The sequence below is a fragment of the Rutidosis leptorrhynchoides genome, chromosome 6 (genome assembly GCF_046630445.1).
Source record: "Rutidosis leptorrhynchoides isolate AG116_Rl617_1_P2 chromosome 6, CSIRO_AGI_Rlap_v1, whole genome shotgun sequence".
NCBI classification, from domain to species: domain Eukaryota; kingdom Viridiplantae; phylum Streptophyta; class Magnoliopsida; order Asterales; family Asteraceae; genus Rutidosis; species Rutidosis leptorrhynchoides.
In genome coordinates this window covers 81,600,120-81,744,298 of record NC_092338.1, presented here as the reverse complement: position 1 = coordinate 81,744,298, position 144,179 = coordinate 81,600,120, and the positions used below count along the sequence as shown (strand labels likewise).

At 33.2% G+C, this 144,179-nt stretch overlaps 2 protein-coding genes, 2 long non-coding RNA genes and 1 pseudogene across 4 annotated transcripts; 1 reads left to right on the top strand and 4 right to left on the bottom strand.

Annotated features, from left to right (window-relative positions):
• Positions 1–44,601: 44,601 nt before the first annotated feature.
• LOC139853822 (uncharacterized) lies at positions 44,602–49,680 on the top strand. Its single transcript, XM_071843172.1, has 4 exons — positions 44,602–44,892; positions 45,076–45,213; positions 46,135–47,644; positions 48,149–49,680. Exons 1-4 carry the CDS (start codon positions 44,602–44,604, stop codon positions 49,678–49,680), a joined length of 3,471 nt encoding a protein of 1,156 aa, XP_071699273.1.
• A 41,046-nt stretch (positions 49,681–90,726) lies between these two features.
• On the bottom strand, positions 90,727–116,320 carry LOC139853821 (BTB/POZ domain-containing protein At4g08455-like). Its single transcript, XM_071843171.1, has 4 exons — positions 116,033–116,320; positions 114,681–115,190; positions 91,034–91,227; positions 90,727–90,916 (listed from the first exon to the last, which is right to left on the bottom strand). The coding sequence occupies exons 1-4, from the start codon at positions 116,318–116,320 to the stop codon at positions 90,727–90,729; spliced, it is 1,182 nt and encodes a 393-aa protein (XP_071699272.1).
• Positions 116,321–126,271: 9,951 nt separating this feature from the next.
• LOC139853820 (BTB/POZ domain-containing protein At4g08455-like) lies at positions 126,272–127,863 on the bottom strand (annotated as a pseudogene).
• A 2,381-nt stretch (positions 127,864–130,244) lies between these two features.
• On the bottom strand, positions 130,245–131,820 carry LOC139852266 (uncharacterized). The gene is made up of 2 exons (XR_011760991.1): positions 130,747–131,820; positions 130,245–130,658 (listed from the first exon to the last, which is right to left on the bottom strand). It is a non-coding gene; the product is annotated as an uncharacterized lncRNA (long non-coding RNA).
• A 197-nt stretch (positions 131,821–132,017) lies between these two features.
• LOC139852267 (uncharacterized) lies at positions 132,018–132,787 on the bottom strand. The gene is made up of 4 exons (XR_011760992.1): positions 132,649–132,787; positions 132,429–132,474; positions 132,205–132,271; positions 132,018–132,100 (listed from the first exon to the last, which is right to left on the bottom strand). It is a non-coding gene; the product is annotated as an uncharacterized lncRNA (long non-coding RNA).
• Positions 132,788–144,179: the final 11,392 nt, after the last annotated feature.

The following is a 144,179-nucleotide window of genomic DNA, read 5'->3' as shown; positions in this document are numbered from 1 at the left end:
GGTGATACATTTAAATCATGTCTAGTTAATCTGGAACGAATGCTAATTAGATGTGAACAATCAAATCTAGTACTTAATTGGGAGAAATGCCATTTCATGGTTAAAGAAGGCATCGTTCTTGGACATAAAATTTCAAAAGAAGGAATTGAAGTGGATAGAGCTAAAGTAGATGTAATTGCTAAACTTTCACATCCCACCAATGTTAGAGGAGTTAGGAGTTTTCTAGGGCATGCCGGTTTTTACCGACGTTTCATAAAAGATTTTTCTAAAATTGCCACTCCTATGAATAAACTCCTAGAAAAGGATGCGCCATTCATATTTTCAGATGAGTGTATCAAATCTTTTAATATTCTTAAAGAGAAACTCACTAATGCGCCGATCATGATAACACCAAATTGGAATCTACCATTTGAACTAATGTGCGATGCAAGTGATTTTGCAATGGGAGCCGTTTTAGGACAAAGGATTGAAAAACGATTTCAACCTATATATTATGCTAGTAAGACGTTACAAGGAGCACAAACAAACTATACAACTACTGAAAAAGAACTCCTTGCTATTGTCTTTGCTTTTGACAAATTTCGATCATATCTCGTTCTAGCAAAAACGGTGGTCTATACCGACCATTCTGCTCTTAGATACCTATTTTCAAAACAAGATGCTAAACCAAGATTAATCCGTTGGATCTTACTCTTACAAGAGTTTGATATTGAAATCCGAGATAAAAGAGGAGCAAAAAATCTCGCAGCTGATCATCTTTCTCGTCTTGAAAATCCCGAATTAGAAGTTCTGAATGAATCAGCCATACAAGACAACTTTCCTGATGAATATCTATTGAAGATAGATTATAAAGAAATCCCATGGTTTGCAGACTATGCAAACTACTTAGTTTGTGGATTCCTTGAAAAAGGATTTTCGTACCAAAGACGAAAGAAATTCTTCAGTGATATAAAACACTATTTTTGGGAAGATCCACATCTGTTTAAAAGTTGTCCCGATGGAATAATACGCCGATGTGTATTTGGAGATGAAGCTAGTAAAATTTTAAACCATTGTCACACAGGACCAACAGGAGGGCATTATGGGCCTCAACTAACAGCAAGAAAAGTTTATGAAGCTGGATTCTATTGGCCTACAATTTACAAAGACGCACACCTTCTTTGCAAATCCTGTGATGCATGTCAAAGGGCCGGAAAAATAAGTCAACGTGATGAAATGCCACAAAATGTCATCCAAGTATGTGAAGTATTTGACATTTGGGGTATTGACTTTATGGGTCCATTTCCAAAATCTCATAATAATCTATATATACTCGTAGCCATTGATTATGTATCTAAATGGGCGGAAGCACAAGCTCTCCCAACTAACAATGCACGAGTTGTAGTCAACTTTTTAAAACGTCTTTTTGCAAGGTTTGGAACACCGAAAGCTTTAATAAGTGATCGGGGTACTCATTTCTGTAATAATCAACTTGAGAAAGTTCTTAAAAGATATGGAGTAACTCATAAAATCTCCACCGCATATCATCCACAAACAAGTGGACAAGTTGAAAATACCAACCGAGCTTTAAAACGTATTCTAGAGAAACCCGTAGGATCAAATCCGAAGGAATGGTCCATTAAATTGGAGGATGTACTCTGGGCTTTTAGAACAGCCTACAAAACTCCAATTGGAACCACACCTTTTAGACTTGTTTATGGAAAAGCATGTCATCTTCCAGTAGAAATTGAACACAAAGCATTTTGGGCTTTGAAGACATGTAATCTTGATTTACATGAAGCCGGACGTCTACGAATAAGTCAACTAAACGAATTAGAAGAATTAAGACATGAAGCATACGAAAATTCGTTAATCTATAAAGAAAGAACGAAGAAATGGCATGATAAAAGAATCAGAAGTTCAAAAGAATTTAAAGAAGGAGACAGAGTTCTTCTTTTCAATTCACGATTCAAGCTATTTCCTGGAAAATTGAAATCAAGATGGTCTGAACCATTCATAGTCAAAAGAGTTTTCCCATACGGAACGATAGAATTGATAAATTCAAATGGGATTGAATTTAAAGTTAATGGTCACAGAGTTAAACATTACATACATGGTCCGATGGAAGTCGACAACGAAGTTAATCACAATTTCGACACCACAGCTAACTAAGTGTGGGGAGAATCAAGTCTTTAAAGGATAATATGTATTTCTGTTAGAGTTAGATTGTCTGTTTTTGTGTAGTTCTCGAAAATGGAACCCGAATGGTCTTTCCCTAGCAGACCCTAAAGAACTAGTCTTCTCCCCCCATTCTGAATTTTTATTTTTTTTAGGTTTTTACAAAATGAAGACTGCCTGTGAACTAAACCATGGTCTAATGCTACACGCTTTGATCACTAAAAGAAATAATGACATACTACCGAGTGAAATAGTATCAGTAATCAGAGAAAGAATGGACGGAGTTAGAAAAGAATCCAGATGCGAAGATAATAAGTTACAATTTGGTAAAGGAAAATCAAAATCCGCAGCAAAAAGAAGAGCACGACACTTAGAACGATGTCACAAATGCGGAAAATGGTCACATGGAGGTAAATGTTCAAATAATCAAACCTATTCAAATACCGAATTTGTTACTTTATGCAGAGACGGACCGTTCATATGTTTAGAAGAAAAGACACTGAATGCTCGAGGTTACGCCTATGTAGCCATGGAAAACCAATTAAACCGACTATCTTATGAATGGGATAGATCATATAACTAAGAAATCTATTTCACAGGTATGTCTGTACAGTTTTTATTTTTATTTTTAACCTTTTGATAATAAACGCTAATTTGTTCGCTAAAAAGTATTAAATTGGTATTAAATAAAATTAGGTTTGGCGACCGAAATTATTGATATCATTCAAAAATTTATTACATCACTGCGAAATTTAACGTTTATTCTTAAGGTATAAATATCTTTAAACAATCAACCCAAAATATTTCAAAAATTCGTCATGAGTTAAATTAGGTCTTGGAACCGAAATTAATTTACCGAAAAGAGGGGCGCATATTTTTGATAATATTTGATTGATTAAAGTGGGATAAAAAGAAAAAAAAAAATTTTAAATTTATTTTTACCATGTTTTTAAAATTAATATTTAAATCTTAAATTAATATTGTAAACTTTGTAAAAACAATATATTTAAAATTGTAAATATTTGAAAAATTAATATAAGTTTGGTGTGAATTTATAATATGAATTTTTAAATTAAGATTGGTGTGAATTTTTAACTTTTAAAATATGAATTTTTAATTTTATGCATTTCAAATTTTAAGTTTGGTGTGAATTTTTAATATTAATTTTGAATTTTATATTTAAGTTGTGTGAATTTAAAAACAAAAATTTACTTTATCTCATTAAGTTAAGAATATGATTTTTAAAATTCGTCGTAAGTTGAAAACTAGGTCTTTGAACCGAAATTGCTTTACCCAAGGGAGGGACGAGAACTTTTATTATCATTATTTTTAATCTTATTGAATTAAAGTATGCCAAAAACATTGAAAAAACCCAAAAATCTTAGCTTTTAAAACAATCGCTACAAAAAGACAAATTTTAAAATTTTGTCGAAGGACGGACTAGGACATCGATCCGAAACGACCTCGTCCTAAATAACAAGGGAAACAAAATTTTAAAATTAATTACTTAATTGTTTTAATAAGTTAATGATAAAAAAAAAAAATATACCAAACTCCGCGACTCGCGGAGTTTGGAGGGTAAATCCCCGCGACTCGCGGAGGGGCCGGATTACAGAAAAAAAATAAAGAGCTGCAACAGCTCAGTTTCATACTCCTCAACTCAAACAACCTGCGAAAATAGCTGCGAAAAACCCGAGAAAAAACCCCAAAAATCACAATTTTTAACCGTTAATCACCAAATCTTTTGCTAAAATCATGTTGAGAAGGATGCTATCTAAGAATTACTCAAGAAAAACGGTAAATTTCTACACCTAAACACCATTTAATTCAAAATTTGATGTTCTTGAGCAATTTTTTTTCCAATTTGATTTTGATGCTTTTTAGTGTAATTAGGCTTAAATTGTTTATGTATTATGCTTGTATAACCTAGATTGATGCTGTTTAACATGATTAGAAGCCTTAAACTAAAAAATTTTGAGTAATCTAGGGTTTGTGTTCTTGAGCAATTTGGGGCTTTTTGATATAAACAGGTTATGGCCGATTTTTGTCATGAATTGTTGCTAAATTGAGTAGTGTAACATGTCTAGGTAGTTAAATGATCCAAACTTTGAGCCTAAACATGATTTTGAGAATTAAAGTGGACTTTTTCAAGTCTAAAATTCATGAACTTGATTTTTGAAAGATAATGCCATTTGAGACTTGTTTAATTGCTAGTAATGATTATTTTGACATGTTATTTGAGTTGAATGCTTATGAACTTGGCGAACATTTTCGTATATGCTTATTTGAAAAAGTGTAGATTTGATAAAAATGTGAAAATGAGCTTAAGTTTGATATAAATTGATAATGTCATTGTAATTATTTTGATTGATGATTTTGCTGACACTAATGCATATTTGGATGCACAAAAATTGTGTTTGATGTGTTTTGCAGAATGAAAGGGGTGAATCTTCATCCCAAGCCCGCAATGCTCCTGCTGAGAATTTGGAACAACAGGAGGTGGATAACTACTACAAGCAGGATATACCTCATCCAGTCATGACCTTTTCTGATATGCACTTGGAAGAGTTGCACCCGAACCTGAGATTTGACAGACTTTGGATAGATTATCCAAAATATCAACGGGGTTTGCATACTCTTCATTCTAAGGTTGTTGAGGTACCAAGGGTCATAGAATGGGGACCCTTAGAAGCTGTAGAATTGGCCGGGCCAATTAGGGAATTACTTGTACAGAGGTATGGTAATTCTTCTTTTAATGACTGGGTACATTTATTCACCATACGTAGACCTGTATATAAAGTATGGTGTGAAGAATTGTTATGTAGTATAGAGTTGAATGATCGGGTAGCTAGTTTAACCGATCGTTCTTTTATTAGATTTTTGTTAGGCGGTTCGATGCGCCACATGTCTTTACTGGACATGGCTCAGGCTTTACGTATATATACGCTTGAGGAGTTAGCGTCTGCCGATTGTAGAGGATTGATACTAAACGGTAGAAAGATAGATGAAAATTTTGATACACACGGTGTGTGGAGTCAAATGACAAGCCATCACCGTTTCAAAGGGGGAAATTACTCTTATTTGGATATAGATAGAGCCGAATTAAGAGTGATACATAGGTTTTTAGCCAATTCGATTACACAAAGGGGTAAAAACAAGGAAAAAGTAAATGAACAGGATTTGTTTTACCATATGTGTATTCGAGACCCACAAAGCGCTGTAAGTATACCGTATTGTGTGGGTTATTATTTATCAGCTATGGTTCGGGGGATGCGACCACATAGCATAATAGGAGGTGGTATTTTTATTACTTTGATTGGTGAATATCTCGGTGTGGATATAAGTCGGGGGGATTATTAGTAGAAGAACTGGAACCCCGCGATACTATAGGTTTAAATGTATACCATGGTGCGAAAGTTTTGAAGAGGCGAAATAACGCCGCAGTACGATACCATGGTAGACATCCACAGGTAGAGAGAAACCAGCAGCAAGGTAATGTAGGAGGGGGGAATGAGATGCAAGAAATGCAAAGGTTTATAGCTTTTCAGGAATACGAAAATGCTAGACAGAGAGCATTTGAAGATTGGCAAGTTCATCAGAACCAAATCATAGCTCATTGCCAACATATAGGTAGAAACTATATTCCTACACCGAAACCCATCTTCCCTCCTTGGTCTATAGAGATGCAGCCACCATATCCTACGTATGACCCTGCCGAAGCATTCTATAGCACTTATGGTTATGCCTGGAACCCCTATTGGTACCAATATCATCCTTAGTATACTTATTATTTTTTTTATTTTGTAATTTGTAATTATTGATACGTTTAATACTTTTGTTAATATTGTAATCATTTTTATAATTATCTAACTTTTATTCTTAGATTTTAATAATTTTTGAATGTGGGGTAATATACCAAACTTCAAAAATATGTATATATGTTTGCAGTTTATCTTATGTACACAACAGGGTAAAACAACGCATTTTCAAAGACTGGCATTAAGTTCAGCAAAAGCAACTAATTTTGACGACAAGATGCAAAATATATGTGAAATAACAACAAGACGGAATGAACAAATGATGTGCACCATTTATCATTCAGCAAACAAACGCCAATATATTTGGAAACTTTGGTAAAAATTTAATCATTTTCACACAAATCACCCTCAATAATTTAAATTGTTACTGATTTCTTGCAAATGAGGGCATTGCAAGATCTTAAGTGTGGGAAGGGGTTAAATTCTTTCGGATTTTATAAATTATTACTTTATACACTTGGTTACCATTAAAAATACTAGTAAAGCAGTAGTTGTATTAGAATCTAGTGCTCTCTGATAAAAAAGAACAGCCCTAGTCTTATATACTGACTACCCAATTCTAGTAAAATTTTTCAAAATTTTCAATTAAATGAATTCAAAATCATGTTTATACATATTTATGAACGATAAAACTAGGTTTTAACACCGAAATTATTGTTACCTCGGAAAGGACACAAATTAAGAAACAAACTAAAATGTTAAAATTCATTTAAAATGGAATAGAGGACGATAAAAAGGAAAATAAAAGCCAAGTGTGGGAAAATTTACCAAGTTATCTTAAACATATGTCACATATATCTGTAACAAATAACTGAAAATACTTTTCCTTTGGACTAAACTAAACTGTTTTTACCCGATGAAAGAAAAGAAGAGATGGATCTACATGATGAATCAATTCCATCATTAAAAGGAAGTAAAGTCTTCCGAAGAAGAAACGCGCTTCTTGATTTAGGTCATGAAGTTGTCGTCCAGACCAGCTGTAGGTTGACGAAAAATCTAGAAAAGTCATCACTAAAATCAGCAGGAAATCCACGGACCTCAGCATTAAACAGGGTCGCCAAGTGGTCAGATTTATCCTAACCATGAGAAGGATTTATCTCGTACAATGGGGGGCACCATGCAAATTAGCTGGATAAGACTAATGAATCAGATCCCCAGAAAGGATAATCTCCTTAAAGATTAAAAATCAGCTTTTAAGACTGATATTACTCAATCCTAGAGATTGACCTTAAAGATTGAGAATTCAAACTCATGGAATTCAATGATATCTAAACTCGAGCTTGAACGAGAAAATATTTTGATCAAAATTATAAACCGATTTGTTTTCTGAAAACCCATTTTCAATGCGTTCATTACCATTGAACGTAAAATCCTAGGAATTCACCTGGAATTCATTAGGTCACCTGAACCAAATCGGGTGTCAACCGTAAGAACGGTGGTTGCATAGCATGGTCGAAGACAGGACCTTGTGCCAGACCGAAAAATCATAGGATGATCTTTACTATTGCTCCTACAAAGGATAGTACTAGCATCCGACACGTTTATAGACCATAATCAAAAGCAAGTCACGGGACATTGCCTTAACAGTTGCTTGTTCATCGCTTTCCTTTACAACCGGACGGTAGTTTATCGAAAGGTAATATACGGAGCAAGTATACTGGACGTGTTGCTTTCCTAATACAAGGTTAGCAAGTGGGTGACACAAAACCGCAAATTTTGAGCTAAAATTTTCAAATCTGAAACCCACCAAACCCACAAAAATATTTTGCAAACACCGGTAAAGGGTTATTCCGGAAAACTTATCTAGGGTAAAAACTAGATTTCAAAAGATCAAATGTTTTCATAAAGATCCAATTTCCTTAATGGATCTAAATTTTTATAGTCATGTAGGACTGTAAACCATATCGTTACTACCATTGTTTATATCACCGTATAGAAATCACTGATGTACAAAGTGTGAAGAATAAAGAAGTGATTCTTGTATTACAAGATAATATTGCTTGAGGACAAGCAACGCTCAAGTGTGGGAATATTTGATAATGCTAAAAACGAACATATATTTCATAGCATTATTCATCAAGAAAGACAAGCTTTTAGTTGCAATTGTTCTATTTACAAGTGATATTCGTTTAAATAATAAAAGGTGAAGACAAAAGACAGATTCGACGAATTGAAGACGCAAACGACCAAAAAGCTCAAAAGTACAAAAGACAATCAAAAAGGTTCCAATTATTGATAAGAAACGTCTCAAAATTACAAGAGTACAAGATTCAAAACGCAAAGTACAAGATATTAAATTGTACGCAAGGACGTTCGAAAATCCGGAACCGGGACCAGAGTCAACTCTCAACGCTCGACGCAACGGACTAAAAATTACAAGTTAACTATGTATATAAATATAATATAATATATAATTAATTATATTAATTATATATATATTATATATATATTATAAACCGTCGGTAAACAAAGAGCCAAACTCCTCTGAGCTGTAAAAGTAACCTCCGCGACTCGCGGAGTTTGAAGAGGTTTTCACCGCTAGTCGCGGAGCCCCAAAAATCGAAAATCCCTATAAAGCCAACCGAATTCTGATCACAATTCACAATCTTAATCTCTCTTCTCTATATATAGGTAAAATATATATATATAATTTATATTTTAATTTTAATTTTAATTATAATTCTAATAATAAGGGTATGTTAGCGAATGTTGTAAGGGTGTAAGTCGAAATTCTGTCCGTGTAATGCTACGCTATTTTTAATCATTGTAAGTTATGTTCAACCTTTTTATATTAATGTCTCGTAGCTAAGTTATTATTATGCTTATTTAAAACGAAGTAATCATGATGTTGGGCTAATTACTAAAATTGGATAATTGGGCTTTGTACCATAATTGGGGTTTGGACAAAAGAACGACACTTGTGGAAATTAGACTATGGGCTATTAATGGGCTTTATATTTGTTTAACTAAATGATAGTTTGTTAATGTTAATATAAAGATTTACAATTGGGCATCCCTATAAATTACCATATACACTCGATCTGACACGATGGGCGGGGTATTTATATGTACGAATAATCGTTCATTTAACCGGACACGGGAATGGATTAATAGCCACTAGAATAATCAAAACAGGGGTGAAATTACATTCAAGGGTAATTGGTGTAATTGTTAACAAAGTAGTAAAACCTTGGTTTACACGCAGTCGATAACCTGGTGTATTCATTAAACAAAGTATTAAAACCTTGTTACAATTCGAATCCCCAATTAGTTGGAATATTTAACTTCGGGTATAAGAATAATTTGATGAGGATACTCGCACTTTATATTTATGACTGATGGACTGTTATGGACAAAAACCAGACGGACAGATTAAATAATCCAGGACAAAGGACAATTAACCCATAGGCATAAAACTAAAATCAACACGTCAAACATCATGATTACGGAAGTTTAAATAAGCATAATTCTTTTATTTCATATTTAATTTCCTTTATTTTATATTTAATTGCACTTCTAATTATCGCATTTTTATTGTTATTGTATTTAATTGCACTTTTAATTATCGTACTTTTTAATTATCGCAATTTTATCGCACTTTTATTGCAATTTCATTATCGTTATTTACTTTACGCTTTAAATTAAGTCTTTTATTTATTTAATATTTTACATTAGGTTTTAACTGCGACTAAAGTTTTAAAATCGACAAACCGGTCATTAAACGGTAAAAACCCCCCTTTATAATAATAATATTACTTATATATATGTTTGTATTTTTATAAAAGTAAACTAATATAGCGTTAAGCTTTGTTTAAAGATTTCCCTGTGGAACGAACCGGACTTACTAAAAACTACACTACTTTACGATTAGGTACACTGCCTATAAGTGTTGTAGCAAGGTTTAAGTATATCCATTCTATAAATAAATAAATATCTTGTGTAAAATTGTATCGTATTTAATAGTTTTTTTTCTAGTAAAATATAAACTATTTCGCATACACCTCGCATAACATCAAGTATTTTTGGCGCCGCTGCCGGGGAATTATCTTAAAAGCCGGAAGCGCAACGCTAATATAAAAAAAAAAAAAAATTAGTTAACTTTTATTAAAATTCGTTTTTGTAAAAATACGTTTTAATTATTCGAAAATATAAAAAGAAAAACAAAAATATAAGTATTTTTAAGATTTTGTTAAATATTTAAGTTTTATAAGTTTCTTTATTTTTAGTTTAGTTTATAAAAATATAAGTTTTATTTTAATATCTTTTATTTATTTAAAAACAGAAAACAGAAAATAAAAAAAAAAATAAATAAAGAAAAAACGCGTCGAATATTTAAACCTGTCAGCTGAATTCTGGAACCCCGCGACTCGCGGGGTTTGATACTTTAATTGCCGCGACTCGCGGAGACTTTCTGACAGGCGACAAAAAACCCTAATCGAGCATTAATTACGGGTATTAATTAATTATTATTATTATTTAACCCTAATAATTATTATTATTATTATTAGTTTTATTTTAACTTTTACTTTTTAATTAATTTGTATTTTTAGTTTAATTAATTTATTTAAATTGTAAAATTAGTAGTTTTATTAAATAAATATTATAAAAATAATATTTTTATAAAAATTGTAATTTTTACAACTTTTTGTATATTTTTATATTTTGTCCCTTTTTAATCGTTTTAGCGTAATATTTGTATTTTTAGCTAATATTTAATTTTAAACTTAGTTTTTGCTATAGTTATTTTTACTCCTAGATTTTTAGGCTTTGCCGTAGAATTCCTTAAGTGCTTTTTCTTTAGACTAAGATTTAGGTACTTTAGAATTTTGCGACGCCTTTTTAAGTTTTAGTTTCTTTTTAAGTTATTTCCATTTGGGATTTAGTTTTTCTTGTAAGCTTTAATATTTTTAGACACCTTTTACTATGTATCAATTATCATTCCAATTAGTAATTTCAATTTACGATTATAATTTTAAGTTAGTTGTAGTAATAAGGTTAGGTTAGTTAAGTATTTTTAAGTTTTGATAAGTTTCTTTTATTTTTTTTCGTCTTTTTTTTTTCAACCATTTTTTTTCTTTTTCGACCTTTTTCGACGAACTCTTTTTCTTTCTTATTTCTCGCTATTCTAGTTTTTAGGACTTAGAATTTTTTCTACTTCTTATCTAAATTTCTTAAAATTACGAAAATTTATTTTAAGTGGTTAAATTGATAGACATCAAAATTTTCTGGTTCGTAGTAATAGTTGGATTTGTACGTGGACCGGGTTATTGGAGCCAAACAGTTCTCAATTATATTGAGATCAAACGAATCCTGCCCCTCTGCTGCATCTTTTGGCTATTCGAAACGTGGGCAAAATCAGAAAAGTCTATTGATTGGATAACTTATTATAATTTTTCTTTCCTTTTTAAAACTAATAGGATATTCAGTGAATGCACCGAGCAAGACGTTCATCACCTTTTGTACGTTCACCACCTGTAACTAGATCAAGACATTTAGCAAATATAACCGCCGTTGATTTTTCTTTAGAATCGTCATCCAGTAGACCAAGTACTTCAGTTCAAATTTCCGATAATCCATTTTTTGAACCCGACCTCACAATTGAGAATCCGGAAAATATTCAGGAACGGTTCGTAGATCCTGAACCACTAAACCTTCCTCCGGAACCACCAATCTTTCAAACAGAGATTATTGAGGAACGAACTATTAAATCAGAATCATCTAGTGATACCGATTCAACAAATTCAATTATGGAGAATCTGGAACCTTTAAGTATGGAAGACCGAATGAGAGCTAAACGCACTGGCCAAGGTCACGCAATTACTCATCCAGACATTAATGCGCCAGATTATGAAATCAAAGGACAAATTCTACACATGGTGACTAATCAATGCCAATTTAGTGGTGCGCCTAAGGAAGATCCAAATGAACATCTACGTACCTTTAATAGGATCTGCACACTATTTAAAATCCGAGAAGTGGAGGATGAACAGATATATCTCATGTTATTTCCCTGGACTTTAAAGGGAGAAGTCAAAGATTGGTTGGAATCGTTACTGAAAGGACCCGTTCATATACATTATAAACGATTCACAATAGTTGATTACATTGCGAGGTATTTGACCTCTATATGATACATTTTACAAATATTGCATTCGTTTTTAAAAGACAATCTTTCTTTACATCGAAAATTGACAGGCATGCATACCATTTCATAATATCCACTATCCAACTATAAATTGATTTAATAATAATCTTTGATGAACTCAATGACTCGAATGCAACGTTCTTCGAAATATGCTATGAAAGACTCCAAGTAATATCTTTAAAATGAGCAAATGCACAGCGGAAGATTTCTTTAACACCTGAGAATAAACATGCTTTAAAGTGTCAACCAAAAGGTTGGTGAGTTCATTAGTTTATCATAATCATTTATTTCCATCATTTTAATAGACCACAAGAATATCATTTCCAGTTCTCATAAATATACGTCCCATGCATAGAGACAAAAATAATCATTCATATGGTGAACACCTGGTAACCGACATTAACTAGATACATATAAGAATATCCCCTATCATTCCGGGATCCTCCTTCGGACATGATATAAATTTCGAAGTACTAAAGCATCCGGTACTTTAGATGGGGTGTGTTAGGCCCAATAGATCTATCTTTAGGATTCGCGTCAATTAGGGTGTCTGTTCCCTAATTCTTAGATTACCAGACTTTAATAAAAAGGGGCATATTCGATTTCGATAATTCAACCATAGAATGTAGTTTCAATTACTTGTGTCTATTTCGTAAAACAGTTATAAAAACAGCGCATGTATTCTCAGTCCCAAAAATATATATTACAAAAACATTTAAAAAGGGATTAATGAAACTCACGCATATAAATATTGTAAAACAGTTAATAAAGCATTTGCATGTATTCTCAGCCCAAAAACGTAAAGAGTAAAAGGGAGTCAAATGAAACTCACGCATATAAATATTGTAAAACAGTTAATAAAGCATTTGCATGTATTCTCAGCCCAAAAACGTAAAGAGTAAAAGGGAGTCAAATGAAACTCACCATACTGTATTTCGTAGTAAAAATACATATAACGTCATTGAACAAGTGCAAGGTTGGCCTCGGATTCACGAACCTAAATTAATTATATATATTTATGTGTTAGTCAATATTTGTCTAACAAATTAGGTCAAGTCATAGTGTACCACAATCCTAATGCTCGAGACTAATATGCAAAAGTCAACAAAAGTAAATTTGACTCAAAATAATTTCCAAAAATCTATACATGATTAATATATAGTTTAAATATCGTTGTTTTATATTTTTAAATATTTTTAAAAGATTTATTAGAGTAAATAATATAATTTATTTATTAATAAATAAAATTTTATATTAAATTTATATAATAAAATATACTTTTATATATATTAAGTAATAAAATTTATAGGGTTCATTTAATATCATAAAGATAATATGATAGGTATTATTAAAGTAAGTTATTACACGTAGTAAAATATGTTTGTATCACATATTTATTTTATAAAATAATATCTATAATGATAGTAAGTAAAAGTTGTATTATTTTGTAATAATAATTATTATTATAAAAATATCAATATTTATAATTACTAAGATGACGTTATGATAAAACGATAATTCTAATTATGATAACTTTAATATTTACGATAATTTTTAATATTATCTTTAAAATAATAATTCTATTTAAAATAATAATAATAATGATATTTTATAGTAACAATGACATTTCTATTAAAATGATAATTTTTGTTAAAATGATAGTTTTAATACTAACGATACTTTTAATAATAATAGTAATGATAAAAATAATAAGAACGATAATTTTATCTAAATCAATATCTTATAATATTTTAATTTCATCATGATACTCTTACCCATTATTTCCTAATCGTTTCGTTTAATAGTTTTTAATCGTCATTTATATCGTGTTCATAATAATGATAATAATAGTAATCAAAATAATTAGGTGTTACAAATATTTGTTTTAATTACACTAATATTAATAATGATAGTTACTATAACATTATTAACGATAATACTAATAATTATCTTAATGATAATATAGTAATAATAATAATAACAATAACAATAACCATTTTTAAATAATGATATATATATTAATAATGATAATAATAATAATAATACCAATAATAATAATAATAATAATAATAATAATAATAATAATAATTGGATAATAATAATAATACTAATTATAACTTTAACGATAATAACGATAGTAATAATAAAAAAAAAAATAACAATTTTAATGATAAATCCCTTTTATTGATAAAGATAATAATAATGATAATAATAAGATAAAACTAGAACGGTGATAAAAACGACGATAATAATAATCATTTTTAATAAAAATATCGAAAATTCAATTGATTATAACTTCTAATCCGTTCATCGAAACCATTCGATATCTAAAGGAAAAGTTCTTAATTTTTCGCTAGCTTTCCAAGGACATGCATATCTTATACCTTATCTCAACCGCAAGTGTAACTAATTCAACATTCAACCTAACCTGTCTAATGGCAATATCAAAAGTACAAGCATGCATAATCCTAAATAGTCGAGCACTAGTCAGGGATACACTATTAGTATGTAAAAGTTAAATTATGAGTACTCACGTATCAATATTGAGATTCAATATTGCAGGAAAGGTACGTAGACGCAACGGAAATGATAAACACTATATTGACCTCACGAGCATACCCATGAACCATACTCAATCACCTCCATAGCTATAACCCATAATTTCCTTAATCCTATCCCACTCGAAAAACAATTTCGAAATCACTCGGACAGCACTCCGTCGTAATATTTTATGTATACTAATAATATCTTGAAATAATACGGAGTAAATATATATATGTAAATCGATTGAGAGAGTTTAGAGAAAAATATTTTCAAGTTTCTATGAAATAATGATAATGAAACCTATTGAATTCTATTTATAATAGATTTTTGAATTATTAAAGTGAATTATTAAAGTATGAATTATTAAAGTGAATTATTAAAGTATGAATTATTAAAGTGAATTATTAAAGTATGAATTATTAAAGTGAATTATTAAAGTATGAATTATTAATGTGAATTATTAAAGTATGAATTATTAAAGTGAATTATTAAAGTTAAAGTAAAGTAAAAATAAAGTAAAGGTAAAGTTTAAGTATAGTAAAAGTATAAAACTATGTACGTATAATACGCGTATAAATATATAATATTAATTTAAATCATTATATATATTTAATAAAATAAAATATAAATATCGTTATCTTTATCATACTAGTTAAGTAATGAGTTGTCAAAAGTGGTTCTAGATATTTATAAAAGTTATATACGTTTTAATAATAAAGTTCTTTTTAAACTGAAAACGTTTTTGTACGTTTGAAACTAAATAGATCAATCGAGTCTTTATGAGATTCAATCTTCCACTATCCTTTGTCTAGTTCTCAATGATTGACAATTTGTTCTTATTTATAAATCACTTTACCATTTTCTGAATATCGTTAAAATGGAAAGATTTCTCAAATCAACGTGGGCCTTTCAACAGAGACTTGTAATCATAATTCAATATATCTGATAATTCAATCATTTGATCTTATCTTCTAATTCCATTGATAAACATTTTGAAACAGATACAATCATATAAAGTATTTAATCTAATATTTTGTTTACGTTTCAAGTTATAATATATATACACATATACATATATAATCATATTCGTTTAATGGTTCGTGAATCGTTGGAACTTGGTCGAGGTTAAATGAATGTATGAACATAGTTTAAAATTCTTGAAATTTAACTTAACAAATATTGCTTATCGTGTCGGAAACATATAAAGATTAAAGTTTAAATTTGGTTGGAAATTTCCGGGTTGTCACAGTACCTACCCGTTAAAGAAATTTCGTCCCGAAATTTGAGTGGAAAGGTCGTGAATGATAATAAGTATGTTTTCATGATGCATACGGGCTGAAAATTAGAGTTTTATCATCAGCGAATAATTTGGATAAACAATCCATTTATATGAAGAGTACGAATGAAGCTAACATAGAAGAGTGAAATGAGTAAGTGTAGATTCATCTTATCATTTGACGTAGATATGATTGATTCCCAGATTTCAAGGGATTTAAAGAAAATCTTCTTAATAAGATTTGACTCTCCGGTAATCAAGGGAATTAGGATCCGCTTTAAATGCGATCGTCCATTTTAATTGTTCTGTCGGAGATTTTCTTATAAATTCACCTCCTTCGTTTCCTTACAACTCACACCTTCTGTTGATGCATTTTATGCAAGTCCCTAGACATCTACCCACGTCCATTGCAGGTACAACAGTTTATAGGCCACCATGATTGCTCGTTATTATCCTATCCGTGTTTGTATGTGGTTACAGGAACTGCAGGAACGAGATTTAGATGTTTTACTATGTTAGACTTAGTCAGACGTACGAGTGAAGCCTCACTAGTACGGCTGACAGGCTCATACGCACGGTTGATGCTGAGCTAAGTCACAATTACAATCTAAATGAGAAGACACGAGTGAGTGATCACCCGTACGGCTGATGAAGCCAACTCGTACGTGTGATGAATGAATCGTATGGGTGAGTCAACATCAGGGGTATATAAAGTCTTATGTTCTTCATTTTAGGTTAAGCCTCTCATTTGTTACACACACTCAGATCTAGTGAGCTCCTCCGATTTTCTCTCAGTCCAAATCACCCAGGTGATGAATAATAGCTCTAGGTGTTGATCTAATCACACTTGATTTAGTTGTGGTTTGACTAAATTAATCAAAAAAAACTTAACCTATTCACTAGAGGGTTTGATTCACTTATTCCGCCATTGTGTGAGTTAAATCTGTTAATTTCTAAGTTCCTAGTCATGTTTCATCACCTTCTATTCTTTCCCCCTCAACTCATATTTTAAAGTATTCATCAATATGCTCCATCCAGTTCTGATTCTCGATATACTTCTAACTTTTATATCGGTCATTCTTCTTTTTCATCTACCGCCGGAAGAATCTATTTACTTCTACTATACTCTTGGGTTTATAGTGTTTCTAGTTCTCTCGTGTCTTTATATTGCTATATGCATCGATATATATGGTTTATAATTTCTGGTTTATCGTTGGGCTTTATATGTTCCCTTATATTTCAAAGTCTCTGCTTCTGTCTTCTATAATCATTATCATTCACAGTTAATGCTCTCTTTTATTTGCTGCAATTTATACCCCAATTTCTATTTCGGAGTTTTGTCCTTTTGTTTCTTCTTCTTGCGATTAAGCACCCCTTGTAATGGTCCAGAATTCACAGATATGAATTTCGGAATGAACATTGTTAATGTTCTAGGAAGGAAATTATGATGGCACGATCTTGACTTGTCAAATTACTAGAATACCTTGGAAAAGGCCGAATCATCAAGAAATATTTTCTTGATATTTTAGAGGTTAAATAGAATACAAGAGTCGTATAACATGGCACATGATGATATTATGATCTGTGAATCATCACGTTCCATTTAGAAACTCAGCATGACTTACTGTAATATAATCACGTTGATCAAGTGTCATTATATTATACTAATTCATGCTTCAGTTCCCAACACTACTTCAAAATATTCCTATTTTAAACTTGAATGTTTTAGAATTTAAAAACTAAAATAGTTTCTTTTATGATGCAATACAGATAGTGCGAAGAGGTAAATGATTTCAAATAAGAAAAATTAAGAAAATATCTTCAGAAATATGGAGGATATTTATAATGAAAGATATGATGATATTTTAGAATTTCTAATATCAGAGGATGATGAAGAATATTGTCCGCAGGGGTTTAGAGTCAGGAGCAAGGTATTCGTTAATGACTTCAGCAGGTACTGAATCATTTGGATCCTTTGAAGTCAGGTTCAGTCTTTGTAATTTGTCCAAAGCCTCCTTCCTACTTTGCTCAATCCGTTTTCCAGTTCCAAAACTTCTCTTTTTCTGCTCTTTGCCAGCACACTTCATCATTATCATCCAGCTTTTACCGTTTAAAGTCGTTTTTAGTTTTTGCTGCTTCATCAGCATTTTTTCCATTTTCGGAGAACTAATTCTTAGTTCGGAGTGTTTTTCAGAAACTTCACATTCAAATTAAGTCCATAAGATAGACTTTATATATACACATATAACTGTTGGCGTAGACATGCTGCGATATTTCAAAATACTGATTGCTAATTCCCAATGATTCGTATGGCAATTCTCATTACAAGATGCGAATGAGTAAATGATGGGGTTTCAATAAATAATTATAATGACTTTTTGGAGAGGCTAAAGTCAAAGGGTAATGAAGTTGTTGGTACATCTGCTAATAATGTGGTGGAATGTAAAAGGTTCCCTGGTAACGATGGTGTATATCTCAAGGTTATAATAAGGTTAGTCTGACTGAAAAATTGAAGTTGACTTGCTGGAGCTGTGGCAAAACTGGCTACTTTGAATAGGAGTCGCAAAGTTATTTTTGCTAATAAATGCCAAAGAATCTGACGCGGATACGTTGTTTAAACTTTTATTTTGGTTTCAAGAGTTTTTCGGGTACATAACTGTGGGTAACATGTGGTTGGATCATCATCTCGATTGCTCATCATTCGAAGAGTCTTCAGAAATTTTCGAAGGGTTTGAACACAGATTGTAATCGTTAACATACATTTGATGTTCTAACATAGTTTTGAAGTCAAAATATAGCTTGTGAAAGATGTAAGGATCTAAGAGTGATGATTTTGGTCATATCTCGAGTTGAATTTTGAGATTTCAAAATCAGAATATGTAATTAAATTTTGAATGAGTATGGTTGTTTTGATTTCTATAAAAGAATGTATATTGTTGTGAAAGTAGGGAGTATAATGGATGATTTGCTGAATCAGATTCGAAGAATGTAATATATTATTTGTGAATTTATATATCTCTCGGGTATTACCTACCCGTTAAAAAAATTTCACAATTAATATTTTGTACAAAAGAATTTTATTACAGTCTTTATGAAAATATATATATGTATATTTTCTTCAGATGTAACATAGATTTAATGAGTTAATGTTAAATTAAACTCATTTGATTTACGGTTGAAACTAGAATTTAATAATCCCTAAAGGCTTTAAAAAGTACATAACTTTTACGCAGTATTTCTTTAATGACATTGAAATTATGAATCAATTCTTCGTTATTTATTGATGTATGATGTTCGGTTCGTGGAATTCTTGTGAATTTCGCAAAGTACGAATAATGTTATCTGAAAAGTTTCGGGTACATCGATGATGAAAGTGTAAAATCAAATATATACTTGATTTATTATGAATTGGAATTTGTTGAATTGCGATAGAGATTGTAGTTAACGCTGGTTAAGTTGCGACCGAAGGACGTACATTATTGCATATTTGTAATATGAATTAACCGAGTAGTTAAGATTCACACACAATAGTTTAGCACGGAAAGATTTATTTCAAAATATATATATATATATATATATATATATATATATATATATATATATATATATATATATATATATATATATATATAATATACATATAATTTCTTCAGAGGGAATGAGTTAATTCTTCATAACTCGTTGATACAATATACACGTTATTGATTCGTAATGATGTCCACAGTGATTCTTGAACTGACGGAGTTTGTGATGTTATCGGTGTTGTTGATTCGGATGTTGACTGTACCGACAATGCTGGTAACTCTGACGGTACTGCTGATGCTGTTGGTAAAGCAAGTTTAGCTTGTTAATCACACACCATTTTTGTCAGGGTTTCTACTCTTCCTTCTATCATTTTTGGTTCGCTTAACTGATTTATGGTTAGGGCTAGATTAGATAATATCTAAGACTTTAGAGATTACATAATCGCCGCGGAATGTTTCTCCAATGAAGTTATGAATTAATACTTCGTCAGTTATTGTTGTTGGTACTCCTTGGTATCTATGGTGCGTATGACGTTGATGCTCGTGGGACAGATTGTGAAGTTGAGGTTTACGACGCGGTTGTGGTTGGAGGTGGTATTGGTACTGTTGGCGTTGATGATGGTGGTACTGGTTATGCTGCTGATGCTGCTGCTGGTGTTTGTAATCTCTGTACCATATTCTCCATAGCCACTACCCGAGCGCGAAGCTCGTTGACTTCTTCTATTACACCGGGGTGATTGTCGGTTCGGACGAGCGGATAAATAAAATCTAAAATTTGATGTAATATATAATCGTGACGAGATACTCTGGAAATGAGCGAGAACATGGTGTTTCGGACATGTTCGCCGGTAAGTGCTTCAGGTTCTTCGTCAAGAGGGCAATGTGGTGGATGGAAGGGATCACCTTCTTCTTGTCTCCAATGATTGAGGAGGCTACAAACCCATCCCCAATTCATTCAGAATAGGTGATGACTGATTGGTTGATCTATTCCGGTCACACTACTTTCGGAGCTTGAATGGGATTCCATTTCGGAATCTGAGTGACTTGAACTGATGACGAATTCCATTTCGTACGATTGGATAAAGGATTTTTTTTTCCGATATGAAATGATTTTGGCTAACGGATGGCATTCTAATTACATAGAATAGATATATATATATATATATATATATATATATATATATATATATATATATATATATATATATATATATATATATATATATATATATATATATATATATATATATAGATCAAAAGATTCCGTAGATTACGGAGGACTTTGCGGGATATGTCAGGCAAAGGTTAAAGTAACAGATACGATAAGATATGATTTAGCAGATATGCTAAGATATGAATTTTTGTCTATACACTATTCATGCAATCAATGCAGCAAGACGTGTCTTAGACTAAAAATGATAAGCAGGTAATTTCCTGAGGATGATAAGTAGTTAATTTTCGACACAAAATGATAAGCAAAACTTTTGACATGCAGACACGGTCGAAGTCCAGACTCACTAATGCATCCTATCGACTTATCAGTTAGACACACTAATGCAGACCTGGTTCGCTAAGACCACCGCTCTGATACCAACTGAAAGGACCCGTTCATATACATTATAAACGATTCACAATAGTTGATTACATTGCGAGGTATTTGATCTCTATATGATACATTTTACAAATATTGCATTCGTTTTTAAAAGACAATCTTTCTTTACATCGAAAATTGACAGGCATGCATACCATTTCATAATATCCACTATCCAACTATAAATTGATTTAATAATAATCTTTGATGAACTCAATGACTCGAATGCAACGTTCTTCGAAATATGCTATGAAAGACTCCAAGTAATATCTTTAAAATGAGCAAATGCACAGCGGAAGATTTCTTTAACACCTGAGAATAAACATGCTTTAAAGTGTCAACCAAAAGGTTGGTGAGTTCATTAGTTTATCATAATCATTTATTTCCATCATTTTAATAGACCACAAGAATTTCATTTCCAGTTCTCATAAATATACGTCCCATGCATAGAGACAAAAATAATCATTCATATGGTGAACACCTGGTAACCGACATTAACTAGATACATATAAGAATATCCCCTATCATTCCGGGATCCTCCTTCGGACATGATATAAATTTCGAAGTACTAAAGCATCCGGTACTTTAGATGGGGTGTGTTAGGCCCAATAGATCTATCTTTAGGATTCGCGTCAATTAGGGTGTCTGTTCCCTTATTCTTAGATTACCAGACTTTAATAAAAAGGGGCATATTCGATTTCGATAATTCAACCATAGAATGTAGTTTCAATTACTTGTGTCTATTTCGTAAAACAGTTATAAAAACAGCGCATGTATTCTCAGTCCCAAAAATATATATTACAAAAACATTTAAAAAGGGATTAATGAAACTCACGCATATAAATATTGTAAAACAGTTAATAAAGCATTTGCATGTATTCTCAGCCCAAAAACGTAAAGAGTAAAAGGGAGTCAAATGAAACTCACGCATATAAATATTGTAAAACAGTTAATAAAGCATTTGCATGTATTCTCAGCCCAAAAACGTAAAGAGTAAAAGGGAGTCAAATGAAACTCACCATACTGTATTTCGTAGTAAAAATACATATAACGTCATTGAACAAGTGCAAGGTTGGCCTCGGATTCACGAACCTAAATTAATTATATATATTTATGTGTTAGTCAATATTTGTCTAACAAATTAGGTCAAGTCATAGTGTACCACAATCCTAATGCTCGAGACTAATATGCAAAAGTCAACAAAAGTAAATTTGACTCAAAATAATTTCCAAAAATCTATACATGATTAATATATAGTTTAAATATCGTTGTTTTATATTTTTAAATATTTTTAAAAGATTTATTAGAGTAAATAATATAATTTATTTATTAATAAATAAAATTTTATATTAAATTTATATAATAAAATATACTTTTATATATATTAAGTAATAAAATTTATAGGGTTCATTTAATATCATAAAGATAATATGATAGGTATTATTAAAGTAAGTTATTACACGTAGTAAAATATGTTTGTATCACATATTTATTTTATAAAATAATATCTATAATGATAGTAAGTAAAAGTTGTATTATTTTGTAATAATAATTATTATTATAAAAATATCAATATTTATAATTACTAAGATGACGTTATGATAAAACGATAATTCTAATTATGATAACTTTAATATTTACGATAATTTTTAATATTATCTTTAAAATAATAATTCTATTTAAAATAATAATAATAATGATATTTTATAGTAACAATGACATTTCTATTAAAATGATAATTTTTGTTAAAATGATAGTTTTAATACTAACGATACTTTTAATAATAATAGTAATGATAAAAATAATAAGAACGATAATTTTATCTAAATCAATATCTTATAATATTTTAATTTCATCATGATACTCTTACCCATTATTTCCTAATCGTTTCGTTTAATAGTTTTTAATCGTCATTTATATCGTGTTCATAATAATGATAATAATAGTAATCAAAATAATTAGGTGTTACAAATATTTGTTTTAATTACACTAATATTAATAATGATAGTTACTATAACATTATTAACGATAATACTAATAATTATAATTATCTTAATGATAATATAGTAATAATAATAATAACAATAACAATAACCATTTTTAAATAATGATATATATATTAATAATGATAATAATAATAATAATACCAATAATAATAATAATAATAATAATAATAATAATTGGATAATAATAATAATACTAATTATAACTTTAACGATAATAACGATAGTAATAATAAAAAAAAATAACAATTTTTAATGATAAATCCCTTTTATTGATAAAGATAATAATAATGATAATAATAAGATAAAACTAGAACGGTGATAAAAACGACGATAATAATAATCATTTTTAATAAAAATATCGAAAATTCAATTGATTATAACTTCTAATCCGTTCATCGAAACCATTCGATATCTAAAGGAAAAGTTCTAAATTTTTCGCTAGCTTTCCAAGGACATGCATATTTTATACCTTATCTCAACCGCAAGTGTAACTAATTCAACATTCAACCTAACCTGTCTAATGGCAATATCAAAAGTACAAGCATTCATAATCCTAAATAGTCGAGCACTAGTCAGGGATACACTATTAGTATGTAAAAGTTAAATTATGAGTACTCACGTATCAATATTGAGATTCAATATTGCAGGAAAGGTACGTAGACGCAACGGAAATGATAAACACTATATTGACCTCACGAGCATACCCATGAACCATACTCAATCACCTCCATAGCTATAACCCATAATTTCCTTAATCCTATCCCACTCGAAAAACAATTTCGAAATCACTCGGACAGCACTCCGTCGTAATATTTTATGTATACTAATAATATCTTGAAATAATACGGAGTAAATATATATATGTAAATCGATTGAGAGAGTTTAGAGAAAAATATTTTCAAGTTTCTATGAAATAATGATAATGAAACCTATTGAATTCTATTTATAATAGATTTTTGAATTATTAAAGTGAATTATTAAAGTATGAATTATTAAAGTGAATTATTAAAGTATGAATTATTAAAGTGAATTATTAAAGTATGAATTATTAAAGTGAATTATTAAAGTTAAAGTAAAGTAAAAATAAAGTAAAGGTAAAGTTTAAGTATAGTAAAAGTATAAAACTATGTACGTATAATACGCGTATAAATATATAATATTAATTTAAATCGTTATATATATTTAATAAAATAAAATATAAATATCGTTATCTTTATCATACTAGTTAAGTAATGAGTTGTCAAAAGTGGTTCTAGATATTTATAAAAGTTATATACGTTTTAATAATAAAGTTCTTTTTAAACTGAAAACGTTTTTGTACGTTTGAAACTAAATAGATCAATCGAGTCTTTATGAGATTCAATCTTCCACTATCCTTTGTCTAGTTCTCAATGATTGACAATTTGTTCTTATTTATAAATCACTTTACCATTTTCCGAATATTGTTAAAATGGAAAGATTTCTCAAATCAACGTGGGCCTTTCAACAGAGACTTGTAATCATAATTCAATATATCTGATAATTCAATCATTTGATCTTATCTTCTAATTCCATTGATAAACATTTTGAAACAGATACAATCATATAAAGTATTTAATCTAATATTTTGTTTACGTTTCAAGTTATAATATATATACACATATACATATATAATCATATTCGTTTAATGGTTCGTGAATCGTTGGAACTTGGTCGAGGTTGAATGAATGTATGAACATAGTTTAAAATTCTTGAAATTTAACTTAACAAATATTGCTTATCGTGTCGGAAACATATAAAGATTAAAGTTTAAATTTGGTTGGAAATTTCCGGGTTGTCACAGTTACCTGAAGGGGCGATTGATACATGGGACGTTTTAGTTGACAAATTTCTTAAACAATTCTTTCCTGCATCTAAAGCCGTAAGACTTCAAGCAGAAATTGTTACGTTTACACAGAAACCAAATGAAACTCTATATGAGGCGTGGACAAGATATGGAAAGTTGTTAAGAGGATGTCCGCAACATGGTTTAGACACCTGTCAAATAGTACAAATATTCTACCAAGGATGCGACATCACTACAAGAAAAGACATAGATATAGCAGCTGGTGGTTCTATTATGAAGAAAACCGAAACTGATGCTTACAAAATTATTGATAATACTGCTTCCCACTCACATGAGTGGCACCAAGAAAAAGATATCATTAGATCATCTAAAGCAGCTAGAGCCGATTCTAGCCATGACTTAGATTCCATTTCCGCAAAGATAGATGCTGTGGAGAGACGAATGGAAAAGATGACTAAGGATATTCACTCAATACGAATTAGTTGTGAGCAGTGTGGAGGACCACATTTGACAAAAGATTGTCTCAGTATTGAATTAACAATGGAACAAAGAGAGAATATTTCATACATAAACCAAAGGCCTGGAAATAATTATCAGAATAATTATCAACCGCCAAGACCGATTTACAATCAAAACCAGAATTATAACCGAAATATTCCATACAACAACCAACAAGGTCCTAGCAATCAACAAGTATCCAATAATACTTATAATCAGCAAAGACCTAATTTTCAAAACAAACCACCACAACAAACCGATGATAAAAAGCCGAAGTTAGAAGATATGATGACGAAGCTAGTTGAAACTCAAACGCAGTTTTTCACATCTCAAAAACAAACTAATGAACAAAATGCTCAAGCATTTAGAAATCAACAAGCTTCTATTCAAAATCTGGAACAAGAAGTAAGTAACCTAGCAAGGTTAATAGGTGAAAGAAAACCGGGAAGTCTACCTAGTGATACAAATGCTAACCCCCGGAATGAAACAGCTAAAGCTATTACCACAAGAAGTGGTACAACACTTAAACCACCTGAAATACCTGTAACTTCTGATGAAACTATTCCTACTCCACAAGAACCACAACCTGATCAAGATAAGGAAAAAGAACCGGTAGTTGAAAAGGTTAATGAAGATAACACAGTTAAGGATAAACCTTATGTTAAACCATACCAACCACCACTTCCTTACCCGAGTAAAATGAGAAAAGAAAAACTTGAAGCCGAGCAATCCAAATTCTTGGATATGTTTAAACAGATAAATGTAAATCTTCCTTTCATTGATGTGATTTCAGGAATGCCAAGATATGCTAAATTCTTGAAAGATCTAATCTCAAATAGAAAGAAAATGGAAGAACTCTCGGCTGTTACTATGAATGCTAATTGTTCAGCAGTGCTGTTGAATAAGATACCAGAAAAACTATCTGATCCAGGAAGTTTCACAATTCCATGTTTTCTGGGTAGTCTTAGTTCAATAGAAGCATTGGCAGACTTAGGTGCTAGTATAAATCTAATGTCGTATTCACTATACACTAAACTAGACCTTGGAGAATTGAAACCAACCAGAATAAGCATACAACTAGCCGATAGATCAATAAAATATCCTAGAGGGATAATGGAGAACATGCTAGTTAAAGTTGGTACTTTAGTATTTCCAGTAGATTTTGTTGTTTTGGACATGGAAGAAGATTCTCTAGTTCCTCTCATATTAGGAAGACCATTCTTAAACACGGCTAAAGCAATGATAGACGTGTTCGGTAAGAAACTGACCCTAAGTATAGAGGATGAGAGTGTTACCTTTTCAGTTGATAGAGCAATGCAACAACCACAATCTGCAGATGATACATGTTATTATATTCAAACTATAGATGCACATGCAGAATTATTAGAAGAATTTCCAGAATTACAAGGAACAGGAGAATGTTCTTTAGGAGAAGGTAATGAACCAATTGATGAAGCTGAAATGTTAGCTACACTTATAGCTAATGGATATGAACCAACAACAGAAGAAATTCAAATGCTAAAAGAAGAAGACAGATATCGATATAAATCATCGATAGAAGAACCTCCGAAATTAGAGTTAAAGCCACTTCCAAACCATTTGGAATACGCTTATTTACATGGTGAATCTGAATTACCTGTAATAAAATCGTCTTCTCTTACTGAAAATGAGAAATCACAACTCATTTCTGTGTTGAAAGCTCATAAACCAGCCATTGCATGGAAGATTCATGATATTAAAGGAATAAGTCCTTCGTATTGCACACATAAAATCCTTATGGAAGAAGGTCATAAAACGTATGTGCAACGCCAACGAAGACTAAATCCTAATATGCAAGATGTAGTTAAGAAATAGATTATTAAACTGCTAGATGCAGGTTTAATTTATCCAATCTCTGATAGTCCATGGGTAAGCCCAGTTCAATGCGTACCTAAGAAGGGTGGCATGACTGTCATTACAAATGAGAAAAATGAGTTTATTCCTACTAGGACTGTAACAGGATGGCGTGTATGTATTGATTATAGAAAATTAAATGACGCCACCAGAAAAGATCACTTTCCCTTACCTTTCATAGATCAAATGTTGGAAAGATTAGCCGGAAATAGTTACTATTGTTTTCTAGATGGATTTTCCGGATATTTTCAAATTCCAATAGCACCCGAGGACCAAGAGAAAACCACATTCACGTGCCCTTATGGTACTTTTGCTTACAAACGCATGCCATTTGGACTTTGTAACGCCCCTGCAACCTTTCAAAGGTGTATGATGGCGATTTTTCACGACATGATAGAAGAATGCATGGAAGTATTCATGGATGACTTTTCAGTCTTCGGTGATACATTTAAATCATGTCTAGTTAATCTGGAACGAATGCTAATTAGATGCGAACAATCAAATCTAGTACTTAATTGGGAGAAATGCCATTTCATGGTTAAAGAAGGCATCGTTCTTGGACATAAAATTTCAAAAGAAGGAATTGAAGTGGATAGAGCTAAAGTAGATGTAATTGCTAAACTTCCACATCCCACCAATGTTAGAGGAGTTAGGAGTTTTCTAGGGCATGCCGGTTTTTACCGACGTTTCATAAAAGATTTTTCTAAAATTGCCACTCCTATGAATAACCTCCTAGAAAAGGATGCGCCATTCATATTTTCAGATGAGTGTATCAAATCTTTTAATATTCTTAAAGAGAAACTCACTAATGCGCCGATCATGATAACACCAAATTGGAATCTACCATTTGAACTAATGTGCGATGCAAGTGATTTTGCAATGGGAGCCGTTTTAGGACAAAGGATTGAAAAACGATTTCAACTTATATATTATGCTAGTAAGACGTTACAAGGAGCACAAACAAACTATACAACTACTGAAAAAGAACTCCTTGCTATTGTCTTTGCTTTTGACAAATTTCGATCATATCTCGTTCTAGCAAAAACGGTGGTCTATACCGACCATTCTGCTCTTAGATACCTACTTTCAAAACAAGATGCTAAACCAAGATTAATCCGTTGGATCTTACTCTTACAAGAGTTTGATATTGAAATCCGAGATAAAAGAGGAGCAGAAAATCTCGCAGCTGATCATCTTTCTCGTCTTGAAAATCCCGAATTAGAAGTTCTGAATGAATCAGCCATACAAGACAACTTTCCTGATGAATATCTATTGAAGATAGATTATAAAGAAATCCCATGGTTTGCAGACTATGCAAACTACTTAGTTTGTGGATTCCTTGAAAAAGGATTATCGTACCAAAGACGAAAGAAATTCTTCAGTGATATAAAACACTATTTTTGGGAAGATCCACATCTGTTTAAAAGTTGTCCCGATGGAATAATACGCCGATGTGTATTTGGAGATGAAGCTAGTAAAATTTTAAACCATTGTCACACAGGACCAACAGGAGGGCATTATGGGCCTCAACTAACAGCAAGAAAAGTTTATGAAGCTGGATTCTATTGGCCTACAATTTACAAAGACGCACACCTTCTTTGCAAATCCTGTGATGCATGTCAAAGGGCCGGAAAAATAAGTCAATGTGATGAAATGCCACAAAATGTCATCCAAGTATGTGAAGTATTTGACATTTGGGGTATTGACTTTATGGGTCCATTTCCAAAATCTCATAATAATCTATATATACTCGTAGCCATTGATTATGTATCTAAATGGGCGGAAGCACAAGCTCTCCCAACTAACGATGCACGAGTTGTAGTTAACTTTTTAAAACGTCTTTTTGCAAGGTTTGGAACACCGAAAGCTTTAATAAGTGATCGGGGTACTCATTTTTGTAATAATCAACTTGAGAAAGTTCTTAAAAGATATGGAGTAACTCATAAAATCTCCACCGCATATCATCCACAAACAAGTGGACAAGTTGAAAATACCAACCGAGCTTTAAAACGTATTCTAGAGAAAACCGTAGGATCAAATCCGAAGGAATGGTCCATTAAATTGGAGGATGCACTCTGGGCTTTTAGAACAGCCTACAAAACTCCAATTGGAACCACACCTTTTAGACTTGTTTATGGAAAAGCATGTCATCTTCCAGTAGAAATTGAACACAAAGCATTTTGGGCTTTGAAGACATGTAATCTTGATTTACATGAAGCCGGACGTCTACGAATAAGTCAACTAAACGAATTAGAAGAATTAAGACATGAAGCATACGAAAATTCGTTAATCTATAAAGAAAGAACGAAGAAATGGCATGATAAAAGAATCAGAAGTTCAAAAGAATTTAAAGAAGGAGACAGAGTTCTTCTTTTCAATTCACGATTCAAGCTATTTCCTGGAAAATTGAAATCAAGATGGTCTGGACCATTCATAGTCAAAAGAGTTTTCCCATACGGAACGATAGAATTGATAAATTCAAATGGGATTGAATTTAAAGTTAATGGTCACAGAGTTAAACATTACATACATGGTCCGATGGAAGTCGACAACGAAGTTAATCACAATTTCGACACCACAGCTAACTAGATGTACAGAAATAAATCGATAAATATTATCTTGAATCAATCCACGACCCAGTGTATACGTATCTCAGTATTGATCACAACTCAAACTATATATATTTTGGAATCAACCTCAACCCTGTATAGGTAACTCCAACATTCACATATAGAGTGTCTATGGTTGTTCCGAAATATATATAGATGTGTCGACATGATAGGTCGAAACATTGTATACGTGTCTATGGTATCTCAAGATTACATAATATACAATACAAGTTAATTAAGTTATGGTTGGAATAGATTTGTTACCAATTTTCACGTAGCTAAAATGAGAAAAATTATCCAATCTTGTTTTACCCATAACTTCTTCATTTTAAATCCGTTTTGAGTGAATCAAATTGCTATGGTTTCATATTGAACTCTATTTTATGAATCTAAACAGAAAAAGTATAGGTTTATAGTCGAAAAAATAAGTTACAAGTCGTTTTTGTAAAGGTAGTCATTTCAGTCGAAAGAACGACGTCTAGATGACCATTTTAGAAAACATACTTCCACTTTGAGTTTAACCATAATTTTTGGATATAGTTTCATGTTCATAATAAAAATCATTTTCTCAGAATAACAACTTTTAAATCAAAGTTCATCATAGTTTTTAATTAACTAACCCAAAACAGCCCGCGGTGTTACTACGACGGCGTAAATCCGATTTTACGGTGTTTTTCGTGTTTCCAGGTTTTAAATTATTAAGTTAGAATATCATATAGATATAGAACATGTGTTTAGTTGATTTTAAAAGTCAAGTTAGAAGGATTAACTTTTATTTGCGAACAAGTTTAGAATTAACTAAACTATGTTCTAGTGATTACAAGTTTAAACCTTCGAATAAGATAGCTTTATATGTATGAATCGAATGATGTTATGAACATCATTACTACCTCAAGTTCCTTGGAATAACCTACTGGAAATGATAAAAATAGATCTATCTTCAAAGGATCCTTGGATGGCTTGAAAGTTCTTGAAGCAGAATCATGACACGAAAACAATTTCAAGTAAGATTTCCACTCGAAATAAGATTGTTATAGTTATAGAAATTGAATTAAAGTTTGAATATGATTATTACCTTGTATTAGAAAAATAACCTACTGTAAGTAACAAAGGTTTCTTGATCTTGGATGATTACTTGGAATGGATTTAGAAAACTTGGAAGTAAACTTGCAATCTTGGAAGTATTCTTGATTTTATGAAACTAGAACTTTTGGAATTTATGAAGAACACTTAGAACTTGAAGATAGAACTTGAGAGAGATCAATTAGATGAATAAAATTGAAGAATGAAAGTGTTTGTAGGTGTTTTTGGTCGTTGGTGTATGGATTAGATATAAAGGATATGTAATTTTGTTTTCATGTAAATAAATCATGAATGATTACTCATATTTTTGTAATTTTATGAGATATTTCATGCTAGTTGCCAAATGATGGTTCCCACATGTGTTAGGTGACTCACATGGGCTGCTAAGAGCTGATCATTGGAGTGTATATACCAATAGTACATACATCTAAAAGCTGTGTATTGTACGAGTACGAATACGGGTGCATACGAGTAGAATTGTTGATGAAACTGAACGAGGATGTAATTGTAAGCATTTTTGTTAAGTAGAAGTATTTTGATAAGTGTCTTGAAGTCTTTCAAAAGTGTATGAATACATATTAAAACACTACATGTATATACATTTTAACTGAGTCGTTAAGTCATCGTTAGTCGTTACATGTAAATGTTGTTTTGAAACCTTTAGGTTAACGATCTTGTTGAATGTTGTTAACCCATTGTTTATTATAACAAATGAGATGTTAAATTGTTATATTATCATGATATTATGATATATAGTATATCTTAGTATGATATATATACAGTTAAATGCCGTTACAACGATAATCGTTACATATATGTCTCGTTTCGAAATCATTAAGTTAGTAGTCTTATTTTTACATATGTATTTCATTGTTAATACACTTACTAATATATTTACTTATCATTTAACATAATTAACCAAGTGTATCAATATCTTAATATGATTCATATGTACCTAGTAAGACGTTGTTATAACGATAATCGTTATATATATCGTTTTCGAGTTTCTTAAATTAATAGTCTCATTTTTATGTATATAACTCATTGTTAAAATACCTAATGAGATACATACTTATAATAAAATCATGTTAACTATATATATAACCATATATATGTCATCGTATAGTTTTTACAAGTTTTAATGTTCGTGAATCACCGGTCAACTTGGGTGGTCAATTGTCTATATGAAACCTATTTCAATTAATCAAGTCTTAACAAGTTTGATTACTTAACATGTTGGAAACACTTAATCATGTAAATAACAATTTCATTTAATATATATATAAACATGGAAAAGTTTGGATCACTACAGTACCTACCCGTTAAATAAATTTCGTCCCGAAATTTTAAGCAGTTGGAGGTGTTGACGTATCTTCTGGAAATAAATGCGGGTATTTCTTCTTCATCTGATCTTCACGCTCCCAGGTGAAATCGGGTCCTCTACGAGCATTCCATCGAACCTTAACAATCGGTATCTTGTTTTGTTTAAGTCTCTTAACCTCACGATCCATTATTTCGATGGGTTCTTCAATGAATTGAAGTTTTTCATTGATTTGGATTTCGTCCAACGGAATAGTGAGATCTTCTTTAGCAAAACATTTCTTCAAATTTGAGGCGTGGAAAGTGTTATGTACAGCCGCGAGTTGTTGAGGTAGCTCCAGTTGGTAAGCTACTGGTCCGACACGATCTATAATCTTGAATGGTCCAATGTACCTTGGATTTAGTTTCCCCCGTTTACCAAATCGAATAACGCCTTTCCAAGGTGAAACCTTAAGCATGACCATTTCTCCAATTTCAAACTCTATATCTTTTCTTTTACTGTCCGCGTAGCTCTTTTGTCGACTCTGGGCGGTTTTCAATCTTTGTTGAATTTGGATGATTTTCTCGGTAGTTTCTTGTATTAACTCCGGACCCGTAATCTGTCTATCCCCCACTTCACTCCAACAAATCGGAGACCTGCACTTTCTACCATAAAGTGCTTCAAACGGCGCAATCTCAATGCTTGAATGGTAGCTGTTGTTGTAGGAAAATTCTGCTAACGGTAGATGTCGATCCCAACTGTTTCCGAAATCAATAACACAAGCTCGTAGCATGTCTTCAAGCGTTTGTATCGTCCTTTCGCTCTGCCCATTAGTTTGTGGATGATAGGCAGTACTCATGTCTAGACGAGTTCCCAATGCTTGCTGTAATGTCTGCCAGAATCTTGAAATAAATCTGCCATCCCTATCAGAGATAATAGAGATTGGTATTCCATGTCTGGAGACGACTTCCTTCAAATACAGTCGTGCTAACTTCTCCATCTTGTCATCTTCTCTTATTGGCAGGAAGTGTGCTGACTTGGTGAGACGATCAACTATTACCCAAATAGTATCATAACCACTTGCAGTCCTTGGCAATTTAGTAATGAAATCCATGGTAATGTTTTCCTATTTCCATTCCGGGATTTCAGGTTGTTGTAGTAGACCTGATGGTTTCTGATGTTCAGCTTTGACCTTAGAACACGTCAAACATTCTCCTACATATTTAGCAATATCGGCTTTCATACCTGGCCACCAAAAATGTTTCTTAAGATCCTTGTACATCTTCCCCGTTCCAGGATGTATTGAGTATCTGGTTTTATGAGCTTCTCTAAGTACCATTTCTCTCATATCTCCAAATTTTGGTACCCAAATTCTTTCAGCCCTATACCTGGTTCCGTCTTCCCGAATATTAAGATGCTTTTCCGATCCTTTAGGTATTTCATCCTTTAAATTTCCTTCTTTTAAAACTCCTTGTTGCGCCTCCTTTATTTGAGTAGTAAGGTTAGTGTGAATCATTATATTCATAGATTTTACTCGAATGGGTTCTCTGTCCTTTCTGCTCAAGGCGTCGGCTACCACATTTGCCTTCCCCGGGTGGTAACGAATCTCAAAGTCATAATCATTCAATAATTCAATCCACCTACGCTACCTCATATTCAGTTGTTTCTGATTAAATATGTGTTGAAGACTTTTGTGGTCGGTATATATAATACTTTTGACCCCATATAAGTAGTGCCTCCAAGTCTTTAATGCAAAAACAACTGCGCCTAATTCCAAATCATGCGTCGTATAATTTTGCTCGTGAATCTTCAATTGTCTAGACGCATAAGCAATCACATTCGTTCGTTGCATTAATACACAACCGAGACCTTGCTTTGATGCGTCACAATAAATCACAAAATCATCATTCCCTTCAGGCAATGACAATATAGGTGCCGTAGTTAGCTTTTTCTTTAATAATTGAAACGCCTCCTCTTGTTCATCCTTCCATTCAAATTTCTTCCCTTTATGCGTTAATGCAGTCAAGGGTTTTGCTATTTTGGAGAAATCTTGGATGAATCTTCTGTAGTAACCAGCCAATCCTAAAAATTGACGTATATGCTTCGGAGTTTTTGGGGTTTCCCACTTTTCAACGGTTTTGATCTTTGCCGGGTCCACCTGGATACCTTCTTTGTTCACTATGTGACCGAGGAATTGAACTTCTTCCAACCAAAATGCACAATTTGAAAACTTAGCGTACAGTTTTTCTTTCCTCAATACTTCTAGCATTTTTCTCAAATGTTCTTCGTGCTCTTGATCATTCTTTGAGTAAATAAGTATTTCATCGATGAAAACAATGACAAACTTGTCAAGATATGGCCCACACACTCGGTTCATAAGGTCCATGAACACAGCTGGTGCGTTAGTCAATCCAAACGGCATAACCATAAACTCGTAATGACCATAACGCGTCCTAAAAGCAGTTTTTGGAATATCATCCTCCTTTACTTGCATTTGATGATATCCAGAATGTAAATCGATCTTCGAATAAACAGACGAGCCTTGTAGTTGATCAAATAAGTCGTCAATTCTCGGCAGTGGATAACGGTTTTTGATGGTAAGTTTGTTCAACTCTCTATAGTCAATACACAACCTAAATGTACCATCCTTCTTCTTGACAAACAAAACAGGAGCTCCCCATGGTGATGTGCTTGGTTGAATGAAACCACGTTCTAATAGTTCTTGCAGTTGGCTTTGCAGTTCTTTCATCTCGCTGGGTGCGAGTCTATAAGGAGCACGATCTATTGGTGCAGCTCCTGGTACAAGATCTATTTGAAATTCAACAGATCGATGTGGAGGTAGTCCCGGTAATTCTTTCAGAAATACATCGGGAAATTCTTTTGCGACGGGAACATCATTGATGCTCTTTTCTTCAGTTTGTACTTTCTCGACGTGTGCTAGAACAGCATAGCAACCTTTTCTTATTAGTTTTTGTGCCTTCAAATTACTAATAAGATGTAGCTTCATGTTGCCCTTTTCTCCGTACACCATTAAGGGTTCTACTTCTTCTCGTACAATGCGAATTGCATTTTTATAACATACGATCTCTGCTTTCACCTTCTTCAGCCAGTCCATGCCAACTATTACATCAAAACTCCCTAACACTACTGGTATCAAATCAATCTTAAATATTTCGCTACCCAGTTTAATTTCTCGATTCCAGCATATATTATCTGCTGAAATTAATTTACCGTTTGCTAATTCGAGTAAAAATTTACTATCCAACGGCGTCAATGAACAACTTAATTTAGCACAAAAATCTCTACTCATATAGCTTCTATCCACACCCGAATTAAATAAAACGTAAGAAGATTTATTTTCAATAAGAAACGTACCCGTAACAAGCTCCGGGTCTTCCTGTGCCTCTGCCGCATTAATATTGAAAACTCTTCCGCGGCCTTGTCCATTCGTGTTCTCCTGGTTTGGGCAATTTCTAATAATGTGGCCCGATTTTCCACATTTATAACAAACTACATTGGAATAACTTGCTCCGACACTACTTGCTCTGCCATTACTCGTTCCGACACCATTTGTTCCTTTCGTTCTGTTAACCCCTGGTCCGTAGACCTCACACTTCACCGCGCTATGACCATTTCTTTTACACTTGTTGCAAAATTTGGTGCAGAACCCCGAGTGAATACTTTTCACACCTTTGGCATAGATGCTTCTGATTGTTGTTGTTGTTGTTACGGTTGTTATTGTTGTTGGGATGATTGTTGTAATTGTTGTTGTTGTTGTTGTTGTTGTTGTTGTTGTTGTTGTTGTTGTTGTTGTTGTTGTTGTTGGGCCGTTTGTTGTAGTTGCGATTGATGTTGCGATTGTTGGGATAATTGTTGCGATTATTATTGTAATTGATGTTGTTGTTGTATTGGTGATTCTTATCACCGTTTTCCTCCCACTTTCTTTTGACTTGCTTCACATTGGCCTCTTCAGCCGTCTGTTCTTTAATTCTTTCCTCAATCTGGTTCATTAGTTTGTGAGTCATTCTACATGCCTGTTGTATGGAGGCGGGCTCGTGTGAACTTATATCTTCTTGGATTCTTTCCGGTAATCCTTTCACAAACGCGTCGATCTTCTCTTCCTCATCTTCGAACGCTCCCGGACACAATAGGCACAATTCTGTGAATCGTCTTTCGTACGTGGTAATATCAAATCCTTGGGTTCGTAACCCTCTAAGTTCTGTCTTGAGCTTATTGACCTCGGTTCTGGGACGGTACTTCTCGTTCATCAAGTGCTTGAATGCTGACCACGGTAGTGCGTACGCATCATCTTGTCCAACTTGCTCTAGATAGGTATTTCACCATGTTAACGCAGAACCTGTGAAGGTATGCGTAGCGTACTTCACTTTGTCCTCTTCAGTACACTTACTTATGGCAAACACCGATTCGACCTTCTCGGTCCACCGTTTCAATCCGATCGGTCCTTCGGTTCCATCAAATTCCAAAGGTTTGCAGGCAGTGAATTCTTTGTAGGTGCATCCTACACGATTTCCTGTACTGCTAGATCCAAGGTTATTGTTGGTATGTAGCGCAGCCTGTACTGCGGCTATGTTTGAAGCTAGAAAAGTACGGAATTTCTCTTCATTCATATTCACGGTGTGTCGAGTAGTCGGTGCCATTTCCTTCAAAATAGTCAAATAGAACAAGTTAATCATACAGAATATTAAGAGTAGTTAATAGTATTTCGTAGCATAATATGAACTCATTTATAAAAGCTTTTTCTTCATATTAGCGTTTTATAAGTTTAAATTCGGGTAGTACCTACCCGTTAAGTTCATACTTAGTAGCTAATATACAATTCAACTACTACAATTCTATATGAAAAACTGATTATAATAATATTTCGCGTTCAAACTTTTATACAATATTTTACAAACTTACAATACCGCTTATTTTACATAAAGCATGAAATATAGCACACAATAACTTTGATACAAGATAGTTGTGAAGATAATTCTAGCTAGTACACAAGTTGTTCAACAAAGGCAATAAAGACACGTAATTCATACGTCCAGAAACAAGTCATGCATTCTGGTTTTACTAGGACTACTTCCCATCCTTGGTCTTGTGGAACATAACCGTTATGGCCGTTGATAAGACAGCGTGTTGTAACGTCGTCAAAGGGACGAGGGTTACGTAATGACCAACAGTCTCGTAATAACCTAAAAACCTCATTTCTTACCCCAATTACCGACTCCGTCACTTGTGGGAATGTTTTGTTTAATAGTTGTAGCCCGATGTTCTTTTTCTCACTTTGGTGAGAAGCGAACATTACTAACCCGTAAGCATAGCATGCTTCTTTATGTTGCATGTTAGCCGCTTTTTCTAAATCATGAAGTCCTATATTCGGATACATTGAGTCAAAATAATTTCTTAACCCGTTGCGTAAAATAGCATTTGGGTTCCCCGCAATATATGCGTCAAAGTAAACACATCGTAACTTATGGGTTTCCCAATGTGATATCCCCCATCTTTCAAACGAAAGTCTCTTATAAACCAAGACATTCTTGGAATGTTCTTCGAATATCTTACAAACTGATTTCGCAGTAAATAGTTGTGCCGAAGAATTCTGACCGACTCTAGACAAGATTTCATCAATCATGTCTCCGGGTAGGTCTCTTAAAATATTGGGTTGTCTATCCATTTTGTATTTTTATACTGTAAAATAGATAAGAGTTAGATTCATAAAAAAAATACTTATTAATACAAGCAATTTTTACATATATCATAAAGCATAAGCACACTATATTACATATATTACACCACACGAATACAACTATCTTATTCTGACTCGCTCGTTTCTTCTTCTTCGGTTTTGGTTCATTTTGCCAAGTTTCTAGGGATATATGATGTTCCCCTAATACGAGCTGTCGTTTTCCACAACGGTTTAGAAAAACCTGGTGGTTTAGAGGTTCCCGGGTCATTGTTACAACTTAAGGGCTTCGGGGGTTGACGATACATATAAAGTTCATCGGGGTTGGAATTAGATTTCTCTATTTTTATGCCCTTTCCCTTATTATTTTCTTTTGCCTTTTTAAATTTAGTTGGGGTAATTTCTATAACATCATCGGAATTCTCGTCGGAATCCGATTCATCGGAGAATTGGTAATCCTCCCAATATTTTGCTTCCTTGGCAGAAACACCATTGACCATAATTAACCTTGGTCGGTTGGTTGGGGATTTTCTTTTACTTAACCGTTTTATTATTTCCCCCACCGGTTCTATTTCCTCCTCCGGTTCCTCCTCTTCCGGTTCTGATTCTTCTTCCGGTTCCGACTCTTCTTCCGGTTCCTCTTCGGGAACTTGTGAATCAGTCCACGAATCATTCCAATTTACATTTGACTCTTCATTATTATTAGGTGAGTCAATGGGACTTGTTCTAGAGGTAGACATCTATCACATAATATCAAACGCGTTAAGAGATTAATATATCACATAATATTCACATGTTAAAAATATATAGTTTCCAACAAAATTTGTTAAGCAATCATTTTTCAAGTAAACACGGTCGAAGTCCAGACTCACTAATGCATCCTAACAAACTCGATAAGACACACTAATGCAAAATTCTGGTTCTCTAAGACCAACGCTCGGATACCAACTGAAATGTCCCGTTCTTATTGATTAAAAACGTTCCATATTAATTGATTTCGTTGCGAGGTTTTGACCTCTATATGAGACGTTTTTCAAAGACTGCATTCATTTTTAAAACAAACCATAACCTTTATTTCATAAATAAAGGTTTAAAAAGCTTTACGTAGATTATCAAATAATGATAATCTAAAATATCCTGTTTACACACGACCATTACATAATGGTTTATAATACAAATATGTTACATCGAAATCAGTTTCTTGAATGCAGTTTTTACACAATATCATACAAACATGGACTCTAAATCTTGTCCTTATTTTAGTATGCAACAGCGGAAGCTCTTAGTATTCACCTGAGAATAAACATACTTTAAACGTCAACAAAAATGTTGGTGAGTTATAGGTTTAACCTATATATATCAAATCGTAACAATAGACCACAAGATTTCATATTTCAATAGACATCCCATACATAGAGATAAAAATCATTCATATGGTGAACACCTGGTAACCGACATTAACAAGATGCATATATATAAGAATATCCCCATCATTCCGGGACACCCTTCGGATATGATATAAATTTTGAAGTACTAAAGCATCCGGTACTTTGAATGGGGTTTGTTAGGCCCAATAGATCTATCTTTAGGATTCACGTCAATTAGGGTGTATGTTCCCTAATTCTTAGATTACCAGACTTAATAAAAAGGGGCATATTCGATTTCGATAATTCAACCATAGAATGTAGTTTCACGTACTTGTGTCTATTTTGTAAATCATTTATAAAACCTGCATGTATTCTTATCCCAAAAATATTAGATTTTAAAAGTGGGACTATAACTCACTTTCACAGATTTTTACTTCGTCGGGAAGTAAGACTTGGCCACTGGTTGATTCACGAACCTATAATAATATATACATATATATCAAAGTATGTTCAAAATATATTTACAACACTTTTAATATATTTTGATGTTTTAAGTTTATTAAGTCAGCTGTCCTCGTTAGTAACCTACAACTAGTTGTCCACAGTTAGATGTACAGAAATAAATCGATAAATATTATCTTGAATCAATCCACGACCCAGTGTATACGTATCTCAGTATTGATCACAACTCAAACTATATATATTTTGGAATCAACCTCAACCCTGTATAGCTAACTCCAACATTCAGATATAGAGTGTCTATGGTTGTTCCGAAATATATATAGATGTGTCGACATGATAGGTCGAAACATTGTATACGTGTCTATGGTATCTCAAGATTACATAATATACAATACAAGTTGATTAAGTTATGGTTGGAATAGATTTGTTACCAATTTTCACGTAGCTAAAATGAGAAAAATTATCCAATCTTGTTTTACCCATAACTTCTTCATTTTAAATCCGTTTTGAGTGAATCAAATTGCTATGGTTTTATATTGAACTCTATTTTATGAATCTAAACAGAAAAAGTATAGGTTTATAGTCGAAAAAATAAGTTACAAGTCGTTTTTGTAAAGGTAGTCATTTCAGTCGAAAGAACGACGTCTAGATGACCATTTTAGAAAACATACTTCCACTTTGAGTTTAACCATAATTTTTGGATATAGTTTCATGTTCATAATAAAAATCATTTTCTCAGAATAACAACTTTTAAATCAAAGTTTATCATAGTTTTTAATTAACTAACCCAAAACAGCCCGCGGTGTTACTACGACGGCGTAAATCCAATTTTACGGTGTTTTTCGTGTTTTCAGGTTTTAAATTATTAAGTTAGCATATCATATAGATATAGAACATGTGTTTAGTTGATTTTAAAAGTCAAGTTAGAAGGATTAACTTTTATTTGCGAACAAGTTTAGAATTAACTAAACTATGTTCTAGTGATTACAAGTTTAAACCTTCGAATAAGATAGCTTTATATGTATGAATCGAATGATGTTATGAACATCATTACTACCTCAAGTTCCTTGGATAAACCTACTGGAAATGAGAAAAATAGATCTATCTTCAAAGGATCCTTGGATGGCTTGAAAGTTCTTGAAGCAGAATCATGACACGAAAACAATTTCAAGTAAGATTTCCACTCGAAATAAGATTGTTATAGTTATAGAAATTGAATTAAAGTTTGAATATGATTATTACCTTGTATTAGAAAGATAACCTACTGTAAGTAACAAAGGTTTCTTGATCTTGGATGATTACTTGGAATGGATTTAGAAAACTTGGAAGTAAACTTGCAATCTTGGAAGTATTCTTGATTTTATGAAACTAGAACTTTTGGAATTTATGAAGAACACTTAGAACTTGAAGATAGAACTTGAGAGAGATCAATTAGATGAATAAAATTGAAGAATGAAAGTGTTTGTAGGTATTTTTGGTCGTTGGTGTATGGATTAGATATAAAGGATATGTAATTTTGTTTTCATGTAAATAAATCATGAATGATTACTCATATTTTTGTAATTTTATGAGATATTTCATGCTAGTTTCTAAATGATGGTTCCCACATGTGTTAGGTGACTCACATGGGCTGCTAATAGCTGATCATTGGAGTGTATATACCAATAGTACATACATCTAAAAGCTGTGTATTGTACGAGTACGAATATGGGTGCATACGAGTAGAATTGTTGATGAAACTGAACGAGGATGTAATTGTAAGCATTTTTGTTAAGTAGAAGTATTTTGATAAGTGTCTTGAAGTCTTTCAAAAGTGTATGAATACATATTAAAACACTACATGTATATACATTTTAACTGAGTCGTTAAGTCATCGTTAGTCGTTACATGTAAATGTTGTTTTGAAACCTTTAGGTTAACGATCTTGTTGAATGTTGTTAACCCATTGTTTATTATAACAAATGAGATGTTAAATTGTTATATTATCATGATATTATGATATATAGTATATCTTAGTATGATATATATACAGTTAAATGCCGTTACAACGATAATCGTTACATATATGTCTCGTTTCGAAATCATTAAGTTAGTAGTCTTATTTTTACATATGTATTTCATTGTTAATACACTTACTAATATATTTACTTATCATTTAACATAATTAACCAAGTGTATCAATATCTTAATATGATTCATATGTACCTAGTAAGACGTTTTTATAACGATAATCGTTATATATATCGTTTTCGAGTTTCTTAAATTAATAGTCTCATTTTTATGTATATAACTCATTGTTAAAATACCTAATGAGATACATACTTATAATAAAATCATGTTAACTATATATATAACCATATATATGTCATCGTATAGTTTTTACAAGTTTTAACGTTCGTGAATCACCGGTCAACTTGGGTGGTCAATTGTCTATATGAAACCTATTTCAATTTATCAAGTCTTAACAAGTTTGATTACTTAACATGTTGGAAACACTTAATCATGTAAATAACAATTTCATTTAACATATATATAAACATGGAAAAGTTTGGGTCACTACACTTGGCTAGTTTCTTTCACTTTATTCCTTGCATGAACAATTATTGTATTTTTAGTTTTTCATTTACTTATGTGATTCTTGAATTTGTAATCCTTATGTCTTTTGGTTTATAATTTCATTGAATCTTTCGAATTATCATTTAATGCAAGTTTGAAAGTTATTGATTGTTGCAAGACAAGTGATTGATATTTAACATCTTGTGCTTAATCCAACCTAGTTACAATTTAGTATAGGGATAAAGACAACATGTGTAGGTAGCATTGCTTGTGCCCAAGATAATCATAAATTGGAAAACTAAAGAAGTCTTGTCTATGAGATTTAGTTGATAATTTGATAGCATAAGGATTTGTTGAACTAATGCATGCATAATTGAGATTGTCAAGGAATAAAGACTTCCATCCAATTGATTACAACCTTTTCGTTTAGTTCATTGTTTATGCTCTTTGATACTCAAAGTTTACATTTGCCTAGTAATTGTTAATCTAGTTTTTACATTAGTTAATTTTAGTTAATCACAAACAAACCAATCTTGAAATTGCTTGCTAGTTAACCATAACTTTCTGTGGAACGAATCCTGCTTACCCTATCTAAAGTAGAGTAATTAGGCTATTTTTGACCGGCCCTTCGACACCGATCAAATTTTGGCGCCGCTGCCGGGGAAGTGTGCGCTTGATTGCAAGCTCTTATTTTATTGCTTTCGTGTTAAATTAGAAAAACCATAAAAATTATAAAATCAATAAAAATCCAAAAATAGTGTTTTGTTTATTTTTGTGTTTGTCAGTTTTACGCTCGGTGTTCTTGTTTTTGTTGAAGTGTAGGTTAGTGTATGCAAACTCGGAGTTTGGGAGATCAAAATCTTAAGCCTTTAGACCCGGAAATCGAGAAATCTGCAAAAGCTAATCGAAAAGCTACAAGAATCTTAAAGGGTTCGACAGTGGCTTCAGCATCCACTCAACCACAGTTAGAGACACATCCGATTGTTCCACCAAACTCTCCTAAGTCAGAGTCTGACACTAAAGAGGAAGTTTTTGATCAACGAGATGAAATGGCCGAACGACCAAGAGGAGTAGACACCTACTACCAACCGGGTGATTTTGAGGATCATTCACCCATTGTTTATCCTGCACCGGCAGGAGGAAACAACCGACGATTTGAGGTCCGACCTCAACTCATTTCGATCTTGCCAACCTACCGAGGTATGGCTAATGAGGAACCATATGAACACATCACTGAATTTAATGGGATATGTGCTACTAATCAGGTAAACGGTTTCACTGATGATGAGGTACGTCTTCGATTATTTCCCTATTCACTTAAGGATAAGGCAAAAAGATGGTTTCTCTCCTTGCCCTCCCGGAGTATTAATACTTGGGCGGAAATGAAAAAACGATTTTTAGAGGAATTTTACCCCATAAGTAAAACTTCAGACATGCGTACGCAAATAAAATCTTTTAAACAATTACCGGGTGAATTATTTCATGAAGCGTATGAACGTCTGAAGGAGTTACTTAGGGCATGTCCACACCATGAGATACCCAAGTAGGAATTGGTTAAAGTTTTCTATGATAGTTTAGATTCCCAAAACAGGCAGTTTCTTTTGGCGGCTAGTGTTGGGGCATTCTTAACTCGGTCTAGTGATGATGAATGGATGTTCTTCGAACAGTTAAGCAAGGGTTCAAAAACCTAAGCTTCGGTTGATCGTAAACAACCTAGTACCTCCCGAGTGAATCATGTTTCTGATTCGGGTGGTTCATCTAGGAACTTAGAGCAGGAATTTGATGATTTGAAAATGCTTATATTTAACAACCCAAACCAGGGTCTTGCTTGTAATGTTTCGCAGGTTCAGGAAGTATGTGAGATTTGTGGAGATCCTTCTCACTTTGCATATGGATGTAGAAATGGGATTCCACCGGTAAATCAGCACATAGTGGAAGAACAAGTTAACGAGGTTCAGGGACGGAGATATGATCCATACTCCAACACGTATAATCCGGGTTCGATAAATCATCCTAATTTCAGTTAGAGCAATAACAACGCTCTGAATGCTAACCAAGGGAACCAACTTAGACCACAAAACAACTTTCAAAACCAGGGTAACTTTCAAAACCAAGGCAACTACCAAAGAAACTATCAAAATCCTTATCCCAACAACCGAAACCAAAACCAAAACAATTACCAAAACCAAGGCCAAAACCCAAACCAAAATCAAAACAGTACTTCAACCAATCAACCATCAAGCTCGGATGCTAAGATGGATGCGTTCATCTCCGAAATGCGAAAAATGATAGAAGTGCAAAATAAGTCGATTGGTGCATTGGCTAAGGAGATCGGTAATGTAGCGGAAAGTAAGGGAAATAGGGAACCAGGTATAATTCCAAGCTACACGGTTCTAAATCCAAATCATAAGGATCAGGGAAAAGGGCATAGCGTTAATATGGTAGGTACCTTGAGAAACGGAAAGAAGTATGACAATAAGGTAGGTGAAAAAGAGGTAGTGCAACCAGAGCCAAGTAAGTCTCCTATTGTTCTTGATGAGGAAGAGGTAAGTGAAGTCTATGACCAAGGAAAAGGGGTGAAAAATAAGGACCCAATTGTTAATGAGACCGGGAAACCGGAGACAGAATCAAAATCCGTCCCATTTCCCAAGGCCTTAGAGTCCCCAAACCAGTTCCCTTATGGGAAAAAGGGACCACAACCAGAGGACATGTGGGAAACGTTTAAATAGGTTAAGATAAATTTACCCCTCCTCGATGCTATTAGGCAAGTCCCGTCTTATGCTAAATTTTTAAAGGACCTTTGCACTCAAAAGAGGAAGCAAAGGGCGACTTTACCCAAAAAGGTGGAGCTAACCGAGCACCTAAGTGCGGTTGTTTCGGGAACACTTCCACCTAAGTTTAAGGACCCATGGACCCCGTTGATAGCTGTGACTGTAGGAAACGTGAATGTGAAAAAGGCGTTATTGGACCTAGGAGCTAGCATTAATATTTTACCTTTTTGTCTAGTTGACCGATTTGATTTGGGTTTAATGAAAAGAATCGACATAATTATTCAACTAGCGGACCAGTCAATCAAAACGCCTAGGGGGATATTAGAAGATGTGATAGTAAAAGTGAAGGATTTATATTACCCAGTTGACTTTGTTGTTATGGATATTGAACCTAGGAATAGAAATGCCCAACCCACTATAATTTTGGGACGCCAGTTCTTGGCCACCATTAATGCTCACATTAATTGTCGAACGGGTGCTATGGACATATATTTCGGGAATCGCAAGATGAGAATTAATATCTTTAATTCTCTTCACACCCCGAATGTCCATGAATGCTACCGGATAGATGTGATTGATGAATTAGTGAAAAAACATATTTCTCACCTAATAACCAATGACCCAGTAGAAATATTTTGCTTAGGTGACGAAGAGGATGTTGAATGTGAAGATGTTAAGGCAATAGAATTAGCAGTAGCAAGTACAATGGATGCTAGGTTGCCACCGTGGACTCATAAATATGAGCCACTACCTAAATCCATTGATACTAATACGAGACCTTCACTAGAGTCACCACCGACTCTTGAGTTAAAACCCTTACCTTCTCATTTGAAGTATGCATTTTTAGGTACTGACGGCACTTTGCCAGTTATTATTGCTTCAGATTTGACAGGTGTGCAGGAAAAAGCCTTGATGAAAGTGCTTCATAAGTACAAGGCCGCAGTAGGGTGGATGATAGCTGATTTGAAAGGGATAAGTCCCTCTGTGTGTATGCATAGGATAGTTACAGATCCGGAGGTTAAACCTGCTCATGATACGCAACGCAGGTTAAACCCGAATATGCAGGAGGTTGTAAAGAAGGAAGTTCTCAAGTGGTTAGATGCAGGGATTATTTTCCCTATTTCGGATAGTCAGTGGGTAAGCCCCACGCAAACAGTGCCAAAGAAAGCTGGGATAACGGTAATCGAAACTGAGGAAGGTGAAAAGATCACAACCCGTCCCGTGACGGGTTGGCGGGTATGTATTGATTACAGGAAGCTGAATGCTGCGACTTCAAAAGATCACTTTCCCTTGTCTTTTATTGATCAAATCATCGAAAAGTTGTCAGGTCAGAAATTTTATTGTTTCTTAGATGGGTATTCGGGATATAATCAAATACCTATTCACCCTAATGACCAAGAAAAAACGACTTTTACTTGTCCTTATGGAACTTATGCTTTTAGACGAATGCCTTTTGGTTTATGTAATGCACCTACTACTTTTCAAAGGTGTATGATGAGTATTTTCTCAGAATTAATAGGCGAGTCTTTAGAAATTTTCATGGATGATTTTTCAATATTTGGCAAGTCTTTTGAGTCTTGTTTGAGTATGTTGGAAAAAGTTTTAAAGAGGTGTACCGAAACCAACCTTGTCCTTAGTTGGGAAAAGAGCCACTTTATGGTAAAGGAAAGGGTAGTTTTGGGACACATTGTGTCTGAACGGGGATTCGAAGTCGATAGGGCAAAAGTGCAACTTATTTCCACATTACCTCCACCAACCAATGTTAAGGGGGTAAGATCGTTTTTGGGACATGCAGGATTCTATCGTAGGTTTATCAAGGATTTTAGCGTTATTTCTAAACCATTGTGTAATTTGTTATTAAAAGACGCACCTTTTGAATTTGATGACCAATGTAAGGAGGCCTTTAACACCCTTAAGCGTAAGTTGACCAAAGCACCCATTTTGCAATCACCCGATTGGACCAAACCATTTGAAATTATGTGCGACGCTAGTGATTTTGTAGCCGGGGCTGTTTTAGGTCAAAGAGTTGATAGGAAACCGGTTGTTATCTATTATGCTAGTAAGACATTCTCGGATGCCCAGGTGAATTATACCACAATCGAGAAAGAATTATTAGCAGTAGTGTTTGCCTTAGACAAATTTAGATCGTATTTGTGGGGGTCTAAGGTAGTTGTCTTTTCGGACCATAGTGCCCTAAGGCACTTGCTTGAGAAGAAAGAGTCTAAGCCTAGATTGATTAGGTGGATTTTGTTGCTACAAGAGTTTGATTTGGAAATAAGGGATAAAAAGGGTATAGAAAATGTGGTAGCCGACCATTTATCTAGGATACCCCCGCCACCGTTTGACCCTGCTAAACCAATCCATGAGAATTTCCCGGACGAGTGTTTGTTTAGTGTTGTGAAGGTACCTTGGAACAAGCACAAGCGAGATTACTTTTTATTACAGGTTAAGCATTATATTTGGGAGGACCCAGTTCTTTACCGAATTGGACCCGACCAAATCATAAGGAGATGCGTAGCGGAAGATGAGCATAAGGACATTCTAGCTCATTGTCATACTTTTGCATGTGGAGGACACTACGGAGTCAAGAAAACCGGGTACAAAGTACTCGACTCAGGTTTCTTTTGGCCTACTATTTTTAAAGATGCATGTGAGTATGTTAAAAATTGTGCTAGGTGTCAAAGGATGGGGGGAATCTATAAGCGTAATGAAATGCCCATGAACCCAATTTTGGTTTGTGACATCTTTGATGTTTGGGGCATAGATTTTATGGGACCCTTTCCACCTTCTTTTGGGTTTGAATATATACTAGTAGCCGTTGATTATGTCTCCAAGTGGGTGGATGCTGAGGCTACTCGGACCAATGACCACAAAGTTGTCCTAAAGTTTGTTAAGAAAAATATTTTTTGTCGTCATGGTGTACCTAAGGCCATAATTAGTGATGGGGGTTCGCACTTTAAGAACTCGCATTTTGCTAAACTTTTAAGGGATTATGGGGTAAATCACCGAATTGCTACACCTTACCATCCCCAAACAAGTAGGCAAGTGGAAGTATCTAATAGGGAATTAAAAAGGATTTTAGAAAAAACCGTAAATCCTAATCGCAAAGATTGGTCTTTAAGACTAGACGATGCGCTTTGGGCTTACCGGACAGCTTATAAAACCCCTATTGGTACTTCACCTTATCGACTTGTTTATGGGAAGGCATGTCACTTACCTGTTGAAATTGAGCATCGTGCAGAATGGGCTATTAAACAGGTGAACATGAACATGGATGAGGCAGGAAAAGCAAGAAAGTTAGACCTATCGGTGTTGGATGAGTTGAGACGCGATGCTTATGAAAGTTCAAAAATTTACAAAGAGAAAACGAAAGCGTTTCATGATAAGCAAATCGTAAGGCGGATGTTTGAAGTGGGGCAAAGTGTGTGGTTGTTTAATTCAAGGCTAAAGTTATTTGCGGGTAAGTTGAGAAGTAAGTGGAACGGTCCCTATGTGGCTACTAAGGTTACTCCGTATGGGGCAATTGAAATAAAAGATCCAAAAGGTGGGGAACCGTTCTTAGTTAATGGGCAACGATTGAAAATTGCTTCCGGTATGTCGCTTGATGATGCTAGGGTAGTTGAAACAATTCGGTTTGAACCCATGAAAGTCCATCAACTTAGAACAATTCGGGTGAATGAATCAAAGAATTATGTTAGTAAAGAGAACATCGATGCGTGGCTTGATAAAAATGTTACTATTAGTTGCATGCCCAATTGTGACGTTTGGGATGATGATGGGCGATTTGATGATGCGCCCGAGGATGAGGTGTCTGAGGTTATTTCAGATGAATGTTTTGATGAGTTTGATGAAAAGTTGTCATTGGAAGAAGATGTTAAGGGAAGGCCGGAGTTCCGTCGTCAAGAAGAAGATCCAGGGGAAGTATTGTTCGAATTGAGTTTCATTAGGGTCTTACCCCACTTTGCTAATGATCATCGTGAATTCAAGGTGATTGCCGATACGGGATTTACAATTAATATCATGTCATACGAGACGTACAAGCGATTATTTCATGACAAATGTTCTTTATGTTCGTTGACTAAATCCGATGCGGTCATCACACTTGGCAATAATACTAAGTGTCAGGCACTTGGTGTACTTCGCGATGTGATGGTTAGTGTGAAAGGTGTTTTCCTTGAAGTACCATTCACCATTTTTGATATGCCTACGGATGAAGATGTTCCATTGTTAGTCGGGCTTGGATTCATTGCAACCGCGGATTGTAAAATAGACCCGGGTGCAGGTTCTATCACTTTTGAAGGAGGAAACGGAACTTTTAGATTTTGTAATTCGAAAAATATGCGGTTTCCTTCGGCATATATAGTTGAGAGAGAATTTGATGAGGGTTATTGTATGATGCTTGGGATACAAGAGGTTAACACAAATGAAGTAGTTAGTGAAGAAATGGTAGAGGATACTATAGACATGGACGAAATCTATCAAAGTGTTGAGTGTGAGGGTATTCGCTTCAATCAACGCTTAGACTCCGAGTTAAGCGAAGATGAACGAGTGATATTACTCTAAACATACATATTATTCAACGCAATATCAGTTATATTTCATCAGCTTTTATCAATTAACGAAGACATTCCACGTATGATATTCAAGAAAAGCGACAAAAGTGGACAAGAGTTGCTATTTGAAGATTCGACGATAAAACGATAGTTTTAACCAAATTTTATATCAAGAAAACGTTTATCCGAATTTAAGAATGAAGAAGTCTGAAGAAAAAGGTTACACACGTCGTCCAAAATGGTATACATCAACACGAGATCAACAAAGAACAACTGAAGAAAAAAAAATAATAAGAAATCTGATAATTACTCTTACACGAATCGTGTAATGTTACACGAATCGTGTAATATAACTGGTCATACACGATTCGTGTATACATACACGATTCGTGTAATGTTAGGACAAAGCACTATTACGGATTCCAGAAGGTCGGCTGCTTTATAAGTTTTAAAACTATTCTTTTTCTCCAATTGAAGACAGCAGGATTTCAACAAAGCTCTTTGACCAACTTTCATGTTCATAAATATGGATACGTTCAGAGTTGAAGAAAATATATTATCTAGTACAAAAATTACTCTACACACATATATTATCTTTCTGTAATTTATTAGTTCAAGGTTAACAATAGTGGTAATATTAAGGGGGTATTGTTCGTGATAAAGGGTGTTATTGTTGTAATTTTTCTACCATTTGAAGTTAATGCAAGTGAAGATATATTAGTAAGTTTACTCTGTTAAAATTAGCGTTGTTATTATGTTTGCATATATATATTTTTATGTCTCCCCTAGTGTAATGAATAGCTAAATTTCCCTAGTGTTTGCTTAAATGTAGAGCCCCTAGTGAAATGGATTGTTACCATTAGTAAAGTTAAAATGTAACTTTAGTATTTTTAATATTGAGCCTAGTTAAAAGAACCATTTTTATGTAATTAGGTATTTAACCCTTGCCACTTAATTTAGTAAATTTAAATAACGAAAGTTGTTCTTATTTACACAAATTAAGCTTCAACATTAAAAATGATCTAGACGAATTTATGGATAAGTTATTGACACCAATTTAGAATTAAACTTCGGTGGTTTGGGTGATATCATTAAGTTATATGAAGGTGAAATTATAAAAAGGGAAACCGTTATAATTTGGGTAATGGCGAAAGTCAAAACTAGGCTAGGTCTCAATTTAAATACTTAGGGATTAGTAGCTTTCTAAAAAGAATCCGATGAAAATTAGATTTTATTTAGTTAAGTTGTAACTTTATATTTATTCGAGAGAAAAATGTAAAGTTTGATACTAGAACATTTTAATAGGGCGTAAAAACTTGAAACAATCCATGGACCTAGGGGTGACACAATTAAGTAAACACTCCCATTTACCTCATTTATATTTCTTATAAAATTATTATCATCTTTATTTACGAATTATAAGTTTAAAATATATAAAAATCTATAAATAAAACATTTAATGTTCGTAACAGTATTTGTCACATATTTTTCACTTACACGAATCGTGTAGCCTCACACGAATCGTGTAAGGCCTTGACGCGGCTACAGTACCAGCTAGGGTAAAAATTAGGGTTTTGATTAATTAATTATTTATAATTTAGGTTATTAGTTATTTAATTATTATAATTAGGTTATTTATTATATAATTAGTTTTAATTAAGTATAAAATACAAAAATACATGTTTTAATCCTAAAATTAGTATTAATCATTATAGGTTTATAAATTGTAATTAGTTTATAATTAGTAAATTAATTAAATTCCTTTTAATTTGTATTAGTTTTATTAAAAATGCATTTTAGTTAAATTAATTAAGTTTATATAATTTTTGCTTAAAACAAAAATCTAAATATATAATTTTATTAAAAATTACTATTTTACTAATTACCATTTAGTAGCATAATTAATGCATCATAATTAAGTATAATTTCATTTAGTATCATTTTAAGATAATGCTTGTCATATTATAATTTTATTTTAATTAGTAAATTAGTTAAGCTATTTGCTTTTACTGTTACTATAAATTGCCTAATCCAAAACCCCACTTTAATTAAGTTTGACATCAAAGACTATTAAAAAGAAAACCATTAAACGCTCCATCTCCCTGTGGAACGAATCGGATTTACCAACAAACTAAACTACACGGATAGGACTAGTTGCCTATATATATGTGTGAAATCAACCTAAAATCTATAAAATACCACATATACAATAAATCAATTCGTGTAACAAAACAACTCAAATCCGTTCATAAATAAAGGTCTCGATCCAGCACATCAACTTTTTGGCGCCGCTGCCGGGGAGTTGGCAGTTAAATAAATAGATAATTTTTCTGATTCGTAGTAGTAGTTGGATTTGTACGTGGACCGGGTTGTTGGATCACCAATTTTATTGGTCTTTGAAGGATCCTGCCCCTCTGCTGCATCTTTTGGCTATTCGAAACGTGGGCAAAAATCAGAAGGATAATCTATTTGTTTAAAGGTTTTTATCATTGTTTTTATGTTATTCGATCCTCTCGAGGAAATTCATTTCCAAGAAAGTTCAAAGTTTTTGAATAAATCCTTTAATTCTTTGTACAATTTCCCAAATTGTATGATTCGTTCAATCCTAAACTCGTTAAACTTAATCCGGAACCTCAAAGAATTAATAAAGGACAAAAACAACAACAAAAAGAAATAGGAAGTACTAGTAATTTTAAAACACCGAAAAACACTAAAAAAAAAAGAAAAGAGAAACAAGTAGGTAACCCTAGATAAACCTTTAGTGAAGTGATCTCATAATAGAAAATTAATGTATGAACTTACGTTCCTCCAACGCTGAATTAACTCCCTCACATCCTAAACCCGAAAGAAAATTCCACGAACGCTTAAGAGCTCAAGAAGTAGAATCTCTTGCTAAAAATTTAGAGTCACTTTTCTTAGAATCCGACTCTGAACCAATAATTCAACCAATCATAGAGCCGATTATTAAAGAAGAAGAAGAAATGGCTGACACAAATCAAACGATGGAAGCATTAATGAAGGCCACAAGAAAAGGTCAAGGCCACGCAATCATCCAACCCCCGATGACTGATGGCTTTGAAATAAAAGGTCAATTTTTACACATGGTAACTAATACATGTCAATTCGGTGGAGCCCCAAATGAGGATGCTAACGAGCATCTTCGTAAGTTTGTAAGCATTTGCAAGCTTTTCAAAATCAAAGATGTCACCGATGAAGTTGCATGTTTAAAAATCTTTCCATGGTCATTAAAAGATGATGCAAGGGATTGGCTAGACTCATTACCAGAAGGATATATTGAAAACTGGAATGATATGATGGATAAATTTTTGTCAGAATTCTTTCCTGCTTCAAAAGCAGCAAAATTACAAAGTGACATAAATCACTTTAAACAAAAGCCTAATGAAACTCTTTATGAAGCTTGGACCCGATTCAATAAAATGCTTCGAATATGTCCTCAACACGGGTTGAATACATTCCAAAAGGTCCAAATATTCTATAAAGGAGTCAATGTGACAACTAGAAAAGATATAGATGTTGCAGCTGGAGGTTCGATCATGAAGAAAACACCTGAAGACGCTCACACAATCATTGCTGATTTAGCCTCCCATTCTCATAATTGGCATCAAGAAATAGAATTTTCTAGATCATCAAATGTTGCTAGTATTGAAAGCAATGATGAAATTGCTTCTTTAAAAGTTCAAATAGCAAATCAAGCAAGGCAAATCGAGAAAGTAACCAAGGAAATGCATTCTATCAGAGTAGGATGTGAACTGTGCCAAGGTCCCCATCTTACTAGAGATTGTGATCAAAGTACAATGGAAGAGCAAGCGAATTTCTTAGGTTACTTACGAAAAGGTGAAATGAACTTTAGCGATTTTCCAGCTATAGAAGCAAACAACCGAAAATATCCTCCTATAAACAGCTATCAAGTAGGAGGACCTTCAGGATCAAATAATAATAACTATCAAAATAATAATAACTATCAAGGAGGAAATCCAGGTTACCAAAATAACCGGAATTTCCCAAATCAAAATCAAAGAAATCCGCCACCAGGTTATAATAACCGAAATCAACCTCAACGAAATTATCAAAATAATTTCCAACACACACAACCACTAGCATTCAATCAACCACAACCATTAGCAATTATGCAACCTCAACCTGAGAGGAAATCCGGTATAGAAGATCTCTTAAGAGATTTTATGGTTAAGCACGAGCAAAATGCAGAGCTCCAAACTCAGCAAATCCGAAATCAACAAGCCACGATTCAGATTTTAGAAAGAGATGTTGGAAGGATCTCACAGTTACTAGCAGAGAGACCACCAATTGCAAGTAACCCTCCGGTTATACTAAAGAAGAATGATCCTCAAGCCCCAGCATATTCACAAGTGAATGCTATTTATAGTTTCTGTGAGGATGAAGCAAGTTTCAAAACACCGGAGCATAGTCCTATTTTTACTCTTGGGTGTGAAGATGATGATGAAGAGTGTGATGAGTTTATATTTTCTGATTTATCCAATATGGCGGATTACACTCCTTATCAAGAGATGGATGATACCCGAGTTGAAAGTGTGAAAAGTATAACATGTGAAGATGAAGAGATCCGAGTTGGTGCAATAACTCCCGAGTATGGTGACTATTTGATGAGGTTGATGTCGGGAAATCATGCGGAAGTGCAGATAATTGAAACCACCGAGCCTTCCGAATTTAGGGTTGATGATGATTTGAAGATGATCAAAGAAGAAGCGGAAGATACGGTGAAGCAAGCACCTAAAGTGGAAGACTATAAAGAACCCATTCCATACCCACAAGCACTTGCATCCGAAAAACCAAAGGAGAATCATTGTAAGCCTTTAAAAACGGATAATATCTGTGTAAATGTACCTTTGGTTGATGTTATTACAGGTATGCCAAACTATGGGAAATTCTTGAATGATTTGATGGCAAAAGAAGGAGTGTGTGAGCAGGCATCATCCGCGTTCCTTGAAGCAGAATGTGCTGCTATTGTGAAAAAGAATGAATTGCCACCTAAGTTAGGTGATCCTGGACCGTTCATAGTACCTTGTAAGCTTAATGAATCTGAAATTCTTAGATCATTAGCTGACTCAGGTGCAAGTATAAATCTCATGCCTTATTCCATTTACTCGCATTTGAACTTAGGTGAACTTAAACCCACCAATTCAGGCATTAGATTCATTGATCAGTCGGTTAATAAACCTATAGGGATTGCTGAAAACTTAGTAGTAAAAACAGGTGAACTTGAGTTTCTAGCTGACTTTGTAGTTGTAGACATGAAGGAAGATAAGTTTGTACCTATTATTTTAGGTAGACCATTCTTAGCAACTGCATGTGCTTTAACAGATTGGAAAACAGGAAAACTAGTTTTGAAGGATAGAGGAAAGAGTGTAACCTATCAAACTGAGTTTAGTATGAACCCACCACCCACACCGATAGTTTCAGTGAATATTGTTGACAATGTCAAACCCATTAGTCAACAAGCTAAGTTTGGGGAGGGTGATGAGGAGAAACTAGATAGTAAACCGCCCAATGATAGTGTTGTTGAGAAAACCATGAAGAAGTTATATGGTAGGATTAGAAATGCTATGTCGAAAAAAGATAAACATTTGAGAGAGAGATTGATTTCAAACCTATCAAAACTTGAGAAATATAAGTTGAAAAAACTGGTTGAAGAGTCAAGATTTTCGGACTCTTGGTTATTATCAAAAATTAGTGGTAAGAATGGTTGCAGTAATGGTTCTATTGGAGTAAAGAAGGGTGATGTTTATCACCCCGACGTTAGTTAAAATTAGGGTGGAGTCGCGTGAACGACTCGCTAATAAACTTCACAAATTGTAAATAGTCCCATTCGTGTGTCTCGTTTTTATTTTAAATTCCTTTTTATTTGTATTTCTCATATACTTGTTTTAAAATTTAAAAATGTTAATCTTTTTAACACAAAAATAGAGTGTTTTTATTTTATTTTAAATTTATTTTCGAAAAATATTAAAACTTTAACTTTTAATGAATTGAATTTTATAAATTGAATTTAAAAATTTATAAACGGATTAAGATCAGGTATAACAACCGAATTTCCGTTACAAATATAAATTTATAAAAGATATTTTAAATTTAATTGATTATAAGTTATAAAAAAAATATATAAAAAGAAAAAAAAAATTAGTTTGTAATAACATAATTTTTTTGGTGTGTATTGAAACTTATTATATTTTTATTTTTTATATATTAGCAAGAAAATATAGTGTGGGGTAAAAAAATGTGTTGTACGATTGAATTAAAACCCCATATTTTGTGTGTTTTTAACATGGTTTTGACAGGTACAGACGAAAATGCAATTAGACGAAACGAAACATCAAATTACATTGTGATACAAACATTGGATATGATCATAGGTAAAACAATTTGAAAATCCAAATCGGTTAACAAAGGAAGTTCCAAATACTCTACACTTTTTGTCCTCTCAAATTTATACATTATTATCTGATTTTATGTAATGAGGGCATTACATAATCTTAAGTGTGGGGTGGGAATATATAAATTCTCGAGAACTAATAAGTTATTGGTTTTTATGAAAATTTGAAAATTTTTAAACAAATGTATCTAATCAATTTTTAAGGTAACTACGAGCAATTAAAGATCAGGTGTAAAAACCGAAATTGTTGTCTCCATACATTAAAAATACATAAGTTTATTTGTTTAAAACCTATAAAAGAAAACCATTTATAACAAGAATTCATAAATCCTTATATTGAGAACCATTTATCACATGTTTCTTTGAAGTTTATTGCAGATATCATTGCTAAGGAACGTATAAACCTGAATATTCCATTATCACGAGTAGTAGAGGATGAATCAAGTCCATCCCGTAAGGAAGTAAAGTCTTCCGAATTGACACACTTGCTAACTTATGTTAGAAGATGTAGTCCAGAACAGCTGTAGGTTGACGAAAAATCTTGTAAAGTCATCCCTAAAATCGGCTGGAAATCCACCTAACCTCAGCATCAAACAGGGTTTTTGGTGGTCAGACTTATCCTAACCATGAGAAGGATATGTCCCGTACAATGGGGGGGCACAATGCAAATTAGCTTTTAAGACTAATGAATCTAATCCCCAGATGGATGATCTCCGTAAAGATCAACTGCATCTATGTTTGACCGCGGTCAACATACATATGCCATAACAAATTGAGGTGTACAAACTCATGGTTCACCGATGATATTTGGACACGATATAATTTTGTTCTAAAACTTATGCTATTTTATGAATTATATTTGTGTAAAACTATTTTTGGACATTTGGCTTCAAGTTCCATGATACTACAATCATGGGGGCGAATAGCTTGCTAATCGCCGACTGAGGCTTCGGTTTTCAGTTACCCTCAACCGGAATTTGAGGTTAAAACCGGAAAACGTGTCTAGTGTAAAAACTAGCATGACATTTTATAAAATCATAAAACGTTTTCACAAGGTCCAATTTTCCCTAAGGATCCAAATTTTTAAACCCTAATCACGAGTTTCATGTTTGTTTCTGTTGTCAGAATTTCATTTCGTGTGGTGTGCGTGTGATCCAATAAATACTGTGTTGTGTAATATATTTCATATAGCGTGTGTTTCATTTCGTGTAGTGTGTGTTGTGTGATCTAAATGTTCGATAAGAAAGATATATAATGTTCTAACTCTATTAAAAGATGTAATTGCTTGAGGACAAGCAACGTTCTAGTGTGGGGTATTTTGATATTGCTCTAAACATACATATTATTCAACGCAATATCAGTTATATTTCATCAGCTTTTATCAATTAACGAAGACATTCCACGTATGATATTCAAGAAAAGCGACAAAAGTGGACAAGAGTTGCTATTTGAAGATTCGACGATAAAACGATAGTTTTAACCAAATTTTATATCAAGAAAACGTTTATCCGAATTTAAGAATGAAGAAGTCTGAAGAAAAAGGTTACACACGTCGTCCAAAATGGTATACATCAACACGAGATCAACAAAGAACAACTGAAGAAAAAAAAATAATAAGAAATCTGATAATTACTCTTACACGAATCGTGTAATGTTACACGAATCGTGTAATATAACTGGTCATACACGATTCGTGTATACATACACGATTCGTGTAATGTTAGGACAAAGCACTATTACGGATTCCAGAAGGTCGGCTGCTTTATAAGTTTTAAAACTATTCTTTTTCTCCAATTGAAGACAGCAGGATTTCAACAAAGCTCTTTGACCAACTTTCATGTTCATAAATATGGATACGTTCAGAGTTGAAGAAAATATATTATCTAGTACAAAAATTACTATACACACATATATTATCTTTCTGTAATTTATTAGTTCAAGGTTAGCAATAGTGGTAATATTAAGGGGGTATTGTTCGTGATAAAGGGTGTTATTGTTGTAATTTTTCTACCATTTGAAGTTAATGCAAGTGAAGATATATTAGTAAGTTTACTCTGTTAAAATTAGCGTTGTTATTATGTTTGCATATATATATTTTTATGTCTCCCCTAGTGTAATGAATAGCTAAATTTCCCTAGTGTTTGCTTAAATGTAGAGCCCCTAGTGAAATGGATTGTTACCATTAGTAAAGTTAAAATGTAACTTTAGTATTTTTAATATTGAGCCTAGTTAAAAGAACCATTTTTATGTAATTAGGTATTTAACCCTTGCCACTTAATTTAGTAAATTTAAATAACGAAAGTTGTTCTTATTTACACAAATTAAGCTTCAACATTAAAAATGATCTAGACGAATTTATGGATAAGTTATTGACACCAATTTAGAATTAAACTTCGGTGGTTTGGGTGATATCATTAAGTTATATGAAGGTGAAATTATAAAAAGGGAAACCGTTATAATTTGGGTAATGGCGAAAGTCAAAACTAGGCTAGGTCTCAATTTAAATACTTAGGGATTAGTAGCTTTCTAAAAAGAATCCGATGAAAATTAGATTTTATTTAGTTAAGTTGTAACTTTATATTTATTCGAGAGAAAAATGTAAAGTTTGATACTAGAACATTTTAATAGGGCGTAAAAACTTGAAACAATCCATGGACCTAGGGGTGACACAATTAAGTAAACACTCCCATTTACCTCATTTATATTTCTTATAAAATTATTATCATCTTTATTTACGAATTATAAGTTTAAAATATATAAAAATCTATAAATAAAACATTTAATGTTCGTAACAGTATTTGTCACATATTTTTCACTTACACGAATCGTGTAGCCTCACACAAATCGTGTAAGGCCTTGACGCGGCTACAGTACCAGCTAGGGTAAAAATTAGGGTTTTGATTAATTAATTATTTATAATTTAGGTTATTAGTTATTTAATTATTATAATTAGGTTATTTATTATATAATTAGTTTTAATTAAGTATAAAATACAAAAATACATGTTTTAATCCTAAAATTAGTATTAATCATTATAGGTTTATAAATTGTAATTAGTTTATAATTAGTAAATTAATTAAATTCCTTTTAATTTGTATTAGTTTTATTAAAAATGCATTTTAGTTAAATTAATTAAGTTTATATAATTTTTGCTTAAAACAAAAATCTAAATATATAATTTTATTAAAAATTACTATTTTACTAATTACCATTTAGTAGCATAATTAATGCATCATAATTAAGTATAATTTCATTTAGTATCATTTTAAGATAATGCTTGTCATATTATAATTTTATTTTAATTAGTAAATTAGTTAAGCTATTTGCTTTTACTGTTACTATAAATTGCCTAATCCAAAACCCCACTTTAATTAAGTTTGACATCAAAGACTATTAAAAAGAAAACCATTAAACGCTCCATCTCCCTGTGGAACGAATCGGATTTACCAACAAACTAAACTACACGGATAGGACTAGTTGCCTATATATATGTGTGAAATCAACCTAAAATCTATAAAATACCACATATACAATAAATCAATTCGTGTAACAAAACAACTCAAATCCGTTCATAAATAAAGGTCTCGATCCAGCACATCAACGAGCTGAAATTATGTACGACTCCATGAAACGAAAGTTTAAGGAATTCAAGAAAGCTAGGAGCGACCACAAGTTAACCGAGAAGATGTTGTTCGAGTTAAGTCCGGAAGAACGTGAAGTACTTCTAGAAATAATTGAAGAAGAAAAGTCTTTTCATCTCTACTTGGAAAGAAAATTGAAGAGGAAGAGTGATGAGGGTTTGATCAAAGATGAAATCATTTGTGTTAACACGGTTACGGAAACACCCGACGTAGAAAAAGAACCGGATGTGGATGTAGAGGAGATTCGTGAGACGCTTGAAAGTATGTGGGGAAAAGAAAACACGGAAAGATTCATGAACAACACCACAACATCTTTTGTTGATGATGATGGTTGGACAATTGAAGTTGAATACGTTGAGTCCAAACCAAAAAGTAAATCCAAACCAAAATGTGAATTCAAACCTCGCATTAAGTATAGAGATTCGGGGGAGTTTTCGGTTATTTGTCAATTTAAAAAGAAGAAGACTTACAGGGCTTTGCTAGATTCGGGTGCAAGTGTTAATATGATGCTAACTAAGGTTGCAAAAGCAATAGGAATCCGGGAGTTGGTTCGAACTAATACGAGTATTCGATTTGGAAATCAAACGGTTGATGACCCAATCGGTGAAAGGACCCGTCCTAATCCATCCGGACGAAGTCCATATCGATTATAAACGATTCACAACAGTTGATTACATCGCGAGGTATTTGACCTCTATATGATACATTTTACAAACATTGCATTCGTTTTTGAAAAGACAATCTTTCATTACAACGAAAGTTGACGGCATGCATACCATTTTATAATATATCTAACTATAACTGATTTAATAATAATCTTGATGATCTCAATGACTCGAATGCAACGTCTTTTGAAATATGTCATGAATGATTCCAAATAATATCTTTAAAATGAGCAATTACACAGCGGAAGATTTCTTTCATACCTGAGAATAAACATGCTTTAAAGTGTCAACCAAAAGGTTGGTGAGTTCATTAGTTTAACATAAATAACCATTATTATCATTTTAAAAGACCACAAGATTTCCATATACAGTTCTCAAAAATATACGTCCCATGCATAGAGACAAAATATCATTCATATGGATTGAACACCTGGTAATCGACATTCACAATATACAAATAAGAATATCCCCATCATTCCGGGATCCTCCTTCGGACATGATATAAATTTCGAAGTACTAAAGCATCCGGTACTTTGGATGGGGCTTGTTGGGCCCGATAGATCTATCTTTAGAGTTCGCGTCAATTAGGGTTTCTGTTCCCTAATTCTTAGATTACCAGACTATAAAGGGGCATATTCGATTTCGATCATTCAACCATATAATATAGTTTCAATTACTTATGTCTATTTCGTAAAACAGTTATAAAAGTTGCGCATGTATTCTCAGCCCAAAAATGTAAAGGGTAAAAAGGTAAATGAAACTCACCTAATGTATTTTGTAGTAAAAATACATATGACTATATTGAACAATGCAGGATTGGCTTCGGATTCACGAACCTATATCATTTGTACTTTCATCAATACATATAATTGTAATTGAACCAATAATTATATTATTATTAGTGATAATTTTTATATTAATAACTTATATACTTTATTATATATTCATTTTATATATTTAAGTAAAGTGTTTATATATTTAAGTTATGGTTATTATACATATTTTTATTTACTTAATTTTTTGTTTTCAAAATATTAGTTGTAGTAATACTAGAGTAAAATTAATAATAAAAATGATAATAATTACAATACTTAATACTGTTAATGAAGATAATAATGGTTAAGATTTCATTAGTGATAAAAATAATGATATTAATATTAATAATATACTTATATTAATAATAATGGTTCTAATATTTATAAAGTGATAATAATATTAATATTTATAGAGATAATAATAATTTGTATTATTTTCACAATATTAATAATAATAATCATAATCATAATAATGATAATAATACTAAATTGATAAAAAAAAAAATATTAATAATACTTATGAAAATTTCTAATAGTAATAACGTTTCTATTATTTACAAACATAATTATGATATTAATAGTAAAAATAACTATAATATTAACAAAGATAAAAAAAATCAAAATAATAATAATAATACTACTTAGAATGATACTTTACTTTAATCATAAAGATAATACTTGTAATATTTATATAAATAATAATAATGGTTATAATCTTTATAACTATGATAATAATAATAATAAGTATTATAATGCAAATACTAATAATGATAATAATAATCATAACAACAACAACAACAACAACAACAACAACAACAATAATAATAATAATAATAATAATAATAATAATAATAATAATAATAATAATAATAATAATAATAATAATAATAATAATAATAATAATAACAATAATAATAATAATAATAATAATAATAATAATAATAATAATAGAAAAAGAATATGGGTATACCCTTTAATAAGCATCAACAACAATAATAATAATAATAATAATAATAATAATAATAATAATAATAATAATAATAATAATAATAATAATAATAATAATAATAATAATAATAATAGAAAAAGAATATGGGTATACCCTTTAATAAGCATCCTAAAAAGAATTGCCCACGATAGGGCTCGAACTCGTGACCTCCCGCTTATTCAACACACGTCTAAACAATCTGGGCTACGCCCGTTTTCTGATTTAAAACTCCACGCATTTTTATTTAACCCGATAGTATTTTTCTTTTATCCCTTCCTCCTTCTTCCTCTACCAATCGATCGGCCATTGATCAAACCAGCTTAATAACCAATCGTTTATTTTGTTTTGGAACTTGTAATCAGTACAGAACGGTTTGAGATTACCTCAAATAATTAAAACAACAAAACAAAAAAAATTAAAATCAAAAACAGCTCTTTTATGTTCTTTAAAAAAACTCATAATTCAAACTCGAATTATAGGACGTTTTAGCAAATGCTTATAAAATGAAAATGATTCCATTTCACCTTTAGAAACTTTCTGGATATCCAATTTAACTTAAAATGTAAAAATGATCTCTAATTTTCATCAAGATCATTCGGTTTGACTTTTGATCGAAACTTTGAATCCGAAAATTAGAACTTGATAATCAAAATTGATACGTGATATTTTGCAGAGAGATTACATAAAGTATTCCTAACATAACCCCATTAATACATTTTGAATTCTTACTTACATTCGAAGCTTTGAAAAATATAGAAGAAACAGAGGTATACGACGGGTTATTTGAATTTTTGTGTTTAATTCAATTGATAAACTGTTGTAATAGTTTTTACTTGGTGAAAGAAGTCGTAGGGTTTCCCCAATACTGGAATTGATCAGGTTATATCAAATATTGTAGTCGACAAGAATGGTTTTTGTTCAGTACAAATAAATAAAAAAATATATATATAAAGAATGAAATATGATAATAATGGTTAACTGATTTTTGGATTTATCTTGGTGTTTGGATTCAGATTCGTATAATGGTTTAGACATATAAACAAATCAGCAACAGGAAGATAACGATGACAACTGACTTTTATTACAGAATTCGTTTTCTTTTATTTATTTTATATAATTAAATGTAATTATATTAATAATAATAATTCTATTAGTATTAATAATAATAATTGATAATAATATTGATTATAATTTGTTAATAATAATGTTGATAAGTTAATAATAATAATAATAACTTTAAGGATAATGATACAAGTAATTAAAATAACGAATATAACAATCTTAAATAAAAATGATGATTTTTAGTATTAACAATAATAATAATAACAGAAAATAATAATAATGATAATAATTTATATTAATAATAATTCTTAATATTAATATATAACAATAGTAATACTAAAAATAATAATACTAATATTAATATTAAGTATATTGATAATTATTAATAATAACTTTAATAATGATATTATTAATAATAATAATAATAATAATAATAATAATAATAATAATAATAATAATAATAATAATAAGTAACAATAATGATAGTAATATTATCAATGATAAATAATAATAATACTAATTATGATAATGCCAATATTATTAATGTTAATAATATTAGTAATAAAAATACTGCTATCATTTATATATAACAAATTTGCATCTTTAAATTATATATAATATTACTAACACTAAGATTAATATTAATATTAATGTTGAAAGTAATAACGATATTATACAATAATTATTTATATGATTGAATTTAATCTGTTGTTAATTATATACTACTTATATTATATACTGTCATAATTGAATATTTAATATTTATCTATTTTATATATGTTACAATATATTAGCTACTAATAGAATTATTTTATATATACATATATATGTTTATTTACATATTTATTTACACAAAATGGTTCGTGAATCGTCGGGAATAGTCAAAGGGTATTTGATTACATGAATATAGATTTCAAAACTTTCAAGACTCAACATTACAGACTTTACTTATCGTTTCAGAAACATATAAAGATTAAAGTTTAAATTTGGTTGGAAATTCCCGGGTCATCACAGTACCTACCCGTTAAAGAAATTTCGTCCCGAAATTTGAGTGAGGTCGTCATGACTAACAATAAATATGTTTTCCTGACGAATATGAGTTGAAGGTTTTATCATTATTGAATAATACAGATAAAATAATTCGATTATTCGAAGAGCATGAATGAAGCTATTCACAAAAGAATGAAATGAGAAGCAAAGATTTGTTTTTAACTTTTGACGTAATCAAGTTTGAATTTCGGAATTTAAGGGATTTGAAAGAAAATCTTGAAGATCTATAAGATCTGATTCTTCGGGATTTATGGAAATTAAGATCTCTTTAATTAAATACGGTGATCTGCCCCGATTACTACGTCTGATATTTCCTTTATAAATTTAACCTTTCCGTTACATTTGTTTTCACCACTTCTATACTCAATTCCCAAATTCAAAAGATTTATGAAAATGCTTAACCCTGTTCTGATCCTTGTTTTTATTCTAACTATCGCAATGATCGTTCTTCTTTTCCAACTTCCACCTGAAAAATCTGTTTATTTCTATTATCCTCTAGGGATTATTATATTTACAATCCTCCCGTGTCTTTATATTGCTATACGTACTAATATCCACGGTTTGAAATTTCTGGGTTGTTATTGAGTTTTATGTCTTCCCTTATATTTCAATGTACCTGCGTCTGTCTCCTATAATCATTGTCATCCATAGTTAACACTCTCTCTTATTTGTTGCGATTTATACCCCCTTTCTATTTCGGAGCTTCATGCTTTGGTTTACTTTTCGCAAGTAACAGTCCAGAATTCATAGGTATGAAGTTTCGAATTATCATAATATACAAGGTAGAAAGGAAAGGTAGTAGCACGATTTGTTTTGTCAAATTACCTGAATCACTGAGAATAAAACTATCAAGAATATATTTTCTTGATATGTTCAGAAGTTAAGCAGAATGAAAGAGTTATGTAACATGGCACATGATGACATTATAATCTGTGAATCATCATGTTCTATTTAGAAACTCAGCATGACTTACTGTAATATAATCACGTTGATCAAGTGTCATTATATTATACTAACTCATGCATCAGTTCCCAACATTACTTCAATAACATTCATATTTTAAGCTCGAAAGTTTACAGAATATAGAAATTAACAGTTTCTATATGATGTGACACTGATATCATGATGAGATTAATGATTTTAGATAAAAATAGTTATGAAATATCTTCAGAAATATGGAGGATATTTATAATAAAAGATACGATGATATCTTGGAATTTCTAATATCGAAGGATGATGAAGAAAATCTGTCCGCAAGAGTTTGGAGTCAGATGCAAGGTATTCGCTAAAGATTTCAGCAGACATTGAATCATTTAGATTCTTTGAAGTCAAACTTATTCTTTGTGATTTGTCTACGGCTTCTTTCATAGTTTCGCATAATCTGCTTTTCGGTACTAAATTTTCTATTGAATGTTTCCAATATAATGATACACAGGAAGTACGAGGAGGTATATAATTTCGGACGAGAATATTTATGAAAATATTCTTAGAAATATCGAAGATATTGATTTTTTCGTAAGATTTTAACATGACTTCGGAGCAAGATATTCTCTAAAGATTTCAACGGATCCAGAATTATATGAATTCTTTGAATATAGGGTATGGTCCTTGTATTTGTCCTTGGTCTCCTTCATGGTTAACTCTATCCGTTTTCCAGTTCCGACGTTTCTGAGCTTTTCCAACATATTATTCTTTATCATCAAACTTTCGACGTCTAAGGTCGTTTACGGTTGCCTACAGTTTCTGCTGCTTCATTCAGCTTTTTCAAAGTTCAATGTATTGATTCGTAAGCTGGGTGCCTTTTCAAAATTTCAGAATGAAAGATCATAATTCTAAGAAATAAATATTATATGGATACATATAACTGTTGATGTAGATATGCTGTGAGTTTTCAAAGTACTGATAGCTGATTCCCGGTAATTGGTATGGCAGTTCTCGTTACAAGATGCGGATGAGTATATGATAGGGTTTCAATGAATAAATATAATGATTTATCAGAGAGATTTAAACCAAAAAGCAACGAGGTTGCTGGTACGTCTGCTGGTAATATGGTAAAATATGAAAGGTTTCCCGGTAACAATAAAAGAGCACGTATATATATCAAGGTTATAATAAGGTTATTTCGAACGAAAAGTCGAAGTTGACTTGTTGGAGCTGTGACAAAATTTGCTACTTTGAAAGGAATTACCAAGTTATTTTGGGTAATAATAACACTAAAGGAATTAGCACAACTATGTGTTAAACGTTTACTCAGTTTCCGAGAGTTTTTCAGATGCATAACTAAATTCATCAATCTTTTCTCCCGTAGATGAAGTGCGGTTGATTTATCCTATCGATTGAGGTGTTTTCAAGAATCATGAAAGGTTTGAACGCAGATTGTATTTGTTATGATACGAATGGGGTTTAAAATGAAATCAAGTGGCAAACTTGAAGAATTGTTTAGTTTCATATGTTATAATCAATATTTTAATTCATTTTAATTGTCCAGTATTGGTAGTCCACAGTGGATAGTCCACAGTAACAGTCCAGTAATTCATATATAGTTTAATATATAATATTTGAATTAATTAATACGTATCGTGACCCGTATATGTCTCAGACTCGATCACAACTCAAAGTATATATCTTATTATAGAATCAACCTCAACCCTGTATAGAGAACTCGATCATTACTGCATATAGAGTGTCTATGGTGGTTCCAAATAATATATATATATAGATGCGTCGATATGATATGTCAAAACCTTGTATACGTGTCCCGATATTTAAAGTGCGTAAAATAAATAACATAAATTAAATGACGATAAATTAAATGCGTAAAGTAAATAACAGAAATTAAATAACGATAAATAAAATTGCGATAATTAAATTGCGATAAATAAATTGCGATAAATAAATGTAATACGGAATTAACAGTTAGCTAGGAACAGTTAGCTAAGATTTTGTTAGCGTGAATTCTTAACAAAATTCCTCATAGTTAATTTGTCTGTTTCTAAGAAATTTTATTTTGTCAAACGTTTTCTTCATTATGCCACTTGTTGGATTCTGATAGGTAAAAATCCAAATATGAAATTGAATGAAAATGATTATTCTGCGGCGAACGGATACGTATATCTGTGGATGTAAGAAGAATAGTAATTGAATGTTGAATCAGATTTGCAGAATGTACAGTGTGACTTATTAGTGTGAAATCTAAATATTCCTCGGGTATTACCTACCCGTTAAAAATATTTTTACCATTAACAATTTGTACAAAAGAATTTTAATTACAATCTTTATGAAAACATATATACATATATATTTTCTTCAGATGTAATCATGGATTCATTGAGTTAATATGATATTAAACTCATTTGGTTTACCGTTAGAACTAGAATACATAATCTCTAAAACATTTAGAGATTACTTAATTGCCATGAAGAATGAAGATAATTGATGTAGAACGATACATAGAACAATGATTATACTCGAGGTACAGAATGAGATGTTGAGGCATGGATTGTTGATGGTACTGATGCTGTTATTGATGGTACTATTGGTGCCGTTGATGTTGCTGAAGCTGGTACGTTTTGCACCATATTTTCCAAGGTTACAACTCAGGAGCGAAGCTCGTTGACTTATTACTCCGGAATGGTTATCGGTAGGAACGAGCGAATGAATAAAGTTTTAGAATTTTTGATATTATATTATCATTGCGTGGTATCCTGTAAATGAGTGTGAAAATAGTGTTTAGGACAGGTTCGCCGGTAAGTGCTTCAGGTTCTTCACCAAGAGGTGAATTTGGTTAATGGAAAGGATTGCCTTCTTCGCGTCTCCATGGATTAAGTCGACTACGAACCCATCAGATGTATTGAGGATGACTAATTGGTTGATTCATTCTGGTTATACTGCTTTCGGAGTTCGAGTGGAAATCCATATCGGAATAGCTGTCGGAATAACTATCGGAATAACTATCGAAATCTGAGGGAATCGAACTGGTTTAGGGATTCATCCCGTACGATCAGATGAAGGATTTTCGATAAGAAATAGATTATAGGATATAGATTAGTACCCTGCAGTACATAATTTACATATGCATATATAATACTAAAATCCCATAAGTTACGGAGGAATCTATGGAAACTGTCAGGCATCAGTAACAATAATAGGTACGCTAAGATATGAATTAGCAGATATGCTAAGATATAAATTTTTTTGTCTATACACTAATCATGCAATTATTGCAATAAGATGTGTCTAGACTAAGGATGATAAGCAAGTGATTCTCTAAGAATGATAAGCAGGAAATTTTCGACACGAAATGATAAGCAAAACTTTTGACATGCAGATACGGTCAAAGTCCAGACTCACTAATGCATCCTAACGACTTATCAGTTAGACACACTAATGCAGACCCGGTTCACTAAGACCACCGCTCTGATACCAACTGAAAGGACCCGTCCTAATCCATCCGGACGAAGTCCATATCGATTATAAACGATTCACAACAGTCGATTACATCGCGAGGTATTTGACCTCTATATGATACATTTTACAAACATTGCATTCGTTTTTGAAAAGACAATCTTTCATTACAACAAAAGTTGACGGCATGCATACCATTTTATAATATATCTAACTATAACTAATTTAATAATAATCTTGATGATCTCAATGACTCGAATGCAACGTCTTTTGAAATATGTCATGAATGATTCCAAATAATATCTTTAAAATGAGAAATTACACAGCGGAAGATTTCTTTCGTACCTGAGAATAAACATGCTTTAAAGTGTCAACCAAAAGGTTGGTGAGTTCATTAGTTTAACATAAATAACCATTATCATCATTTTAATAGACCACAAGATTTCCATATACAGTTCTCATAAATATACGTCCCATGCATAGAGACAAAATATCATTCATATGGATTGAACACCTGGTAATCGATATTCACAATATACATATAAGAATATCCCCATCATTCCGGGATCCTCCTTCGGACATGATATAAATTTCGAAGTACTAAAGCATCCGGTACTTTGGATGGGGCTTGTTGGGCCCGATAGATCTATCTTTAGAGTTTGCGTCAATTAGAGTTTCTGTTCCCTAATTCTTAGATTACCAGACTATAAAGGGGCATATTCGATTTCGATCATTCAACCATATAATGTAGTTTCAATTACTTGTGTCTATTTCATAAAACAGTTATAAAAGTTGCGCATGTATTCTCAGCCCAAAAATGTAAAGGGTAAAAAGGTAAATGAAACTCACCTAATGTATTTTGTAGTAAAAATACATATGACTATATTGAACAATGCAGGGTTGGCCTCGGATTCACGAACCTATATCATTTGTACTTTCATCAATACATATAATTGTAATTGAACCAATAATTATATTATTATTAGTGATAATTTTTATATTAATAACTTATATACTTTATTATATATTCATTTTATATATTTAAGTAAAGTGTTTATATATTTAAGTTATGGTTATTATACATATTTTTATTTACTTAATCTTTTGTTTTCAAAATATTAGTTGTAGTAATACTAGAGTAAAATTAATAATAAAAATGATAATAATTACAATACTTAATACTGTTAATGAAGATAATAATGGTTAAGATTTCATTAGTGATAAAAATAATGATATTAATATTAATAATATACTTATATTAATAATAATGGTTCTAATATTTATAAAGTGATAATAATATTAATATTTATAGAGATAATAATAATTTGTATTATTTTCACAATATTAATAATAATAATCATAATCATAATAAAGATAATAATACTAAATTAATAAAAATAAAAATAATAATAATAATATTAATATTAATAATACTTATGAAAATTTCTAATAGTAATAACGTTTCTATTATTTACAAACATAATTATGATATTAATAGTAAAAATAACTATAATATTAACAAAGATAAAAAAAATCAAAATAATAATAATAATAATAATAATAATACTTAGAATGATACTTTACTTTAATCATAAAGATAATACTTGTAATATTTATATAAATAATAATAATGGTTATAATCTTTATAACTATGATAATAATATAATAATAAGTATTATAATGCAAATACTAATAATGATAATAATAATCATAAAAACAATAATAATAATAATAATAATAATAATAATAATAATAATAATAATAATAATAATAGAAAAAGAATATGGGTATACCCTTTAATAAGCATCAACAACAATAATAATAATAATAATAATAATAATAATAATAATAATAATAATAATAATAATAATAATAATAATAATAATAATAATAATAATAATAATAATAATAATAATAATAGAAAAAGAATATGGGTATACCCTTTAATAAGCATCCTAAAAAGAATTGCCCACGACGGGGCTCGAACTCGTGACCTCCGGCTTATTCAACACACGTCTAAACCATCTGGGCTACGCCCGTTTTCTGATTTAAAACTCCATGCGTTTTTATTTAACCCGATAGTATTTTTCTTTTATCCCTTCCTCCTTCTTCCTCTACCAATCGATCGGCCATTGATCAAACCAGCTTAATAACCAATCGTTTATTTTGTTTTGGAACTTGTAATCAGTACAGAAAGGTTTGAGATTACCTCAAATAATTAAAACAACAAAACAAAAAAAATTAAAATCAAAAACAGCTCTTTTATGTTCTTTAAAAAAACTCATAATTCAAACTCTAATTATAGACGTTTTAGCAAATGCTTATAAAATGAAAATGATTCCATTTCACCTTTAGAAACTTTCTGGATATCCAATTTAACTTAAAATGTAAAAATGATCTCTAATTTTCATCAAGATCATTCGGTTTGACTTTTGATCGAAACTTTGACTCCAAAAATTAGAACTTGATAATCAAAATTGATACGTGATATTTTGCAGAGAGATTACATAAAGTATTCCTAACATAACCCCATTAATACATTTTGAATTCTTACTTACATTCGAAGCTTTGAAAAATATAGAAGAAACAGAGTTATACGACGGGTTATTTGAATTTTTCTGTTTAATTCAATTGATAAACTGTTGTAATAGTTTTTACTTGGTGAAAGAAGTCGTAGGGTTTCCCCAATACTGGAATTGATCAGGTTATATCAAATATTGTAGTCGACAGGAATGGTTTTTGTTCAGTACAAATAAATAAAAAAATATATATATAAAGAATGAAATATGATAATAATGGTTAACTGATTTTTGGATTTATCTTGGTGTTTGGATTCAGATTCGTATAATGGTTTAGACATATAAACAAATCAGCAACAGGAAGATAACGATGGCAACTGACTTTTATTACAGAATTCATTTTCTTTTATTTATTTTATATAATTAAATGTAATTATATTAATAATAATAATTCTATTAGTATTAATAATAATAATTGATAATATAATATTGATTATAATTTGTTAATAATAATGTTGATAAGTTAATAATAATAATAATAACTTTAAGGATAATGATACAAGTAATTAAAATAACGAATATAACAATCTTAAATAAAAATGATGATTTTTAGTATTAACAATAATAATAATAACAGAAAATAATAATAATGATAATAATTTATATTAATAATAATTCTTAATATTAATATATAACAATAGTAATACTAAAAATAATAATACTAATATTAATATTAAGTATATTGATAATTATTAATAATAACTTTAATAATGATATTAATAATAATAATAATAATAATAATAATAATAATAATAATAATAATAATAATAATAATAATAATAATAATAATAATAATAATAATAATAATAAGTAACAATAATGATAGTAATATTATCAATGATAAATAATAATAATACTAATTATGATAATGCAAATATTATTAATGTTAATAATATTAGTAATAAAAATACTGCTATCATTTATATATAACAAATTTGCATCTTTAAATTATATATAATATTACTAACACTAAGATTAATATTAATATTAATGTTGAAAGTAATAACGATATTATACAATAATTATTTATATGATTGAATTTAATCTGTTGTTAATTATATACTACTTATATTATATACTGTCATAATTGAATATTTAATATTTATCTATTTTATATATGTTACAATATATTAGCTACTAATAGAATTATTTTATATGTACATATATATGTTTATTTACATATTTATTTACACAAAATGGTTCGTGAATCGTCGGGAATAGTCAAAGGGTATTTGATTACATGAATATAGATTTCAAAACTTTCAAGACTCAACATTACAGACTTTGCTTATCGTTTCGGAAACATATAAAGATTAAAGTTTAAATTTGGTTGGAAATTCCCGGGTCATCTCAATCGGGGTTGCAGAAGATGTTCTTTTCATTATCCACGGTATTGGTTACAAAGAAGATTTCTTCATTATGGATTGTGAACCGGATGCAAATACTCCAATTGTATTGGGACGAGGATTTCTAGCAACCGCAAGGATGTCACTAGATTTTGATACGGGGACTTTGATAATTAAAGATGAAGATAACATGATCACTTTGATAATTAAAGATTTCTTCAGGTAAAATACTGGCGCAAGGGGGCGGTGCCTTTTGGCGGCCCGGCGCAAGAATACGCCCACCCACTGCATGTAGGCGGCTGGGTCGGGTTCGCTCCTTATAAAAAAAAATTTCCCAAAACCCACTTATATTATACCGCTAGTCGACGGTTTTTCCCCAAAAACTCAAGTTTTTTTTTTAAATTTTTTTTTCTTTGATTTTCTTTCATCAATTTCACTCATAATCCATCAATTAATCATAACATAACATTATCCAAACACCAAACCATCATCAAAATCAAAAATTTTTGGGTTTAATTGGGTGTTCTTGAGAAAAACCCAAATTCAACGGGTTTCAATTTTGGGTCAATTTTTGCCACTAATTGAGTAGATTGTTTCAATTATTCATCAAGGTACTTCAATTTTTATGTTCTTTTCTCTTTTTCTTTATTTTTATGTTCTTTTCTCTTTTTCTTTGTTTAATTTTAATTTTTGATGTTAATTATGTTTAGGGTTTGTGAAAGGTCCGAATTTACTAGTATGCTTGTTTTTATTTTATTTAATTTTGTTTATCTAATAGGAAGTTTTAGGGTATGTCTAAGTTCGAAATTGTTAGTGTTTCGTTGATTTATTGTTAAATTTGAGTTTTTTTGTTTGATAACATGTGTTAGGTTATGTTTACATAATTGTTTCATGATTTAGGGTGAACTTAAGAAATTACTTGATAGTAGTTGACTAGGTTTGACTTCTTAAGACTAAATCAATTATGTATTGTGTTAAGTGAGTTCTTTTGTGTTTATTGCATACCTTGAGGATGATAAAGGAAGTTAGTGGCATAAGTATGATGTCTCTTGAAGCAAGCATGAATAAGTAGATGTATATGGCTTTAGGAGTTTAGAAGTGGTGAAGTGGGATGTTTTAAAAGTTTAAGTGCATGATTTTGTAATTATTAGTGGAAGTAAGATTCGAAGATGGAAGTTAAAAATACATGTATTGCTTTGTAACTTGAACGATTATTATTTAAGCAACTACATGTAGAGTGAATGTTTATTGGGATACTAATTGTGTGATTGAGTGTTGTTTTTCAGGAATAATGAAACAAGCACGAGGAGGTAAAGGTAAAGAAGTAGTTGAGGCTTCAAATTCTAACTTGGACTTGGCGGATTTTCCAAGGCTTAAAGAGGCACCGTATGAGGCACAAGCTCAATTATACTTACAAAGAAAGACCACATTGTTAAAAGGGTTGTTATATGAGAGGGATTTAACTCGGGTATCATGGAGAAGGTACGGTGTCTTTACGGTTTTTCAAAAGTGGGGTTGGGAGGCGGTGCTTACGCAGTGATATGTGGTTGGGATGACAACCAAATCCCGATCAAGTATAATGTAGCTTATCCGAATCATGTCCTTAAGTGGATGTTCACGTTGAAATGGGAAGAAGGAGATGATTTTCCGAGGACACTTAGATTAGTTGGGAAAGTGAATAACAGGGAGATTCCACTAACAATGGAGACGTTCAACCAATTAGCACACTCGGACTTTCAATATGATGCGGGTATTGATTTGCAAGGCCGAACTGAGTATGATTATCCTACAAGGGAGCAACTGTTTGAACCTCCAGTAGATAGATATGATGAAATGATTCGAGAGTTGTTTCATGTGCCACCGGGTACGCTAATGCATAGGTTCACGCTAGAAAAGAAGCGGTTAAAGATAGTGCCCAAACTTCTCTTAACGATGATTACAAGTAATATACTACCTCGAAGAAGTGACTTAACCGAGGTTCGGTTGTATGAGCTTCCTTTATTATATGCCATGGTTACTAATTCAGTGGTGCCATCCTTGAGGTTATTGATGATGTACTGGATTTGGGAGTGTCGAGATTTGGTGAAGTCAAGGGCTATTATTCCATATGCTCGATTTTTGTCGTTTTTCTTGTTTAAAAACCAAGGAGTTCCAGCAAGTACAATACCCTTCGTAGCAAAGATACAATATATGAGGGATAACGTTGTTGGGTTGACTTTTAACCACCAAGGGAATGTGTATAGAATTGAGGATCGGGATAATGAGGAGATTCACATTCATGGGCTAGCAAATGACTATGTGTTAGGATCGAATAATGAGGAAGCACATTCAATGAGTACGGGGGAGTGTATTAGGGAAGGTGTAGCAAGAGCGGATGACGTGGGTGACGAGGATTACGACCCGAATGAGGAAGGTACTAGCGAAAGGAGAAATCGGTATGTTATAATTGAGGAAGAAAGGTTTAGTCGGATGGAAGAGAATAGTGCTAGAGCTTTCGAGGCCGCCCGGGCTCAACTTTATTTGACCGAGTATTATAGGCAACGGGATTATGTTCGGGATAATCGTAGACGACAATATGACGATGTAATGAATGGCCGTGTGGTTACTCCTTATTATGAGCCGGTTGATTATATTAACTATGCTTCATCTCTCCCTGAAGAAGCGGAGTATGTGGAACCACCCGCACCGTGTATCAACCCACCATTGTTTTTCCAACAACCGGAATCACTTCCCGACCATATGGAGCGTGCTAGAGAGGAAGGAAGGAAGAGTGTGTTTGACATGTCAGCATTGTCCAAAAGCATCTTCGAAAGTGTATTTGGTCCCGATCATAGGACGGGATGAGCCTCACTGATTCAATTCAGGTTCGGTGCTCCGTGTGTAATAAAATCTGTATGTACAATTTTCTTTTCTTTTCTTTTATTTATTTAGTAGGTAAATGAACTTTGTGGGTATGTTCACTGCAAGCCCTCACGAGATAAAACTCGTCCACCCGAGGGAATCGGGTGGTTTAAAGCGGATCCCTCCGAAAGTGGGCTAGTTAGATTTTACACTTTCTCTTTTATTTTTCTTGTCTAAGTTGAAATGGAAGGATAAACATAATAGAATGGAATGTGTGATGATGGATCAAAATGATGTGCGATGGTTATTGGATGATGAACTTGCGAGTATCTCGGTAATGTGTTAGATTTTCCCTTTTTATTTTTCACATAAATATTATAATACTCTACACATGCGTACGAGGGCGTAGCATGATTCAAGTGTGGGGGAGAGGGGAAAATTAAAAATTTTCTTTTTGTGGGATACATGACTTGTGTTTGAAGCTTAAAATGAGTAAAACATTATGATTATTACAATTGAAACAAAATTTTTAATCATAATTTCATAAAAACCCAAGTGTGACGTTTGTGAAAGAGTGAGTGAAGTGGCATGTATTTTAATGGGTATTGGGAAAAGTTGTTTGTTACTTAAAACACTTAAAGTAAACTAAAAGTTTCAAAGTGGTCAAGTTAAGAAGTAAAGTCTTCCGATTTATGTTTCAAAAGCATTTTTAGTGCAGCTTTTTACCCATGAATTGACGAAAGTGAAAGGTACAAAATGTCATTTCCTGTTCATTCACATCTTGTTTCGATACCGAGAACAAATGCTAGTGCTTGGACTTGTTTTGTGTCGCTATCCAAAACCAGGATTAGCTGTGGATGACACTAGCCATATCCGCAGTTCGCTGCAAAACAGCCAGTATAGGGGCTGGATAAATATTCCTACACGAGAGCCATGCTTGGGGCTAAAACCACAAAACGAGAGCTCGATGGAGCCAAATCCATAAAACAGCCAGTATAGGGGCTGGATAAATATTCCTACACGAGAGCCTTGTTGGGGCGTATAATACCGCTAAAAATAGAGCTAGATGGGGCTAAATCCACAAAAACTATTTCTCATTATAAGTCACGTGGGACTTAAATTCCACGACCCTTCGTCGATTGTCCACCCTGCTCCAAGAGTAACCGGAGGAGTTGTTGGGGCATGAAATGAGTGCCGTGATCCTAAAACACCGGGAGAACCAAAAAGGGTGTCTTCGAACACTCTGGCACACCAACCTTTAAAATAAAATATGGAATTGACGGTATATGGTTCTTTTATCTAGTTCATATGGCGGATGGCTCTCACTTGACTTATGTTTTATTTGAAGATCACCAAGTTTGAAGTTTTGTTAAAATTTTGAAGTATTTGATCGAGACGAGATGTTCACATAATCGAGAAGTTAAAGTTATTTAAGTGAGAGCCATGTCGGAAGAATTTATGTTCCACATTGAGTTCAAGACGTTGCGGTTTTATACAATCCTTTGAAGATTTATCAGTTGTTAAAAAGCTTAATTAAAGGTTCGAGTCGAAGATTTTGTTTGAGATTGTTTGAGGACAAACAATGATAAGTGTGGGGGAGTTGATCGGGTCTTAAACGCCGATCATTATCGATGTTAAGAGGTGGATATTACGTGTATATTTGAGGTTTAGAAAGTTATTTCATGAGGTTTTTATAATGACTAACGATTTGGGACGAGAACACGAAAACGGGTGTTAAAAACAAGAAAAAATGAAAAAACTGAAGCCCAGGCGCAAGGAGGCGGCTGGGGGGCGCAAGGAGGCGCCTGATGGGTGCAAAAAAATCAGTCAGGTAGAAAGCTGACAAAAGGAGGCGGCTGGTTTTTGCGGCTGGGCGCATGTAGGCGTCCGGTGAGAGTAATTTGCGGCTGGAACTATTTTTGGATAGAATTTAAGGCCAAATTTGAGGGATTTAATGCTTTGGGGTTACCCTACTTCACCCCAATATAATGGAAACCCTAGGATACGAATTTAGATAATCTTCCATCAGTTCTTAGAGAATCAAACACACAAAAACACAACATTAATCATCATCAAATCAAGATTCAAGCTAGGTTTCAAGGAGTGTTCTTCATGCAACTTCAAGAAGCAACCATGATCATCATCACCAACATGCTTGGCTAGTTTCTTTCACTTTATTCCTTGCATGAACAATTATTGTATGTTTAGTTTTTCATTTACTTATGTGATTCTTGAATTTGTAATCCTTATGTCTTTTGGTTTATAATTTCATTGAATCTTTCGAATTATCATTTAATGCAAGTTTGAAAGTTATTGATTGTTGCAAGACAAGTGATTGATATTTAACATCTTGTGCTTAATCCAACCTAGTTACAATTTAGTATAGGGATAAAGACAACATGTGTAGGTAGCATTGCTTGTGCCCAAGATAATCATAATTTGGAAAACTAAAGAAGTCTTGTCTATGAGATTTAGTTGATAATTTGATAGCATAAGGATTTGTTGAATTAATGCATGCATAATTGGGATTGTCAAGGAATAAAGACTTCCAGCCAATTGATTACAACCTTTTCATTTAGTTCATTGTTTATGCTCTTGAATACTCAAAGTTTACATTTGCCTAGTAATTGTTAATCTTGTTAATACATTAGTTAATTTTAGTTAATCACAAACAAACCAATCTTGAAATTGCTTGCTAGTTAACCACAACTTCCCGTGGAATGAATCCTGCTTACCCTATCTAAAGTAGAGTAATTAGGCTATTTTTGACCGGCCCTTCGACATCGATCATGTGTATAAGATGTAGACGATTATTATGAGGATCTTAGGTCGCTTGTAATCTATCCTAGAGGTGGAATACACTAGAATAAGGTTAAACCGAGATATGGGTCATTTTGGGATCGAATAGATCAAACCTAGAGCTAAAACTAGATTAGATCGACACCTAGACGATATATTTCAGTGGTATATGGTGTTAGGATTCTCTGGAGATGAAAACCTATCACTTAGAGTGAATGGGACGAGTAACGAGTAACCTCAAACAATTAGGCTAAACCCGTATATATAGTGAACACAGACACACTCGGTCGAGTGTCTGTGTACACTCGGTCGTCTGACTGACACAGTCGGTCGAGTGTCTATACACACTCGGTCGACTGTGTGCAGTTTAACATGTTGATCATTTAATAAATTAAGTACGCACAATCACAAATGTAATCAATAGTCTCGAGTAAACATTATTACATAACCGAAATGTGTTAAACATAAAGACAAATAACGGCTGGGGATTCATGCACCAACAAACTCCCTCTAAGACCTAGCCGTTACAATAAAACATTCAATTATCAATCCGTATAAGGATCTATCACCCAGTTCTTCAGATAGCAAAGTTTGACAACTCTGCAATACAGTTCAGCTTGCACACGATTCTCTGGGCGATACAGCATCCTGTTGTAGTAAAGGGTAAACATATCTTCCTCACAGCAGTTTCTCAACCAAACTGGATCTAGAACCCTTATACTATCATTTTCATCTCCTCCATCTTTGTCTAACACAATAACCGCTTCCTCCGAGAGTTCATCATAATACCACCAACGAAAACGAGGAATGAAGTGTTGCGGCATCTTCCTCGAAGGAACCTTCCGCATATACCTCACAGGTTAATATTTTACTATCTTCCTTCTAACCCCTGTTTTCTTGTTCGTTCGATAAGAGATCTTCAGAAACTGAGGACGAAAACCTATGAAATTAGGTGACTGATATGATCTTCTTATCTTACGAACCAAAATATCAGGAATTCCACAGTAATCCTGATACAACATCTTAAGCCTGGCCACCTGCATAAACTCAAAATAAGGTAACGTTTTGAATTCGTATAGAGATTTGATATAATCTACACCATGTTCTTTCTTGATCGCATGTATATCAAATTCTTTAATATAAGCCCAGGCTATTATCTTTCCCCTGGCATGTAAACTCTCACAGTGCTCGATAAACTTCAAAAATTGCAGCTCCACCTTAGGCTTCAACACATACTGCCTAATCTGCATCATAATCTTCCATTCTTCTTCCAACACTTCAACCTTTTCTTTGTTGATCTTCACTGCAAGAAACCTTCTGGTAACACACTTTCTTGTTCTTTCTGTTCCTTTTCTTTACACTTTCTGTTCAAAAGCTCATCATTCATCTTAAAATAATCAGCAAAAGTTGGAAGATCATCACCAACACCTTCATAACGAGGATAAGGCTCGGTTGGCTCATCCTCAATAATAACTTCATCAAAACTGTTATCACTTTCATCAAAAACATCAGTATCACTAATATTATCATCAAAATTATGAGCCCCTGAAGTCGAAGCTTCAGTTGAAGCTTTTGATGCAGCGTCAGCAGATTCCTTAGCTTCTCGCTCTAGACACTCCATCAATTCCTGCTCAGTTTCGGTGAGATCCAGAGGGATCTCCCCTTTTTCTAAATCAGTGTAAACAGTAGTGTGATTAAGACGATCCTGCATAGCTAAAAATTCAGAAACTGTTATAACTTGAAGAGGAGTTACATACAGTGGGTTATCCTCCGTGTAGCCTTTAGCAACTTCAACAGCCCTATCTTCCTCTGCTTCTCCAAAAGTACCAAAATGATCAGGTTCTCCATCTTCCTCTTCAACCACAACCTTTTTCTCCCATTCATTTAACCTCTCAGTCAATTCTTGATTTTGAGTCTGAAGAGTCAAAATTTCACCAGCTTGACTTCCCACATTTTTCTCTAGTTCATCAATCTTCAACTGTTGTCGATCTACTAACTTCCTCAACTCTGACATTTCAGTTTCTGTCTTCTTCTTGTCTTCATCAGCAGCCTTTTGAAATTTAGCGAAATCAGCAGACAATTGAATCAACTTCCGGTTAACTATTCCTGTCAAATCACCTGAAGCAACCTCCGGACGTTGAGAAGCTTGAACTTGCTGAGAAGATATAGTTTGTTGTAGTTGAGTGGGTGGAGTTTGAGTATAACCATCAGTAGTTTGAACAGCCAGAGCAACCTTTGGCTGAGACTTAGTTGTGGAAGATGAACTTCCATCTTTAACCAAAATCTTCAAACGCTTTGGTCTCCCTCTTGTCGACACCTTAGGAGCTTCAGCTAACTTCCTTTTAACCAAATCCACCTGACTCTCATCAAGAGCTGTTACATTCTCCTCATCAACTAATCAAGGACCAGTTTTTCTTGGCGGTGGCTGATTCACCTCTTCTCCTCCTTCAATAGTAATATCGGTCTCATCACCAGAAGTATTGTTCTCATGACGACAACTCAAACCTTCCGGACACACGTAATTCTCATTAATCAGATGACCGATCAACCCTTTCTCCGGAACCTCAACCCGGCTCTGCAAAAATCTGTTGAATGATTGATCATTTAAATGATTCTGTTTTAGCTCATCCTCAGGAATTTTCACTAACCCCTGAACATGCTTCTCCAGCATAATCTGAAGAAACCTCAGGAACACCAGATGAATCTTCCTCTTAACATTCAGAACCATTCCATCAAAAATCACTTGAGAAAAGTTAAAATGAGCTTTCAAAACCAATGAAACAAACATAGAGCTGTAATTAGCTGTCATTTCATCAAAACCGCCCTGCATCGGGCTCAAACACCTAAGAAGAACGTACGTAAAGTATCGGTACTGCCTTGGATGCTTCGTACGTTTAACAGCTTTGGTTATATCACTAGTATAACCACATCTCTTTAAGCACCTTCTAACTTTCAGAATCGGCAAATCAGTTGGCATATCATCATTATCCGGGAACCCCAAATCTTCCCTGATAGTCTGTGCCGAAATACGAACAATTATGTTATTGACAGAACTCAATATCACCTTCCTGTTATCTTCAGTAACAACTTGAGCAACCTCCCAGAATGTTCTCTGATGAGAATAATGTGGAGTACACTCAGCAGTAATGGTTTTAAAGATCCTGAAACGCATCAAGAATGCAATAATAGGACCAAAACCTCCTCTTTGGGCCTCAGAACCCTTTTCATCAACACATGCAAGTACGTTTGTATCTTCTCGACCAATCAGACCTGGTAACTCATAAGATAAAGGAATTCGTGGTTCACGTTCTTCATCAGACATCTGATGTTGTTCTTGAGACATAGTGAATATCTGAAAAACACTCAAAACAATATAACTAATAAGCATTTACCTCCATGTAACATGGGGTATCTAGTTAATTATACGAATCAACGGATAAACAAACATAACAAGCACATTAACTAACACCCACACAGTTACATCGTTCAGAGGTTATTGTTTATTACACACCATAGTACAAAGACTAACAGACTAGCCTTATCAAATTACATAATAGACATGATTAAACATAATCACACTGAATCACAAGCATTAGAATTATGCTTCAGTAACATCCTCTGGTACTGGCTTCAATTTGTAATTCGTGTCCTCAAACAGATCAAGCTCATCAAACAAATGATTTAAAAGGACGGCATAGGAAAATGATTTTTCCTCATTGTCCAAAGCGTCCTTCATAGTATTAATGACATTCTGACTAAAATTCACCTTGATACGTTCCATAAGACAGTACAACAGAACAGCCTCAGTACCAGATAGCAAATCGTCAGATGGATCTCTAAACACCACGTTTCTTTTGATAATCCTCAAGTTAGACACCAAGTCATCCCTAACATCACTATCTCTGATCTCAATTCTATTGGAACCAATTACATACCCTGGCTTGGTGATGTGAGCAGCCACCCCACCAGCATCAAATTTGCTAGAAATCTCTCTAATATCTTTAATAGGGCAATAAACCTTGGCTCCTCAGTAATTCAATAGTAAGTGATCTGCAAAGTCATCTATGGTCCACTTATAGGCATTACCAAAGAAATTAGCATGAACATGCTTCTTCTCTATGGCCATACTAGAATAGAACTCTCGGATAAGCTTAGGACAGAAATGATTCCCTATCTGAAGAAATGTTATACAATCTAAACCTTTCCACTGATCTTGAGTGATCTGGGTTGCAACAACTTTAGTCTCTACCCGGATAGGCCTGTGTTCAGCCAAAGCTCTCTTACATTCAAGATCATATTTCCAAGTTTCACTTAACCTACTACTTGGACCTGACATTCTTAGAGCAAAAACTATACAAAACATTCAGTATAACATAACACAAACTCAACAAAACAATCAAAAAATAGCAAAATTTAAAAATTAGGGTTTCTATGCACTCGGTCGAGTGTGTATATACACATGGTCGTGTGTATCTTCGAACGGTCGAGTGTGTGAACTCACTCGGTCGAGTGTGTCACACACTCGGTCGAGCGTGTTCATCAGATCTGAGAACCCTAACTTTGCAAATCAAATAAATCTGTTGTTTTTGCTTCAAGATCTGGTCACAATAGTCTCTAAAAATGCCGATTAACATAATCAAACAACTAATTTTAACAGTCTAAGTCTACAAAGCATTCAATTCGTGTTTTGCATTTCGAATACAAAATCAAAGATTATGAGCAAATGAAAACGAGTTATGATACCTTGTTTGTGGCACTGTGATCACAAGAGAAAGATGTATCTAACACTAGAGATCACAAACTCGTTCTTTAAAGTAGAAAATCTTAGTAAAATACGACCCCAAAATCACACAAGTATTCTGAGCTGTTTGGGACTCAAAACCTTTTTATACCCCCAGACACACTCGGTCGAGTGTGTCACCTAATCGGCCGTGAATGAATACACACTCGGTCGTGTGTGTACAATCACTCGGTCGACTGTCTTTAGGGTTGAAAACTTAGAAAATTTCGATTCCAATTCCACAAAACCCTTCCTTGTCCACTCCCCCTGGGACTGATCTCCACAGTATAAAAATAAACACTCTTTGTTCCTTTAAGCTCTAAACAATTTATTCTCTAATTTAAAGTAAAACAAGGATTCCTTTCACAGTAAACCTTTCCGAGAACTGAGCTGTTAAGCTTACAATTATGAATCAGAGATGCACATGCAACTAAAATATGAATGCAAACATTCTCAGATATGTATGCACATGCAAATACACAAAGCAAATTACAGTAAAAGATCCAGTGTGTCATGATCAGCAATATTATAATAGACATATTCAATAACATTTAACTTTTTAAGTCTTCAAAAGATCTGCTTCTAACTTCAGTTTCATTAAACAATAGCATAGAAGAGTATATGATGTTATCAGCACAAGAACAGGTAATACAGCTTATCATGAAACACACTACAGGGAGCATAACACACCTTTTTGTGAGTTGACATATCAAATTAAATCCTTTTGGATTTGGGGATCAGAACTGAACTATATTGACATGTTTTTCCACAAATCAATCAATATCTTACTTGATAAAGCATATACAGAACAACTTTCAAATATATCAGTAAACGTTTACCAACTTTCACCCTAGATTTCGATGATCACATTATATTAATTACATGAACATTTTTCAATGTTTGAATTAGATCACGAAGTCAGTCCTCATTTGAGATCGCACGATGTTTCAGGTAGAACAATTGAGCACAACATGTTGACACTGTCCTCTTATTACATCAATGTACTTTCAATATGATTGGACAGAACCATCTCACGATGTTTCTAGCAACCCTGTCAGCCATGAGCTTCTACCTTAAACTTACACTTTTTGTTTCAGATAACCTTGTGAATCTCAAATTTATTGCATACTTTGTTAAGACGCATATCGACCGCTATAAACCTCATACTTAAACGGAAATAGTATGATGTATGATGTTGAATGGATGGAAGTGATATATATATATATATATATATATATATATATATATATATATATATATATATATATATATATATATATATATATATATATATATATATATATATATATATATATATATATATTTGAGTGATTGAACGCTAAGATATCCTTTAGAAGACATTCCCTCTATCCAGGTCAATAGGTACAATCCCATACCACAGACAAAAGATGTAAAGTCCACCAAATGTGATGTGAACTGAATGATTTAGGTTCTCTATATCTAATGATCTGATAAATTTCTCCCCCTCGGATGTAGATAACTAAATCTTCCAAATAATTCTCCGATGGTATTATCTATTGTCTCAGACTTAGATAACATAGGAATCTCTGAAGCTGGGTGCAATTCTTGATCCATGATTCTCTTGCAGTAATGTGGTGCATCACATTATTTACAACGTAGAAGAAATAGACATAAACATAACATAACTTGCAATTTTTTTTTATGTTGCCTTTTCTCCATAAAACAAACAAAATAAATAAATAACTACAACTATTCATGAAGATGATGCACCACTGTCTTTGACTTTAGTAGAAACTGCACGAAAAACCAATCTTCTAATGTTGAACTCTAGAAACCGATGACGTTGCAAAATACAAATCATTCTGTGTCTGTGATACAAGACTGCACTTCTCAACCCTTTTAGAGTAAACACCTCCCTTTGGGTACCCGACATGTATGTTGTTGAATTTCGGTCTAAGTAATAAAGGTAAATAGAAACAAGTATGCATCCTAGACAAAGTATGCTCACCTTGGGGACTCACAAAATTATCCTTTGCTACCGAGTATAATCGTAGTAGGGGAGACCTCAACCGTCTTATGAGTTTCTGAACAATCATTTCTCAGTACATATTCAGTGATAAGTAGGTGACTACCCTAAACCACTGTTAACCTTTCCATGATTTCCTCATCATGATATTTACGCTTTGTTAATGTGATCATCTCTATCTAGAATTAGGCCAATAAAGTCCACTAACACATTATCAGTCATCCTGTATTTCTCGTTGTTCACAACTTACATGTCAGTTCAATATTGCAATCACTTCCCCATAACATAGAATAAGCAACTCATTTTCCGGTTTTTCAATTTTTATGGATTTTCCATTTTTTAATTTTTTTATTTGTTTTTCTGGTTTTGCTGATTTTTATGGCTTTTTGATTTTCTCTATACAAAAGCATAAAACTATCTAAAAACATAAGCAAACATGCAGAAATATCAGTAAACACTAATCTATCATGTAAATGAAAAGTAAACATGCAAATGATCCACAAACTATCATGCAAAGCTACACATATTATACAAGAAGTTACACGTTCTTCACAAATCAGTCTCTTGGTTAGGTTCCCCTATGTTAGGAACCTCAGTTTTAGGAACCACATCAGAAAGTAATTTAATACCTATTTCCTTTAACAGAAAATCAAAGCGTGGTTTATCAAAAGCATTTGTGAAGAGATCAGCCCTTTGGGTTGTAGTGTCTATCTGCACTACATCTATCAGCCTTTTCTCATAGCAATCTCTAATGAAATGGTATTTAATCCCTATATGTTTCGTTTTAGAATGATTTACGGGATTTTTAGAGCTATGGCAGCAGTATTATCAACATAAATAGGAGTGTTAGAAATTTGCAAACCATAGTCACGTAGTTGCTGTTGAATCCAGATGACCTGAGATGTACAGCTGGCAGCGGCAATGTATTCTGCTTCACAAGTGGACTGAGCCACTGCTGTCTGCTTCTTACACTGCCAGGTAACAAGTTTGCTTCCCAGAAACTGACAACCCCTTGATGTTGACTTAAAATCTTTCTTACAACCCCCATAGTCAGAATCACAATAAGCTGTGAGATGAAAACTATCCTCACACGGATACCATAACCCTAAGCTCGGTGTATCTTTCAAATACCTCAGAATTTTTTTTAACCACCAACATATGATGAACATTAGGATTTGCCTGATAACGGGCACACAGACAAACCGCAAACATGATATCCGGTCAAGAAGCTGTAAGATACATTAGAGAGCCTATGATTGCTCTGTATAACGTTTGGTCCACTGAATCACCCTCACAATCAGGAGATATCCCATGATTTACAGACAACGGAGTCTTAGCTGGTCTTTCTGCTTCCATTTGAAACCTTTTCAGAATATCAGCTACATACTTGGTTTGATGCAAAAAGATGCCTTTCTCCGTCTGAGCTACCTGCAGACCTAAGAAAAACTTTATCGTTCCCATTGAACTCATTTTGAACTTCTGCTGCATGACCTTCTCAAACTCATCAACCATTCCCTGATCTGTTGACTCGAAGATAATATCATCAACATAAACCTGCACTAACATAAGATGTTGTCCCTTTTTCTTGATGAAAAGTGTTTGATCAATGACACCTCTCCTAAAACCATTTTCAATCATGTAGTGGGACAACGTTGCATACCATGCTCTAGGAGCTTGGTGAAGACCATAAAGTGTCTTTTCAAGTCGATAAACCTTTTCTGGGAAATGCGGGTCTTCAAAACCAGGTGGTTGTTCAACAAACACTCTTTCATTGATCTCGCCATACAAAAATGCGCTTTTGACATCCATCTGAAAAACTTTAAAACTCATGAAGGATGCAAAGGCCAAGAAAATCCTAATTGCTTCCATTCGTGCAACCGGAGCAAAAACCTCATCATAGTCAATTTCAGGGATCTGTTGATATCCCTTTACCACTAGTCTAGCTTTGTTTCTGATAACAATACCCTGTTCATCCTTCTTATTTTTCAAAACCCATCGAAGACCATAGGGCACACAACCAAGTAGTAGATTGACTAGCTTCCAAACCTTTAAATGTTTAAATTGTAACAGCTCCTCTTGCATTGCACTAACCCACTCGTCAAACTTCAATGCCTCATAAGCATCTTTAGGTTCGATTTGACACACATAACATGAGTGAGCATGCACAAATATTCTTCCTTTCTTATTCAACGTTGAATAAAAAGCTGTTACCACATTCGCACTCTCTGTCTGAACATCTTCTGCTACCGTTGAACTTACACTAGTCACGGAATCTATGATGTAGTCGGAACTCCAGACATAGAAGCTTCATTAGACTTCGCTTGAGGAATACTAATGTGAGGAATACCTCTTGAATCCACATAATAATCATCAAGGCATTTAGGTGGCAGAATAACACAATTTGATCTTCGTACACCTCCTGCTTCAGTTGGCGGTTCAGTCACTGTTACAGTTGGTGGTTGATTGTATAGAGGATTAAGATGTTCCTCAGTCAGTTGCGTTCAACTAACTTCCTCGTCATCTTCAAGCTCACTATCTTCATCTGTATATACTACCCCGTCCTCATTTGAACCAAAATCACCTCTAACACTCTGTGGACTTGGTTGCAAGCTAGAAACCAGATTCTGAACCTGCGCTGGAATAGTGATAACATTCTCAGAAGAGTTTTGAGAATCAAACAATATCTGAGTCAGAACTTCTTCATCTGTAGCAACTGGTGGAAGATTGAAAGAATCAAATAACTTATCATATTCAAACTGCCATGCGAACCCTTTACTAGCACGAGGTGGAGCATTGCGTTGAATATTAACCTCATAACGTTCTTCCACACACTTTGACTCAGTATTATACACCCGTTTGTTCGGATTCCCATATCCCAAGAAGATACCAGAGATCACCTTTGAATTAAATTTTCCTCCAGCGTCTCGTACCAGAATAGTACAAGGTGCACCGAAAGGTTCAAAATGTTTAATGTTCGGCTTTCTCTTATGTAACAGTTCATAACATGTTTTACCATGTCTCTTCACCACTAGAACTCTGTTCATCACGTAGCATGTAGTACTCACGGCTTCACCCCAGAAAACAATTGGAAGACATGAATCTGCTATCATTGTTCTTGCAGTTTCAATTAGAGTCCTATTCTTTCTTTCAGCAACATCGTTTGATTGAGGTGTATAAGCAGGACTGAACTGTTGTTGTATCCCCTTCTCATTACAGAACAGCAGCATCTGATTGTTCTTAAATTCCGTACCATTATCAGTATGAATCTTTCTAACCTTCAACTTATACAAACTTTCGAGCTTCAGAATCAAAACTTTAATATGATCGAAAGTATCTGACTTGTGTTTCAACATCACAACCCACGAGAAATGGGAATATTCATCTGTAACTACCAAGCAATAAGACTCTCCAGTGAGATTTTTACAGTTAACTGGACCAAAGAGATCCATGTGCAGCAATTCCGAAGGAATATTAACTGAATGACGCTTCTTAGCAGTATGTGACTTCTTAGTCTGTTTCCCTTGCTTACACGGAAGACAACCTTAAGGAATATGAAAAATCCTAACATTCACACCTTCAACTAATTCATTGTGGACTAGATTATTCATCTTCCTTAGACTCAGATGACCCATACGCTTATGCCAGATAATCGACTCCTGTTCAGTAGCCTTAGAAACAAATGCCTGATGGCCTATAGCTACTTTAACATGAGCCTTATGCATATCAAGGATATAGAGATCCTTGCACCTTGGAGCCGTCATCAAAATCATGTCTTCCGGAATAACAAACTCTTTTCTCAAAATATAACAAAACTTATCATCAAAAGCAATGGTATACTTTTTGTCAGCAACTTGTGAAACTGAAAGTAGATTGTTCGACATCTGCTCTACATAATTAACTTTATCAAAGCTGACGTTCTCATTAGCAATAACACCCTGAGCAGTAATAAATCCTCCTTCACTACCTGCAAAAGAAACTGGTCCTCCATCCACTGTTTTCACATTAGAAAGCAAGGACAAGTTCCCTGTCATGTGCCTGAATGCCCCACTATCAACAATCCAAGTACTGCAATGTGGATTGTAGGTGACCTGCACATTAAAGTAAAAAGATTAGTTAGAAAGGGCCACCCATGCCCTAATGGCAGTGGGTTTCCCATTAACACCAACAACTGGCAACTCCACCCATTGTCCTTTAGATCCAGAAGGACCTTTAGGATTTTGAACACCCTTAACTTCTGATTTAGGTTTCCAAACTGTGTTATTCGATAATGGCTTTCTATAGTAATCATTAGTTTGAAAAACCTTTTTATCATTTGTTTTCACCGAAACGGAAGTAAACACTGGTGAAGGTGATCTCCTATTAAAGGAACGATTTGGACTAAGATCAACCTTTCTTCTGGGTGTCTGTCGAATGGGTCTACAATTCATAGCCCTGTGTCCCAACCTCCCACAATTGAAGCAGTTAACATTATCAACATCATGAGAGTTAAACAATTTGCGTCGAATTGGTGAAAACTGTCTCCTAGGTGGTTCAGTATGTTGTCTAGTCGTAGGAGGTGACGAGACTTGTTGCTTAACAGTCTGTCGATGACCAGGCGGAACATACTTGGACACATTACCAGACTTGGAACTCGCACCTTTTGGTGGTTGTTCTACTTTAGAACCTGTTTCGTCTATCCTTCCCTTACTGACAAACTTAGGTGACACTCCCTGAGTGTTCTTCTTCTTATTCTGTTTGGGAGTCACAGTGCTCTTAGACTGAGCCTTTTGGCTTTCAGTCATCTTACTAGCATTAGCAGGATTTTTCAGAATGGTAACCGCTTTAGTGACAAGCTTAAAAGGTTTGTTGTCTTTCTCAGTGTCGATATCAGTATCTGACTCTGTTTCATAGACAACATCTAGAGATTTCTTTGACTCAACTACCTTACCAGAACTCTCAACAGTTGTTTCCTTAGGCTTACCATGTCCTGGTTCTACAACAGGGCCCTTACATTTCTCAACAGGTTTGTTAATATACTCACCCAAAAGTGGCGGGGCAACCTGGTTGTAACCTAAACCCTGCTGTTGAGGAGGATTCAAAGTCTATTTCACATAAGACATCCTCTGCCAATTGTCAATCCTAGCTTTCTCAGACTCGTATTTCAACTTAAATGAATCCCTTTATGCCTTAAGAGTCTCTATCTATCCCAAATACATAGTAATTACTTTTCCATCATCTATAACAGTTGATTTTAAGTGACCTACCTGATTTTCTAAAGACTTAATCACATCAACATAGTCTTTCTGTTTATTAAGGTAGAAAAGCGCATCATCATAATTCTTTTTATTAGTCTGATTTTCCAAACTTAGGTTCTTAAGGTCAATTCTAAGCTTAGAACAAGTCTCACATGTAACAGATATCTCATTAGCTTAGTGATAACACATTCAAGCCTCTCAATTTCCTGTTCATAACCAATGCTTTTAGAACAAAATAGAAACTGAGTCAATACATACCTTATCATTATCGGACGTGTTGGCCATGAATGCATAGTCATTTCTTCCAACCTGAGAATCTGCATCTGATTCTGATTCTGACTCTGAGCCCGTACTATCCGAGTAATCAGCCTCATAACCTCCTTTACCCTCACCATGATCTGAACAAACTGGATTCTAAATAGTAACAATCTTCTCATCACCACTCTTAAGATTACAGTTGAGCAGATGTTCCAACTCTTTCCTGAACCAAGTACCAACATGATAACTCATCCCTTCTTCTTCAGCTTTGCGAAAATTATCATACAACCTATCTTTAATCCTTTTCCTGAAACAGAATTTCATAAGCTCTTCTGCTCTCTTCAACCTAGCATCACATTTGCACACATAGCATGTGCAATTCGGATTATCCTTACCAGTACAACCTGCATTTTTTTGAACAATTCTTTCCTCTTCAATTTCTGCTTCGCTTTTACCTACAAACACAACGTTAGCTTTCTGTGTATCGACCAAGATGGACCAGTCACATACTTCATCCGCATACGTTGTAGTCAAAGCTTTAGATTGAACTGAACCCGAAAATTCTTTCTCTACAATTACATATTGTGGCGTAACTGAGATGGTTGTCTGGTGAAAATGATCATGAAAACCAGGCTTTGGTGGTCTCGTGCAAGTTTTCTTAAAGTGACCATATTCATCACAATTGTATCACCTAACCTTTGACATATCAAAACCAAACTTCGAATCTCGATTTAAACTCAACGATCTTTGTCCTGTTCTCTTCAAGTACTTTCTAGCCCGTCTCACAATGCTACCTGTAACACCCCGCCAAAATCGCCATTAACGCGGATGTTAACTCTGGTCCCAGTGCTCGGCTTGACTTCTAAGTAACAGCAGAGTTCTACAGCGGAAGCAAAGTATCTAAGTACCTGAGACAAAACATGCTTAAAAGTGTCAACCAAAATGGTTGAGTGAACAACATAGGTTTAATAATCATAATAAGTTTTTAGACCATAAGATTTAAATAAGCGGTTTAATCAGTTCGGTAGTAGTGCTGGTGAAAGGACCCATTCATATACATTATAAACGATTCACAATAGTTGATTACATTGCGAGGTATTTGACCTCTATATGATACATTTTACAAACATTGTATTCATTTTTAAAAGACAAACTTTCTTTACATCAAAAATTGACAGGCATGCATACCATTTCATAATATCCACTATCCAACTATAAATTGATTTAATAATAATCTTTGATGAACTCAATGACTCGAATGCAACGTTCTTCGAAATATGCTATGAAAGACTCCAAGTAATATCTTTAAAATGAGCAAATGCACAGCGAAAGATTTCTTTAACACCTGAGAATAAACATGCTTTAAAGTGTCAACCAAAAGGTTGGTGAGTTCATTAGTTTATCATAATCATTTATTTCCATCATTTTAATAGACCACAAGAATTTCATTTCCAGTTCTCATAAATATACGTCCCATGCATAGAGACAAAAATAATCATTCATATGGTGAACACCTGGTAACCGACATTAACTAGATACATATAAGAATATCCCCTATCATTCCGGGATCCTCCTTCGGACATGATATAAATTACGAAGTACTAAAGCATCCGGTACTTTGGATGGGGTTTGTTAGGCCCAATAGATCTATCTTTAGGATTCGCGTCAATTAGGGTGTCTGTTCCCTAATTCTTAGATTACCAGACTTAATAAAAAAGGGCATATTCGATTTCGATAATTCAACCATATAATGTAGTTTCGATTACTTGTGTCTATTTCGAAAAACATTTATAAAAATTGCGCATGTATTCTCAGCCCAAAAATATAAAGGGTAAAAAGGCAAATGAAACTCACCATACTGTATTTCGTAGTAAAAATACATATAACGTCATTGAACAAGTGCAAGGTTATAATACATATTTCGTAGTAAAAACGTCATATAACGTCAATATCTTATAATATTTTAATTTCATCATGATACTCTTACTCATTATTTCCTAATCGTTTCGTTTAATAGCTTTTAATCGTCTTTTATATCGTGTTTATAATAATGATAATAATAGTAATCAAAATAATTAGGTGTTACAAATATTTGTTTTAATTACACTAATATTAATAATGATAGTTACTATAACATTATTAACGATAATACTAATAATTATCTTAATGATAATATAGTAATAATAATAATAACAATAACAATAACCATTTTTAAATAATGATATATATATTAATAATGATAATAATCATAATAATACTAATAATAATAATAATTGGATAATAATAATAATACTAATTATAACTTTAACGATAATAACGATAGTAATAATAAAAAAAATAACAATTTTTAATGATAAATCCCTTTTATTGATAAAGATAATAATAATGATAATAATAAGATAAAACTAGAACGGTGATAAAAACGACGATAATAATAATCATTTTTAATAAAAATATCGAAAATTCAATTGATTATAACTTCTAATCCGTTCATCGAAACCATTCGATATCTAAAGGAAAAGTTCTTAATTTTTCGCTAGCTTTCCAAGGACATGCATATCTTATACCTTATCTCAACCGCAAGTGTAACTAATTCAACATTCAACCTAACCTGTCTAATGGCAATATCAAAAGTACAAGCATGCATAATCCTAAATAGTCGAGCACTAGTCAGGGATACACTATTAGTATGTAAAAGTTAAATTATGAGTACTCACGTATCAATATTGAGATTCAATATTGCAGGAAAGGTACGTAGACGCAACGGAAATGATAAACACTATATTGACCTCACGAGCATACCCATGAACCATACTCAATCACCTCCATAGCTATAACCCATAATTTCCTTAATCCTATCCCACTCGAAAAACAATTTCGAAATCACTCGGACAGCACTCCGTCGTAATATTTTATGTATACTAATAATATCTTGAAATAATACGGAGTAAATATATATGTAAATCGATTGAGAGAGTTTAGAGAAAAATATTTTCAAGTTTCTATGAAATAATGAAACCTATTGAATTCTATTTATAATAGATTTTTAAATTATTAAAGTATGAATTATTAAAGTGAATTATTAAAGTATGAATTATTAAAGTGAATTATTAAAGTATGAATTATTAAAGTAAATTATTAAAGTATGAATTATTAAAGTAAATTATTAAAGTATGAATTATTAAAGTGAATTATTAAAGTTAAAGTAAAGTAAAAAGAAAGTAAAGGTAAAGTTTAAGTATAGTAAAAGTATAAAACTATGTACGTATAATACGCGTATAAATATATATAATATTAATTTAAATTGTTATATATATTTAATAAAATAAAATATAAATATCGTTATCTTTATCATTCTAGTTAAGTAATGAGTTGTCAGAAGTGGTTCTAGATATTTATAAAAGTTATATACGTTTTAATAATAAAGTTCTTTTTAAACTGAAAACGTTTTTTTTACGTTTGAAACCAAATAGATCAATCGAGTCTTTATGAGATTCAATCTTCCACTATCCTATGTCTAGTTCTCAATGATTGACAATTTGTTCTTATTTATAAATCACTTTACCATTTTCCGAATATTGTTAAAATGGAAAGATTTCTCAAATCAACGTGGGCCTTTCAACAGAGACTTGTAATCATAATTCAATATATCTGATAATTCAATCAATTGATCTTATCTTCTAATTCCATTGATAAACATTTTGAAACAGATACAATCATGTAAAGTATTTAATCTAATATTTTGTTTACGTTTCAAGTTATAATATATATACACATATACATATATAATCATATTCGTTTAATGGTTCGTGAATCGTTGGAACTTGGTCGAGGTTGAATGAATGTATGAACATAGTTTAAAATTCTTTAAATTTAACTTAACAAATATTGCTTATCGTGTCGGAAACATATAAAGATTAAAGTTTAAATTTGGTTAGAAATTTCCGGGTTGTCACAGTACCTACCCGTTAAAGAAATTTCGTCCCGAAATTTGAGTGGAAAGGTCGTGAATGATAATAAGTATGTTTTCATGATGCATACGGGCTGAAAATTAGAGTTTTATCATCAGCGAATAATTTGGATAAACAATCCATTTATATGAAGAGTACGAATGAAGCTAACATAGAAGAGTGAAATGAGTAAGTGTAGATTCATCTTATCATTTGACGTAGATATGATTGATTCCCATATTTCAAGGGATTTGAAGAAAATCTTCTTAATAAGATTTGACTCTCCGGTAATCAAGGGAATTAGGATCTGCTTTAAATGCGATCGTCCATTTTAATTATTCTGTCGGAGATTTTCTTATAAATTCACCTCCTTCATTTCCTTACAACTCACACCTTCTGTTGATGCATTTTATGCAAGTCCCTAGACATCTACCCACGTCCATTGCAGGTACAACAGTTTACAGGCCACCATGATTGCTCGTTATTATCCTATTTGTGTTTGTATGTGGTTACAGCAACTGCAGGAACGAGATGTAGATGTTTAACTATGTTAGACTTAGTCAGACGTCCGAGTGAAGCCTCACTCGTACGGATGACAGGCTTATACGCACGGTTGATGCTGAGCTAAGTCACAATTACAATCTAAATGAGAAGACACGAGTGAGTGATCACCCGTACGGCTGATGAAGCCAACTCGTACGTGTGATGAATGAATCGTATGGGTGAGTCAACAGCAGGGGTATATAAAGTCTTATGTTCTTCATTTTAGGTTAAGCCTCTCATTTGTTACACACACTCAGATCTAGTGAGCTCCTCCGATTCTCTCTCAGTCCAAATCACCCAGGTGGTGAATAATAGCTCTAGGTGTTGATCTAATCACACTTGATTTAGTTGTGGTTTGACTAAATTAATCAAAAAAAAACTTTACCTATTCACTAGAGGGTTTGATTCACTTATTCCGCCATTGTGTTAGTTAAATCTGTTGATTTCTAAGTTCCTAGTCATGTTTCATCACCTTCTATTCTTTCCCCCACAACTCATATTTTAAAGTATTCATCAATATGCTCCATCCAGTTCTGATTCTCGATATACTTCTAACTTTCATATCGGTCATTCTTCTTTTTCATCTACCGCCGGAAGAATCTGTTTACTTCTACTATACTCTTGGGTTTATAGTGTTTCTAGTTCTCCCGTGTCTTTATATTGCTATATGCATCGATATATATGGTTTATAATTTTTGGTTTGTCGTTGGGCTTTATATGTTCCCTTATATTTCAAAGTCTCTGCTTCTGTCTTCTATAATCATTATCATTCACAGTTAATGCTCTCTTTTATTTGCTGCAATTTATACCCCAATTTCTATTTCGGAGTTTTGTCCTTTCGTTTCTTCTTCTTGCGATTAAGCACCGCTTGTAATGGTCCAGAATTCACAGATATGAATTTCAGAATGAACATTGTTAATGTTCTAGGAAGGAAATTGTGATGGCACGATCTTGACTTGTCAAATTACTAGAATACCTTGGAAAAGGCCGAATCATCAAGAAATATTTTCTTGATATTTTAGAGGTTAAATAGAATACAAGAGTCGTATAACATGGCACGTGATGATGTTATGATCTGTGAATCATCACGTTCCATTTATAAACTCAGCATGACTTACTGTAATATAATCACATTGATCAAGTGTCATTATATTATACTAATTCATGCTTCAGTTCCCAACACTACTTCAAAATATTCCTATTTTAAACTTGAATGTTTCAGAATTTAGAAACTAAAATAGTTTCTTTTATGATGTAATACAGATAGTGCGAAGAGGTAAATGATTTCAAATAAGAAAAATTAAGAAAATATCTTCAGAAATATGGAGGATATTTATAATGAAAGATATGATCATATTTTAGAATTTCTAATATCAGAGGATGATGAAGAATATTGTCTGTAAGGGTTTAGTGTCTGGAGCAAGGTATTCGTTAATGACTTCAGCAGACACTGAATCATTTGGATTCTTTGAAGGCAGGTTCAGTCTTTGTGATTTGTCCACAGCCTCCTTCATACTTTGCTCAATCCGTTTTCCAGTTCCAAAACTTCTCTATTTCTGAGCTTTGTTAATACACTAATCTTTATCATCAAACTTTTTACTGCTAAGGTCGTTTACAGTTTTTGTTGCTTCATCAGCATTTTGAGAACTAGTTCGCGGTTCAGAGTATTTTTCAGAAACTTCACATTTGAAGTATGTAAGCCTTGGAAATAGACGTTATGTATAACTGTTGGCGTCAACATGCTGTGAGATTTCAAAATACTGATTGCTAACTCCCAATGATTCGTATGACAATTCTCGTTACAAGAGGCAGATGAGTAAATGATGAGGTTTCGATAAATATAAAGATTCTTCGGAATGCCCAAGATCAGTGAAGTTGTTGGTAAGTTTATTGCTAATGTGGTGGAATATGAAAGGTTCTCCGGTAACAAAAGGGTAATCACATATATCAAAATTATGATAAGGATACTCCGAATGAAAAAATCGAAGTTGTCTTGCTGGAGCTGTGATATAATTTGCTACTTTGCAAAGGAATTGCAAGGTTATTTTTGCTAATAAATGCCAAAAGATCTGACACAGATATGTGTTGAATTATGACTTTGGTTTCGAGAGCTTTTTAAGTACATAACTGTGGGTAATATGTGGTTGGATCATCATCTCGATTGCTCATTATTTGAAGTGTCTTCAGAGATTTTCGAAGGGTTTGAACATAGATTGTAATTGTTTGTATACATTTGATGTTCTAACACACTTTTGAAGTCAAAGTATAGCTTTGAAAGATGTAGGAATCTAAAAGTAATGGTACCGGTTATATCTCGAATTGAATTCTGAGATTTTAAATCAGAATACGTAATTGGGTTTGAATGAGTATGGTTGTTTTGATTTCTATGAAAGAATGTATATTATTGTGAAAGTAGGAAGTATAATTGATAATTTGCTTAATCTGATTTGAAGAATGTAACATATTAATTGTGAATTTATATATATCTCTCGGGTATTACCTACCCGTTAAAAAATTTTCACAATTAATATTTTGTACATAAGAATTTTATTACAGTCTTTATGAAAATATATATGTATATATTCTCCTCAGATGTAACATAGATTTTAATGAGTTAATACTAAATTAAACTCATTCGATTTACGGTTGGAACTAGAATTGAATAATTCCTTGAAGGTTTAGAGGTTACATAAGTATTTCTTCAATAATATTGAAATTATGAATCAATACTTCGTTATTTGTTGAGAAGTGATGTTGGTTTTCGTTAAATTCTTGTGAACTTCGCAAAGTACGAATGATGTTATCTGAAAAGTTTCGGTTACATCAATGATGAAGTGTAAAATCAAATATATACTTGATTTATTAGGAATTGGAATTTGTTGAATTGAGACAGAGATTGTAGTTAACGATGGTTTAGTCGCGGGTGAGGGACGTACATTATTGCATATTTGTAATATGAATGTAGTTAAGATTCACACACAATAGCTTAGCATGGAAAGATTTGTTTTTTATTTCAAATATATATATATATATATATATATATATATATATATATAATATATATATATATAATTTCTTCAGAGGGAATGAGTTAATTCTTCATAACTTGTTGATACAATATACACGTTATTGATTCATAATGATGTCCACAGTGATTCTTGAACTGACGGAGTTTGTGATGTTATAGGTGTTGTTGATTCTGATGTTGACTGTACTGACGATGATGGTGACGTTGACGGTACTGTTGATGCTGTTGGTAAAACAAGTTTAACTTGTTAATCACACACCATTTTTGTCAGGGTTTCTACTCTTCTTTCTATCATTTTGATTCGCTTAACTGATTTATGGTTAGGGCTAGATTAGATAATCTCTAAGACTTTAGAGATTATATAATCACCGCGGAATGTTTCTCCAATGAAGTTATGAATTAATACTTCGTCAGTTATTGTTGTTGGTACTCCTTGGTATCTATGGTGCGTATGACGTTGATGCTCGTGGGACAGATTGTGAAGTTGAGGTTTACAACGCGGTTGTGGTTGGAGGTGGTAATGGTACTGTTGGCGTTGATGATGGTGGTACTGGTTATGCTGCTGGTGCTGCTGCTGGTGTTTGTAATCTCTGCACCATATTCTCTAAAGCCACTACCCGAGCGCGAAGTTCGTTGACTTCTTCTATTATTCCAGGATGATTGTTGGTCGGAACGAGCGGATAAATAAAATCTAGAGTTTGATGTAGTATATAATCGTGACGAGATACCCTGGAAATGAGAGAGAAAATGGTGTCTCGAACAGGTTCACCGGTAAGTGCTTCAGGTTCTTCGCCAAGAGGGCAATGTGGTGGATGGAAAGGATCTCCTTCTTCTTGTTTCCAATGATTGAGGAGGCTACGAACCCATCCCCAATTCATCCAGAATAGGTGATGACTGATTGGTTGATCCATTCCGGTCACACTGCTTTCGGAGCTTGAGTGAGATTCCATTTCGGAATCCGAGTGACTTGAACTGATGACAAATTCCATTTCGTACGATTGGATAAAGGATTTTCGATATAAAAATGATTTTTCGGCTACCGGGTGGTATTCTATTTACATAGGATATCTATATATAGAGATCAAAAGATTTCATAGATTACGGAGGAATTTGCGGGGTATGTCAGGTAAAGTTTAAAGTAACAGATACGATAAGATATGATTTAGCAGATACGCTAAGATATGAAGTTTGTCTATACACTACTCATGCAATTAATGTAGCAAGACGTGTCTAGACTAATAATGATAAGCAGGTAATTTCCTATGGATGATAAGCAGATGATTTCCGACTAGAAATGATAAGCAAAACTTTTGACATGCAGACACGGTCGAAGTGCAGACTCACTAATGCATCCTAACGACTTATCAGTTAGACACACTAATGCAGACCTGGTTCGCTAAGACTACCGCTCTGATACCAACTGAAAGGACCCGTTCATATACATTATAAACGATTCACAATAGTTGATTACATTGCGAGGTATTTGACCTCTATATGATACATTTTACAAACATTGTATTCATTTTTAAAAGACAAACTTTCTTTACATCGAAAATTGACAGGCATGCATACCATTTCATAATATCCACTATCCAACTATAAATTGATTTAATAATAATCTTTGATGAACTCAATGACTCGAATGCAACGTTCTTCGAAATATGCTATGAAAGACTCCAAGTAATATCTTTAAAATGAGCAAATGCACAGCGAAAGATTTCTTTAACACCTGAGAATAAACATGCTTTAAAGTGTCAACCAAAAGGTTGGTGAGTTCATTAGATTATCATAATCATTTATTTCCATCATTTTAATAGACCACAAGAATTTCATTTCCAGTTCTCATAAATATACGTCCCATGCATAGAGACAAAAATAATCATTCATATGGTGAACACCTGGTAACCGACATTAACTAGATACATATAAGAATATCCCCTATCATTCTGGGATCCTCCTTCGGACATGATATAAATTTCGAAGTACTAAAGCATCCGGTACATTGGATGGGGTTTGTTAGGCCCAATAGATCTATCTTTAGGATTCGCGTCAATTAGGGTGTCTGTTCCCTAATTCTTAGATTACCAGACTTAATAAAAAGGGGCATATTCGATTTCGATAATTCAACCATATAATGTAGTTTCGATTACTTGTGTCTATTTCAAAAAACATTTATAAAAATTGCGCATGTATTCTCAGCCCAAAAATATAAAGGGTAAAAAGGCAAATGAAACTCACCATACTGTATTTCGTGGTAAAAATACATATAACGTCATTGAACAAGTGCAAGGTTGGCCTCGAATTCACGAACCTAAATTAATTATATATATTTATGTGTTGGTCAATATTTATCTAACAAATTAGGTCAAGTCATAGTGTACCACAATCCTAATGCTCGAGACTAATATGCAAAAGTCAACAAAAGTAAATTTGACTCAAAATAATTTCCAAAAATCTATACATGATTAATATATAGTTTAAATATCGTCGTTTTATATTTTTAAATATTTTTAAAAGATTTATTAGAGTAAATAATATAATTTATTTATTAATAAATAAAATTTTATATTAAATTTATATAATAAAATATACTTTTATATATATTAAGTAATAAAATTTATAGGGTTCATATAATATCATAAAGATAATATGATAGGTATTATTAAAGTAAGTTATTACACGTAGTAAAATATGTTTGTATCACATATTTATTTGATAAAATAATATCGATAATGATAGTAAGTAAAAGTTGTATTATTTTGTAATAATAATTATTATTATAAAAATATCAATATTTATAATTACTAAGATGACATTATGATAAAACGATAATTCTAATTATGATAACTTTAATATTTACGATAATTTTTAATATTATCTTTAAAATAATAATTCTATTTAAAATAATAACAATAATGATATTTTATAGTAACAATGACATTTCTATTAAAATGATAATTTTTGTTAAAATGATAGTTTTAATACTAACGATACTTTTAATAATAATAGTAATGATAAAAAATAATAAGAACGATAATTTTATCTAAATCAATATCTTATAATATTTTAATTTCATCATGATACTCTTACTCATTATTTCCTAATCGTTTCGTTTAATAGCTTTTAATCGTCTTTTATATCGTGTTCATAATAATGATAATAATAGTAATCAAAATAATTAGGTGTTACAAATATTTGTTTTAATTACACTAATATTAATAATGATAGTTACTATAACATTATTAACGATAATACTAATAATTATCTTAATGATAATATAGTAATAATAATAATAACAATAACAATAACCATTTTTAAATAATGATATATATATTAATAATGATAATAATCATAATAATACTAATAATAATAATAATTGGATAATAATAATAATACTAATTATAACTTTAACGATAATAACGATAGTAATAATAAAAAAAATAACAATTTTTAATGATAAATCCCTTTTATTGATAAAGATAATAATAATAATGATAATAATAAGATAAAACTAGAATGACGATAAAAACGACGATAATAATAATCATTTTTAATAAAAATATCGAAAATTCAATATTATAACTTCTAATCCGTTCATCGAAACCATTCGATATCTAAAGGAAAAGTTCTTAATTTTTCGCTAGCTTTCCAAGGACATGCATATCTTATACCTTATCTCAACCGCAAGTGTAACTAATTCAAGATTCAACCTAACCTGTCTAAGGGCAATATCAAAAGTACAAGCATGCATAATCCTAAATACTCGAGCACTAGTCAGGGATACACTATTAGTATTTAAAAGTTAAATTATGAGTACTCACGTATCAATATTGAGATTCAATATTGCAGGAAAGGTACGTAGACGCAACGGAAATGATAAACACTATATTGACCTCACGAGCATACCCATGAACCATACTCAATCACCTCCATAGCTATAACCCATAATTTCCTTAATCCTATCCTACTCTAAAAACAATTTCGAAATCACTCGGACAGCACTCCGTCGTAATATTTTATGTATACTAATAATATCTTGAAATAATACGGAGTAAATATATATATGTAAATCGATTGAGAGAGTTTAGAGAAAAATATTTTCAAGTTTCTATGAAATAATGAAACCTATTGAATTCTATTTATAATAGATTTTTAAATTATTAAAGTATGAATTATTAAAGTGAATTATTAAAGTATGAATTATTAAAGTGAATTATTAAAGTATGAATTATTAAAGTAAATTATTAAAGTATGAATTATTAAAGTAAATTATTAAAGTATGAATTATTAAAGTAAATTATTAAAGTATGAATTATTAAAGTAAATTATTAAAGTTAAAGTAAAGGTAAAGTTTAAGTATAGTAAAAGTATAAAACTATGTACGTATAATACGCGTATAAATATATATAATATTAATTTAAATCGTTATATATATTTAATAAAATAAAATATAAATATCGTTATCTTTATCATTCTAGTTAAGTAATGAGTTGTCAGAAGTGGTTCTAGATATTTATAAAAGTTATATACGTTTTAATAATAAAGTTCTTTTTAAACTGAAAACGTTTTTGTACGTTTGAAACTAAATAGATCAATCGAGTCTTTATGAGATTCAATCTTCCACTATCCTATGTCTAGTTCTCAATGATTGACAATTTGTTCTTATTTATAAATCACTTTACCATTTTCCGAATATTGTTAAAATGAAAAGATTTCTCAAATCAACGTGGGCCTTTCAACAGAGACTTGTAATCATAATTCAATATATCTGATAATTCAATGATTTGATCTTATCTTCTAATTCCATTGATAAACATTTTGAAACAGATACAATCATGTAAAGTATTTAATCTAATATTTTGTTTACGTTTCAAGTTATAATATATATATACATATATAATCATATTCGTTTAATGGTTCATGAATCGTTGGAACTTGGTCGAGGTTGAATGAATGTATGAACATAGTTTAAAATTCTTTAAATTTAACTTAACAAATATTGCTTATCGTGTCGGAAACATATAAAGATTAAAGTTTAAATTTGGTTGGAAATTTTCGGGTTGTCACAGCTGGTGTATATGATATCGATACTAACCATTAGTTACCCTAAACACATCACGTTCGTGTCATTCATCGTTATTATGTATCCATTGACCAGCGGTCATCCGGATAGAGACGTCACCCTCAATAGCGCTATCACAATAACTAAGCTTACCAAATTCCAGTAATTAACGATATCATGGTAGGGATTAAGCATGAATCAAAGCATGTTAGCACAGTTTGAACTGATCAAAATAAAGTTTGAGTACTTGTGTCTAAGCGTAAAACAGTTTTAAAAGCAAGCATGTGTCTCACCCCAAAGTTCAAAATAAGTATATAAAGAAAGTTAAAAAGTGGGGCTATGAAGTTCACCTTATTAGCAGATAGGTATTCCACGCAAGTAGTAAGAATGGAGTGTGTAAGCGGAGATCTCAACCTAGAGATGTAATGTTCGATTAGGTAATGTCTAATAGACATATAGCTTATTTATTAATATAGCAAACTATATTAACAGTGATCGTTTTTCGAGAAAAGTTATATTTATATAAGTGATAATATACTTAGTGTAATTAAATGGTACCATATAGATAGGTGTATAAGTTATAATAATAATAGAAGTATTATTCTTTAGTTAATCAACTATTATTTAATCTTATCATTATATGTTACATATATAGATATACACCTATGTGAAACATACATACATATATTCTTTATTATTATATTATGTATATGTTTATAACTATACTATATACGTATATATCTTATGTATGTGTTACATATATATTAGTGTAAGATGATACATATATATACACTTATTACTCTTAAGTTTACTAACTTATATAGCTTACATAATACACATCCATTCATACATACACACGTACATGTACATACATATATACACACACATACCTATAATGTATACATGTACATACGTACGTATGCATGCATGCATGTACGTACACCATGTTCACAACTACTTTACTAAGCCCTAATTATAACCTTTTACCACAAACTTAACCTAGTAACTTTAACATAAAATCATAAGTTTTTAACAAAATAACTAATCATGATCATTAGCCCTAAACCTTTTTAATCATACTTAAATCATCTTCATAATCTTCTTTTTAAACCTTATTCTTAATCTTTTAATCGTATCCATCTCATTCACTAATCCTCTAATATCATGATCATACTTATAAACCCTAATCTTTATTAACCATAATCAATTTCTTTTATAGCCTTTATCTATACCAATTTGTTCATACTCTATGTCATATTCATATTCTTATAATCATATTCTTCATCACTATCCCTATTCTTATTGATTCTTTAACACATAAAATCATAACACTTTTATTTGTATTAACCATATTATTAACATAATACTTACAATTTAACATGTTAAATCTTATTAATCATAAACTTATTACATCTTCATGATCAACATAATTCATAATACTTATAACAACCTCAAGTAAATTAATTAACAAGTGAGATTTATCTAGGGTTAGTATACCTTACGAAGGTTAGAGACTGAGACTATAATGATGATGATGGTGATGCGAACAGAAAACAGAATCTAGAAGCAGCAGCAACAATGACTCACGACCCAAAACAAGGTCCGTTTGGGTCTTCTTTGATCACGAATAGAAAATAGATTACAACAGTAGCAACAACGACCCAAAAGGTGGTTTCTTGGACTGTTTTTGGCTCGACACCACAACAGAAAATAGCAGCAACAGACGAAGCAACAAAGAGGTCGTTTTTGGGCTGGTTGATCATGAAAAGAAACAGCAAGATAGCAGCAGGTACAGCAGGAAATTAGGCGAATTGCAGGAGGGTTTTAGTCGTTGCAACAGGTAGTTTAGGGGAGCTGAATGTGTCAACTTGCAGATGGAGTTTTGAGGGTGTTTTTAGTCGATGCAGGCTGAGATTTCTTGAGGGTTATTTAGCAACAACCAGCAGTTTTTGTGAGGATTATTGGTCGACAGAAAAAGCTGTGATGGGGATGTGTTACTGCAGATATTAGTCGACTAAAAAAGAAGGAATAGGGGGCTGGAAACTGTCGACTATTGCAGCAAGCAAGGGATTTTTTTTTTTTTTTTGGCGTGTGATTTGTGATACAACACAAGAAAATTTTGAGGCTAGGAAACAATTTATGAGTTGGATCAAGATTAAGATTCATGAAAGACTTAGTGATCAAGTTAATAATTTCCTGTTTAATCCTTACAGCCGATTATCTATCCCATTACATATTTTTTTTTACGGTATTATTTATTATTATTATTATTATGTATTATATATATACATTTTTTTATATAATTATTATTATAAATATTACTAAGATTAGGATTATATTTTATTTAAATATTAGACCCTAACTTTTTATAAATTTTATTGGGTTCCATTTAGTTTTAAATTTACAAATGTCACCATTTAATATTATTACATATAGTTATTTTAGTATTAGGGTTAGGTTTTAACATTAATGAACCTTTAGGGTTTGAGTTTAGATTATTAATTACTATTAGGTTTAGGGTTTCAGGTTTTTAATTACAAGCGTTACTTATATAGCATTTAATATGTCGTGTTAACAACCCTAATGATGAGACACAGAACAAGAAAACGAAACCCTAAGGGTAAATTAGTAAATTCAGAATGGAAATTTGAGGGTTGTTATAGTACCTCCCCGTTAATTTAAACTTCGTCCCGAAGTTCAGGTAGGCTTCTCGGATGCATCAGCGGTTGAGAAAAGATGGGGATGTTTTTCGTCTCATTTGGTCTTCACGTTCCCAGGTATACTCGGGGCCTCTACGTGAATTCCAACAGATTTTTGGCAATAGAAATTTTTTTATCATGTTTCAAGCATTTGACCTCACGATCCATAACTTTTACAGGTTCTTCTATGAAGTGCATTTTATTATCAATGCGGAGGTAATTAAAAGGGATAACATGAGTGTAATCGGACTAGGTTTCCTTAAAAGAGATGAAGATGCCATACAAGCTTTCCAGTAAACTGGGTGCATGAAACGCGACATGAACATTACTAGGCTCTAAACCTCGAGTGTTTATGCCACCATACTAGGGCAGACCAACAGATAGGAGTACGTGGAGATTACGGCCATGTAGTTTGATGCATAGCTTGTGTTTGATATAGTTGGTGTTTAGATTTAATTCCGAAAGATTAACCATAGGCATGATGCCTACGATTTTTAAGGAATGCGAAATGAGATGCCAGCCGAGGGGTCATTAATCTGGCTTATATGCAAAGCAAGCCATGATTACCAAGATGCCCTCAAAATGGTCTTGTGGAAAAGATGTTGTCCAATATATTACAATACATGTGAACTTATTCTTGGAAGAAATTGTGGAGGCACACTGTCGAATGTAACTTTATGATTATGATTTCCGTTAGGTCGAAACAGAGGTCGAACCCTTATCTAGGATAATCATCTAGTTGCAACCAACGAGGAGAGATATTTGGAGTAAACAAATAAATGTCATATACATTTAAGGTATCTCCTTTAAAGAAGATAGCGAGGATTTTAGATTCCCATTACTAAAAGGAAACCGTATGGGAGGTGTGATCTCTGATCGAGTTAGACGTTCTCGCACCTATGGCGAGTCGATCTATCATTCACTTATGAGTTTAAGTGCGGATGAGAAGAAATGAGAATCATTGGTTATAAGGAATAGTGTACACCAGGTGAGAAAATCTCCAAAAATGCTTTCTTGTGCCAAAAAGATATTAAATCATAGAATTGACGTTTTACGAGGTTGCTGTGATTTAGTCATGAGATATCAGAAGTAAAATCTTCTCAACGGCCCATCACAAAAGGGAAAAGTTGATGAGAATAGAGAGTTTTGATTGATGAACTTAATGATAAGTTTCGGAGGACGAGAGGAATTATGATTGCAAATAATACGAAAATTTTTATATAAACGAGTAATGAAAATTTTTACAGAAGTTCGAGTCGTTTAAGGTGACAATGTAGAAAGGAACGAAGTTCTTAGTAAAACTAAAGTTATGTACAACATGTACTATTTTACGTAAAATATCGTTTGAATAAAAGATATGATTTGAAAAAGTGAGAGTATAATTTTATATGTACTAGTCAAAATAAATAAAGGTATATTTTATTTACTTTGTTATATAAATATATACAATTTATAAAATCTGCAAGAATGGCAGTAAATAAATTTATTTTATAAAATTTTGAGAGGATCGCACAGTAAAATAGTATGTGTAGAATTTTGGTAACAGAATTTTTCATATTTCGGAGGTTACGAGTTGGAAACAGATCGATGAAGATCGAGGGAAGGTATTTTGAAAATTTCGGGTTATTTTTAAGCAACAATGCTGCGAGGTAATGAAATCTATTGTATTTAAATACGGTTGTTAACTATTATTAGGACATATGTTCTTGGAATTCAAAATGTTCATGTGTGAAGCTGTTGCTGACAAGTGAGATATGAATGGTAGAGTATGAGAACGTGACAGTGAATGTGGTGTTTATAATATCTTCGTTTGAATATTCAAATGAAAATCTTACGAGTGGTTATCGCTTATCTTCGACGGGTTTCCTAATGGGTTTATGAAAATCTACACTAGGAGCGTAATTACAGATAACAGGAAGCATGCTTCGAAGAAGTTTCGGGGGTGTCACTTCAGGTCACTTAAGAACATGCATCCTTCCTTCCAGCGGGGATGTGATAATTAAGCGTCAAAGAGATAAGTTGTTTAAGAAGGAAAGAATGCAAAGCTTTACAACCTTTATGGCATAGGAGAATTTGTTAATCTACTCATGGGTAGGAGATAGATAGTTTGATCATAACGATCTCTTCGTTTATCTATAAATCAGATGATAATTACCTTCATGTAATAACATGAATGGCTTGGAAATTTTTCTTTGATTCACTTTCTATTCCATATGTCATGATATTGGAATTTCTATATGAATTACCGTAATATAATCACGTCGGCCAAGCGTCATTATATTTCACTAATTCATACTTCCACTTCAATATCACCTCATATGGTCAGGACATGTGATCAAAGTTAGATAGTTGACGTTGGAATGTTGAGTCATGAGTGACATCCCTTCACGTGAGTCAAAGGAAACTTTGAATCATAATGGCGAAGTCAGGTCATAGGATATATTTGGATATGATAATAATCACATATTAGCTGATCCTTCAGAGTCGGGATCATGCAAGATGATAGGGTTTTGGCTTGACATCCTTAGGAAAGGATACATAATGTCAGAAGAGGTAAAAGCATGTAGTAAGATGGATTGGTGGTGTAAAGATTAAGGGAAAGCACTTAAACTAAGGCAGGAAAGGTTATAGACCTAAAGATTGCTAAGACACCCACATAAGGCATACATAGAATGCAATCCTGGTTCTCTATAACAAGCCTTGGCTCTCCTAAATTACATAATGAGATAGGTATGGTGGCATTCTATTGTTGGAATACAAGTAAGTCATGGCTCTTATTCTAAGAGTCAGACATGTAAGTATAGTTCCTATAGCAAAGTGTTTCTAAAGATTTGAATGGTATAGGAGTTCTAGGCATAACAAATATAAGTGAACTTAATGCACATAATCTAGAATGTAATGCAAATAATCAATGCAAATGAACAACTCGGTTATAGACTAGACTCACTAATGCATCCTAACTATTCATGTTAGCCACACTAATGTAACCTAGTTCCCTATAACCAGAGCTCTGATACCAACTGTAACACCCCGCCAAAATCGCCATTGACGCGGATGTTAACTCTGGTCCCAGTGCTCGGCTTGACTTCTAAGTAACAGCAGAGTTCTACAGTGGAAGCAAAGTATCTAAGTACCTGAGACAAAACATGCTTAAAAGTGTCAACCAAAATGGTTGAGTGAACAACATAGGTTTAATAATCATAATAAGTTTTTAGACCATAAGATTTAAATAAGCGGTTTAATCAGTTCGGTAGTAGTGCTGGTGTATATGATATCGATACTAACCATTAGTTACCCTAAACACATCACGTTCATGTCGTTCATCGTTATTATGTATCCATTGACCAGCGGTCATCCGAATAGAGACGTCACCCTCAATAGCGCTATCACAATAACTAATCTTACCAAATTCCAGTAATTAACGATATCATGGTAGGGATTAAGCATGAATCAAAGCATGTTAGCACAGTTTGAACTGATCAAAATAAAGTTTGAGTACTTGTGTCTAAGCGTAAAACAGTTTTAAAAGCAAGCATGTGTCTCACCCCAAAGTTCAAAATAAGTATATAAAGAAAGTTAAAAAGTGGGGCTATGAAGTTCACCTTATTAGCAGATAGGTATTCCACGCAAGTAGTAAGAATGGAGTGTGTAAGCGGAGATCTCAACCTAGAGATGTAATGTTCGATTAGGTAATGTCTAATAGACATATAGCTTGTTTATTAATATAGCAAACTATATTAACAGTGATCGTTTTTCGAGAAAAGTTATATTTATATAAGTGATAATATACTTAGTGTAATTAAATGGTACCATATAGATAGGTGTATAAGTTATAATAATAATAGTAGTATTATTCTTTAGTTAATCAACTATTATTTAATCTTATCATTATATGTTACATATATAGATATACACCTATGTGAAACATACATACATATATTCTTTATTATTATATTATGTATATGTTTATAACTATACTATATACGTATATATCTTATGTATGTGTTAAATATATATTAGTGTAAGATGATACATATATATACACTTATTACTCTTAAGTTTACTAACTTATATAGCTTACATAATACACATCCATTCATACATACACACGTACATGTACATACATATATACACACACATACCTATAATGTATACATGTACATACGTACGTATGCATGCATGCATGTACGTACACCATGTTCACAACTACTTTACTAAGCCCTAATCATAACCTTTTACCACAAACTTAACCTAGTAACTTTAACATAAAATCATAAGTTTTTAACAAAATAACTAATCATGATCATTAGCCCTAAACCTTTTTAATCATACTTAAATCATCTTCATAATCTTCTTTTTAAACCTTATTCTTAATCTTTTAATCGTATCCATCTCATTCACTAATCCTCTAATATCATGATCATACTTATAAACCCTAATCTTTATTAACCATAATCAATTTTTTTATAGCCTTTATCTATACCAATTTGTTCATACTCTATGTCATATTCATATTCTTATAATCATATTCTTCATCACTATCCCTATTCTTATTGATTCTTTAACACATAAAATCATAACACTTTTATTTGTATTAACCATATTATTAACATAATACTTACAATTTAACATGTTAAATCTTATTAATCATAAACTTATTACATCTTCATGATCAACATAATTCATAATACTTATAACAACCTCAAGTAAATTAATTAACAAGTGAGATTTATCTAGGGTTAGTATACCTTACGAAGGTTAGAGACTGAGACTATGATGATGATGATGGTGATGCGAACAGAAAACAAAATCTAGAAGCAGCAACAACAATGACTCACGACCTAAAACAAGGTTCGTTTGGGTCTTCTTTGATCACGAATAGAAAACAGATTACAACAGTAGCAACAACGACCCAAAAGGTGGTTTCTTGGACTGTTTTTGGCTCGACACCACAACAGAAAATAGCAGCAACAGACGAAGCAACAAGGAGGTCATTTTTGGGCTGGTTGATCATGAAAAGAAACAGCAAGATAGCAGCAGGTACAGCAGGAAATTAGGCGAATTGCAGGAGGGTTTTAGTCGTTGCAACAGGTAGTTTAGGGGAGCTGAATGTGTCGACTTGCAGATGGAGTTTTGAGGGTGTTTTTAGTCGATGCAGGCTGATATTTCTTGAGGGTTATTTAGTGACAACCAGCAGGTTTTTGTGAGGATTATTGGTCGACAGAAAAAGCTGTGATGGGGATGTGTTACTGCAAATATTAGTCGACTAAAAAAGAAGGAATAGGGGGCTGGAAACTGTCGACTATTGCAGCAAGCAAGGGATTTATTTTTATTTTTTTTGGCGTGTGATTTGTGATACAACACAAGAAAATTTTGAGGCCTTTTTTCTAGGAAACAATTTATGAGTTGGATCAAGATTAGGATTCATGAAAGACTTAGTGATCAAGTTAATAATTTCCTGTTTAATCCTTACAGCCGATTATCTATCCCATTACATATTTTTTTTACGGTATTATTTATTATTATTATGTATTATATATATATACATTTTTTTATATAATTATTATTATAAATATTACTAAGATTAGGATTATATTTTATTTAAATATTAGACCCTAACTTTTTATAAATTTTATTTGGTTCCATTTAGTTTTAAATTTACAAATGTCACCATTTAATATTATTACATATAGTTATTTTAGTATTAGGGTTAGGTTTTAACATTAATGAACCTTTAGGGTTTGAGTTTAGATTATTAATTACTATTAGGTTTAGGGTTTCAGGTTTTTAATTACAAGCGTTACTTATATAGCATTTAATATGTCTTGTTAACAACCCTAATGATGAGACACAGAACAAGAAAACGAAACCCTAAGGGTAAATTCGTAAATTCGGAATGGAAATTTGAGGGTTGTTATACTACCCATACAGTAGAGTATATCCATTCTCTCAAGCTCGTCCTCATCAATCTGATCATAGTCTTCATTTTCAAGATGACTATTAATCACTTGTCCACCAATCATATCGTTGTATGAATTAACAACAATAGCTGTCAATTCCATATCTTCCTGAATAGATTCGCGAGATCTCTTCTTGATATTCTCAGTTTAAAACACATGAGTCTGAGTCTGAGTCTGTTGAATCGGAGAATCTTCAATCATCTTAGTTGTAGAATTTTGAGCTTGTAATTTAGCATTAAAGTAGCCGGACTGAGACGACGGTGCAGACATTTGTGAAGCATTGGCTGATATGTATGCTGTCTGTAGTGGAGCATGAGTACCAGAAGATGAAGCCAAAGTTGATGCAGCAGCAGCTACAGAACCAAGCCTCTTTCTCTTTGCTTCATCCTGAATGTCCTTCTCCATCAACTTCAAAGTAAAAGCTGTTAGTGTCAACGGACGACCTGATGAACTGTACCTGTTCTGAATCTTTTCTATCTCATGATCCCACTTTTCTGGAAGACCATCTTTCAACACCCTTACTGCCTTTTCATTAGGCACCTCAGTCCCATAATCTGCCATCTCTGCAACCAATAATCGATATCTCTCCAAAGTCTGTCCTAGAGATTCTGATAAAAGAGCTGCAAACACCCTCCACTCATCCTTCAAAACCTTACCCTTAGTCGCACGGTAAGTAGCTGTACCTTCTGTTGTAGATTGAAGAGCCAACCAGATAGTATACGATGTTTTGTTTCAGTTCTTAAATTGCTGAAAAATCTCCTTTGACAAAGCTTGGGTTAGCTGAGCATAACATCTACACTCAAGATTGTACTCTTCACGCTCTGTAGGACTAAACTGTGAAGTTTCTTTGGGTTCACCATCTGCTCCGCATGGCCATACATACGGATTCTCAATATATTCCCAAAGTCTAGAATTGACACCGTTTAAGTAAATAACAAACCTAACTTTCCAGTCCAAGAAGTTCTTAAGATTGTCAAGTCTAGGTACTTTATTCGAAGAACCAGATTCACTTTCATTCAGTAATAGTTTTTGTAGTCCAGGTGCAATAACTAATGCACTGTATTCATTCATCACTTGTTCGTTTGTGTCAGACATTTTAATTGATTAAGTATTAAATTTAAAGTTAATTATGAGCTGTTTAAATTTACACGGTCAATTGTCCTTTACACACGGTCGCTTGAATGAGACACACGGTCGAGTGTATGACTCACGGTCGATTGACTGACTAAATTTTGGCAGCACTTCGTTACAAGCTGAGCCTTGGGTATTACTAACTCACACAGTCGATTGTCTATCTCCCACGGTCGGTTCACTATCTCACACGGTCGAGTGACTAACTCACACAGCCGACTGACTTTAGGAAACTAACACAGCTCTGGTAAAACACACACGGTCGGTTGAACTACTCACACGGTCGATCTAAGGACTCACTCGGTCAGTTGTCAGTACACACACGGCCGAGTGTGTTCTTGACAGTAGCAGGTCGACTATTAGGGTTTTCTAGACAAAAATCGATTTTGCAATCGATTATGGATAAAAAACACAAAACCAACAAGTAGAAAACAATAGTGATAACTCCAGAAACACCTTTTGACAATAAAACTACCAAAAATAACGTAGAAAATTCGATTAATTGACTAAAAACCCAAAAACACCAAAAACACCAATTTTGACCCAAAAACGATTTGATCAAGCAAAACCAGAGACTCCAGCTCTGATACCACTTTGTAGACGATTATTATGAGGATCTTAGGTCGCTTGTAATCTATCCTAGAGGCGGAATACACTAGAATAAGGTTAAACTGAGATATGGGTCGTTTTGGGATCGAATAGATCAAACCTAGAGCTAAAACTAGATTAGATCGACACCTAGACGATATATTTCAGTGGTATATGGTGTTAGGGTTCTCTGGAGACGAAAACCTACGACTTAGAGTGAATGGGACGAGTAACTAAACCCGTATATATAGTGAACACAGACACACTCGGTCGAGTGTCTGTGTACACTCGGTCGTCTGACTGACACAGTCGGTCGAATGTCTATACACACTCGGTCGACTGTGTGCAGTTTAACATGTTGATCATTTAATAAATTAAGTACGCACAATCACAAATGTAATTAATAGTCTCGAGTAAACATTATTACATAACCGAAATGTGTTAAACATAAAGACAAATAACGGCTGGGGATTCATGCACCAACATAAGAAATCCAAATGCATTCGTTTAATATCATATACTCCGTAATATTTAATATATACTAATCATATTAATTCATAATATAGTTAAATATTATATATAAAAACATACCAGTATTTTATTATCGTGATTAACTAAAAGATATTAATTAAATAGTTAATTTATGTACATTTATTTATATGCAAAAAAAATTATGGGCATTACACAAAAATACCATAATGCTCATCACATGTTTCGCACGTGTATCACTTAACTGATGTGGACTAACGGTGAGTTAAATTTGAGACTATTTGTGTATTATGTTTAAAACTTAGGACCAACAATTATCAATTTAAACTTTGGGTGTTATCATGATTTTTGATATAAAGTGTGGGGACCAATCATTAAATTTTATAATATAGATTACTGTAAAATACTTGAACATATAAGTCAAATTTATAGTCGATCTTCAAATGATAAAGTGCATGTAAAGTTGCAAACACATCAACAATGTAGCAAGTATTTACAAAACGTTGCTAAAAACCACTTAAAATAGCATGAACCATCACAAGATAGCTCAGTTCCTTACAAGAGGTCTCAAGTTTGAATTTTGTCTAAGACGAATATTAAGTGGTGGCCAAAGCTGGGTTGGAAACTGTCAGGGAATGAGATCGGATAACTCGCCCTCACAGATGGCCCGAACGGGAAAATTCTTCTAACATCATTACCAGTGACAACATCAGGAGCAGTAGTTACTTTTTTAGAGAAGTTTTCTTTTTTAGAAAAATAAGTTTCATAAATATCCATAACAAACCGATGATCTTTCTCCACAAGCTCTACATACCCTTCCTGCTTACTTAGTTTATCCATATTGTCAAAAATCATCGATAATGCAGCATCAAGCAAGTTTTTTGCATTATGTTGATGAGCAAATAAGTAGTTCTTAAGTGACCTTTCCCAGTTAAGTTTTGATATCAAGAATTTTTCACAATAGGTTTTTAGATACTTCACATCGTATTTGTCAGCTAAAATTATGAGTTCACATGCCATGTCATCGTCAAGAGGCGTTTCACCTATGTAGAGAAAGTTAACAAAGGTACGAACAGCCTCATGCGAAACATCACTTAATTTGATAGTGCCACTAAGGGTTTCTTCCATTTCGGTTGCAAGCATGGCTCTGAACACCGGTGAACGGTCAGCCTATTTATTGAAATCGAGATAAGTATTAGTTAGTTTCTGGATGGCACTTGTGTACTTTACCCAACAAACGATAACTAAAACATAGTAAGCAGGATGCACTGTACGTGAAGATAAATGAGATAAAATGTAAAAAAGTTACACCAACTTTTGTCTAGAGTCACATATTAAAAAGCTAGAAGATTAGAAACATGAAATTAATTAGATTGAGGTGACAAAAAGAACATTGTATATATATTCATTTAGAAGATTAGTGAAAATCAAATTGTATATATATTCATTTAGAAGATTAGCGAACAGTAAAATCAAATTATATTATATATATATATATATATATTCATTTAGAAGATTAGTGAACAGTAAAACCAAATTGCTTTCAATTATGAAACCCACTTTTTTTAATATTATATATACCAAACATCATAAATTTAAATCAGATGTAATGTTGGCGTAATGACTGTCCGCACAAAAAATTTTGGGGTAATGAGTCTCAATTTGTAGTAATTCGTGATTTTAAATTTTGTGTTCATTAGATATTACCTGGATTTTAAAATTTTGAACACACAATCCTTTTTGTGAGTAAAAATTAAATTGCAATCCTTTTCGGGTTTGTGCAAATTGGAGTTTACCTTAATTGTCAAATTGAGTAACTTATGTTACCTTTTCGAGCCATTTGGCCAATAAATTACAATGTCTACAATATATACTTCAACTACAATGTCTACAATATATACTTCAGACAATAAATACATTGACAAAAGAGCAAATTCAACACAACATAATATCAATTTAATATAAGTATCAGTATGAGTATAACCAGTAAAAGAAGGGAATAAATTACTAACCAGAAGGGCCTTATTAGCAGGAACAGGAACCGAATTAGCAACGGGTTTACCCGAATCCAAATCAACAGCAATCAAAACGATGTCAGAGAAGAAACGGTCAGTTGATGGGTGATCATAGTCGGGTTGAGAGTCAAGTGGGTCCCAAAACATAAGAAAACTAACTTTGGATTTTAATTCTTCGTTTTCAGTCTTAATTGCTTTCACATAACATGCTCTACAAGTACCAGCAGCTTCACTATCAGAGTCGGAATCGGCGGACATCCATTTACCACAAGCTATGCATGTCATCATCTCTGATTTAAACATCACACAATGCCAGAATCGTTGCTTACAATTTATGTTTGATTGATATTTAAGAGGTTACATATTACCTATATTATTTTAGTATTTATATGCTAAATCTAACTTGATGAAGAAGTCATCTATTTATAATTGTAAACTAAATCAAACTAATTATAAATTACTAATATATATTGACTAAATATATACGGAGTATATATTAACTAAATATTTTAAAATAAACCTCATCCAAATCTAAATATATATCCTCTAATAACTACTCCGTATAAATCAAAACGTCTTTTTGGCGAAAAAAGGAGGAATTAAAACGTCTACGGCTCTCTGCTGTGGAGAATTAACTTTATATTATTTGGACAGTTAGTTTACTTTTTATCTTTGGTAGATATTTATGTTTAAGAATATCCTAATTCCTAACGACTTCATCATTTACAGTCTGTTTCACACGTTGTCGTAGTTCTAGTTTAACTCTGTCTATCTTATATTTTATTCTCATTCTCATTTAGGCTAAAAAGGAAGAGGGCTAAGACGAATTGCTGTGTTGAAAAATAGGTAAAAACAGGAAAGTCAGTCAAAATGATTTGGGTTAACCTGCTACTATTATTTGTCTTCTATGTTTTTATTTCTACAACAATGATCCATTCTTTGTTAGTAAAACAATTAACCTAGGAGCTTATAAACACTTACTTCGCATGTTAATCTTACCACACACTTAATTGTATAGTATGTTTACCCATTTGGCCAGTTAGAATTAATATAAATGTCAATCAACCCAATTTCACATCAGCTATGACCCTCCTCATTTGAACTTGCTCTACATATTCCATATTTAAATAAGAGAAGGCGTATTATATGGACCAATGTCTATAACATAGCAGAGCCAATGATGCTCTTATGCACCCAACCGAGTGATTGCAAAGAGATTTTTAGACTATTTTAACATTTAGTTATTGTACACATGCACTGGTTTTATTAATTTGTACTCAACTATGTAGGTGCAACCGAATTAGAGCCTTTGCAGGCTGAGGTTTGTACCAGTTTGTACTACACAGGTTTTTTTAGCGTTAAAATTCAGTCTTATCAATGTCATCACACGTGTCTAGTTGTAGGTAAAAAAAGAAGCCAAACCTATTGCCTCAGCAGTTTAAGATATATTCTTTAGTTTATAAGTGATGATTGTCTATTCTTTAATAACGAGTTTAAATGCTATCACAGTGATACTTTTGCATATGCTAAAAGTATCATTTGTGTCACAATAATGTAGTTGATATGATTGTGGCAATGTAAGTATATGGTTGCCATATGTAGTTTTTGAAATGCTCCTATGACATAACGATTTTTTTCTGTTCATCTATTTCACCCAAATAGTTAATAGTGAGAAATTCATTGCATCAACAATGTACCTAAAAGAGAACAGGTTGGAAGTTGGCAATTTTGACCCATTTGCTTATGAATGAGTCCAAGTCCAATTATGATCATCTTTTCTGTAGGACGAGTAAAATGGGACGAATCAAATTATATATTTAAAAAGAGAACATGATAGAAGTTGTCTGAAGCAATTTTTATATCATACAACAACTGAACTTCCGCTGTAATAATATGTTGGGGTGCAAACCTATCCCACATAGGAGGGAGACAAAAACAAATGTATGTATATAAGTCTAAGGGGAAGTCCCTCTAATACCAATTGGTTTTAGAAAAGGATGGACTCTTGGGCTTATATTGCAGGACATTGTGTTTTTCGCTATGCGATCTTACAACTGGTATCAGAGCAAAAGGTTTCGTTAAGGGAACGATGGCGGAAGACGGGAAATTTAGAATCGACCGATTCGATGGGTGAGACTTTGGCTTTTGAAAGATGCAAATTGAAGATTACTTGTATCAAAAGAAGCTACACCAACCCTTGTTAGAGACCAAGCCTGAAAGCATGAACGATGCCGATTGGACGCTTTTGGATCGTCAAGCTTTGGGCGCTATTCGTCTTTCACTTGCTAAGAACGTTGTATACAACGTTGTGAATGAGAAGACGACGTTTGCTTTGCTTGAAAGCACTCTCTAACATGTATGAGAAACCTACCGCTTCTAATAAGGTATTTCTCATGCGTCAATTGTTCAATACAAAGATGAAGGAAGGTACGAGTGCAATGGATCATATCAATGAATTTAATAATATCGTTTCAAGGCTTGAATCGGTAGAGATTAAATTTGATGATGAACTAAAAGCACTAATCTTTCTTTCATCATTACCGGAAAGTTGGTCGGGTACGGTTACCGCGGTTAGTAGCTCTACGGGAACTACTAAGCTAGCGTTTGAAGCAATAAGGGATTTGATTCTTGGTGAAGATACTCGTAGGAGAAACTCGGGGGAATCGACATCCGGTTCTTTGTTAAGTACCGACAACCGTGGTAGAAAATTTGATCACGGTGAGAAGAAGGGTAGAAAGAAGTCTAAGAAGAGGTATCCATCGAAAGATAGAAGTGAAGCTGTTTGTTGGGTTTGCAATCAAAAAGGGCACTTTCAAAGGAATTGTAAAAATGGTCCGGCAAAAGGTGTGAACTTGACCGAGGAAGAAAGTGATGATGCACTTTTATGTAGTGTTGAAAATTCTATGGAGTCTTGGATTTTGGATTCGGGAGCTTCGTTTCATGCTACTCATGTCAAAAGCATGATGAAAAATTTTCGTTCATATCAAGGCAAGGTGAGATTGGCGGATGACAAACAACTCAATATAGACGGCATTGGAGATATTGTATTGAAGACTACTCTTGGCTCTAATTGGACCTTGAAAAACGTAAGGTACATTCCTAAATTAAAAAAGAAACTTATTTCGGTTGGTCAATTAGATGATGAAGGTAACGCGGTTACTTTTGAAAACCGCCAATGGAAGGTGGTTAAGGGTAGTTGTATTGTGGCCCGTGGACATAAAAGGGGAACTCTTTATATGGTTGAAGTGTTTAATGAAGACACGGTGGTTGCTACGGTTAATGTTGAGTCTGAATCAACTCTATGGCACCGAAGACTCGGGCATATGAGTGAGAAGGGTATGAAGATGCTTGTTTCGAGTGGGAGAATTTCAGATTTGAAAAAGGTAGAACTTGGATTTTGCGAACCATGTGTATATGGGAAGCAAAAGAAGGTGACTTTTGGGAAATCGGGGAATGCTCCTAAGTTGGAGAAATTGGAGCTTGTTCATACGGATGTATTTGGTCCAACGAATGTAGAATCACATGGAGGTTCTCGCTATTATGTCACCTTCATTGACGACTCCACTCGAAAGGTATGGGTTTATTTTCTTAAAGCTAAATCCGATGTATTTAATACTTTTGTGAAGTGGAAAGCTATGGTAGAAAATGAGACTAATTTGAAAGTCAAGTGCTTGAAGTCGGATAATGGAGGGGAATATGGTAGTCTTGAGTTTAAAGACCATTGTGCAAAGCTCGGTATTAGAATGTTGAAAATGGTACCGGAGACACCGCAACACAATGGGGTCGCCGAACGTATGAATCGTATGTTAAATGAAAGGGCCAAGAGTATGAGGCTACATGCCGGTTTGCCTAAAATGTTTTGGGCGGATGCGGTTAACACAGCGTCTTATTTGATAAATAGGGGACCCTCAACACTGTTGGGTTTTCGAATTCCCGAGAAAGAATGGCATGGTAAGAAGGTGAGTTATAATCACCTTAGGATCTTTGAGTGTAATGCTTATGTGAAGACCAAAGATGCAGATAGAGACAAGCTTGAAGCGAGGTCAAAGAAGTGTACTTTCATAGGTTACGGGTCGGATGAAATGGGTTATCGTTGTTGGGATAACGAGGCAAGAAAAGTTATTCGTTCTCGTGATGTTACCTTTGATGAAGATTCGGTTTCTGGCAAACCGGAAATGGGGAGTCCTAAACCGGGTCATGTTACTTTTGACGATGTTTCTATTGATGATCTTGCAGGTTCTAGTGGGAGTACGGGTAACAATGAATTGCCAATTAACGGTGAGGGGTCAGAAAATGCTAATGATGGAAATGATTCGGAAAGCGGTGATGATTCCGAACATAGTGCGAGTTCTGGTGATGAGGAGGATACAAATGATACCGGTCTTACCATTCCGGTTACTCCTACACTAAGACGCTCGACTAGAGTGCCCAAACCTAATCCTAGGTATTTTCCATCAGCAAACTACTTGCTCTATACCGAGAATGGTGAACCCGAAAGTTACTTTGAGGCAAGAAAGACAAAAGAATCCATACAATGGGAGCTTGCCATGAAAGAAGAGATGGGGTCACTTGAGAAGAATAAAACTTGGTCACTAGTGAAGTTACCTCATGATAAAAGGGTGTTGCAAAATAAATGGGTATATAGAATCAAGAATGAGTTGGATGGCAAGAAAAGGTATAAGGCTCGTTTGGTAGTCAAAGGCTTTCAACAAAAGGAAGGGGTTGACTACAAAGAGATATTTTCACCAGTAGTTAAAATGACTGCTATCCGTTTGGTACTTTCTATGGTTGCATCTGAAGACATAAATCTAGAGCAACTAGATGTGAAGACTGCATTCTTGCATGGTGATCTTGTTGAAGAGATTTACATGAGGCAACCCGAGGGCTTTGAGGTAAAGGGTAAAGAGAAGTGGGTTTGTAAGCTAAAGAAAAGTTTGTATGGATTGAAGCAAGCACCTCGGCAATGGTACTTGAAGTTTGATGATTTTATGAAGAAGATTGGTTTCTTAAGATGTGAAGCGGATCACTGTTGCTACTTGAAGAAACTCAAGTCTTCTTATATAATCTTATTGTTGTATGTTGATGACATGTTACTTGCAGGTTCCAACATGTCCGAAATCAACAAGTTGAAGGGATTACTTTCCCGTGAATTCGAGATGAAAGATCTTGGTGGTGCTAGGCAAATACTTGACATGAGTATTGTGCGTGATTGTGTGAAAGGTACTCTATACTTGTCTCAATCCAAATATATTGAGAAAGTAGTAGAGAGGTTTAATATGGAGAATTCAAAGGCTCGTTCTATGCCTTTGGGTAGCACGATTAAGTTATCGAAAAGTCAATCACCAAAGACGGTAAAAGACAAAACGGATATGGAAAAGGTTTCGTATGCATCGGCCGTGGGTAGTATTATGTATGCCATGGTTTGTACAAGACCCGATATTGCTTAAGCAGTGGGAGTTGTAAGTCGTTATATGTCTAATCTGGGGAAAGAGCATTGGGAAGCGGTCAAATGGTTGCTTCGTTATTTGAAAGGTACTTCTAATATGGGATTGTGTTTCTCCAAAAACAATCTCATACTTAGGGGTTATGCGGATGATGATTTAGGTGGATGTGATGATTCGGGGAAAAGCACTACGGGTTATGTTTTCACAATAGGGAAGACGGCGGTTAGTTGGATGTCTCGACTACAAAAGAGTGTTGCTTTATCAACCACCGAAGCCGAATATATGGCTATTGCAGAAGCTTCTAAAGAGCTTGTTTGGTTGAAAAACTTCTTAGGTGAGTTGGGTAAAAGACAAGACTATTACGTCTTGAATTGTGATAATCAAAGTGCGGTTCATCTTGGGAAGAATCCGGTGTTTCATAGTCGTACGAAACACATCAAGATAAGGTATCATTTTATTCGACAACATATAAATGATGGTACTTTATTATGGGAGAAAATTCTTGGTACGAAGAATCCTGCTGATATGTTCACTAAGGTTGTTACGACAGAGAAATTGAGATTTTGCATTACCTCAATTGGTCTTCTAATGAATTGATGAGAGAAGACCCCAACTAGAGAATTAAAGATTTAATGTTTCAATTCTAACAAGTAGTGTTAAAGACCTTGTATCGAAAGTCTGCTCATCCGAAGTATGTGTTGAGTGTGCGTGTCCCAAATGGAGTTTGGCGGTATAATGATGGTTTAACGTTCTTGGTTAGATCGTTGATATTTTGGGTTGACGAAGGTTGGGTTTGTTCAAAGTCTCCAAGTGAGAGATTGTTGGAGATATGGAGAACTTTAAACAATTAGAGGGAAGATTCCAGGAAACTCACACGAAGCTTCCACGAAGTTGTTAGGAAACTCACACGAAGCTTCCACGAAGTTGTTAGGAAACTCACATGTAGCTTCCACGAAGTTGTGAGTAAATTCACATGTAGCTTCCACTAAGCCGTCAGGAAACTCACATGTAGCTTCTATGAAGCTGTCAGGAAACTCACATGAAGCTTCAAGGAATTGTTTTTAGATTACTCCTTAAGCTATTCTATAAATAGACCCTCTTGTAACTCATTGTAAATACAACACAAATATTCAGTAAATACATTCTCTAGTTGGTCCGTGGACTAAAGCAATCACAACGATTGCATATAACCACGTTATCTCTTGTGTCGATTTACATTTCTTGCATTTATAATCTTTCGTTCATTAAGTGGGTTAGTAATCTTGTAGAATTACTATCGGTGAGTGATCTTGTTGAATCACTTGCGTTGTTTTGGGTCCTAATATCCTTACAACTGGTATCAGAGCTAGGCTATAGCCCGATGTGGTGAACGATGCAGTGGTGGCGCACCCCTAAGCTCACGGTGCGACATGGCACACCCCTCAGTTTGCTAACGATAATGGAACCATGGTGCCTTATATCGAAAGTCTTCCTTCCCAAGGCGCGAAAGTGCGGCGTGTCCCGATGGTGAAAGAAAAAGTGAAAGAAAGAGATCGGCGGTATAAGAGGTGTGTCCCGGTAGTGAAAGAAAAGTGAAAGAAAAGAGACCGGTGATATAAGATGGCGGGAGTATCGTTGAAGGGGAGGCTCGGTGATGTGGTCTTCGGTTTGAGGGGAGGATTGTTGGGGTGCAAACCTATCCCACATAGGAGGGAGACAAAAACAAATGTATGTATATAAGTCTTAGGGGAAGTCCCTCTAATACCAATTGGTTTTAGAAAATGATGGACTCTTGGGCTTATATTGCAGGACATTGTGTTTGGGCTATGCGATCTTACATAATATTGGTTCGGTAATCATTATTAAGATAATCATGTTTGTAACTGGAAAAAGAAGAGAAAAAGGGGTTTTACATGGATTTTTGATTGATGTAATCTACTTTGTGAACAACTTTCTCATTCCTAATTCAATAATTAGGAATACAGACTTGAAGAATTCGCTGAAACAGTTTCATGTACTTATGTTACAGTATTACAGCTTCCATCACTATATATGTTGGTTCTCTGTTTTTGCAAGCTTAATTGTGCTGTAAAAGGCTTTGACACAGCATTAGCTAGCTATCAATGTTCATCTTCTATACTTTGCATTATTCTTTCATCATCGTTGATCAAGTATGAGCTATATTCACAACTTTTTTGGGCAACTAATGCCACTATGCCAGATAATTGTTTTACCTTCTAAATGTCATCAAACAAAATTTCATAGTTCAGTTGTAAATTATATAGTTTTGTGATCCTATTTTAAATATTATTATCTTTATATTTATTTATGATTGAACAACAACAACAACAACAACAACAACAACAACAACAACAACAACAACAACTAAGGTTAAACACATTCATGACATTGTTACGGTTGATTTGGGGGATAAGGTTTGCGTGAGAAGTGAAGTGTGGGTTTCTGAAGTGTCGGATGTTAGAAGCTTAAATCATGTGTTGTCTCGTGGTTTTCATCAACGTTTATTTGTGTCAACCAATAAGTTTGTGGTTTCAAATGGGGCAACAATGGGTGATACTCCTTCTTTAAGTGCTAGTGAGGCATCAAAAAAGGTAAATGTTGAACCTGTCTATCATTCTCATATTGATGCAGTTAATCGCAAAATGAAAGGCCCTTGTGATGTGGCAACAGTGGGTGATGTTGTCTGCCCGAATGAGGGGTCTGTTTTGAATGTATGTTTGGCAAATCCTGTTAGTTCTTTTATTGGGCATGTGTCTGTTGATGGGCCAGACGTTCAGGAGCCCGTTTCTATAGTCCACGCTCTAGTGGGACCGATACTATGATTGGGCCGAATGTTTGTGAATCAGCAACTGGTTTTGGTTCATGGTTAGCAGGGCATGACATTCAATTCGGTACAGTGGAAAGGTCTGCTGTCCGTGAGTTTGGGCATGTTCCGGGTCAGTTTGAGGGTTCACAATCTGTTGGGTATAGTGGTCTTAGTGGGCCTCCTGGATGTGGTGGCGAGGTAAGATTTGATTCTATAAAGAAGAAGATGGGTGTTAGAATCAAGGCGGGTTCAAAACAGGAGGTGACTAATTGTGGTGCTATCGTTGATGACAATGGTGCTTCTTCTAAAGAAGATTCGGAAACAAATAACGATAATACTACTGTTGAGGAAAGATTGGCCCGATTGAAAAAGGAGAAGAAGAAAAAGAATGTAGAATTGCTAGCTAAACGAATCTTAGAATCGAATGAAGTTAATCTGAGGTCTAGAAAGAAGATGAACGAGACTTCTACTTCAGGTACTTATAAGCTTCAAGATAATGTTGATGACTTGGATTACGGGGACGTAATCCAAAAGTTGTTTATGGGTCCTCAAGATGGTAAAGAAGGTAGTTCATCGACATTCGGGCGAGGTAATATGTCCGCGAAGGCTTTTGCGGCTTTCGATAAAATGATGACACGTTTGGCCAACGAGAGCGCACCGGGTGGCGGTTCCGCCAATGTGTTGTCGTACAAAATTGAGAATCGGTCAGGGAAGAATTCCTTAAAAGAGACGGTAAACGGTAAATTGAAAAGGGCGGGACCTCGAGGTTGAGTGGTCCGGTTCCATTTGTTTGTTAGTTTGTTGTGATTCTTCTTTTCGTGTTGTATTCGTTTTGTTTGGTTAGTTTGTGTTTATGGTTTTTCGGGTCGTTAGGAGGCTTGTTTATAGATAGTTTCGATTGTATAGTTGCTTTCTAGGTGCGAGCTTCTCTGTTTCCCCATCTGTTTGTATTCCATGTTGAAGGCGTTTTTTTTTTTTGGAAAACGAACTCGTTTCTATATGAGTTTTCGTTTTTTTCGCCACAAAAAAAAAAAAAAAAAAACAACAATACCCAATCCCGGATATGCGAGGTAGGGGGAGGTGAGATGTAGACAATTCTTCCTCTACCCAAGAATAGAAAAGAAATTGAATAAATGTTTATAGTGATGGAAGTTGAATAAATGTTACTTGACCCTTCTGATTCGTCTGTTTAGCCTGTTTTTGTGGAGGCAAAGAAGGATAGGAAAACTGCACAACATTTGATCTTGCCTAAGTGATGTATCTGAAAATTGCTATGTAGTTGGTGAGAAAACCCAACAACACAATATATGAAAGGCTCAACAAAGAGACGTACATATTTGGTACAAAAATTAAGGTGTAGCTGCTCTTATGTTTTCGTATGTATAACTTGATCTTATTATAGGTTTAAATGTTCTAAAGTGCCAAAATAAAGTTCACGTCACATAGTTCTCCTTTAACAACTTCTATTATATTATTATGCATTTGTATTGAGGTTTTTGTTTCTTTGAATCTGCAATACTGTAATCCCGTACCATATCGTGTGTGTATGTGTGTGTGTGTTTGGCATATCAGTTCTGTTAGTTGTAAACAGATAAAATCTGGTTTATGATTAAAAAGAAAAAAAATTCATAAAAGTGTGAAAATCGAGTCAAAATGTATCTGAATGACTAAATCCAGACCAAAGGTGGCTTTATATTGTATTTTCTTCAATATTTCTAACAAATCATAAATCAAAAATATTGTTTCCGTGAATTACACAAGATTACACAAAATATATACAAAGTATAACTAAAAGAGATTACCATGAAATACCCTGATAAACCAAATTTATATTCGATTTCAAATGACTAATAAAGTATATGCAAAGGTGCAAACACATCAATAATGTAGCTAGCGTTTGAAAAAAAAAAACGTTGCTAAAAACACTTAGAAATTGCATAGAACTAAATATCAAGATCTAGACATTATGTTAGCTTATTATCATGACTAGTGGCGGCGACGGCGTTTATTGGCTTTAGAGAAGTAAGCTTCATAAATATCCAAAACAAGGTGAGGGTCTTTCTTCACAAGCTCTAGATACCCTTCGCACTTGGTTAGGTCATCCATATCGTCAAAAATCAAGGATAATGCAGCATCAAGCAAGGCTTTTGCATTATGCTGATGAGCAAATAAGTAGTTCTTAAGTGAACTTTCCCATTTAAGTTTCGATATCAGGAACTTCTCACAATAGGTTTTTAGATGTTTCACTTCGTATTTGTCAGCTAAAACTATGAGATCACACGCCATATCACCATCAAGAGGCGTTTCACCTGTGTAGAGGAAGTTGACAAAGGCACACAGAGCGCTATGTGAAATATCACTTAGCTTGATTGTGCCACTAAGGCTTTCTTCCATTTTGGTTTCAAGCATGGCTTTGAAAACCGGTGAACGAGTTGCCTATTTAATGATATAGATATAAATTAAAGGAGTCACACGCTTGCACTGAAATATAATCGTAGAAAATAGATTAAATCATTCTAAACCGGTTTTGTATAACTCACCGATTAATGTCAAGTACCCCCGGTTAATTCTTGTTTGGAACGTCTATATTTTCAAAATTCGAGTAATTAGTTAGGTCAACCTTGGTCAATGGGTCAACACCGAATTTAGTTGGTCAAAGTTAAATTTAGCTGGTTAATATCGGTCAAAGTTGGTCAACAGTTTAATATGAACTTGAATTTGAATTTTTGAGTTTTTAAACAAATTAAGATTATGTTTATGTTTTTCTAGATAATTATGTTTACGCTTATGTTTATGACATATAATTTTGTAATTTATTATTTATTTAATGTGTAAAAATTAAAGTTCATTTCCTAAATAGATTTTTCATGGTTGAATAACCAAGAGTACAAAAGGAACATTCGTTTTCATAGTTAATTATAAATATCATACAAAAATACAATACAGGGCCATCACGTCAATTCTATAATCCAACCTACTATAATCCAACAACTCATATACACATATAAAAGAACAAAATCACGTACACAAACCTAACTATTCAAATTACAAGTGAGACCTTCAGTCAGGTTCGACTGTTTACAAGCGTATCTACAATACATAAACTATACAAATACGGAGTAATAAATAAATATATTATATATATTGACAAAAGAGCAAATTCAACACAATATAATAAGAGTTATATTGGCAAGAACAATGAGTATGACTGTATGAGTATAACAGGTAAAAAAAGGGAACGATTACTAACCAAAATGGCCTTATTAGCAGGAACACAGGAACCGCATTAGCAACAGGTTCACCAGAATCCAAATCAACAGCAACCAAAACAAAGTCGGTGAAACCAGAGTCAGTAGATCGGTGAACATATTGGGGTCGAGTGTCAAGCGGGTCCCAAAACTTAAGAAAACTAACTTTAGATTTCAATTCTTCGTTTTCACGTTTCAATTCTTCATTTTGGGTCTTACATGTTTTCCCATAACATGCTCTACAATTACGTGCTCTGTCATCATCGGAGTCATACGAGTAGTCGCGTCGACCACAAGATTCACATCTCACTCTCATCGTCTCTGATTTTAACGTCACAACACTTTCGTTGATCACAAATTATGTTTGACTGATATTTAAGAGGCTACATATGACAGACCTTGATGAACAAGTCATCCACTCATAATTGTAAATTAAATTATCAAACTAATAATAATAATGATAAGGATAACCATGATAAACATCATCACAAGAGTTGGTTAGCTATTGTTGTATATCTATTCCTTTAATATAGGAAGCTCTAATATGTTAATGAGGGCAGCAACTTAATGAGGGGCAGCAAACAAGAATCGCCATATGTATTTACTTGTAAATTTTCGGGGAAAAAATAGCCTTTTTTTTATGAAATATGATAGCCTAACCGTGAGTGCCGTTAATGGCGGATCAGAAAGATGAAAAAGATATCTTCCATCTATTATTTTGACAATCAACCCCACATGAACTAGAAAATCTAAGATTTACCCCCTTTAAATTCCTATAGTTATAAAAGCAGCCCAAAGTTGTGTGAACATGTATATAACTGTCATATGTACGATTGGAAGGAACAAAAATTGACTAACAACTATGCATTTTAATTTCTACTTGTAGGTATCCCATATAGTCGTATATAAATATGGAGAAATTAATTCATCATCATAAAGAATAATAAAATGGGGGATGATTCTCACACACTGTTTTTTGATCCTCACACACCAATTTACTTGAACTCCTCCCTAATAATAGGGTAAAAGGGTGTGTGAGGATCAAAAAACAGTGTGTGAGAATCATCCCCCTAATAAAATATATAGTTTTCTACTATATTTAATTGACAAAATTGCGTGGATGGTCCACCAACTTTGTAACAAAAAGCATGGTAAACCTTTATCTTTTTTTTTTCGACGTAGATGACCCTCATCCATCGAACAATGGCACGGATGACCTTATGCCTAACTCCCGATAACTATCTAGCGCTAATTTTTTTTATAGTGCTCAGCTTCTAAGGGCAATTTAGTCCACACAATATTGCAGTCCACGTTTACTGTATATTTCAAGAAACCGGCAGTTCCTTTACGTGTACTGTTTCATACGTAACCCTACATGCCTCTACAATCGTCTTTAACGAAAAAACCATAAAAAATATACGATCAAACACAACTAAGATGCGGATTGATTCATTCTATTCGATCAGAATCTACTATGGGAGCGATAAATTGATGGAATTGTATGGCATGTTATGTTTATTTTATTTTTTCATGTGTTAATCCAAGTATTATTTTTTTCCCCAGTTTTCAATCAATAAATATTCTACTGCTACAGTTTTTAATCCTTTATTTTGTCTTTAAAACCATGTCTTTAAAAACATTTCAATCACACAATGAGAACTGATGACAAAAACAACTCCATTCATTATCATTCCTAATACAAAAAACCAGAGTACATGTTACATGCTACTACTGTTACATTAGATATACCTTACTAATCTTTTTAACGAGTAAACATACATTACAAATCCTAACCAACTAACAACCAACATGATCTTGAACATTGAAGCTTGACTTTGTGCAGTTTTGGCTATTACACCACTCTTATTTTTTTACTTTAGCAGTCCAGGTAAAACATGGTATCACGCTCAAAAATTGGTGGATCATACCAACCCTCAACGAGATCCCTATAATATCAAACATTCATACCATGATGAGATTTAATCAATAAAACTGAACAATAACGAATTTAGGGGAATACAATACCTTAATTGGACATCCATACAACTTACGAGTGGGATTAGAATCTGTCCATGTTGTCGTAATCACACCCTAGGACCACACCAACATTTAACCATCATGGATTTCAAATTCGCCTTAATAAATTTGTGACGTTAGTTTGAAATTAGGGTTTTGCAAATTGGGGATAAACGATCTATTTAAAATATGAGCGTGTTAGATGGTTTGGTTATTATTTATAAAAAGTGAAGGAAAATTAGTTGGACTATTTTGCCCTTATGTGGCACACACCTGACTCAAGTTAACGGTAGCTAAAGTAACAGAAGTTAGCCTGAAGGTCATCGGTGCCATTGTTAGATAGATGAGGGTCATCTACGTCGAAAAAAAAGATAAGGGTTTACAATGCTTTTTGTTACAAAGTTGATGGACCATCCGCGCAATTTTGCCTATTTAATTTAATAGCTAATAAATATAAATAATATTTTCTCAAATTTATAGACATCATTCAGCATGTCTCTAATATTTTTTGTCTAATTTTAATTTTTCTTTCTACTAGAGATGAAAGTTTTCGAGTCTACTATTGGTTCATACTAGTTTATAACCCGCGACTTCGCGGGATTTCAAAATAATAGAATATAAAACTCCTTAGAGATGTAAAAATATTGTATTCAAATGAACAATCATTCGTAAATGAAAATATGATATATATGGAATGATACAAATCAATAGTTTTTTATAAAGACTTGTCCAATAAACCAAAACACAAACTAGCTACAAGTATGCCCGAGGAAACTTATTCAATGAATGTCTCACACACTTACAATTATTTCCTTTAAAATGACCAACTAAAAGTTACAACCAATACAAATACCACAATGACCTCCTGAACCATTATAAAACCGAAAACTTCTTACTTTATGCCCTTCTTTACAATCCACGCCATTCCTTTGACTATAAAAAAAAACACCCCAAAATCACTTGTATACAGGTTGTAAATCTACCAATCCACCACCAAGTAGAAACAAAGCCAATAACCTCATCCAATCCAACCTTTGATCACTCAAATAACATCTATAGCATGGGGCTAGTCAAAATAGTAAGCGAACCTCAGTATTCTTGCAAGTAACCTAAGAACACAAACCCAAACCCAAGAGCATGATAAAATCTCCACATCCTTACAATTTGTTGTAAACTACAATAATTAAAATCACTTACTGGTTTGGCACCGTTGTCGACCGAAAACGTTTGCTTCATGCAAAGAGAATAAATTGTTTAGGAAGATGTATGAATTAAAAATAGCCTAACCTTTTTATCAAATATTACAGAACCCAAATCCCCACTAAAATCTAATACTTTTATAACCCATCTAAGTGGTCTAAATATATAACAGAACCAAAATCAAACCATTCATAAGTCCGTTTCCCATTAATAGCGTTTTCAAATTGAGCTTGAGGGAAGAGCATTTTAGTCACACCTATATCTACTTAGTAATAAGTAAACTTAGAAAAATTAATACCCATTAATCTGTATTAGTAAACTTAGTTTATGAACCAAAAACAATTGAGTGAAGTTTTATACAAGACAACTATATAAAGAGTAGAACTTTAGAAGTCTTACCAAAATGCATCTAAGAATCTGATGTATATAGATGGTACCTTTTTGTCACCATAGATATGGAAGTTGCAATGTAGCCTTGAAATAATGACCTGACTCAGACTCCGCTCCAGATGAACAGTCACTACACTATCTGAATCTGTAAATAATCTGGAACAATCGAGATAGATTACGAAGCATCTTGACTTAAGGTTACCTATATCTTGTTGAGCAAACCAGTTTCGAGAAAACTTATGTACATAAAATCGTTATGTTAAATACCACTTGAAGAAGATCCAGATGTGCTTCTTGATATGCTTCAAAATTAGAGACGCAAATCTCATTTCGTTTAAATGGAAGATGTGTAATACTAAAAATCAAATATATTCGCTCAATTTAAAGTAGATGCGTATGTGTATTACTTAGAATAGGATCAGACCCAAACGACCAATTAAAAGCAGATGCTCATTGTTCAATGATGAATACAATATGTAAGCACAAATACATTAAAATGATGATAAATATAAGATAATAAGAATAGCTCTTAACCTCTAGTGTGGGCAATCGAATCTCATCGGGTTGTTATTTGATTTTAAGTTTTAGTTAATCATTGCCTTATTTTCTTCAATCTACCGTGCTTCATCAATGGCTCTGGATTGAACCTTAATATCACAACCTAAGTCTGAATCCTGATCCCATATCCGTAAGTAAATACAAACAAACCAAAATAAATGATATCTCCAAATAACAACCAATTTCAAAATACATAACATAATGACTTGTTTCACCAAACATGAACATAAAGGCCTGCTCATTGTGCAAATTTTATATACTTGACAAAATCATACTTTCCCACATAAGTATTAAGCATTTATTTATTTTGCAACTAATTTATACCTTCTCAGAAGATGGTTCATGCCCATTCCAAAATAAAGGGATTTGTAATCTTCAGCCTTTCTGTAATCTTCAGCCTTTTCTTTAAGGCATGGACATAAAAATTACAGACAAATATAAGATATTAAAGAACAATAATTTATAATGTGTGAAAAACTTAATTGAAAGAGATGAAAGAAGGTCTACCGTTACAATTTGAATGTTCAATCTGAAAGAACGCACGTAAGGTTTAGAATAACGATTGAAGATCGAACTGTATACAGATGTAAAATCGAATTTCAGATTGTTAACCATTGATTATATGAACCCTAAAACAACAATATTACAAAAATCATAGATAATGATCCAGTGATTATATGAACCCTAATTAAGTAAAACGTAAAGAGTGCTCGCGAATAATTAATTATCACCTTTGAATTTTTCTGGGTTCGAATAAATCTTTTGTGTAGTATTTATCTGCAAAACCCCAATTCGATCAGGTGGCAACACTCTGACTTTGAAAATGAATAATCCTAAATTTGTTAGAAAATGAAGTACCCTAATTTATAAGAACACCCCAATTGTTAATTCTAACTATTATTTGCAGAATCAATTCGAACCTTTAATGATTTGAATCATAAATTATCGTACCTTGATTGAAGCGAAAAGCCTTTATATTAGATTCGATGTTTCAATATATGATAGGAATATAAACCCGATGGAATTGATTTTGTTGAATAGGTTCATTGCGGATGAAAAAGCGTATGGAATTGATTGTGTTGAATAGGTTTATTTGCGGAAGAACTGACCAATTTTATTTTCTTTTATTGTATAGTTAGATCGAGGGTATTGTTGTCACTCAACAATTGAATTTGAGAATAGAGACAAATGTTGAGTGATCACTTGATCAATGGTTGTTTTTGAAAGTTGATTTTTGATTTAATGGTTATTTTTCTTTCATTTGAATTTTTTTGAAAAAGATTAGTCAAATAGGACTTTGTTATTATATATAATGTAGATGTAGATGTAGATGTAGATGTAGATGTAGATGTAGATTGTATTAAAGTCCATTTAGTTCAATTTTAATTTTAATCTTAATTTCGATTAAAGATGAAGATTTCAAGTCTACTATTAGTTGATATTGTATTAAAGTTGATTTAGTTTAATTTTAATCGATCAATATGTAAATATGTATGGTACAGATCATCTATTAGATGAGATGCTATATTTTAATGCTTATTTTTATTCAAGTATCATTTGATTTGTGCTCACACTAGAAAGGTTATTATATATACATCGTTTTATGTAAACATGTGTAAGAACATTGTAATTCATAAGTATATATATGTTGTTTGTTTATAAGTATCCATTGACACTTAATTTAGAACGGAAGAAGAAGTGAGTTGTTCTTTTATACAAATTTATGAGGGGCATTCTTTTTAATGTCGCGAGCAGGGATCGGAAAGAGTAGGACCGGCCATGTCTATATATTGTAAACTTGATCATCAGTAATATTCAAGATTACACTTCATATCTTCTATACGGTATCAGAAGAAAAATAGCGATCCTAACCCTTACAGTGATCTATTTTTCGATCTACAAACATAATGAACTTGACCCCAAATCCCCAATCATCATCGTTACACTCAATAATATCATCAAACTCACCTCTGCGAATTACAATTCATGGAAACTACAAATTCAAGCGACACTAGAAGGATATGGGCTATTCAAATTCCTTGATGGTTCATTCCACAAACCACTGAAAATAGTGAAGTATGTAGTGACCCGAACTTTTCCATGTTTATATATATATATTAAATGAAATTGTTATTTACATGATTAAGTGTTTCCAACATGTTAAGCAATCAAACTTGTTAAGACTTGATTAATTGAAATAGGTTTCATATAGACAATTGACCACCCAAGTTGACCGGTGATTCACGAACGTTAAAACTTGTAAAAACTATACGATGACATATATATGGTTATATATATATTTAACATGATTTTATTATAAGTATGTATCTCATTAGGTATTTTAACAATGAGTTATATACATAAAAATGAGACTATTAATTTAAGAAACTCGAAAACGATATATATAACGATTATCGTTATAACAACGTCTTACTAGGTACATATGAATCATATTAAGATATTGATACACTTGGTTAATTATGTTAAATGATAAGTAAATATATTATTAAGTGTATTAACAATGAAATACATATGTAAAAATAAGACTATTAACTTAATGATTTCGAAACGAGACATATATGTAACGATTATCGTTGTAACGACATTTAACTGTATATATATCATACTAAGATATATTATATATCATAATATCATGATAATATAACAATTTAACATCTCATTTGTTATAATAAACAATGGGTTAACAACATTCAACAAGATCGTTAACCTAAAGGTTTCAAAACAACATTTACATGTAACGACTAACGATGACTTAACGACTCAGTTAAAATGTATATACATGTAGTGTTTTAATATGTATTCATACACTTTTGAAAGACTTCAAGACACTTATCAAAATACTTCTACTTAACAAAAATGCTTACAATTACATCCTCGTTCAGTTTCATCAACAATTCTACTCGTATGCACCCGTATTCGTACTCGTACAATACACAGCTTTTAGATGTATGTACTATTAGTATATACACTCCAATGATCAGCTCTTAGCAGCCCATGTGAGTCACCTAACACATGTGGGAACCATCATTTGGCAACTAGCATGAAATATCTCATAAAATTACAAAAATATGAGTAATCATTCATGACTTATTTACATGAAAACAAAATTACATATCCTTTATATCTAATCCATACACCAACGACCAAAAACACCTACAAACACTTTCATTCTTCAATTTTCTTCATCTAATTGATCTCTCTCAAGTTCTATCTTCAAGTTCTAAGTGTTCTTCATAAATTCCAAAAGTTCTAGTTTCATAAAATCATGAATACTTCCAAGATTGCAAGTTTACTTCCAAGTTTTCTAAATCCATTCCAAGTAATCATCCAAGATCAAGAAACCTTTGTTACTTACAGTAGGTTATCATTCTAATACAAGGTAATAATCATATTCAAACTTTAATTCAATTTCTATAACTATAACAATCTTATTTCGAGTGGAAATCTTACTTGAAATTGTTTTCGTGTCATGATTCTGCTTCAAGAACTTTCAAGCCATCCAAGGATCCTTTGAAGCTAGATCTATTTTTCTCATTTCCAGTAGGTTTATCCAAGGAACTTGAGGTAGTAATGATGTTCATAACATCATTCGATTCATACATATAAAGCTATCTTATTCGAAGGTTTAAACTTGTAATCACTAGAACATAGTTTAGTTAATTCTAAACTTGTTCGCAAATAAAAGTTAATCCTTCTAACTTGACTTTTAAAATCAACTAAACACATGTTCTATATCTATATGATATGCTAACTTAATGATTTAAAACCTGGAAACACGAAAAACACCGTAAAATCGTTTACGCTGTCGTAGTAACACCGCGGGCTGTTTTGGGTTAGTTAATTAAAAATTATGATAAACTTTGATTTAAAAGTTTTTATTTTGGGAAAATGATTTTTATTATGAACATGAAACTATATCCAAAAATTATGGTTAAACTCAAAGTGGAAGTATGTTTTCTAAAATGGTCATCTAGACGTCGTTCTTTCGACTGAAATGACTACCTTTACAGAAATGACTTGTAACTTATTTTTCCGATTATAAACCTATACTTTTTCTGTTTAGATTCATAAAATAGAGTTCAATATGAAACCATAGCAATTTGATTCACTCAAAACGGATTTAAAATGAAGAAGTTATGGGTAAAACAAGATTGGATAATTTTTCTCATTTTAGCTACGTGAAAATTGGTAACAAATCTATTCCAACCATAACTTAATCAACTTGTATTGTATATTATGTAATCTTGAGATACCATAGACACGTATACAATGTTTCGACCTATCATGTCGACACATCTATATATATTTCGGAACAACCATAGACACTCTATATGTGAATGTTGGAGTTAGCTATACAGGGTTGAGGTTGATTCCAAAATATATATAGTTTGAGTTGTGATCAATACTGAGATACGTATACACTGGGTCGTGGATTGATTCAAGATAATATTTATCTATTTATTTCTGTACATCTAACTGTGGACAACTAGTTGTAGGTTACTAACGAGGACAGCTGACTTAATAAACTTAAAACATCAAAATATATTAAAAGTGTTGTAAATATATTTTGAACATACTTTGATATATATGTATATATTGTTATAGGTTCGTGAATCAACCAGTGGCCAAGTCTTACTTCCCGACGAAGTAAAAATCTGTGAAAGTAAGTTATAGTCCCACTTTTAAAATCTAATATTTTTGGGATGAGAATACATGCAGGTTTTATAAATGATTTATAAAATAGACACAAGTACGTGAAACTACATTCTATGGTTGAATTATCGAAATCGAATATGCCCCTTTTTATTAAGTCTGGTAATCTAAGAATTAGGGAACAGACACCCTAACTGACGTGAATCCTAAAGATAGATCTATTGGGCCTAACAAACCCCATCCAAAGTACCGGATGCTTTAGTACTTCGAAATTTATATCATATCCGAAGGGTGTCCCGGAATGATGAGGATATTCGTATATATGCATCTTGTTAATGTCGGTTACCAGGTGTTCACCATATGAATGATTTTTATCTCTATGTATGGGATGTGTATTGAAGTATGAAATCTTGTGGTCTATTGTTACGATTTGATATATATAGGTTAAACATATAACTCACCAACATTTTTGTTGACGTTTAAAGCATGTTTATTCTCAGGTGAATACTAAGAGCTTCCGCTGTTGCATACTAAAATAAGGACAAGATTTGGAGTCCATATTTGTATGATATTGTGTAAAAACTGCATTCAAGAAACTGATTTCGATGTAACATATTTGTATTGTAAACCATTATGTAATGGTCGTGTGTAAACGGGATATTTTAGATTATCATTATTTGATAATCTACGTAGAGCTTTTTAAACCTTTATTTATGAAATAAAGGTTATGGTTTGTTTTAAAAATGAATGCAGTCTTTGAAAAAAAAACGTCTCATATAGAGGTCAAAACCTCGCAACGAAATCAATTAATATGGAACGTTTTTAATCAATAAGAACGGGACATTTCAGTTGGTATCCGAGCGTTGGTCTTAGAGAACTAGAAAATTTACATTAGTGTGTCTTATCGAGTTTGTTAGGAAGCATTAGTGAGTCTGGACTTCGACCGTGTTTTCTTTAAAAATGATTGCTTAACATTTTTGTTGGAAACTATATATTATTAACATGTATATATTATGTGATATATTAATCTCTTAACATGTTTGATATTGTGTGATAGATGTCTACCTCTAGCACAAATCCCATTGACTCACCTAATAATAATGAAGAGTCGAATATATATTGGACTGATTCACAAGTTCCCGAAGAGGAACCAGAAGAAGAATCAGAACCGGAAGAAGAATCAGAACCGGAAGAGGAGGAACCGGAGGAGGAAATAGAACCGGTGGGGGAAATAATAAAACGGTTAAGTAAAAGAAAATCCTCAACCAACCGACCAAGGTTAATTATGGTCAATGGTGTTTCCGCCAAGGAAGCAAAATATTGGGAGGATTACCAATTCTCCGATGAATCGGATTCCGACGAGAATTCCGATGATGTTATAGAAATTACCCCAACTGAATTTAAAAAGGCAAAAGAAAATAATAAGGGAAAGGACATAAAAATAGAGAAATCTAATTCCAACCCCGATGAACTTTATATGTATCGTCAACCCCCGAAGTCCTTAAGTTGTAACAATGACCCGGGAACCTCTAAACCACCATGTTTTTCTAAACCGTTGTGGAAAACGACAGCTAGTATTAGGGGAACATCATATATCCCTAGAAACTTGGCAAAACGAACAAAAACCAAAGAAGAAGAAACGAGCGAGTTGGAATAAGATAGTTGTATTCGTGTGGTGTAATATATGTAATATAGTGTGCTTATGCTTTATGATATATGTAAAAATTGCTTGTATTAATAAGTATTTTTTTATGAATCTAACTCTTGTCTATTTTACAGTTTAAAAATACAAAATGGATAGACAACCCAATATTTTAAGAGACCTACCCTGAGACATGATTGATGAAATCTTGTCTAGAGTCGGTCAGAATTTCTCGGCACAATTATTTAAGGCGAGATCAGTTTGTAAGACATTCGAAGAACGTTCCAAGAATGCCTTGGTTTATAAAAGGCTTTCATTCGAAAGATGGGGGATATCACATTGGGAAATCCATAAGTTACGATGTGTTTACTTTGACGCATATATTGCGGGGAACCCAAATGCTATTTTACGCAACGGGTTAAGAAATTATTTTGACTCAATATATCCAAATATAGGACTTCGTGATTTAGAAAAAGCGGCTAACATGCAACATAAAGAAGCATGTTATGCTTACGGGTTAGTAATGTTCGCTTCTCACCAAAGTGAGAACAAGAACATCGGGCTACAACTATTAAACAAAACGTTCCCACAAGTGACGGAGTCGGTAATTGGGGTAAGAAATGAGGTTTTTAGATTGTTACGGGACTGTTGGACATTACGTAACCCTCGTCCCTTTGACGACGTTACAACACGCTGTCTTATCAATGGCCATAACGGTTATGTTCCACAAGACCAAGGATGGGAAGTAGTCCTAGTAAAACCAGAATGCATGACTTGTTTCTGGACGTATGAATTACGTGTCTTTATTGCCTTTGCTGAACGACTTGTGTACTAGCTAGAATTATCTTCACAACTATCTTGTATCAAAGTTATTGTGTGCTATATTTCATGCTTTATGTAAAATAAGCGGTATTGTAAGTTTGTAAAATATAGTATAAAAGTTTGAATGCGAAATATTATTATAATCAGTTTTTCATATAGAATTGTAGTAGTTGAATTGTATATTAGCTACTAAATATGAACTTAATGGGTAGGTACTACCCGAATTTAAACTTATAAAACGCTAATATGAAGAAAAAGCTTTTATAAATGAGTTCATATTATGCTACGAAATACTATTAACTACTCTTAATATTCTGTATGATTAACTTGTTCCATTTGACTATTTTGAAGGAAATGGCACCAACTACTCGACATACCGTGAATATGAATGAAGAGGAATTCTGTACTTTTCTAGCTTCAAACATAGCCGTAGTACAGGCTGCGCTACATACCAACAATAACCTTGGATCTAGCAGTAAAGGAAATCGTGTAGGATGCACCTACAAAGAATTCACTGCCTGCAAACCTTTGGAATGTGATGGAACTGAAGGACCGATCGGATTGAAACGGTGGACCGAGAAGGTCGAATCGGTGTTTGCCATAAGTAAGTGTACTGAAGAGGACAAAGTGAAGTACGCTACGTATACCTTCACAGGTTCTGCGTTAACATGGTGGAATACCTATCTAGAGCAAGTGGGACAAGATGATGCGTACGCACTACCGTGGTCAGCATTCAAGCACTTGATGAACGAGAAGTACCGTCCCAGAACCGAGGTCAATAAGCTCAAGACAGAACTTAGAGGGTTACGAACCCAAGGATTTGATATTACCACGTACGAAAGACGATTCACAGAATTGTGCCTATTGTGTCCGGGAGCGTTCGAAGATGAGGAAGAGAAGATCGACGCGTTTGTGAAAGGATTACCAGAAAGAATCCAAGAAGATATAAGTTCACACGAGCCCGCCTCCATACAACAGGCATGTAGAATGGCTCACAAACTAGTGAACCAGATTGAGGAAAGAATTAAAGAACAGACGGCTGAAGAGGCCAATGTGAAGCAAGTCAAAAGAAAGTGGGAGGAAAACGGTGATAAGAATCACCAATACAACAACAACAGCAATTACAATAATAATCGCAACAATTATCCCAACAATCGCAACATCAATCGCAACTACAACAAACAGCCCAACAACAACAACAACAACAACAACAACAACAGCAACTACAACAATCATCCCAACAACAATAACAACCGCAACAACAACAACAATCAGAAGCAGCTATGCCAAAGGTGTGAAAAGCATCACTCGGGGTTCTGCACCAAATTTTGCAACAAGTGTAAAAGAAATGGTCATAGCGCGGCGAAGTGTGAGGTCTACGGACCAGGGGTTAACAGAACGAAAGGAACAAATGGTGTCGGAACGAGTAATGGCGGAGCAAGTAGTGTCTGAGCAAGTTATGCCAATGTAGTTTGTTATAAATGTGGAAAACCGGGCCACATTATTAGAAATTGCCCGAACCAGGAGAACACGAATGGACAAGGCCGCGGAAGAGTTTTCAATATTAATGCGGCAGAGGCACAGGAAGACCCGGAGCTTGTTACGGGTACATTTCTTATTGACAATAAATCTGCTTACGTTTTATTTGATTCGGGTGCGGATAGAAGCTATATGAGTAGAGATTTTTGTGCTAAATTAAGTTGCCTATTGACGCCTTTGGATAGTAAATTTTCACTCGAATTAGCAAATGGTAAATTAATTTCAGCAGATAATATATGTCGGAATCGAGAAATTAAACTAGTTAGCGAAACATTTAAGATTGACTTGATACCAGTAGAGTTAGGGAGTTTTGATGTGATAATCGGTATGGACTGGTTGAGAGAAGTGAAAGCAGAGATCGTTTGTTACAAAAATGCAATTCGTATTATACGAGTAAAAGGAAAACCCTTAATGGTGTACGGAGAAAAGAGCAACGCAAAGTTAAATCTTATTAGTAACCTGAAGGCACAAAAACTAATAAGAAAAGGTTGCTATGCTGTTCTAGCACACGTCGAGAAAGTACAAACTGAAGAAAAGAGCATCAATGATGTTCCCGTCGCAAAAGAATTTCCCGATGTATTTCCGAAAGAATTACCGGGATTACCCCCACATCGATCCGTTGAATTTCAAATAGATCTTGTACCAGGAGCTGCACCAATAGCTCGTGCTCCTTACAGACTCGCACCCAGCGAGATGAAAGAACTGCAAAGCCAATTACAAGAACTTTTAGAGCGTGGTTTCATTCGACCAAGCACATCACCGTGGGGAGCTCCTGTTTTGTTTGTCAAGAAGAAAGATGGTACATTCAGGTTGTGTATCGACTACCGAGAGTTGAACAAACTTACCATTAAGAACCGCTACCCACTACCGAGAATCGATGACTTATTTGATTAACTACAAGGCTCGTCTGTTTATTCAAAGATTGACTTACGTTCCGGGTATCATCAAATGCGGGTGAAAGAAGATGATATTCCAAAGACTGCTTTCAGAACACGTTACAGTCATTACGAGTTTATGGTCATGCCGTTTGGTTTAACTAATGCACCAGCTGTGTTCATGGACCTTATGAACCGAGTGTGTGGACCATACCTTGACAAGTTTGTCATTGTTTTCATTGATGACATACTTATTTACTCAAAGAATGACCAAGAACACGGTGAACATTTGAGAAAGGTGTTAGAAGTATTGAGGAAGGAAGAATTGTACGCTAAGTTTTCAAAGTGTGCATTTTGGTTGGAAGAAGTTCAATTCCTCGGTCACATAGTGAACAAAGAAGGTATTAAGGTGGATCCGGCAAAGATAGAAACTGTTGAAAAGTGGGAAACCCCGAAAACTCCTAAACACATACGCCAGTTTTTAGGACTAGCTGGTTACTACAGAAGGTTCATCCAAGACTTTTCCAGAATAGCAAAACCCTTGACTGCATTAACGCATAAAGGGAAGAAATTTGAATGGAAGGATGAACAAGAGAAAGCGTTCCAGTTATTGAAGAAAAAGCTAACTACGGCACCTATATTGTCATTGCCTGAAGGGAATGATGATTTTGTGATTTATTGTGACGTATCAAAACAAGGTCTCGGTTGTGTATTAATGTAACGAACGAAGGTGATTGCTTATGCGTCTAGACAATTGAAGATTCATGAACAAAATTATATGACGCATGATTTGGAATTAGGCGCGGTTGTTTTTGCATTAAAGACTTGGAGGCACTACTTATATGGGGTCAAAAGTATTATATATACTGACCAGAAAAGTATTCAACACATATTTAATCAGAAACAACTGAATATGAGGCAGCGTAGGTGGATTGAATTGTTGAATGATTACGACTATGAGATTCGTTACCACCCGGGAAAGGCAAATGTGGTAGCCGACGCCTTGAGCAGGAAGGACAGAGAACCCATTCGAGTAAAATATATAAATATAATGATTCACAATAACCTTACTACTCAAATAAAGGAGGCGCAACAAGGAGTTTTAAAAGAGAGAAATTTAAAGGATGAAATACCTAAAGGATCGGAGAAGCATCTTAATATTCGGGACGACGGAACCCGGTATAGGGCTAAAAGGATTTGGGTACCAAAATTTGGAGATATGAGAGAAATGGTACTTAGAGAAGCTCATAAAACCAGATAATCAATACATCCTGGAACGGGGAAGATGTACAAGGATCTCAAGAAACATTTTTGGTGGCCGGGTATGAAAGCCGATGTTGCTAAATACGTAGGAGAATATTTGACGTGTTCTAAGGTCAAAGCTGAGCATCAGAAACCATCAGGTCTACTTCAACAACCCGAAATCCCGAAATGAAAATGGGAAAACATTACCATGGATTTCATCACTAAATTGCCAAGGACTGCAAGTGGTTTTGATACTATTTGGGTAATAGTTGATCGTCTCACCAAATCAGCAAACTTCCTGCCAATAAAAGAAGATGACAAGATGGATAAGTTAGCACGACTGTATTTGAAGGAAGTCGTCTCTAGATATGGAATACCAATCTCTATTATCTCTGATAGGGATGGCAGATTTATTTCAAGATTCTGGCAGACATTACAGCAAGCATTAGGAACTCGTCTAGACATGAGTACTGCCTATCATCCACAAACTGATGGGCAGAGCGAAAGGATGATACAAACGCTTGAAGACATGCTACGAGCATGTGTTATTGATTTCGGAAACAGTTGGGATCGACATCTACCGTTAGCAGAATTTTCCTACAACAACAGCTACCATTCAAGCATTGAGATGACACCGTTTGAAGCACTTTATGGTAGAAAGTTCCGGTCTCCGATTTGTTGGAGTGAAGTGGGGGATAGACAGATTACGTGTCCGGAGATAATACAAGAAACTACCGAGAAGATCATCCAAATTCAACAACGGTTGAAAACCGCCCAAAGTCGACAAAAGAGCTACGCTGACATTAAAAGAAAAGATATAGAATTTGAAATTGTGGAGATGGTCATGCTTAAAGTTGCACCTTGGAAAGGCGTTGTTCGATTTGGTAAACGAGGGAAATTAAATCCAAGGTATATTGGACCATTCAAGATTATTGATCGTGTCGGACCAGTAGCTTACCGACTTGAATTACCTCAACAACTCGCGGCTGTACATAACACTTTCCATGTCTCAAATTTGAAGAAATGTTTTGCTAAAGAAGATCTCACTATTCCGTTGGACGAAATCCAAATCAATGAAAAACTTCAATTCATTGAAGAACCCGTCGAAATAATGGATCGTGAGGTTAAGAGACTTAAACAAAACAAGATACCGATTGTTAAGGTTCGATGGAATGCTCGTAGAGGACCCGAGTTCACCTGGGAGCGTGAAGATCAGATGAAGAAGAAATACCCGCATTTATTTCCAGAAGATACGTCAACACCTCCAACTGCTTAAAATTTCGGGACGAAATTTATTTAACGGGTAGGTACTGAAGTGACCCGAACTTTTCCATGTTTATATATATATTAAATGAAATTGTTATTTACATGATTAAGTGTTTCCAACATGTTAAGCAATCAAACTTGTTAAGACTTGATTAATTGAAATAGGTTTCATATAGACAATTGACCACCCAAGTTGACCGGTGATTCACGAACGTTAAAACTTGTAAAAACTATACGATGACATATATATGGTTATATATATAGTTAACATGATTTTATTATAAGTACGTATCTCATTAGGTATTTTAACAATGAGTTATATACATAAAAATGAGACTATTAATTTAAGAAACTCGAAAACGATATATATAACGATTATCGTTATAACAACGTCTTACTAGGTACATATGAATCATATT

Coding starts and splice junctions, on each gene's coding strand:
- LOC139853822 (XM_071843172.1), top strand. CDS start 44,602: ATGGATGCGTTCATCTCCGAAATGCGAAAAATGATAGAAGTGCAAAAT. Junction 44,893..45,075: donor TTGTTCTTGATGAGGAAGAG/GTAAGTGAAGTC, acceptor ACGTTTAAATAG/GTTAAGATAAATTTACCCCT. Junction 47,645..48,148: donor GAGATGCGTAGCGGAAGATG/AGCATAAGGACA, acceptor CTTACCATCCCC/AAACAAGTAGGCAAGTGGAA.
- LOC139853821 (XM_071843171.1), bottom strand. CDS start 116,320: ATGACATGCATAGCTTGTGGTAAATGGATGTCCGCCGATTCCGACTCT. Junction 91,228..114,680: donor TTTTCCCGTTCGGGCCATCT/GTGAGGGCGAGT, acceptor GGTCACTTTAAG/AAAACTTGCACGAGACCACC. Junction 90,917..91,033: donor ACACAGAAAGCTAACGTTGT/GTTTGTAGGTAA, acceptor ATGTGATGCTAG/GTTGAAGAGAGCAGAAGAGC.